The 144,179-nt window shown below is 37.6% G+C and overlaps 2 protein-coding genes, 1 long non-coding RNA gene and 1 other non-coding gene across 9 annotated transcripts; 3 read left to right on the forward strand and 1 right to left on the reverse strand.

Moving 5' to 3' along the window:
• Nucleotides 1-6,250: 6,250 nt before the first annotated feature.
• Nucleotides 6,251-17,802, reverse strand: LOC148845432 (uncharacterized). 2 transcript variants are annotated; one of them, XR_016101728.1, is made up of 7 exons: nucleotides 17,666-17,802; nucleotides 16,179-16,404; nucleotides 16,005-16,063; nucleotides 15,874-15,910; nucleotides 15,437-15,518; nucleotides 15,146-15,303; nucleotides 6,251-6,416 (listed from the first exon to the last, which is right to left on the reverse strand). It is a non-coding gene; the product is annotated as an uncharacterized LOC148845432 (long non-coding RNA). The 2 variants fall into 2 exon arrangements; XR_016101727.1 differs by having other exon boundaries at nucleotides 15,874-16,063.
• Nucleotides 17,803-19,438: 1,636 nt separating this feature from the next.
• On the forward strand, nucleotides 19,439-120,463 carry LNO1 (Nuclear pore complex protein). Of its 2 annotated transcripts, XM_088952731.1 has the most exons (18): nucleotides 19,439-19,819; nucleotides 19,954-20,162; nucleotides 24,947-25,115; nucleotides 42,660-42,806; nucleotides 55,805-55,929; nucleotides 58,467-58,579; nucleotides 60,647-60,786; nucleotides 68,952-69,117; nucleotides 69,275-70,859; nucleotides 72,282-72,434; nucleotides 82,308-82,365; nucleotides 84,605-84,738; nucleotides 84,817-84,941; nucleotides 102,361-102,715; nucleotides 117,673-117,904; nucleotides 117,988-119,790; nucleotides 119,821-119,910; nucleotides 120,075-120,463. In XM_088952731.1, the coding sequence occupies exons 1-18, from the start codon at nucleotides 19,606-19,608 to the stop codon at nucleotides 120,164-120,166; spliced, it is 5,910 nt and encodes a 1,969-aa protein (XP_088808857.1). In that variant the 5' UTR covers nucleotides 19,439-19,605; the 3' UTR covers nucleotides 120,167-120,463. The 2 variants fall into 2 exon arrangements, with proteins under 2 accessions (XP_088808857.1, XP_088808856.1); XM_088952730.1 differs by having other exon boundaries at nucleotides 117,988-119,910.
• Nucleotides 120,464-132,811: 12,348 nt separating this feature from the next.
• Nucleotides 132,812-133,117, forward strand: LOC148845434 (signal recognition particle RNA). The gene has a single exon (XR_016102752.1).
• Nucleotides 133,118-135,043: 1,926 nt separating this feature from the next.
• On the forward strand, nucleotides 135,044-138,188 carry LOC148845435 (E3 ubiquitin-protein ligase RGLG1-like). Of its 4 annotated transcripts, none has more exons than XM_088952945.1 (11): nucleotides 135,044-135,514; nucleotides 136,125-136,206; nucleotides 136,282-136,416; nucleotides 136,511-136,624; nucleotides 136,730-136,827; nucleotides 136,904-136,959; nucleotides 137,040-137,148; nucleotides 137,246-137,367; nucleotides 137,504-137,594; nucleotides 137,777-137,833; nucleotides 137,945-138,188. In XM_088952945.1, the coding sequence occupies exons 1-11, from the start codon at nucleotides 135,365-135,367 to the stop codon at nucleotides 138,038-138,040; spliced, it is 1,110 nt and encodes a 369-aa protein (XP_088809071.1). In that variant the 5' UTR covers nucleotides 135,044-135,364; the 3' UTR covers nucleotides 138,041-138,188. The 4 variants fall into 4 exon arrangements, with proteins under 4 accessions (XP_088809071.1, XP_088809072.1, XP_088809069.1 ...); XM_088952946.1 differs by having other exon boundaries at nucleotides 137,507-137,594; XM_088952943.1 differs by having other exon boundaries at nucleotides 135,162-135,514; nucleotides 136,125-136,416.
• The last annotated feature ends 5,991 nt before the right edge of the window (nucleotides 138,189-144,179 follow it).

The following is a 144,179-nucleotide window of genomic DNA, read 5'->3' on the forward strand; positions in this document are numbered from 1 at the left end:
GAGAATGATAGAGATTGAGGGATAAGGAGTTATTGACCGAAAGGGAGAAGAATGAGAAAGATTGAGGGAGAACAATAGAGAGAGAGAGAGAGAGAGAGAGAGAGAGAGAGAGGTTTGATTTGGCTACAGACCGAAGCTAAAGAGTGGGGGAGATAGAGCAAGAGATTGAAAGATGACTATGAGAGTGAGAGAGAAGAAAGGGAGATCAAGAGACAAAGGGTGTGGGAGAAAAACTAAAAATATATTTTCGGTACAAGTTTTTTTATGTGTCCAACATGGACTAAAAGTCCCATGTTGGCAATAGCCACATAAGCCTTTGATGACATGGTGGGGGGTTTTATAATTTGAAATGTAGATTTAGTTATCAGAGTTTTGTTAGTTTTTAGACCAACTTGCAACCTAATTTTAAATGTACAACCGACTTTGATATAATTTTCCATTTAAATTATATATTTTATTTACATTATATAAATTGTTTTTTACTTTTCACACTTAAGTTTTGTTTGTCTATGGTATCATTTGACTCAAACCACTAACCCATCATCTAAAAATAAAAATTGTTCGATTTCTAGGTTGACATTAAATTTTTTATTACATTTCCATTACTGATAAAATTATTTCTTATGTATAGAACTTATTTTTGTTTAATATAATGAATGCACAATGTTAGAGATGTACTAATTATTTTATTTTTTATAAATGTATAACATTAGATATGTGCCCAATATTTTCTCTATCTTTATTTTTTTTTATATTTTTGTGAATCATTGTATTTTCTATTATTAAAAATTTTATTATTTGACTATGACATCATTTAATTTCTAGGTAGATTTTGAATTTGACATTCCATTTTTATCACTAATAAAAATACTTCTTACATTTCATAGTTATTTATTTTAATTTTTTATTATTCAATTATGAAATTAATTATTAATCCATTTGACCGCAAATGGTTGAATTGCTTGCCCACCACTAGAAGAGAAGAAAATGGTTTTGTTTTCAAATAACTTTTCAAAATATTAATTTTTATACTATTAAAATTAATATTGTGGATTTAATTACAAGAGTTTAATGATGAGAAAAATATATCTTAAATATAGGATTTAATGAGAGAAAATAGGAAAATGTTTTTATTTCCAAATGGTTTTAAATTTTACATTCCATTTCCATCATTAATAAAAACATTTATTATTTATCATACTTATTATTGTTTAATATGTATGTTAAAAATGTTCCCGATTTTTTTAATTTATATTTATATTTTTTATTTTATTATTTAATCGTGATAATATGGATTAAACCATTTGACCCAAAATGATTTAATTTTTTACTACCACCTAAATGGGAATACTATTTTTGCAAAGTAAATTTTGAAAGTATAAGCTTTTATGTTATTGGAATTATTAATTTATTAAGTATGGATTTAATTAATAAAACTTAATGATGAGAATAAAAAAATAACTTAAATATATAATTCAATGAACATGAATGCAAGTTAATAACTTAAATTTTGGATTTAATGAGAGAGAATTGAATGAATTTAATATCTTTAAATTACATTTTTTCAAGTCATTTAACATCAAGAACCAATTACCCTATTTGCTCTCATTTTTTATCAATAAATTTAAATATAGAGAGGTAAATTTTGTTCTTAGAAAATTTCAGAAATATTCTTGAGGCCATTCGTGCTTTTTAAAGTAGTAGTAATATATATATATATATATATATATATTAGATATCACCTAACAAAGCTTGTGCATCACACGAGCCATGACTAGGCCTTCCTCCTTGCCTAACATTTTTTCCTATATATATATATATATTTTTTTTTTTTTTGAATTTTCTTTTATTTCTTTTGGCTCTACGAATAAAATTAAATTCAAGTCAATATGCTTTGATTGGAGTTAGTCTGCCTTCTAAAGGAATAGTAAATGTCACTTACCCATGGCAATTTGAGACGTCTTGCCTTTTATAGTAACACAAAATGTCTCTCGTAAGACATCTTTGCATATCTTTGTGTAACTAACAAAAATGAACGTTTTTCATCCTTCCATGCCTCTTCCAAAATTGCAAAATTAGAAGACCTAGATATGCAGCAGTTTTTCATCTAAACATCTCAACCCAACTAAATAATCTTCAAATTGAATAGCTTTCTGTCAAAGCTTGAGACTTTAGTTCATAACATCACATGTTAAATTTGGTCAAGTCTGTAATTCATATAACCAATATTTGTTCAAGACTTCAAGTCTTATTTTAGGTAAACAATCTCTATTAATTCAAGTCACTATGTTAAGTCTCTAGATGCCATAAGTTATTTTGCTTTTTAGATATGCTAATTTAATGACTTGGTAGTTTTCTTCTCAAGACAGTCGTTTTTATAACCTTCTTTGACATGTGCAGAGCCCAAATAAATATTGTCGATTTTGCACTTTTTCTGACAAAGGGCAATCGGAATGTTTTTAAATAATTATTCTTATTTAATTAATAACATAATTATTTAGTAAACTAGTTAAATTAATAATATAATAAAAATTAATATTAATAAATAAAATTATTATCATATTTTTTATTAGGAAAATTTATGCTATCAAAAGTGCTTTGACCAATCAAAGCACCCTAGTGAATTGTGATGAACACCACTTGATTGGTCACTTCTTTTATGATACCAATTAATTGAATGTAACTTGTAACTATTGTAATTTTTTCTAGAATTATACCTTTTAGTATTATAGTTGAACCCTTTTCTTATTACAAGTTTTTATTTAATATTAAGGTTAATATAAATTATTGCATATTTATTAATAAAACAACAAAAATGTAAGAAAATACTAGTTTCAAAGTTAACTCTTATAATTTGATATCCATTTAAATTTCATTTAAATTAAAAATTAACAACATGATTAGTTTTAAATTTAATTAATTATTATTAATTTAAAATCCTTCATCCATTGAAAAATAACAAAAATTATTAAATTTAAATAAAACTTTAGTAAAAGTCAAAATAATTTTATAAAAGTTAAAAATTAATACAATTAGAAATGTTACAATGCTCCTTCTAAGGTTGCAACTTGGGCAGGTTAGATCAGATTGAGGGTCAACCCAAGCCCAATCCTAACTCTCAAACCTTGAGCTTGGGCTTAGCTGAACTCGATGTCTAACCCAAGTTTACCAACCCAAGCCTAAGTCAACCTTAACTCAACACATCTTAGGTTGGGCATGGGCTCAGGTGGATTGTTAATATGTAAGATATATGTATATCATAAAATGTTGGATCGGCTTATATTGGATTAGGTCGGAGTCAACTACAAAATCCTCTACTCAAATCCAACCTGAGTGTTTTGGCCCAAGCCCAACTTGAAGCCAGAAAGCTCAAGCCCAACCTATACAAAAGCTTTGGTTGGGCTGGTCAAATTCAAATTGAACTCACCCAAGTTATACCTTTAACTCTTTGTACCTCATTTTTTTTAAGAAAACTGTGCATCGCATGAGTCGCTGCTAGGGAGAGGGAAATGCTGCTGGTGCTTCCCCCTTTGACACCTCGAACCATGTTTTAAAACCTGACCCAAAAACGGAGCCATCTTTTTTTCTCTGGGGTTGGGTCAATGGTCCAACCGTCCAGGTCGACAGTCCAACATGTAATTATATTATAACTGTTAGGTTAAGAAGATTGAATATCATCCTTTGGATCTAAGCTTGCTGAATATATAAGAAAATATGAGGGGCATGTATCAAAGGGAGAAAGAGATTAACAAACGAGGGAGGAGAAAGGGATCATTAGCCATAGCCAGAAGCTGACAATGACTCTTCGGTGGTTACAAACTTACAACAGTAGCACGACAACACCTCGTGTCTTCATGGAGTAAGGGCATAGGAGAAAGAGAGAAGTAGCAATAGCCGAGTATCTTCATGCTTAAGGACATTTCTCCTCAACTCACACCAGAAACACCTCCCGTACTCTCTATCGGTGGTATAATAGGGAGAACTGATCTATGACAGTTGCATATCAGCAGCGGTGGCACGTATCAGATATTCAGCATGGAGGCATTGATAGTGACAACAAATCTACAATGATGGGTGAATGTAGTTATTGGATTATTATGAATAAAGATGAGATAAGAATGATGGTTTCTATAAAAAAAAAAAAAAAGCAATGGGTTGGTGTGAAAAGAAGAAGAATAATAAGAGGAGAGGGAAAATAAAGAGACTTAGGCTATGTTTGGTTTGAAGGAAAACATATGAAAAGGAAAGAGAAAAACAGAGAAACCTATAGAAGGCTTATGAAGGTTTTTCTACCTTTTCCTTCCTTTCTCTACCTTTTCCTTGGAAACAAAAATAGCCTTAGGGTTATAGACATCATGTTTTAGGTTGGATGGATCACAACTCACAAACGGTTCAAGAGGTTTATCCGTTTAATTGTTTGGGTCAATGTTTTCTGACCAAAGTCAACAGTTTTCTCTCAAATATCGGGTTCAGGATGAAACAGTCCCACTTTTTTTTTGTCCCGGTGATGGTTTGAACAGTTCAGTCGGCGTGGGTCAACGATGGGTTGAAAACCTTGCCTAGAACAGTGATTAGAGTCCCAATGTCTTCTGGGTATCGTTGGTTTTTTCCTTCCGACACGAAATTCCTAACTCTAATAATTTTTGAAATTTTGAAAAATAATTAAGGGTAAAAGAGTCTTTTTACCATTTATTTTTCAGATACAATGGTAGAGTCCTGATCACCTGTCAACAAAATCGCGCTTTTATGGTGGGTTTCATTTTTATAGTGAGATGTTTGGTGTTGGAACAAGTTTGGTTTGCAAGATATCCCAACTCATAACAATACCATATCCACAAGGGTTCTCTCCATCATTTCACAAAAATACTTTTCTAGTCATTTCAGACAAGAGGAGATTTTAGTACTTGTAAAATGTTATAATCCATCGGACAAATTTCTTAAAATACCATTATAATTTAGTTAATTGACTAACTTTATCCTTACTGTTTACGTATTGCTTTAGAGTATCTCCTAAATTTTCTGACACTTGTTTGAAACCTCCCTTATCATTAACTTTCCATTACATTCTGTTACACGTGCCATCACGTGATTGATATATTTTCCAAAAATTCTTAAAATATCATTTCATCTAAGGCCATTCTATCTCTATCTCTATTTCCCTCAGTGGCATGACTTATCTTGGGATTGGGTTGGAGCAGCAAATTGTTGTAGAAGATATCGTAATCATGGTTCGACAATAATCTACCTTAATCTTGAAGAACCTCAGGTTGCTGATGGGGTTACGGCTGCATTCCTGACATAAGGAGTCCAAACCCAACAAAGTAGCAGCCATGCCTTCATAAGTCGTAAACTTGTTCCCCATTAAAATGTGGTGGTTTTGGATTAAGAAAACCACTCTTTCCATCATATATTGGGATGGATGAAGACCCTCAATCCTGATACCGATGGTGTTTCATCCGAGTATCAATACTACAACCGACCCAAACTCAAAAGATATTTACTTCAAGAACTGATCTGAATATGTAGACCTTGATCTGTGTCACTTAATTTTAGGTGCATCAACAATCTCAAGATCCTGTTCGTCATCTGCAGATGTTTTCCCACTCACGCACCAATGAGGTTGGACCAATGATGATGACGATTGTTGGCAAGTGACATCACGATGAGAACGTTGAGGAGAAATTAAGGTTCAGTTTGAAAGACTACGAATACCACTACAAGAAAAACGGTCGAAGGCGGCAGTCCTAAGATTGTCGGCTTAAGCCTTTAGACCGCCGTCTTAGATATAAGGCGCCGGTCAGGCGTCCGGCCCCACATCGACGGCCGCCCTAGATCAGGACCACTGGCTTAGATACAAATGACCGCCACCATAGATGGCTGGTTGAAGATGGCTCGAATTGCTCTACAGCGGCAGCCACTTATAGCCGCCAGTTTAGAGTTAATATGGCAGCGGTTTTAATCGCCGGATTAGGTAGTTAAAGACGGCCGCCTTTGATTTCTGCCATACTTTCTTGTATTCTTATGTGGCAGTCTGAACCGCCGGGTTAGATAATATATGACCATCGCCTTAGCTGTTATTTATGGTTAAACCGGCGGTTACATGACCGCTGGCTTAGGCTTAGATTTTTTTTTTTATTTTTATTTATGCCGAGTTAATACTAACATTTTTTTTGCACCTGCACTTTCATTAATTGTTTATTACAAATCTATGCCAATTGATTTATAAAAACAACTTAAATAAAAAAATGTAATTTAAAGCAAAATGTTTTAATTTAAAAAAAAATATTATATCCAAAACAAATTATTCAAATACAATATCCAATTGATACAAAAAGTACAAGGACTTTAAAAAATTCAATTTGTCGAATAATATAGCACATCTTCCAATGCAAACCCACTTAACATAATGATCAACCCTGCAAATAATAACATAAAAATTGTTAGAAAATGTAAAATAAATGAGATATTAATAGAAAAATGTATACAAATAGATATTCATCCGCACAAAATATTAAAATGCATCAATGTAATATGGTAATTTTTCTAAGATAAACTAGTTATCTAATACATCAATCAACTTTTCTAAATAAAGTAATAAGAAATAAAACAAGTGTTACTTGGTATTATACATATGTTGATTGCATATTTCAAGCTCATGCTAAACCCTTTCGTGTAGCAGAACAATGACGTGGGCCCTACAGCTACGGTCCCACTGTGTTCGTAGGGTAGAAGATATTCTAGTCTGCCTAGGGTTGGCTATTGGTCATTTAGTTGTTTTAGTTGTTATTTATTTCAGTCTTTGTTTTACTCTATTTGTTATGTAAAGACTAAGGGCAGATCTGTCCTTTCCATGTAATGAGCATAACCTATAAATATTAATTAAAGTGGCGGCGGCAGAACATTAAGCTTCTGCTCCTCCTTTCAACCCTTGTGTTCTACTGCTTCTCCTCCCTCTTTCTCTTCTCCCCTCTTTCTTTCTTCTTATCTTCGATCCTGAGATTCATTAGGGTTCAAGACTGATAACAGTCCTGAACTTCTAATTGGTATCAGAGCTAAGTTCTCTCATGTGAGTCTAGTCCAGCCGACCACATGAGAACCATCTAAGGCTGGAAGCTGAGAAAGCAGAGTTCGTTGACTGGTTCTTGGAGATCTCCAGAGGATTAGCAGCTGTTTGAAGAAGTGTCACAGTTGTAGCAAGTTGGTGATTAGGAAGACTCAGAGAAGGCTAGGGTTCGGGTAACCTTGGTAGGCAGCGAACTGCATTCTACTGAAAGTTTTTACTTTCTGAGAGAAGTAACATCAGAAAAGATAGGTTGGACCTATCCAGTAAGGGTGGCCAAACTACTCTAGGGTTTTATCTCTCTATTCTCTAGGGTTTCTCTAGGGTTTTGTCTTATCCCTACGGCAAACCCTAGTATTAGGCCGAAACTTTTGATTTGATTCCTACGGCATACCCTAGAATTCTCCTCAACATTGATCAGTTTTAGGGTTTCATATTAACCCTAATACAAACCTTATCCGTACGGCTCTTAGGACTGATTAAAACCTCGAATTGGCTTCAGCATATCAGATTGCTCTTCAAACCGTGTTTCAGTCTTCTTTTGGGGTTTCAAACACTTTTGAAGGGGTGAAAACAGTTCGGACTGTTGCTGTTGTGTGTGGTTATTGATTTCAGATCAGTCTTATATATATTTCACGCACATCTATCGTGAGTACAGATTGGTTTTCTACTGATTTTGTGACTGTTGGGAGTTCTAGTGCTGGTTTTGACTGTAGTAACCATAATCTTTGATACTTCTGGTTCTTGACTGAAATGGAGTTTAAGAATCAGGCAGAAGGCAGTTTTGGGAACAACAGTTATGGTGGTGATTCTGAGACAGGTTTTCAGATTACAACCGTAAAGTTTGATGGATCAAACTACTTGGAATGGGCCCAATCAGCCATGATGGCTATTGGGGGAAGGGGCAAAGTAGGGTATCTCTTGGGAGATGTGGCAGAACTTTCCAAGGGAGACCCTATGTATACCAAGTGGGTTCAAGAAAACTACTTGGTTATGACATGGCTCTGTAATTCAATGCAGCCCCATATCAGCCGAAATTACTTATGGGCAAAGACAACCAAGGAGATATGGAATGTGATGAAAGAGACTTACTCCCAATCCCTTAATGTTGCCAGAGCATATGAGTTGAAATGTGAGGTGAATGCCCTTAAACAAGGAAAGAAACCGGTGTCGGTCTATTTCTCTAACTTGTAGTCCCTGTGGCACGAGATTGATCACTTAGAGACTCTTGAGTGAGAGAGTCCCAAAGATGCTCAGATACATAGAAAGCACATTGAGACAAACAGAGTGTTTGAGTTTCTAACAGGACTGAATTCAGAATACGATATTGTGAGGCAGCAGATCTTGACCAAAGATAGTGTGACCCTCTCTCAGGCATACTCCTTAGTGCACAGTGAAGAGACCAGGAGGAAAGTCATGATGCAACCCCAGCCGCTTACACCTGCCTTGGTAGCTGTCAAACCCAAAACAGAGGGTTATTCAGAGAGGGACAAAAAGAAGGAAGATAAAAGGGATGTGGTGTGTGAGCATTGCAAGAAACCTAAACACACAAAAGAAACATGTTGGAAGCTGCATCCACATTTGGTCCCGACAAAGTTGAGAAATAAAAGGAATAATGCTCATGTGGCTACGACTACTGATTCAGCATCCTCATCTGGCACGAGAGGCACACCATTAGAGACCTTAGCTGCAGTTCGGGCAGCTCTAATACAATTGGAGAAGGAAGTTGGCAGTTCAGCTCAGTTACCGCAATCATCATCAGCTCCGGCTACATCGGCCTTTGCACACTCAGGTACTCGAGCCTCAGCCTACCATGCCTCCGCTCCAGGTACTACTGAACCGTGTTGGGTAATAGATTCAGGTGCATATGACCATATGACCAGCTTGCCCTCTTTGTTTACTACTTATCACTTATCTTCTGGTAGGGATAAAGTATCTATAGCTGATGACTCTCTTGTCCCTATTTCTGGCAAGGGTGACATCAAACTGTCAGATACTATATCCTTGTCCTCTGTCTTGCATGTTCCTAAACTGGATACCAACCCCCTTTCCGTCAATAGCATTATCAAACATTTGAACTGCTCAGTAACTTTCTTTCCTGACCGATGTGTTTTTCAGGACATGGAGACGAAGAAGGTGATTGGGACTGGCTGTGAGACGAATGGGATCTATCTGCTCGGGGAGAGTTCTCGTCGGGAAGAGTCGGTGGATAAGAAGTTACTTGTTTCTCAAGTTGTGAGTTCGGTTATGTTGTGGCATAACCGATTGGGTCATTTATCTTTTCGGCCCTTGAAGAGTCTGTTTCCTACTTTGTTTGAGTCTGTTGAGTCATCTCAGTTGAAGTGTGAAAGTTGTGAGTTGGCTAAACATTGTAGAAACTCTTATTCATTGAGTAATAAAATGAGTAATAGTTCTTTTGATATTGTGCATACTGATGTTTGGGGGCCATATCACATTCCTTCTATAGGGGGGGGGTACAGGTATTTTTTGCTATTTGTTGATGACCACACCCATTTTTCGTGGGTTTATCTTATGCGATCACGAGATGAGGTGCCTGTCCTGACCCAAAACATCCACCAAATGATCCTAACACAATTTGATGCCAGGATAAAAGTGCTTAGATTTGATAATGCAAATGAATACTTTGCTAAGCCATTGGCATCGTACCTCCTTAATCATGGGGTTATCCACCAGAGCACGTGTCCTCATACACCTCAACAGAATGGGGTTGCAGAGAGGAAGAATAGACACATCTTGGAGGTGGCTAGAAGTATTATGTTTACCTTCAACGTCCCTATTCGTTTCTGGGGTGATGCTATCCTTACGACGGTATATCTTATTAATTGGATTCCTTCTCGGGTTCTTGATATGAAACCTCCTTTTTCCCTTCTATACCCCAATGAGGAGTTGTTCACTATTCCCCTCAAGACATTTGGTTGTACCTGTTTTGTTCAGCTTCTTGGTCCCAATCACTCCAAGTTTCAACCCAAGGCCTCCAAATGCATCTTTCTTGGTTATGCACAAACTCAAAAGGGTTATTGTTGTTATGATCCTGTCTCAGAGAAGAAGTTTGTATCCATGGATGTCACTTTCTTTGAGGAGACACCCTACTATTCTCGAGTCTCTCCTCAGGGGGAGAGTAGTGAGCATGGAGATTTGGGTTTTTTTCTTCAGGGGGAGGAGGAGTGCAGTGAGGACAGGGTTAATACCTTTGGGGATGTTCCTTTACCTATTCCAGTTGATGATGAGGGTTGTAGTAGCGAGGGTGGTCAAAGGGATCGGGAGTTGAGAGTCTATCACAGGCGATGCAGGCAGATTGATTCTGGTCATCAACAATCCTATCCAGCTACAATCTCTTCTGCGGCTCCAAGTCCAGATATTACAGTCCCAAGGCCCATAAAGACTCCTTCCATTGTTGCTACCTCACCCTCTACAGATGACCTTGACCTTCCCATTGCCCTCCGTAAAGGAAAACGGCATTGCACCACATCTACAGCCCACTGCATCTCCCAGTTTTTGTCCTATGATCGCCTATCTCCCTCATACAGGTCCTATCTCACCTCTGTTGCTGATGTCCCTATTCCGAAAACAGTGCAAGAAGCCCTATCAGTCCCGGAGTAGAGAGGTGCAATGCAAGTTGAAATGGATGCCCTGTTGAAAAATAATACCTGGGAGCTAGTTGACTTGCCCAAAGGAAAGAAACCAGTTGGATGCAAGTGGGTATTTACTGTGAAGCATAATGCGGATGGTTTCATTGAGAGGTACAAAGCTCGGCTAGTTGCAAAGGGGTTCACTCAAACTTATGGTATAGATTACTTGGAGACATTTGCCCCGGTAGCCAAAATGACCACCATTCGGGTTCTATTATCTCTTGCAGCAAGTTACACTTGGCCTTTGTACCAAATGGATGTTAAGAATACTTTCCTGAATGGAGACTTGCAGGAAGAGGTCTACATGCAGTTGCCTCCTAGATTCTATGATACAGAGGCAGGTAAGAAAGTTTGCCGGCTCAATAAGGCATTGTATGGTTTGAAGCAGTCACCTAGAACTTGGTTCGACAGATTCAGACTGGCCCTTGGGAAGTTCAGTTATGTACAGGCCCAGTCAGATCATACACTGTTCATCAAGAGGGTGGAGTTGTCACTGACACTATTTGCAGTTTTTGTTGATGATATTGTGGTCACAGGAAACGACAACCATGAGATTGAGTCCCTCAAACAGCTCCTTCATCAAGAGTTTGAGGTGAAAGATCTGGGTACACTACGATATTTTTTGGGTATTGAGGTTGCTAGATCTAAGCAGGGGATCTTTGTCTCTCGGAGGAGATATGTGTTAGATCTCTTGGCTAAAACTGGAAAGGTAGGTGTCAAACCTGCAGATACACCCATTGAACAGAACCACAGGATTAATGCAGAGAGTGGGGAGCTGCTTGAAGACAAAGTTATGTTCCAGCGGTTAGTGGGAAAGCTCCTATATCTATGCTTTACCCGACTAGACATCAGTTATGCCGTTAGTGTTATCAATCAGTACATGCATTCTCCTAGAACCACGCACCTTCTAGCAGCAGAAAGAATACTAGCATACTTGAAGAGATGCCCGGGTAGAGGTATACTATTCAAGAACAATGACCACATGAAGGTGGAAGTCTATACGGATGCCGATTGGGCTGGGAGTGTTGATGACAGAAGGTCTACCTCTGGATATTGTGCTCTTGTGGGAGGTAACCTGGTTTCTTGGCGGAGTAAGAAACAAAGTGTTGTCTCTCGATCCAGTGCTGAAGTTGAGTACATGTCAATGGCTAATGGAGTGGCTGAAATTTTTTGGCTGAGATCACTACTTGAGGAGTTGGGTGTTGAGTATGAGAAGCCCTTGATGATGTATTGTGATAATCAAGCGGCTATTAATATAGCATACAACCCAGTGCAGCATGACAGGACTAAACATAATGAAGTTGATCGACACTTTGTACGAGAGAGGGTCTCATCACAAGAAGTATGTCTCCCATACATCACCTCCAATATGCAACTGGCAGATATCCTCACTAAAGTTGTATCACGGAAGAAGCTAGAGGCAGATCTATCCAAGTTGGGAATGATAAACATTTATTCCCAACTTGAGGGGGAGTGTAGAGAACACTGATGTGGGCCCCACAGCTACGGGCCCACTGTGTTCGTAGGGTAGAAGATGTTCTAGTCTGCCTAGGGTTGGCTATTGGTCATTTAATTGTTTCAGTTGTTATTTATTTCAGTCTTTGTTTTACTCTATTTGTTATGTAAAGACTAAGGGAAGATCTGTCCTTTCCATGTAATGAGCATAACCTATAAATATTAATTAAAGTGGCGGCGGCAGAACATTAAGCTTCTGCTCCTCCTTTCAACCCTTGTGTTCTACTGCTTCTCCTCCCTCTTTCTCTTCTCTCCTCTTTCTTTCTTCTTATCTTCGATCCTAAGATTCATTAGGGTTCAAGACTGATAACAGTCCTGAACTCCTAGTAAAACCAAGAGAGATAAGACTTCCTCTCTTTGGTTGAATGTAATGTTCATGTATCCTACAAAGAAATTCACCAAGAATGATTCAAAACAAAAAATAATTAATCAAATCTCATTCTAGTACCCTTCTTGATACCCAAAAGTTTTGTTTTTTTCTGAAAATTTGCTCAAATTTAAAACCATGTTTTGAACTACTTTTCAATCATCATGTCGTTTTTCCCCATATAGGAAAGAGAAGTACTTCAATAAAAGAACTGGATAGGTAGGGAATCTCATGCATGTAGACTCTAAAATAAATAAAGTTTGAGCAATTATTTGTCAAAACTCTATCCTATTGCATACTTATCTCCCTCCATCTATGGGAATCTTTCTACCTTTTTCTCCTGACTTTGCAAAACATTACATTTCTTTAGTTCTCTTTTGGTTTGTATGTATTTTTTGTTTTTGTTTTATTTATTTATTTTTTTTGGAAGGGGAGATGCATCTCAACGTAAGGCATGGAATTTTCTTTAGTTCTTCCAACCTAGTGAAACTATCTATGTGCATTTGTATCTGTGTTGCTAGTAGACAATGTTTTAGAAGGTTTAAATCTCAAGTGAGGTTCACAAGGCAAGCCAGTTCAAAAGCACCTTAAGGCCCAATCGCCCAAGTGTCAATCTTTTATGTTACATTGTATGCCTCATTATCTGGGGTGACCAATTTTTAACTTCTTTGAACCAAAGAACTTATGGTATCTCCATATTATAACTAAAAAGTACACATGGGAAAAGAACATTGTAGTTTATCTCAAAGGGTTTTTATTTCTTTTTCTCTTCTTTTTCTGCCTCTATGTTACCCATGAGTCCACCATCTTTATTCTTCACATGTCTCCCATAGTCTCTTCATAACTAATAACAACCACACCTCAATTTTTATTTATCTTTTCTTCTTTTTCTACCTCTACACTACTCATGGGTCCATCTTTATTCTTTATATGTCTCCCCTAGGCTCATCATAACTAATAACAACCATATCTCAATCATAAGAGGGACAATTTTCTTTTATACTTTTCAAGTTTAGGGGATTTCCAACCCAATGTTTCCCTTTTCTTTCCTACAAGAGCCTTTCATTATCTTAAAATCCTATGGTTTTACATTGAATTGGAAAGAAATAAGCTATCCAAAGTAAATAGAAGGCATTCCTCATAGAAATTAAAGAACCACATGTCAAGGACTACATTTCTATGCACTGCTAGCAACTTCTTTTGGTTAGTTTTTCCGAATTATACATTAAAACTAATAATCCTTACCTCCGCTTTCTATTTTTCTCTTTATCAAAAATACCCCATTCAAGTTTTTTTCTAAGGTTTTTGTTACTTGAAGACATGCAGTAGCACATAAAAATTAGCTACTTGGTTTTAATTTCAAAGTTATTAGCACGTACTTGGAAAGATTGCACAAAAGGCTACCAGAATAAATGAAGAGACCCAACTTGAAACCAATTTCTCTTACCTGATTATCAATCCCTCTAGGGTTGGGTGTTTTTGTTGGGAAGCCTATATAGAAAGATCAATACTGGTGACCTGCTTTAAAAGAAGAGACCCAATACATGCTTACCACCTCACTGGTGTGTCCTATGTAAAGCGGATGGGGAGACTAGGTTTCACTTACTGGTGTCGTGCCAATTTGCAAAGTCAATTTGGTAATGGGCTTGTTCACTCTTTGGGCGTAGGTGGAACCCTCCATCTGATTTGCAGAGCTTATTTTCTCATTCTTTGTTCAGGTGGCGCGGGAAAAGAGGAAGGATAATGTGGAGAGGACTGAGGGATGCAATTTGTTGGTCCTTATGGGAAGAGAGAAATCGTAGAATCTTCTCGGATAAGGAGAGAGGGGCTGAGGAATTGAGGGCTGTGATTCATATCAGGGCTGTACAGTGGCTAAAATCAATAGAGTTATTCTTCGACTACACGGTGGATGACATGTTAAGGAAGTAGGGTGAGGTTGCAAGTTGTATGAAGTCCAAATCAGTTGTGAAGGTGGTTTGGACACCCCCACCTGTTGGATTCCTAAAACTGAACTTTGATGGGAGTTGTAGAGGGAATCCTGGACTGTCAGGGATTGGGAGTGTATTTAGGGATGAGAACAAAGTCATTTTAGCCATGTTCTCAGGTCCAATTGGAGTGGGGGACTCTCTTAGAGCTGAGATCTTGGCAGTTATGGAAGTTGTTCAGAAAGCCAAGGAAATGGACGTCAGAAAGCTCATAATTGAAGGGGACTTGGAGGTGATAATAGGGTGGCTGTGGAAAGACAACTACGGGCTATGGAAGTACAGAAATGAGAAAAGAAAGTTCAAGTGGTTGGTGCGGGAAATGGTTGAGTTGGGTTAATAGATCAGCTAACTCTATAGCTGATGGGCTAGCTAAACAGGGGACTGAAAGGGATGTAATGTTTTGGGCTAAGTTGTAATTATTTTACTTCTTTTTCCCCTTCTTTCTTTGAGGACTTGAGCTATCTTTGTAAGACAAGAGTGTTTGTCTTCCTTGATGTAACTATTCCTATCATATTTCAATAAAATTTATGAAGTTGTTATCGATCCAAAAAAAAAAAAATTCTCTTACCTGATTCGCAAGATCATAGATTCCTTCACCGACATCAGATAAGACTGATTTTGCTGAAAGTAGTTCATCACATGGGAGGGTTGAGCTCAAGCTGCTATTGCTTGGGTCTTGTTGGAAATATTCAAGAATCAAGGATAGTGCATGTGTCTCTAGTGAACCTGTCATTCAGTAATTTCCTTTCTGAGATCTGTCATTGTTATCTTAAGTTTGATATTTTTCTTTCTTTCTGTACATTTCTAGGAGGTAAAGAATTCTTGAAAATATGTGAAACTATAGAGAAAGTGGATTTACCTTTCTAGAAAGAAATACATCCCAAAGGCCAACCAATGAACACAGGACTCGTCCTGTTAATATCCAACATGCTATAAGAAGCCTGAAATAGAAAAGGAAATCCTTGTGACACTTCCAAATTTACTCGTGTGTTAAGTTCCCAAGAGATTTGATCCATTCTTTCAAGCACAGAATCAAACTTAAAAAATACTGAACGTGTATAAAGACACAAAATTAGTGGAACATCACAATGGGGGAACCTGCCTTTGTATGAGGGGAATATGAAGAGGATTTTTGAACCATCATTTAGTAGGTCCAACTGTAGCATTTAAGTCAAACTCATCTCATTATTTGATGCCAATTATATATTATTAGTGCAAGGATTATACTGCTACATGTTATTATTTCTTTCTTCTAAGAACATTAGCATTCAAATGGGTTGGTTGAGATCTACTTACAGGTGAAATGAATGACGCAACTTCAGAAATCCGGATACTTCAATAGAATAAATGTCAAAATGACTCAGGGTTGAATTGATCAAGCCTGAAATTCAGGTAAACCGACTCAAACTTTATTGTAAAGTAGTTACCTGACAATGCAATGACAGAAATCAGGTTTATTGAAATAGCTACCATTGTTGTTACATACCTGCAAACAGAAACATATTTAGTATGGTAATTGTAAGCACTGTGAAAGGTAAGCCCTGATTGAGTTTATGGGCTTGTAAGGATTATAGGAAGAAGGAAAATTACACTATGTTTACCCCTGTCTATCAAGTGCCTGTTCTTTCTAGCCTGCCTCTCTATGTCTGCAGCTTCATAGTCAAGCCTCTGAGATGTAGAGTTAAGGAATCAGAAGCCTCTCCACCTTCTTCAGAGGTTTCTAGGTTGTCTCTAATGTCCTTCATTGCTCCCCGTAATTTCTGCAAAACTTGATGCTAGAATTGCCATTGACAAATATGCAACCACTCTGTATTCCATCTTCCTAACCTGTCAAATGAAGAACTCCAAATGTTAGCAACAAAATACCCCTGTTTTGCCTTTATACCTAACCCATAACACAATTAACAGAACCGAGAGAGCAAGAGAGAGAGAGAGAGAGAGAGAGACCGACCATATTTTTAGGTTATGTTTGGTTGGATAGAAAATAAGAAACAGAAAGTTCTCAAGGAATTTCACAGAATTTGTTAAAAACTTTCCTTGAAATTTCTATTTCTCTCTTATTTTCTATCAAACCAAACATATACTTTAACCTTAACCCCTGAGGTATTGCAGAGAAGAAGACTAAATCAAATGAATAGAACTGCCAAGTGCCAACTTAAGCTAGTTTAAATAAACTTCAAGACAGAGGCCAACAGAAGAAGAAAACAATTCATATAGCGGCTTACCAGAGCTTAACAAATTTCTTGAAACCTGATCAATACCTCAAATAGAAAGCCTTTGATTACCAATATTTACAGTACAGAAGCATTTGCACCAATTTTCAGAACCTAAATCAACTTTCAGAGCTTCGAATTCAAGCTCACTTTTTCTCATTCCCTAGCTTTATAAAGAATTGAAAATTTGAAACTAGCCCAAGCTACAAAGCCTTCAGAGCTTCTAATATAAACCACTTAGATCTTAAGGGTGAGTTTGGAGGGAGTACAAATGCAAATATGTAGAGTGCAAAACCTTGTATTTTGTATGTATTTACGCTGTACATATTTGCATTTGTACTCTTTCCAAACTGAGCCTAAATTTCATCAAATCATACAATATCTATTTCATAAACTTGAGTACAAGTCTCTCCAGTTCCTGAAATCCCAACTCTCAAAAGCCTGAAGTTCTCAACTTCTAGAGACTTGGGGCAAGTCTACAAACCCAGAAGTCCCAACAGAAGAGAATGAAAAGCCCTCTTAAAAAGCCCAAGTTGTCAAAGAATCAGACTTAAAATCAAGAATATCAGCAACTTTACTCAAACCCAGTTCACAAACACCCAGAAAAATGAACTCTAAAATCTCAAATAATCTGCATGTAATCATTTTTCTTGAATTCTTCTTCACAAACCAGTAATGCTGAACATAGATGTTCGAGCATGCCCAAATGCATGAGGAAGCAAATGGTTTAGAGCTTGCATGAATGGCACCTTCGATCAAACCATGAAGAAAACTATTTTTAGTTTCATCGATTAATGCCCTAGAATCGAAGAAAACACAACTGAATCAACCACGAAGAAGCCGAAGAAAAGAAGAAGAAGAAGAAGCTCCCTTACCTTCAAAAGCTTTTCTCAATCGATTTCTAAAAAAGTAGGAGGGAGTGCGAGAGTTTTTGACTTCTTGTTCTCCCTTTCAAATGGAAGAAGCTATTTAGACCGTCTCAAGCTCGGTTTAAATGCAAAAGTGTCGCGTCTGTTCTCAAAGACCGCCGGTTAGGATTTTATTTTCTTTATTTTAGTTTTCGGCGGCGGTTTTCAAGACCGCCGGCTCTAAACTTAAATAAAGCAAATATTTGTATTTATACTCTTTCCATACAAAATAAAGCAAATATTTGCGATGTACACATATGTACCGTGCAAATACATACAAAATAATAAGATTTTGCATTATATATGGTGACAAAGGCGTTTTATTTAGTTGGTGCACATATCGAAGATTAATTACTTGTTGGCTTTAAGTGGATTGGACTCAACAGATTAAAAAAGATGATGATAATGATGCAACTAAAGAGGGACGAGTTTATTTAGGAATTAATTGAGGGGCAAAGGAGGACGAGGGCTTCAAGAACTTGGTACGAGTACCAGAGAATGGGATGTCAGACGTGGATGCGGTAGGCTTCAAGAACTTTAGTCTATCTGTAGTTGTGACTCACTATAAAGCCTAATGAGTTTGTCTTGATCAGAATGGCCAAATGGGCGGTACTCTGGCTCATAGAATTTGGACTGGTCATGGGAGTAGCTACAAGTTTGAAGGATGTTAATAAAAGGGTTTTGTTGTCCAATAATGGTGACCTGGTGAAACCTAAGGGTGTTCACGGTTTAGTTAATTGAACTATATCCAAAAGTTTCAAATTAAACCGGTCTTAATGATTTTTCGATATCTTTGAACCAAAACTAAATTCATACCATTGATTAACAAGTTGATCGGTTTTGGTTTTTTATTGGTTATGTTCTTTAGTTTTAGTTTTTTTATATTTATAATATATATTGTATAAATACATGTATAATATTATATTATAAATAATAAATGATATACAATATGTTTATAAATATATATATATATATATATATATATATATATATATATATAAAATGTATATATTAATCATTTCAGTTAACCGTTATTTTTTTAGGTTAACCGACAATCAAACGGGTGTTTTGATCTTTTTCAAAAGCACTGAATCAGAACCGAATTGATCAGTTCGGTTAACAGTATTTTTTGGTTCAATTTTCGGTTTTATGGACACCCCTAGTGAAACCTGCAAGTTTGCATCAGAAGCGGAGTCCAAAAACAATTTAGTACCATCTATAAGAGCAAAGGAGCCCAACAGTGAGTTGTGATTCTAGGAAAAACCTACAATGCATCCATAAATTCTGTACATCATGAATTTTTACCTATTTGTACTAGATTTAAATGCAAAAATGATTGTCGGGATTTGCAACGGTCATCTTCTTCGATATATTTCACTCTCAGCGTGAAAAAATGAGTCTCTAAAGCATTCTATCCCTTCAAGTATATATGAAGGTAAAATGGACCTTTTCTCGTTGCCAATCTCTCAACCTGTACTCTCCCCCCATTTCCCTGTTTCATTTTGAAAATTTGAAGGAGAATGACGGATAAACTAGTATTTTCGCTTAGTTAACAGACGTTAATGACAGTCGTTAATGGCGAAGAATTTTTAGACAATTGTAGAACTTAAGGGTGCTATATGATAATATGTAAACAATAAAGATAGAATTAATCAATTAACTAAATCATAAGGGTAATTTAAAAAAATTGTCCTAATCCATTAAACCATTTTCATTTGGACAACCAGCGCCTTGATTTATAGGGCAGCTTCTCTCTTCCCGCCCAAACGCTCCCTCTATTCTCACATTCCAGTCACTTCCGGCGCGCGTTCACAGGCACTTGAAATTGCAGTTAACTGTCTGTCAAGTTAGGGTTTTGAATCCCATTGTTGCATACAATTTGATGATTTGATCTCCTCTAAGCTCTAATGGCTGTATCGAACGAGGAAAGAGGTGCTACTGTTGTACTGGAGGAAGAAAAGGAGGGGAGCCGTGAAGAGTCTGCTGATTACTATTTCGAGAAGGTTGGAGAACCTGTACCTCTTAAACCCCACGATTCCGTTTTCGATCTCGAAAGTCTTCCAGCACAGCCATTGGCGGTGTCCGAACAATTTGGTGCCATTTTTGTCGCCCATCCCGAAGGTTCTCCCTCTTACGTTCAGTTCGACTTTTGTCGATTCTGATATTCCGTTAACGTTACCAAAAAAAAAAAAGAAAAAAAAAAAATTCTGTTAAGACTACTACTTATGGTTGGGTTTTGAGTTTATAATTTCCAGGTTTCTGCGTTGCGAGGACAAAGGACGTTATCGAGTTGGCCAAGGATATTAAAAACAAAGGAAGTAGTTCCTGCATCCAAGAGCTGAGTATTGTAGATGTTCCACTTGGTAAGGTTTACATACTGGCACTGTCTATGGACTCTTCAACGCTTGCTGCTGCCGTTGGAGGAGATGTTCACTTTTTCTTGGTCGATTCGCTTCTCAAGAAGGTATTCATTTTAATTTTTGATGCTAATGATAATCTCATTTTCACAGGCAGGGCATAGACCCATACAATTCCTTAGACCAAAATATCTAGCAGAAATTCATTTTGCGATTGCCTTCTCTTGGATTTTATTAAATTCCTTTTGGGTTGTTGCTTCTGTTTTTCTTGATGCTTATATAGTCCTACTTTAAAAACAGAGACCTTATTCAAAATCCAGAAATAATTTCCACATTCCATGTTACAATGAAGTACCTGACCTATTTTACTCAGACATACTAACTTCTGTTTTGAGTCTTTGTACAACGATTGGATACAAAATTCATAAACATGAAAACAAGAAATACCTTTATGGTATGAAATGAAAATCATTCTTTGGATGGATATTATTCAATTAGTATATTCTCTTTTTGCAAAACGGAACATACTATGTGATGATGCATTTGCTATCTATTCTATGCTAATTAGGAGGAGATGCTCCAGAGACATCAGAGGGTGTACTCAATACAAAGTTCGGTTATATCATGTTTGCTTCTTGACTTTGGAGTAATTTAGGGACATCTCAGTAGACTCAATTTTGCCGAATTGGTATTCTGTCTGTACATAGGTTGGCAGCCCAAGTTGAAGAGATTGAGATTGCTAGGGTAATAAAAGTATATTATTCAAAAAGGGGATCCAATGAGGGCAATAAAAGTATATTTTTGGTGGCTATTCAATTGGGGATCCAATCCCTTTGGGATTTTTTTTGAATAAGGTAATAAAAGTATATTATTCAAAAGGAAGATATGCATGGGAGTCTCTCTTCCATGTGTATCAAGATGCTATGCATGGCATGCTGAAATAACTACGTGAGCATAATGTCAATTAGTCAACAATGAGAGGTTCAGACTAAAAAATTGAAGCATGCCTAATTCCCTTGAAATCCTTATGGAATGATAGCTAAGATGAAGTCGTTACAACCATATTCCTTGGGACTTCCTCTACTTATTGGCATATGCCCATGAAAACTCTGCTGCTTCTTTCCACCAGATGGCCCACGTGATTTCCAAGGAAAAACACCCATGTGAAATGGATCCTCTTTGACTTAGGCCATTCAACTTCCACAAGGTCAAGTTATCCTTGATGGAGTTTGCGAGGGACTACTACACACCAAACATATTTAGATAGTGTGACCAAATACAAACGGAAAAATCACAATGGAGAAGCAAGTTATAAGCTGATTCCTCCCAAGAATAACAGAAAATACAGGTGGTAGAATCCAGTGTCAGGGCTCAGGCCTCTTCTAACCAGGCTGTCCATTGTGTGGCATTTCTCCCAGGTGGCAGTCCAAGAGGGGAAAAAAAAACAGAAAAAAATGGAGGAGGCTGCAGACTTCCAGATGACTTTGTGGGGAAAATCACTGTTAACTGCATGAAGAAATAAAGGATCAGGTGGAGGAAATATTTAACTGAGACTGTCCCTGAAGGATCAATGATCCATTTTCTTCTGTTGGAAATATTAGAATCAACTGGACTGTTTTTCATTTTTGGTGGCTATGAAGGGTTTGATTTTTTCGTTGGATCTATCTTTTGCCGTCATTTTTTTATTAGCATTTGCCATCAGGTTTTATTATTATCTCAGTTGGGCCATCTTCTAATAGCGGGGCAGGATTCATGTAAGCTAACCCTATTTTTTTTTCCTTTTTGAGAAGTGGTAAAATGTTGTATTAATATTCAAGGATGAGTTTAGTTTTAATTGTCTGGAATTTTAGGTAGTAAAGGTATTTTTGTCATTTAACATTATTTGAGCAGATTAGCCATCCCAAGCATATGCTTTCAAAGTTTCAAGGTTCCAAGGCGAATCATGGCGATAGAGGGGTGTCTTGTCACCTAGTTGCCTAGGCACTTACTAGGCAAAGGAAATTTTTACATAGAAACCATGAATTCTAGAGTAATTCCCTAGGTTTCATAGCAATTGGCAACCATCTTTCTTTGATAATTATCTATAGACTTCATTAAAAAGTATAAGCTTCATATTAAAACATATAGATCAACATATTTATGAGAAGGAAAAGAAGAAAGGAAAATTCAGAAAATATAGGGGATGAGAATGTTTTGAAAATTGTAATCATATCGTAAATCGTAGAGAAAGTTGAATCGAATCAAATTGTGAACCGTATTGGAAATCATAAGATTATTTCTATTTTATACAAACTTGTCAAAAAAATTAAATATGGATATATTAAGTCTAAATATATATAGGAAAGTGATTTTACCACATTTTTGATCTATATCTACCATATATCATATATGTACTTAAAACAATAGATAAGGGCTTTAAGAAAAGTCTCCCATGGCAAAACTAAACATAAACAAGAAAAAAGTAGATAAGTAATTCTTAATTGAATTTATTTGAACCGTAGTGAATCGTAAAAACCGTAAGATTTATAAATCAAATTGTAGGATTCAAAAATCGTAATATTTTTGTAGAAAAGGATTCAGACATAAGATTTGAATTGAAAACCTTGGGATTCATGATTCAAATCGTGAATTATTTTGTAAATCAAAAGATTTTGACAACATTGTTTGAGCCCCTATTTTTGTCTAGGAATAAAGAATGTGTTGCTTGGACAGAATTTTAAATTCTTCCTTGCTTGTTGCTTCAGGTAGGGCTGTTCACGGGTCGGGTTAGGTCGGTTTATTGATGTTTTTCTAACCGACCCGACCTGGTCGGGTTACCTGAAATTGAAACCGAAACCGACCCTGTGTTAAGCAAAACCGACCTGATCGGTTTGAGTCGGTTTGGGTCGGTTTCGACTCTACTTAGTGGTGACTTAGTTGCTGTTCAAGTGTTCATTTCTGGCTCTACATTCCCAAAGAAAACCAGCATTTCCTTAATGTTTTGTGGCCAATCCATGGATCCAGTTGTAGAGGGAGCAGAGTTTGAGAGACAACTTAGTTAAGTAGGTTGTAACTAGGATAGAGACAACTTAGTTAAGTAGGAACTAAGTAGGTTATAACTACTAACTAGGAACTAACTACTAAGTCGGTTCGGGTTGGGTTGGTCCGGGTTGGTCGGTTTGGTCGGGTTAGGTCTTCTTATGAACAGCTCTAGCTTCAGGTTTTGAAGTTTTTGAGGGTTCAAGACAGCATATACTGACACAAGTTGATTTGACCATAACAAATAAGAAAATAATAAAAAGAAAGTATTGATAAAAAATAATAAAATGAAACTAGTATATAAACCTACACAATGAATATTTTAGTTTAATAATATATTCAATTATTATAATATCACAAAACGAAGAATACAAAGTGTTTCATAGAGTCATGTACAAAATAGGTAGGCGATTAAGCGAGATGACCATCCATGGGCACCTTGTTGCCTGGGTGTCACCTTGATAACTATGATCCCAAATATGCTTTCCTACTACTAATTCGATTATCTTGAAAATATTTTGAGACCTTAGAAGAAAATCCTAGGAAAATCACACATTCAGACCTTAGTCTATAGAAAAGATAATCACCCCATATTCTAGAAATAGAAACAATCCTTTCAGCTGTTTTATCAAATTCTGTTTGCATCTCAAGTTTCTGCAAATATCTCCTTACACTTCTTTAAGAATTCTGCTATTGCAGTTTTTTTCCCTAGAAAAGGCAACTTTCATTTCAAGAAAAAAGAAGGGGAGGAGATATACATGAGAAAATGTACAGATGAAACAACAAAAATCCTAGAACCCACCCAAGAATTACATAGGTAAAGAATTAGCATTGTACAAAAAAGCCCTATCCACCCTGGATTTAGCTAAAGCATCAGCTATATAATTCAAATCCCTCAGTATCTACCGAGCAAGACATAGAAGCTGAGATGCCTTGAATGTCATTATGAAGGTGAGCAAGTCTCAAGGTTCCAACCATCTAATAGCATTCTTGGAGTCTCCATCAACAACAAGGGAGTTGACTTGAATGGATTTGGTGACCCTCATACCAATCAAGATAGCCCTGACTTAATCTTCTGAAGCATTAGTAACTCCAGCTGGTCCACTGTAAGCCCAAAGAACAATGCCATCAGCTTTAAGGATTAAGCCCCTAATAATAGGTGATTCCAATTGATCAAGAACTAATCTATGTTTGGCCTTGGAATTAGCAAAGGATTGGGATGAGAATCAAAATAAAATGAGTGCAGGACTTCAATAAGATTTCTATCCAAATCACCCTAATTAATACCCTTCAACCGTTTGCAAGACATCTATCTAAAAATTTGAGACATAACTCTACCTCTAAGACCTTCCAAAGCAGTGATTTAAAAGGCAAGCTTGAGGCTTATAGGTGAGGCACATTTCAAGGCCTGCACCTTGCCTGGGTGCTTTTCTTCAGTTGAGGTACATTTCTGCATTTCTGGTAGGTAGGGTTTGGGTTTGAGGTTTTATTTTATTTTATGGTTGGTTTTGGGTGTCTCAAACCCAATAGATGATCAAGTTTGTTCTGGTTTGGGTGCTCTTCTTCTTGGTTGACTGTTTTGAATGGTTCAACCCATGAGACAAGTACCCAACCTAATACCAACCCCAGATTGCCACTCCTTGTTAAAGATCATTTGCTTGCTCTGGTTTTTGGTCTAGAAAATTTTATAGATGATACTCAGTTTTGATCCTTAACCCTCTCTATATTATAAATGTCATTTCTATTACTTGGGTACTCGAGAATTTGTGGTAATGAAATATTAATAGCATTAATTTTATTCTGCTTTTATATTTGAATGATAATCACTTGGATAACGCTTCCAGTATTAATTGCTTTTATTGGCATTATGAAGGAGAAAAACCCATCTTTCCACTGTTCGCTCACTGATTCTTGCCATGCCAAAGACCTTCGGTGGAGAAAAAAATTGGAGAATTCCTATGTTGTTCTTTCTAATCATGGAATTCTATACCAGGGAGTTGTTGGAAGCCCTTTGAAAGATGTCATGGACAATGTTGATGCTGGTTTGTTCTGAACTTTTAGATTTGTTTCATTTCATTGTGTAATATGTAGCATCTTTTGCTTTAATATGCCAACAATTATTTTTGTTGTTTTTTGGTAATTCTTTTGTTCTGGATTTTATAGTAGAATATTGGTATCTTTCTTTTTTCTTCGTTGATAACTTGATGCATAGAAAAGTTACAATTATTTGAAAAGCAAGTGTGAAATTAGAAAAGAGAGACACCTATATAAAAAATTAGGGAAGAGAAGCGGAGGGTAGGCACAAGAGCAATGGAGTTGATCCACCAACAATGTAGGGGATCTGGAAAGGAATTGCAAAGTTCATCTTAGCTTTCTTAAAAATGTTTTCAATGAAGTGTGAAGTGGGACTCTTTGCTGGTGAAGTGGTGATGGGTTGAATGGTTAACAACAATGATGGGCCATGGATTTTTTCAATTGCAAATAAGGGAAGCAAGGAGGCTAGCAGATGAGGCTAAGGCTAAATTTAAATGGATCAATAGGTCAGCAAAAACAATGGCAAATATGCTGGCAAAGCAAGGGGTGCACAAGGAACATTTGTTCTAGGCTAACCTAGTCTCTTAATGTGTGATTGGCTTGGTCTAGGAGCCTTGTACTAAAACGGGTGTGATTTTGGCAGTTGGATGTGATTTTGGGATGACTTCTTACTTGATCTCATTTTCAAGGTCTAAAACGGGTGTGTTTGGAAATTTAAAAAAGGGATAGGAGGATTTGGACCTTGTCACCCTATGGTACTTTTACATGTGCATCCTTTTTCTTGTCCCTCATTCAGCTGAGTGGTGGCCATGGTTTTTCTTTTCCAATTAAGGAGATTTGGAGTAAGCTTGTTGTTCTACATAGGGTGGGTGGTGTGTGTTGGGAAGTGTATCGGGAAAGAATAATATTTGTGAGTTACTGCAAAGAAAATGATCTAATTGATGCCTTTCCCCACATTGGTGCTCTCTCTGCAAAGTCAATGATGAGAATTGCTCACTTATTAATCTCCCGCCCTTTTTCTTCTTCAATTAAAGAGTGGTTTCTATCTTTGTTTGGGTGCAAGTGGAATCTTCTGCCTAATGTACAAAGCCTATTTGCTCCTATTTTCATAAGCTGACCAAAGAAGAGGGGAAGAATACTATGGAGGTCAGTGATTTAAAAGGCGTGCCTAGGCACCTAGGCGAAGTGCATTTTAGGGTAGGCGCCTCGCCTAGGTCCTAGGCACAGCCCTTTCAAAAGGCGCATGCTTGGTGCGCCTAGCGGCTGGGCCGGGGGCAAAGCCCCCAAACCCTCATGCCACGCCCTTCATGGCAAGCCTAAACAAGTCCATGTTAGTGTCTTATTGAAGCTTCGAGAACACCCTATTAGGTAATGTTGTTCGTTTATTCATCCTAATAAAATATCTTCTTGAAAAGCAATTAAAATTAAAAAATCATTATTTTTGTGTGAGAACTAAGAAGTTAAGACCCTAAGATGGACTTGTTTGGGATTGCCTCGATGGGTGCGACACAAAGGCTGCTTGTAGAATCAGGAATCTAATATGTTTTACATTACATTAGCTAGATGAAGTAATGCAATTGAGAAAAAAATGAGATTATGGGTTTTACATGCTTAAAAATGTTTTATATGTTTGATTTTATTTTTAAGTTCTCATTTGAATATGCTTTACATGTTTTTTTTATGTATTTTAATTTTAGATAATAGGTTTTTTAAAGTATTTATTTTAAAACTTAAGTTTATGTTTTTATATTAATATTATGTTTAATATTTTTTTGCATTTTTTTGAAAAAAATGGCATTTTTTGAATTTTTTAGCTTTTTTTTTTTTTTTTAATTTTTGTGCCTTGCTTCAGAAAGGCACATGCCTTGCCTTGCCTTGCGCCTCAGGTGCAAATTGACCCCTGCACCTTTTTTTTGCACCTTGCGCTTTTAAAACACTCCATGCACAAGGGTAGTAGTTTGTTGGACAATTTGGGAAGAGAGGAATTAGAGAATCTTTCTTGAAAGAGAAAGAAGTTGAGAAGCTATCATAGAATCCATTATCATTATAGTGGTTCACTGGGTGAAGTCATTGGATCTCTACAAGGATATTTTGGGGATTGAGTTGATGAGGAATTGGAGGGAGGTAGCTGGTTCTTCTCTCTTTAAGGAGGTGGTTAGGCCTTTTTGGTCCCCATCTCCTAGAGGATTTAATAAAGTTTAACATTGATGTCAGTAGTGAAGGCAATCTGGGCCCGTTTAGCATTGGAGGAGTCTTTAGGAATGAGGAGGGAAAAGTCATTGCAATTTACTCAGGCCCTATTGGAATAGGGGATTACTTGAGGGCTGAAATTATGGCTATTGTAGAAGGGTTGCAAAAGGCTAAGGAGCTGAATATTGGGAGGTTAATAATTGAAGGTGATTCGAAGCTTGTCATAAGCTGGCTCTGAAAGGAAGAGGAGGCTGGATGGTGGTGCTACATATATGAGAAAAGGAAAGCCATAAGTTGCTACGGGGATAGAAGTGACCTACAGTTGGGTCAAAAGAGATGCAAATGCTTTTGTTGAAACACTTGCTAAACAAGGGGTGGGAAGGAACAATTTGTTTTTGTCTATGTTGTAATCGAATTCTCTGTTGGGGAGGGCTAAAAGAGTTTATTTCTCCCTTTTTTCTTTCTTTATCCATTGTTTTAAGATTTTCCTCATTAATGAATTTGGTTCTATTATTGATAAAAAAGTATGGTCTCTTTGTGACGTAGGGATTCATTGCAATTTTCTAATCTGGTCACTAAAGGATAGGGGAAATGAAATCTCGATGACTAGGAGATCTTTACTTTGTTTTATTTTTTAGGCTAGAAAAGATTGATATCGAGGAACGCAGAGATGACATAAGGTAAGGGTTTGGACGTTTGATGGGTAAATGGGCATGCTCCGAGGCAAGTTCTTCAGTTTATGTACTACTTACTTTTCTGCATAGGTTTGTCTAGAATTGGGGATGTCAACTGACCTAGTCTTATATGGGTGACTATCAGAGAGAAGACAAAATGTGAAAGTTTGATGGGGAAATGAGCAATGTTCCAAGCAAGTTCTTTAGTTTGTGTACTGCTGACCTTTATGCCTAGGTTTGTCTAGAATTAGGGATGTCAACTGACTAGGTTTGATATGGGATAATGGGGCACTGCCACTAATACTTAGATTTATAGACTATACTATAAGAGCATGTCAAGAAACCAAGAACTTCATTTTTTATCCAAGGAGAAGCACAAGGGCTGTCCAAGAGAAAGGTCAGCCTGCGGATGGATTAATTTATTTAGTTCTTTGTGTGTTGACAACAGAGTTCATCAGATCTCATAAGTTTCTTAAAAGATTTTAGTCCTATAATTATTATTTTTTGGTTGGTAGGTCTTCAATCTTATTTTAATAGGTTCTTTTGTATAAACAGGTTAGAAAAGTCCATGTGGGAGTATTTAAGAGTTATTTCTAATTCATTCTGCTTAAGATGTATTGTAGAAAGCCCTAGTTGATGTGATCATACACCTTTATTTCTGTTAACTTAATAGATAACCCCATGGATAACACTTCTAGAGTCAATGAGTTCGTTTGCTATGATGCCCATCCTATATTTGTCTACCTTGGACTAATATTTTGAAAATCATTATTTTATTGTCCATTTGGTTAATGTAATGGTGAAGGACTTTTCCCCAGCTTAGTGAGATTTTAGGGTAGGCAAGTCCTTTCCTCCCTTGCTTATTACAAATTACAATCATAGTTGATGCCCTTAGCTGATTGATCACTTTAGATTAGGATTGGTAATATGATGGAGGGTTTGTATAGGTGTAATGTGGGCTGTGCCTAGCTGGCATGACATGGTTTTGTTGTGCTGCTTGCATTATAGTGGGTTGTCCTGACACGACCCAATAGATCAGGGAGGGCGGATGGCTTGGTCCATGGGCCAACACAATTTTTTTATTAAGGAAAAATAAAAAATATATATTTAGATATTATTAATACAATATGTATTTATGTATTATTAACACTATATATATTTATATATAATATGTAGGACCCAATTGGATTCCAATAGAAGTGTGGAAAGGTATGGGAGAAGTAGGCTTGTCATGACTAAGTCGAATACTTGAAAGTGCGGTATTGGCAGTAGAGGATATTAGTGAAAATAAGAAAGAGGCAGGGGCTAATTAGTAACTTTGAGAGATTCTTGACTGCCCTTGTTACCTTTGGTTATACATAGACTTAGTTTGATCATACTCTATTTGTTAAGAGGAGAGGTTCCTTGGTGACCCTTTTGATTGTTTATGTTGATGATATTGTGGTTACTAATGATGACACCCAAGTAGTTAATTTGAAAAGGTTTCTTAACACTGAATTTGAGACCAAAAATTTGGGTGAACTCAGATATTTCTTGGGAATCGAAGTTGCTCAGTCTAAGGTTGGTATCTTTATTTCTCAATGTAAGTATGTCCTTGATCTACTTGTGGAAACTGGAAATTGGCAAACTTGGTGCTAAACCGACTTCCACTACTATAGACTTAAATCACAAGCTCTCAACTACTGATGGTGAATTGTTGACTGAAAGGGCAGTGTTAAAGAGACCGCTTGGGAAGTTGTTATATCTTTTCATGACTCGGCCAGATATTTCCTATGCAGTGTCATTAGTCTGTTCATGCATTCTCCTAAAGATACACATTTAGTAGCTATTAGAGAGGATTCTTAGTTACTTGAAAGGTACTCTAGGGAAGGGTATCCTGCATGCAAAGTATGGGCATATGAAGTTGGAAGCATACACTGGTGTTGGTTGGGCTGGGTGTATTGATCATTAGGATATCCACCTTAGGATATTGTGTTGTGGTGGCAAGGAACATTGTTTCATGAAGAAGTTAGAAGCAGTCTGTAGTGGCTACTAGATCCTTAGCTGAGGCAAAGTAGAGTTCAATGACACATGGAGTTTTAGAACTATTGTGACTTAGATCACTTTTGGGAGAATTGGGTATTGATTGTGAGAAGCCAATAATGTTATATTGCGACAACCAAGCACCTATCAACATTGCACATAATCCTATCCAGCATGACAAAACTAAGCACATAAAGGTTGATAGGCATTTTATATGGGAGAGAGTTGCTTCAAGGGAAGTATGCATGCCATTTATTGCTTTTGAAGAACAATTAGCTGATGTTTTGACCAAATGTATTCTTAAAGGGAAGCTAATATATTATATAAATAAGTTGGGCATGATTGATATCTATGCTCAGCTAAACTCTCTTCTCCAACTTCTTTCTTTTTTGCTATTTTCTTCTACCTTTTTTCCCCTTTTCTTGTTATAATCACAGATTATTTTCAGTTTTGATTGTATTGGATCACATTCGAACCAATGGACCAATTCCTAGAATTAGATTTGATAGGACCAAGGAAAACCCTTGAAGAGAATTAAGAAGACAAAGGACCTCCTAGGACTTTTGATCTCTAATGAGGTTTGGAGTTTCTTTCTCTTTGTATATTGGATAGACTGGTTGATATCAAGTTATCAACAACAGCACACCAACTTTTGTTGACATGGCTGACCATTGCTTTTAGGCAAAAAGTTGCTGTACTATGGTTGAATAATCTATTCTTCACTTTTTGGTGATTATTGAAGGAACACCAGGATTTTTTGAAAACAAGTGAAGACCACTTCACAGAATCTTCAAAGAAATCAGTTCCTTAAATTTTGTAATGTTCTGTATTATATAAAGACCATGAGCAGGGGTATTTTATGTACAATGGTAGGGTTTAATGTGACATTAACTATGAGTGGATACATTTTTTTGACCTATTCTTTTGTTTTACATGTGTAAGGTCCAAATAATATGGGGGGATTTCACGTAAAACGGGAGAATGTAGTGTGACATTAACCGTGAATGGATATTTATTTTTAATCTTTCTTTTGTGCTACACGTGGAAGGTGTCCCAATATCCAACTGTTTTCTACATTTGAAACTTGTATATAATTAATAGAGTTGATGTTACTTATGGAAAGAAAAAAAAATCATTGACCGTTGGTGAAAGAGGATCTTTCCTCACCCATTCAGTTGGTGTGTTAGCAATATACTATTGTTAAGGATGGGCAACTCATGGATCTATGGATGTTGTTAGAATTAGTTTTTTATTTCTGCTGTTAGAGTGCCGTCAGTCTAGGATGTGGTCAGCATGTTCTTTTCTTTGTTTAGGTTCTTATTATTAGGGTGGGCTGCTAGGGGCATGCTTGTAATTTCTCTTTTCTTTTATTTTTACATCATGTGAATACAAATAGGAAGTTGAGAGCCACTAGCCGATGTTTTTGACTCTCAAACACTTTTCTTCCTCTCTTCTCTCCTCTCCTCTCTCTCTTCTAGAAAGAAAATATGGTCTAGGCGATAGGAATCTTTTTTCTCCTCTGAATCACATTCCTTCCACCCATTTTTCTGACTCTTGGATAGTGAAGGCAAGAAACTCTTTTCAGACTGATCAGAACCAACTGTTGCTGTTTTTTCTGGGTTCTTCCTTGGTCGTAGCACCAAGGTAACCTTAGGAGGAGGGGGCTGATGCTGTGAAGGCTCTCTTTCTTTTGGCTGATGTTGTGAAGACTCAGTCTTGGAACTGCACTTTCGTACATGTGCTGTACGGGGATGTGCGATTCCCTTTTTACAGGTATGTGCTGTGATTGGTTGATGTGTGTTGTGCATAGACCAATGATAACTGAAGTCTAATTCTTTTGGACTATTCCTGGATGGTTCGAGTGCTGCTAGAGGATTTCATGAGTGTAATTTGTTATTTTTGGATTGTTCTTTGAACTGTTGGTTGAAGTCCAATTTCCTGGATGGTTTGAACTGTTCTTGGATGGTTTGATTATTGCTAGAAGATTTTAGCAATGTTTTTGGACTGTTTAGTGGCTGCCATTAGATTTCAGCCGTGGTTTTTTTGTTTCAAAAGCAGATTTCTGGGTGTTTAGTGCCCTAATTATGACTGTTAGAGTTAGTAGTTGAATGGGGATTAGTCTTGTGCACCTGTGGTTTAAGTTTTGTCTTGTAGCCTTTGTTTCTATCAATGGCAAATGATGATTTTGCCTCATTTGGGGTTACATCAACCTGTAGTACAGCTGGTATGGGAGCTGAAAATATGATATTTCCTATGCCAATTACCCCTTTGAATAGCTTTGAAGAAATGGTTGGTTAGCCACGAGTGTGGGGACACTCAGGCTCTAGTGTGTGTGGTTCCATACCCACACCTTGTTGCTTCTAATTTCTTTTAAGTTGGGCTGGCTGGCCTTATCCATGTTATGTTTATCATTTTTTTTTTCTATTTTATTAGGACTAGGACTTTATGTTTATTTCCTATTCTTGTAAGGAACCTAAAGCTATAAATAAAGAAGTGTATGGGGCGGCAGATATATCAATCACAGAACCCCTTCTTTCTCCTCCTCTCTTCCTTCTGCTCTTCTTTTCTCTCTCTCTCTCCTTCTCTTCGAAGAATAAAGAAGTGTATGTGTATCACTCCTTTTCTATTTCCTATTCTCTTTCTCTCTCTCCTTCTTTACACAGAAACAGTTCTAGTTCTTTCAAGTTGGTATCAGAGCATTTGATCTAGGGTTTCTCATGTGGATTTAATTCAGCTAACCACATGAGAATTATTTAGGGTTGGAAGTTTAGAGAGATCTTTTCTTCCGCTGATTCTTGGAGGTTACAAGAAGGCTTTAGCAGCTGTCCTAAGATTGGAGAGTGCTTCTTGTAATCAGGAAGAATCAGACAAGAATTAAGCGATCAAGATCAATTTTTTGATCAAGATTGGAGATGCCGATCCGATTTTTTTTGGTTCTTTGATCAAGATTCAAGGTGCTGATAGTAGTTGATTGATCAAGTTTGAAGACTGAAGGTAGCAATCAGTTTTTTGGGCAAATTTCTTATTTTCTTGAGGCCAGCAGCAGTAAGAGATAAATTGGCATACTGTTCTTCATAAAAGAGGTGCGGCCAGAAAAATCTCTTCTTTTTTCACCTGTATTTAGGGTTTTTTGAGAGGAAAACCTAAAGTCCAGGACTGACATTAATTCCAGGACAGTAGTTGGCTGTTATCAGTCCTAGGTTGGCTGTTATTTGTTTTTGGGTAACTGCAAATCATTGTCCTAGGTCGGCCGTTACCAGTCTTGGGGTACAGTTTTTTTCCCTTATTATAGTAGTTTAAAGCCTTTTCTTAATCAACTCCTAACCTGGAATGTAGTTCAAGAACCAAGGGGAAGGTGTTTTTGAGACTCGTTGTTCAAGTAATATGACTGAGAACACCTTTTAGATTACAACTGTTAAGTTTGATGGATCAAACTACTTAGAACGGGCCCAATCAGCCATAATGGCTATTGGGGGGAGAGGAAAACTAATTTCTTGCTAGGGGATGTGAAGGAAGCCTCCAAAGAGGACCCTACTTATGCTAAGTGGGTTCAGGAGAATTTTTTGGTGATGACATGGTTGTGCAACTCTATGTAGCCACACATCAGCCAAAACTACTTGTGGGCCAAAACAATTAAGGAAATATGGGATATTGTGAAGGAAACCTACTCTCAGCCCCTTAATGTTGCTAGGGCTTATGAGCTGAAATGTGAGGTTGAAAATCTGAGGCAAGGAGAAAAGCAGGTCTCTGTTTACTTTTCAACCTTAAAATCCTTGTGGCATGAAGTTGACCATCTTGAAACAATTGAGTGGGAGAGTCAGAAAGATGCACAGACATATAGAAAACAGATTGAAACTAATAGAGTATTTGAGTTCCTATTTGGTCTAAATTCTGAATATGACATTGTGAGTGTGGCTTTATCACAAGCCTATTCTTTAGTGCACAATGAAGAAACTAGGAGAAAGGTTATATTGCAGCAACAACCCAATGAATCAGCCTTGGCAGCAGTTAGACCTAAATCTGGAGGGGATAAGGAGAAGGATGTGAAGAAGGACTTAATATGTGAACACTACAAGAAACCTAAGCATACTAAGGACACCTGTTGGAAGTTGCACCCTCATCTAGTTCCAGCAAAACTCAGAAATAAGAAAGGGAATGCTAATATGTAACCTAAGCATACTAAGGACACCTGTTGGAAGTTGCACCCTCATCTAGTTCCAGCAAAACTCAGAAATAAGAAAGGGAATGCTAATATGGCTGTCAACACTGATAGTACAACCTCATCAGGCACAAGAGGCACTCCTCTAGATACCCTAGCTGTAGTCCGAGCTGCTCTAACTTAGCTAGTAAATGAATTTAGTAATTCAACTCATTAGCCAACACCAGCTCAACCTACTTCAGCCCTTGCTCATATAGGTACAAGAACTACTACATGTCATGCTGTTGTCCCAGGTAATACTAGACCTTTCTAGGTAATAGATTCAAGCAAATCATATGACCAACATATCTACTTTATTTAGCACCTAATGTTTATTCTCTGGGAGAGAGAGTTTCTATTGCTGATGGCTTTCTTGTACCAATTTTGGCAAGGGAGACACTAGATTATCAGAAACCATCACCCTATCCTCAGTTTTGCATGTTCGTAAGCTTAGTGCTAACTTACTTTCAGTTAGTAGTATTACTAAAAATCAAAACTGTTCGGTAACCTTCTTCCCTGATCTGAGTATTTTTTAGGATCTAGAAATGAAGAAGATGATTGGGATTGGCCGTGAGATGAATGGGGTCTACCTGCTTGAACATTCACAGGGGGAGTAGAGTGAAGCAGGGAAATTGTTTGTTTCTCGATCTTGTAGTAAGATTATGCTTTGGCACAACTGCTTAGGTCATTTATCTTTTGGGTCTTTAAAGAGTCTTTTTCCAAACTTGTTTGAGTTAGTAGAAGTGTCTGGGTTAAAATGTGAAAGTTGTGAGCTTGCCAAACTTTTGGGTGTACTTGTTTCAAATCCTTGGACCTCATTGCTCCAAGTTTGATCCCAAAGCCACTAAGTGTATTTTCCTTGGGTATGCACAAAATCAAAAGGGATATTGCTGTTATGAGCCAGTTTCAAGAAAACGCTTTGTGTCCATGGATTTCACATTCTTTGAGGATATGCCCTACTATCACAAGGCTTCTCAGGGGGAGAATAGTGAGGAAGGGGGTTTAGTTTCAGCCCCAAAGTTCCTTTACTTGTCCCAATTATTGAGGGGGGGAGTTGTGAAGAAGGTTATAAAAAATGAAAAGTTGAGAGTGTATCATAGAAAGTGGTGGAGGTAGGTTGATTCTCGTACTCAACAGCAATTCAGGCTAATTCCAATATCTTCTACAGCCCCAGATCCAGACACTACTACTGCTTCCACTGTTGATCCCACTGTTATAGATGCTCAGCCTTCACTGACAAATGACCTTGTTCTTCTAATTGCTATTTGTAAAGGGAAGTGCTGTTGCACCTCATCCATTGCCCATTGCATCTCCAAGCTCCTTTCTTTTAATCGTCTCTCAGAATCCTACAGATCTTACTGGACATCTATTTTTGCTATTCCTATACCCAGAAAAGTGCAAGAAGCTCTTTTGATACCTGAATGGAAGGAAGTAATGCAAGTAGAGATGGATGCTCTTGTCAAGAACAACACATGGGAACTAGTTAACCAGCTTGAAGGGAAGAAACTTGTTGGATGCAGATGGGTGTTTACTGTGAAATATAATGCTGATAGTACTGTAGAGAGGAATAAGGCTAGATTGGTGCAAAGCGATTCACACAAACCTATGGCATAGACTATATAGACACCTTTGCACCTATTAAAAAATGAACACTATCAGAGTTATTCTATCCATTGTTGCAAACTTCCCATGGCCACTATTTCAGCTGGATGTTAAGAATGCCTTTCTCAATGGAGACTTGCAAGAAGAAGTATAAATGGAGTTAACCCCCTAGCTTTTATAGTACAGAAGCAGGAAAAAAAGTTTGCCTTTTGAAGAAGGTCTTGTATGGGCTTAAACAAACTCTGAGAACTTGGTTTGATAGGTTTAGACTAGCTTTGGACAAATTCGAATACATACAAGCTTAGTCAGATCATACTCTCTTCTTTAAGAAGACAGGTCATTCCCTAACTCTACTTGTAGTCTATGTAGATGACATTGTGATAACAGGAAGTGACACTTGTGAAATTGAAACCCTTAAACAACACCTTCACAAGGAATTTGAAGTGAAAGACCTAGGAAAGTTACACTATTTCCTAGGAAGTGAGGTAGCTCGATCTAAGCATGGCATTTTCATCTCCCAAAGGAAGTATGTTCTGGACTTATTGGAAGAAACTAGCAAGTTAGGAGTGAAATCTGCTGATATTCCCATTGAGCCTAACCATAAGATAAGTGCAGAGAGTGGAGAACTCCTTATGTCGTCAGTGTTGTCAGTCAATACATGCATTCTCCTAGGACAACTCACCTCCTTGCAGTAGAAGGATTTTTGCCTACTTAAAAGAGATGTCCAGGGAGAGGTATACTCTTCAAGAATAATGGTTATATGAAAATAGAAGTGTATACAGATGCGGATTGGGCTGGATGTATTGATGACAAGAGGTCATCCTCTAGGTATTATGCATTTGTGGGGGGGAAATCTTGTTTCCTGGAGAAGCAAGAAACAAAATGTTGTTGCTCGCTCCAGTGCAGAAGCAGAATACAGATCCATGGCCAATGGTGTTGCAGAAGTGTTATGGCTTAGATCCTTGCTTAATTAGTTAGAGGTTGATTGTGAGAAGCCTTTGATGCTGTATTGCGATAATCAAGCTACAATTAATATTGCCCACAACCCAATACACCATGATAGGACTAAGCATATCGAGGTTGGCAGACATTTTATTCGAGAGTGAGTCGCATCTCAAGAAGTATGCCTTCCTTTCATTGCCTCAAACATGCAGTTAGCTGATCTCTTCACCAAAGCAGTCACAAAAATCAAATTGGAGATGAATCTATGCAAGTTGGGCATGACAAATATCTACTTTCAACTTGAGGGGGGAGCGAAGAAATAGTTGGTTAGCCATGAGTGTGGGGTTCCATGCCTACACTTAGGCTCTAATGTGTGTGGTTCCATACACTAAGCATAACTAGGGCCGGTTGGCTTTATCCATGTTATGTTTATCCTTTTTTTTCTGTTTTATTAGGACTAGGACTTTATGTTTATTTCCTATTCTTGTAAGGAACCTAAAGCTATATATAAAGAAGTGTATGGGGCGGCAGATATATCAATCACCGAACCCCTTCTTTCCCCTCCTCTCTTCCTTCCACTCTTCTTTTCTCTCTCTCCCATTCTCTTCGAACCTGTGTATCACTTCTTTGATTACACAACAACAGTTCTAGTCCTTTCAAGTGGCTTAAACTACTTGGAGTGGGCTAAAGGTGTAAAACTACGTAACAGCCAGGGGAAAAGTTGGGTACATAAATGGAAGAGTGAGAGAACCCAAGAATGAGGCAACTGAACATGATAGATGGGACCAAGAGAACAATATGGTGATGTCCTGGCTTTTGGTAGCCATGGAATCTGATGTGAAGAACTTTATGTGGGCAGACAACACTAGTGAAATATGGGAACGGGCCAAAACCACCTATTCTGAGCAGAGGCACTATGCCCATATTTACCAGTTACAAGCTGAATCCTCAACCTATAAATAAGGGTTCGTAGTTTGTCAGCTCATTATTCAACCCTTACTTCAGTATGGAAGGAATTGGACGACTATCAAGATGTAGAATGGAAACATGATGATGATGCTGAAGCCTATAAGAAGATGGTTTCTCAGCAATGGGTTTTTGCTTTCTTGTTGGGACTAAACCCTGTATATGAACCTCAAATTTTAGGGAGTAAAGAGCTGCCGTCAGTTCAAGAGGTGTATGCCCTGGTTCAATTTGAGGAAAGTAGGCGGAGTGTGATAGTTACAACTGAGGGGAAGAAACAGGTGGCATTAGCTACAATGGGTGATAACAATATGCGAAAGAAAATTGACTCCAAGAAGGTTGATGATAAGGACAAGTTGTTTTGTAGCCACTCCCGATGTTCAAGACATACATGGGACACATGTTGGGATCTCCATGGGAGGCCAAATTGGGTTGTAAAGAACAAAGAACAGGGTAAGGTGCAGGGTCAGAAGAAGCCTAATACAAAACATAATGTGGCAAATATGGCAATCCAAGATACTTGGTCTGGTGGAGTGTTGACTAGTATTGCTCGGCAGTATTTCACTGGTTCTGACTCCAAGGAAGATATCATGAATTCCTTCCGAAGTCATTTGGAATCATATGGTAGGGCCTTGCGCTAGATGGATAGTTTAGTCACTAGTACCCCTTCTACTTCATTTGTGTCTACATCAACTAATGCAGCTTCTGCCTTCCATGTATCCATTGTCTCTGATTCCCCCTGGATCATTGACTCAAGGGCCTCTAACCACACGACTAGTAATCCAAACATTTTTTTTCAGTCTTATAACCTTTTGTCACAAAGGGATAAGGTGAGACTTGCAGATGGATCATTCTCCTCCATTGCAAGCCAAGGATCAATATCCCTTCCTCATGAACTTAAATTGAATAATGTTTTGCATGTTCCTCAACTTTCCATCAATCTGCTTTCCATTTGTAGTATCACAAACTCTTTAAACTGTAGTGAAATCGTTTTTCCTGATTCATGTGTTTTTGAGGATCTAACTTTTAAGAAGACTATTGGTAGAGGAAGCTTAGTGGATGGTCTCTACACTCTCAACAAGGCTGGTTTCTTGGTGTCATCTTCAAAGTTGCATAGTTAGTCAAATAAGAGTCATTTTTTTATGGCATAATCGGTTAGGTCATGTGTCCTTTGAAATAATGATGTCTTTGTTTCCTCATTTATTTCAGTCATGTTTAGTGTCAGATTTCCAATGTCAAACATGTCAGTTGAGCAAGCAATGTAGAACAACATTTTATTCACATAATAAAAGATCATGTTTCCTTTTCCATATTGCGTATTCTGATGTGTGGGGGCTTACTACTATAACTTTGGAGGGTGGGTATAAGTACTTTATCACATTGATTGATGATTTATCCCATTATACATGGGTATTTCTCATGCAGTAGAGAAGAAGTTCCAAAGGTTGTGCGGGATTTCCAGAGGATGGTGTTTACATTGTTTTTCAATCGGATAATGCAAAGGAATATTTCCATGGTGAGTTCAATGAGTTATTTGCTTTCCATGGATCCATTCATAGGAGTTCATGTGCAAGAACACTACAACAAAATGGTGTTGCAGAGAGAAAGAATAGACATCTATTTGAGGTTGCACAAGGGACGATGTTGCACATGAATGTACCAAAACGTTTTTGGATAGATGTTGTATTGGCTGTTGCTTATGTCATCAATTGCATGCCTTCCAGGGTTCTAAACTACAGGGCCCCTCATCAATTGTTGTTCCCCAATCTCTTTTGTTTTCCATTCCCATGAGTGTTTGGTTGTCGTGCTTTTGTCCATGATTTATTTTCGTCTCGTGGTAAGTTAGATCGTTGGTCTATTCCATGCATCTTTCTAAGGTATCCCTCTACTCAAAAGGGTTACTAGTGCTTTGATCCCATTGATCATAAGTTCTTTGTCTCATGGATGTTTCCTTTTTTGAGTTTGAACCATTCTTCCCTGCTTCTCCTTAAGGGGAGAGTAGTGTAGAAGAGAAGCAGGTATAGGTTCAGGTCCAGGTCCATTAAGTCTCTATTCCCTCTATTCCTGATTATACTCATTTTCTTATCTTCTAATGTACGCACTGTAGAGATCAACAATGTGACAAAGATGTGGAGCCACCAAACACTGAGCAACCGACACCTTCAGACCATGGTTTAAAATGTCCCCAATTTCCCTAGTACTTTCATGACATATTTCCATTTCCATGGGTAGCGATACAATTTTACCGGAATCGTCATTTCCCCAATGAACACTATTTGCACTATGTGGAGTACAAGAGATACTTTCTATGACATATTTCCATTTCCACTTCCATGGGTAGCAATATGTAATTTTACTAGAATCAACATATTCCCTAGTGAACACTACCAATACTATGTGGGGTCCTAGAGATAGTATTATAACATAAGTTGGTGACAATATTGTAGATATGTGAAGTAACAATGTTGTTGTCCACCTAACTTACATGATTACCACTTTGAATTAGCTCAACATTCATATCAAATAGGAAGTTAATTATTAGTTTTTTTTTTTTGTATAATAGATTATTTGGTTGATCTATTACAACCATTTACATTTTTTATGAGTTCTCATTCTTTCATTAAGCTCTGAATCTTAAGGTTTACAAGTTAACTTGCGAGCATATTCTTTTGTCTATAACCTTAGTTTCTTAGCTTTGTTTAATGATTTAGAACAAGATAATAATTTAAAAAGGTGTGCCTATACTTCTTTTATCATTTCATAAAATACCATTTTATATTTTGCATATTTTACAATGTCTTTACCATGTTTATAATTTTTACAAATATTTTCATACAATATTTTTGACATTTCTGACGTGTCTTATATTTGGATGACCAACATTTCCACCGACATCAACATTTTAAACCTTGCTTCGGACTCCTAGGAGGTAAGTCCAAATGAACTAGGTATTATTCCACCTGTTGATATTCCAACTCTCACTTCAGTTGTGGATGACCTTGACATTCCTATTGCTTAAAGAAAGGGAGTTAGGTCATGCACTACCAAACACCCCATTACCTAGTATGTCTCTTATCACCACATTTTCCCTCTTATCATGCTTTCTTATCTGTAGTTGATAACATCCCGATACCTAAAAATGTTACAGAGGCTTTAAAATACGCTGAATGGACAGATTCTATAGAGGAGATTAATGCCTTCCAAGGGGGGAGGACCTAGTAGGGTGCAATTTGGTGTTTTTAGTGAAACACAAGGTAGATGGGACAATTGAAAGGTACAAACCAAGGTTGGTAGCAAAAGGGTACACTCAAGTCTATGGTGTTGACTATGATGAGGCGTTTGCTCCAGTAGCTAAGATGATCTCAATTCGGGCTCTTCTATCATTTGTTGCAAAGTTTGACTGGGAATTACATTAGTTGGATATAAAAAATGCCTTCTTAAATGATGACTTGGAGGAGGTGTACATGGTTCAACCCTTGGGGTTCTGAGTTAAAGGAAGTGAAAATAAGGTGTGCATTCTAAGATAGTCTCTCTATGATTTAAAATAATCTCCTAGGGCGTGGTTCAGTAAATTTCATATGGTGGTCCAGCAAGTAGGATTCAAATAATGTTAGTTTGATCACATTCTCTTTGCGAAGAGATGTTAGGAACATGTTGCTGTATTGATAGTATGTGTGAATGATATTATCATTATAGGAAACTGGAGCTCAGAAATACAAAGTTTGAAGGGGTTCCTAGCCTCCAAATTTGAAGTGAAAAATCTGGGTCCACTAGCACTTTCTTGGAATTGAAGTTGCCCGCTCAAAAAGGGGCATCTTTATGTCCTTGATCTGTTACAAGACACAGACAAGTTAGGAGCAAAACAGACAGATACTCCTATGGATGTAAATCATAAACTAGGTAATTGTGATGGTGAACCTTTGAAAGATGTGAAATAGTTTCAAAGGTTAGTGGGAAAGTTGCTTTATTTGTCCATGACATGTCCAAAAATTGCTTATTTAGTTGGGGTCTTGAGCCAATTCATAGAAGCAACAGAGAGGATTCTTAGGTATTTGAAGAAGCATCCAGGAACAGGGTTGTTACTTAATAAACATAATCATCTGAAGGTGGAAGTCTACACAAATGTTGATTGTGCAGGTGTTGTGGATGATAGAAAGTTCACAAGTGGATACTGCACATTTGTGGAAGGAAATCTAGTGACATGGAGAAGTAAAAGTCAAGTACTTTGCACATGGGGTCATTGAAGTACTTTGGTTGAAAGAATCTTCTAACGGAACTTGGGATAATTGTTCACAATCCTATGTCTCTTTATTATGACAATAAGGCAACTATAAATATTGCTAGCCATCCTGTCCTACACGATAGGACCAAGCACATTGAAGTGGACAAGCATTTCATAAGAGAAAAATTGGAAAAAGGGAGAATTTTGTACTCCTTATGTCAATTCCAAGAAGCAACTAACCAATGTTCTCACAAAAGGGCTTCATACTTGCGGCATGATGAATTGTGTGACAAGTTGGGCATGATAGATATATTCAACCCAACTTGAGGGTTAGTGTTGTTAGAATTAGTTTTTTATTTCTGCTGTTAGAATGCTGTCAACATGTTCTTTTCTTTGTTTAAGTTCTTATTATTAGAGTGGGCTGCCAAGGGCATGTTTATAATTTCTCTTTTCTTTTATTTTACATCATGTTAATACAAATAGGAAGCTGGGAGCTGCCAATTGATGTTTTTGACTTAAACACTTTTCTTCCTTTCCTCTTCTCTTCGTTTCTCTCTTCTCTCCTCTCTCTCTTCTATAAAGAAAATAGATGTTAATTAAGTTGGTTTATATCTTGTCCTTAGTAATGCCTTTATTAAGTTAGTGCTGCATATAGTTATCTATATATATATTGTCATTTAATTTGCACCATTTTTTATCAATATTTAATCAAGATCTTTTTAATTTCTCTTTTCTACAGTTGAATGGAGTTTTAAAGGCAATTTTGTTGCTATTGCAAAGAAGAATATTTTAAGCATCTTGTCATCCAAATTTGAAGAACAGTTTCACATATCATTATTGTTCAAGTCATGGATTGGTGATGCTGATCCAAAATATACAATAAAAGGTATTCTTGTTTCTAGTATTTTATCTATTAGTTTTCCTTTAAATTCATCCTTTCTTTGATTTGTTATTCTCAATTCTTGATCCGAAACAAAAGGTGCTGAAATGTGGATAATTTTTCTTTATTCTTGAAAGAAATTTTATGACTTTGATTGATAGCATCAAACCCTTTTTTTTCATCAGTAATTTTATAAAAGATTAAGACAATATGTACAAGTAAGAATTGTAGCTTGGTAGGCTACCTGTTGTTAGACAATGTATGCCCTTAGCTCTGATTAGATTGATGTACATAAAACATTATTAGTGAATGAATAAAATACATTAATTCATAAAAAATTGAATAAAATACATTATTGTTTTATGTTCTAATTGGCATGTTTTTTGTGAATTACTTCTTAAACTGAATAGTTATGAGGCTTATGTTAGTTTAGAATGCTCTCAACATTGGATAGATGTGGGGAGTCTATCTTGACAAGGCTGGCATTGGTGGAACAACTTGTCTTGGCTGCTAATAGACCTGTTCATGGGCTGGGCTCGAGCCGGGCTTTCACTCTGGATTAACAGAATTTTTAAAGCCCGAGCCCGAGCCCAGCCTGACCGTCAGGCCTACAACTTGGGCCCAAGCTCGACCCTCATAAAAAGCCCGAAGCCCGGGTCTGGGCCTGAGCTCGAAATTTAGCCCATACTGTTAGCGGTTGAATAGAGAGAGAGATTATAAAGAAAAGAATAAAAAATGTTGTTGAGCAAGAGCAAGTGAAGAGAGGAGAGGAGAAGAGAGAAGAGAGGTGAGTCGAGTGACTGAAAGCCCTCTAGAACATAGGGGGCGAAAGAATGATTTATTATTTATACGAGTACAGTTGAACAATATAAACATAGGAGAAATTACAACAATACCCTTATGGTACTAAACCTGAAATACATAAACAACCGACAACACTCCCCCTCAAGTTGGAGCATAGATATCAATCATGCCCAACTTGTCACAAAGATCATGATGTCTGGGAAGGTTTAAACCCTATGTAAGGATGTCTACAAGCTGGTTCTCAGAAGTGACATAGGGGGTATACACTTCGCCTGTGATAACTCTCTCTGATAAAATGCTTGTCAAATTCGATGTGCTTTGTTCTATCATGTAGCACCGGATTGGCAGCAATGCTTATAGTTGCTTTATTATCACAAAATAAAGTTATAGGTTTGGTCGCTGGGAAACCCAACTCCCCCAACAAATTCTTTATCCACATGCCTTCAGCAACCCTGTGGGCCATAGCACGATATTCAGCTTCAGCACTGGATCTAGCTACCACATTTTGCTTTTTACTTCTCCATGTAACAAGGTTCCCTCCTATAAAGGTGCAATAGCCACTGGTAGACTTTCTGTCACTTTGGGATCCAGCCCAATCTGCATCTATATAAACTTCAACTTTCAAATGTCCATGCTTTTGAAACAACAAACCAGTACCCGGATACTTCTTTAGATATCGGAGGATTCTCTCTACTGCTTCAAGATGAGAAGACTTAGGAGCATGCATGAACTGACTGAGGACACCAACAACATATGCAATGTCTGGGCGAGTCATAGAAAGGTATAACAATCTCCCTACAAGCCTCTGAAACTGTTTCATATCCTTGAGCGATTCACCACAGTTGTCACCTAATTTATGGTTGGGGTCAATGGGAGAGTCAACTGGCTTCCTTTGAGAAATCTAGGACATATTTCCTTTGAGAAATGAAGATACCCTTATTTGATCGGGCAACTTCAATTCCAAGGAAGTATCTGGCAGGTCCTAGATCATTCACTTCAAACTGAGTGGCAAGAAAAATTTCAATTTCTGAATTTCATCCTTTCAATCACCAGTAACAATTATGTCATCCACATATACAATTAGAGCAACAATTTTACCTTCTCCTTTTTTCACAAAGAGTGTGTGATCTGATTGACATTGCTTGTATCCTTTCTACTGAACTGCCACATGGAATCTGTTGAACCAAGCTCTTGGTGATTGTTTCAGCTCGTATAAGGACTTCTTCAACTTGCACACTTTCTGTTCATTGCCTTGGGCTAGAAAACCAGGAGGTTAAATCATGTACACTTCCTCTTCAAGGTCACCATTCAAGAATGCATTCTTGATGTCCAGCTGGTGTAAAACCCAATCCAGATTAGCCGCAAGAGAGGAAAGGACTAATGGAATTCATCTTGGCAACGGGGGCAAAAGTTTCTGCATAATCAACTCCATACACTTGAGTAAATCCCTTTGCCATTAAGCGAGCTTTATACCTTTACTATTTCTTTGAAGAAAATGAGTTCTACAATGCTTACTCAACTGACACGTTTGACAAGAAAAATTAGAAACAAACATTGATTTAAACAGTTCTGGGAATACAACATTCAAAGACTTAAAAGACAAAGGACCAAGACGACAATGCCATAAATAAACTTTTTTCTTACAGGACTGACTCATAGATTGACTCATAGACTCTGTAACATGAAGACCAGCCTTATTCTCCAACATGTAAAGTCCATCAGCCATATGACCCCTACCAATCGTCCTCCCCGAGGCCCGATCCTGAATCACACAATGAGAAGGAAAAAAAGTCACTGAGCAATTCAAGGAATTAGTAACACTACTAACAGAGAACAAATTAATGGGAAAATTTGGAACATGAAAAACATCAGAAAGGGTAAGGCCAAGAGGAAGAGAAAGAGTTCCTTGACTAGCTATGGAAGAATATGATCCATCGACCCGTCTCACCTTGTCTCTTCCAGAAAGAGGGTGATAGGTTTGAAAGTAAGAGGACGTACCGGTCATATGTTTTGATGCTCCAGAATCAATGATCCATGGAGAGTCAGGGGTGTGAGAAGCAACATGGAAAGCAGTGGCAGGGTTACCTGACGTAGATGCAAATGAGGTTGAGGGAGGAGTATCCATCTGACGAATTGCTCTACCATAGAGCTCTAAATGGTCACGTAAGGAATTCATAATGTCCTCCCTCGGGTCAGGTCCAGTGAGATGTGTCTTGAGTCACAGTAGAAATGCGGGGCTGATTCTCCCGAGTAGCCATGTTGGCCATGTGATGTTTCTTTGTACTTTACTGCCCGTACTTCTTATTCACCTCTAAACCTTGCTTCTTAGTTAGATCTTGAGCCTATTTTGGTTTCCCATGAAGATCCCAACAGGCATCTTTGGTGTGTCGGGGTTTTGGCAATGAGTGCACCACAAATTTTCCTTATCTTCTGTTTTTTTTTTCTGGAGATATCTTTTCCGGGAAGAAGATCCCACACCAGTAGATACACCTCCTTTTGCAACTAACACAACAGCATCCCCACTAGGGCTGTTCATCAAATTTCTCCTGCTTTCTTCAGATTGTACAAGAGCATAGACTTCCTGAACAGAAGGGAGATCCTTAGAGCTAAGAATTTGAACCCTGATAGATTCATACATAGGATTCAGACCATGTAAGAATGCAAACACCCTTTGTTGGGAGACAAGCTGTTTGTACTTCTTAGCATCCTCATCACACTTCCAATCCACACTCTGGTAGTGATCCAACTCCTTCCAGACAGATGTTAGTAGACCGATAAACACCTCTCCACCTGACTACAAGTAGAAGATGCTGCCTGTAGTTGATAAATTTTGGCATAGTGTTGCAATTCTGAATATGTAGACTTTGCTTGTTCCCAGATTTCGTTCGCTGTTTCAACCCACATGAAATTCTTCCTGATTTGAGGTTGCATGGAAACCAAGAGCCAGGACATAACAATACTGTTCTCCTGATTCCATCTATCATATTCAGCACTCCCGAAGGATGGTTCTTTTGTCCTCCCATTAATATAGCCTATCTTCCCCCTTGCAGTGATGTATAATTTGATCCCTCTTGACCATCCAGGTAATTTAAACCATCAAGAGGGACAACAGCCATGGGAAAGGATAGGTCATCCCCACCCATTCCATTCAGCATTGAGGAAACTCTAGATGTGGCTGAATCTTCATTGCCCATGATATCTGAATAAAAAGTTGAAACAACAACCAAAAAAGGTACAGCCTCACAAGACTATTTCAAAGATATGTCCTTCTGACCACCGGTTTCACTGAGAACAAAAGAAAGAGCACTGCTATTGCAGTACAAGAACAGGTCCTTCTGACCTACAGTTTCACTGAGAAAAAACAACAAACTGAACACTGCTGTTGCAGTACTGAAACATGTCCTTCTGACCTACGGTTTCACTGAAACAAGTCTGCACACTGCTGTTGCAGTACAAGAACAGGTCTGAATGACCTACTTAGTAGGGCTGATAGCTAACTAGTCAAGGAGATCAATAGGGTAGCCGAACAGTTAATTGATAAGATTAATGTTGAGCAGACAATTAGTCGACTAAAACAGACAATCAACAGTCCACAATATCCACAACAAAAAAAGTTTGAATACAATTACTGTGTTAAGGAATACAGTCGCTTAACAATAGGGCAGCCAAACAGTTCATTAGTCGAACAGACAACAGTAGGGTAGCCAAACAGTCATCAAACAGTTCAACAAACAATAGGCATCCAAAATGACAAGGATGATAGTCCACAAACAATAGGCATCAAACAGTAGGCATCAAACAGTTCATGAGTTCATCAGTCGAACAGACAACAATTGGGTATGTAATCTGAAGAGCTATACTCGAAGTAGCAAGGAAGAGAAGAGAACCACAGAACTGAAGAGAATGTCGAACTGTACTATCCAGTCGACCCGTCCTTTATTTATAGATGAATATAGTACAAGGTACAAGAAATTACTGGGATGCCCCTAATTAGTGATGGGACACCCAGATGACTTAAATCATTAAACAGGATTAGGCCCATTAACACAAGCCCAGTTACAAGATAAGTTAAACATAAGAATGGGCTAATAAGAACTCTTATCATCCGAACATCACTCTAACATTCTAACACTCCCCCTCAAGCTAAGCATGAATATCAATCATGTTTAGCTTGCCAAGTATGTCCCTGAACTTCGTTGATGCCAGCCCTTTAGTTAATACATCTGCAATCTGCATTTCTGATGGAGTATAAGGCACACAAAGTTCTCCTGAAATAATTCTCTCTCTGACAAAGTGTCGATCAATTTCAAGATGTTTTGTCCTGTCATGCTGCACAGGATTGTTGGCAATGTTGATAGCAGCTTTATTATCACAATACAACTTGAGAGGACCCTCAGTCTTGATACCAAGCTCATTAAGGAGAGTCCTGAGCCATAAGAGTTCAGCAACCCCGTGTGCCATAGCCCGGTATTCTGCTTCTGCACTTGATCTAGCCACAACATTCTGCTTCTTACTACGCCATGTGATTAGGTTTCCTCCCAAGAATGTACAGTAACCTGAGGTTGATTTTCTGTCTCCAACGGACCCAGCCCAATCAGCATCAGTGTAGGCTACAATTTCAAGTCTGCTGTTTTTTCTGAATAGAATTCCTTTCCTTGGGCAAGTCTTCAAGTATCTGAGGATTCTTTCCATTGCTCTCATATGAGGGGTCTTTGGTAAGTGCATGAATTGACTGACAACATGCACTGCATAGGCAATGTCTGGCCGAGTAAGGGATAAGTATATCAGTTTTCCTACCAACTTTTGGTACCTTTCCTTATCACAGTATTCCTCACCCATTGATTCTTGTAATCCATGGCTTGGTTCTATTGGAGTATCTGCTGGCCTGCACCCCATCATGCCTGTTTCCTCCAGGAGATCTAGCACATACTTTCTTTGACATATGTAGATTCCTTCACTTGATCTAGCAACTTCAATTCCAAGAAAATATCTCAGATTTCCCAGGTCCTTGATCTCAAATTCTGAAGCTAAGAACTCCTTCAACCTCTTCATCTCTTTCACATCATTTCCAGTAATCACCATATCATCCACATACACAATGAGTGCTGTAAGTTTGTCATCCTGTCTCATTGTAAACAATGTATGATCTGCACTGCTCTGAGTGTACCCTACTTTCTTCATGGCCAAACAAAGTCTCTCAAACCATGCCCGGGGAGATTGCTTCAAACCATATAATGCTTTCCTTAGTTTACATACCTTCTTTCCAACATCATATCCAGGTGGGGGTTCCATGAATACCTCTTCATGAAGATCACCATTTAGGAAGGCATTCTTCACATCCAGCTGATGAAGTTCCCAAGAGAATTTTGCTGCTAGTGACAGTAGAACCCTGATTGTGTTGAGCTTTGCTACTGGGGCAAAGGTTTCCTTGTAGTCAATTCCTTCCTTTTGTGTAAATCCCTTTGCCACAAGTCTGGCCTTGTACCTCTCAATTGACCCATCTTCCCTGTGCTTTACTGTGAATACTCACTTGCACCCAACAATGCCTTTCCCTTCTGATAGGTCCACCAATTCCCATGTCCTTGCTTTCATTAGGGCTTTCATCTCCTCATTCATGGCTTATTTCCACCTTGGATCAGATGCCACCTCTGAATACCTGGAAGGGACACATACAGAGGAAAGAACATACACAAAGGAATGATAGGCAGGGGATAAGTGTGAGTAAGAAACATAATCGGCTAGGGGATGCCGAGTGGTACAAGAACGAACAGGCTTACGGAGAGCAATAGGAATATCCAAATCTGAATTGAGTGAATCAGAATTACCTTGGGTTGCAGAGATAGATTGATCTGAGTTCAACTGGTTGCAATCATGAGGTTGAGGGGCCTTCTTCCTTCTACTGTATGTAAGTATCTCTTTCTCTTGTTTACTGGAACCTTCAGAAGCATCAACCGAATCTGGAGAAGCAACTGGCACAGTGGAAGTCTCACTAGGTTGACCCGGAATGTTACAGCTAGTAGTAGTGGAAGGTGATGAAATGGGAACAAAAAAGAAGGGAGAATGAGAATCCTCTTCCAACCCACTACTCTCCCCCTGAAGAGGATTCTGAGAAGACTGGAAATAGGGTTGAGACTCAAAAAAGACTACATCCCTAGTGACATATTTTTTCTTGGAGATAGGATCATAACACTTATACCCCTTCTGCGTAGGAGAGTACCCCAAAAATATTCCCTTTGTAGCCTTAGGATCCAGCTTGGTTTTCTTTGGATCTTTCACATGTATGAAGCATGTACAACCAAAAACCCGCGGGGGAAGAGGAAATTCTGGAAGAGTGGGACACAAAACAGAGAAAGGGGTCTTCATACCCAATACCTTAGATGGCATCCGATTTATCAGGTATGATGCAGTGAGAACAGCTTGAGACCAATATTGCTTGGGCACATTGTGTTGGAAAAGAAGGGCTCGAGCTGTCTCCAATAGATGCCTGTTCTTGCGCTCAGCAACCCCATTTTGCTGAGGGGTGTAAGCACATGATGATTGATGTAACATGCCTGCATCTTCCATGAATGAGTTCAGGGATCTTTCAAAGTATTCAGCTGCATTGTCTGAACGGAATTGCTTGATCTTTTTATCAAATTGTGTTTCAACCATCTTGCAAAACATCATAGTTATCCGGGGAACTTCTTCACGTCCTTTCAACAGATAAATCCAAGTGCACCGAGAATAATGGTCAATAAAACTGATAAAGTAACGGAAGCCATCAATGGAAACAATGGGTGAAGGACCCCAAACATCAGAATGAACCAAATCAAAAGGGGCTTGAATTTCATTACTAGAAATTGGATACATTGATCTACATTGTTTTGACATTTGACACACATCACAAATTAAACTCTGACTCGGAATGCCCTTACATAATTCGGGAAACAACATTGCTAAGGAAGAAAAGGACAAATGACCTAGCCTAGCATGCCACAAGTGCAGCCTAGCTATTGACTCCACACTTTCCGGAGTAGTAGTAGAAGCTTGCAAGGCTGAGCTGACATCTTCATCAAAATAGTAGAGGCCCCCATACTCATGACCACTCCCAATCGTTCTCCTCGTCAATCTGTCCTAGAAGACACAATGAGAAGGAAAGAAAGTTATACTGCAGTTCAAGTTTTTGTAAGCTTTGAAACAGACAACAGATTTGAGGTAAGACTACGAACATGTAGGACTGATTTAAGAGAGAGATCCTTGCTTAGGTCAACCACCCCCTTTCCAGAGATGGTGGAGAGGGACCCATCAGCTACTCTCATCTTATCCTGGCCAGACAACAAATGATATGTGGAGAATAAGGAGGACATATGTGTCATATGGTCAGTGGCTCCGGAATCAATCACCCAAGAGGTAGAATTAATGCAACTAGATGCACTAAATGCAGAGGTTGTACCTGATTTGGCAAGAGAGGTGGAAGCTAAAGAATTGTTCTTCAGACGGGCTAATGCCCGACTGAGAACCTCTACCTCACTAGCTGTGAAGCCCAAAGTACTTGGTCCAGAGGAGTCGGCAGCCTGCCTTGCGGTGGAAGATGACACTGTCTGAATACTCTGTGAGTTGTCACTACTGTTGTTGGTGGCAAGATTCCCACTTGCTGTGTGGCCCTTATGTTGCCTTTTGTCCTTTCTCAGAACAACTGGCTTCAGATGAGGGTACAGGACCCAACATTTCTCCTTTGTGTGTTTCTCACCACCACAATGTGTACACTTGAGGGACTTCTTGTCTGAAAATCTATTCCCCTTAGTGGAGACTAAGGCTGAATGTTCTCCAGGTAGTTCTGTTGACTGTGTCTGGGAGTCAACTTGCATCTCCTTTCTCCTTACTTCTTCATTCCTCACCAAGTAATAGACATGGTGAAGCTCAGGTAATTCATCTCTCCCTAGAATCTGTGACCTTACACCTTCATATACAGGGTCAAGACCCGCCAGAAACTTGAAGGCTTTGCCCTCCTCAATCTGCTTATCATGCCTCCCCTTATCATTAGCATTTTCCCACTCCAAAATCAAATGGTGGTCAAGCTCTTCCCAGAGGCCTTCCAGTGTTGCAAAGTAGGTTGCCACGGACTTGTCTCCTTGCCTTAGGGCTGCAATGTCTTGGTTCAGCCTGTAGATTCTAGCATTGTTCTTTTTTTGGCCATATGTCTTAGATACTTTCTCCCAAATTTTAGCAGCTATGGGGAAGTGATGAACAGTTTTGGCCACCCTAGGAGTCATAGAGGCCAGCAACCAAGACATGACTGTGGCATTTTCCTTGCGCCACACGGTGTATTCAGAACTGCCAATTTCTGGTTATTTCTTGTCTCCATCCAAATAGCCTATGAGCTCACGAGAGGTAATGAACAACATTGCTAAGACAGACCACTCTCTGAAGTTATACTCATCTAGTAGCACACTTGTAATCTGCAAGCTGTGCAGATTAGGGTTTTCCTGGTTTGAGGACCTTGTAACAGGTCTGTTATCTCTAGAGGAAACTTCACCGGATAGTGAGGACATCCTGACTTCAGTCCAAGAGTTGTTCACAGTGCTGTAGGTGGTTCTGTTTAGGACTGGCTGAAGTGGTCACAGTGCTGGTAAAAGTGTTCACAGTTCGGGTACTGTGCAGTGCTGTTTAGGACTGGTCGAAGTAACTAAACCAGCACAGTGCTAGTAACTGAAGTTACTTCAGTTAGGGCTTGTTCTGTAGCCTGAAGTAACTGTGCAGTGCAGTAACTGAAGTTCACAAAGTAGGACTGATAACCGACCTGAAGAGAATCTGTAACTGAAGTTACCACAGTCCTGCCCAAGTCTTGCTGGGGCACGAAGCTGCAACTGTAGAGAAGGCTAAGTCTTTACCACTTGTTCTGCGCAAGTCTTGCTGGAGCACGAAGCTGCAACTGTAGAGGAAGCTCTCCCCCTTTCGGTTAGTGCTAGGACTGCTGAAATCAGCCCTCAACTAGGTCTGTCCTATACAGACCTTTCTTAGTAGCCCAATAGCTACTATTTGCTGGAGATAATCTAGTAGGACATCTACTTCTGGGTCTTACTTCCCTTGAGTCCTACAACCAAGAGAAACCCTAGGTTCGAACTTGCTTTACTCTCTTACACTCCTAGGTCTTCACTACAGCAACACAGAAAAGGAAGAGAGAAGATGAAAAGACAGCAAGAGAAAAGAGTGCGCCTGCTGAAACCAGGAAGGAGCTAATGCTCTGATACCATGTAATCTGAAGAACTATACTCGAAGTAGCAAGGAAGAGGAGAACCACATAACTGAAGAGAATGTCGAACCGTACTATCCAGTCGACCAGTCCTTTATTTATAGATGAATATAGTACAAGGTACAAGAAATTACTGGGATGCCCCTGATTAGTGATGGGACACCCAGATGACTTAAATCATTAAACAGGATTAGGCCCATTAACACAAGCCCAGTTACAAGATAAGTTAAACATAAGAATGGGCTAATAAGAACTCTTATCAGCCGAACATCACTCTAACATTCTAACAGGGTAGCCGAACAGTCATCAAACAATTCAGCAAACAATAGGCATCCGAACAGACAAGGATGATAGTACCTCTTTTAGTTTCAGATGATAGTCTCCCTTATGGTAGACCAGAACTCCTTGATTGTAAACCAGAGCTCCTTCTACGAATCCTCAAACAATAGGCAGCCGAACAAAAGATGAGCAATTTTCTGAAGACAGAACACCCTCTACGAACTGCAAACAATAGTCTCTCTACAGTCGAGCAGACAGGAGGAGCAATTTCCGGGCTGGAAGACGAAAAGACTCTGTAACTTCTGGGTTGAACTGACTTCACCAGATCAGGAGTTCGATTGGAGACAACATTGGATGCAATAGTAGTTAGCTTGACACCACCCTTTAGGCCTGGACGACTTGCTCTGATACCATGTTGAGCAAGAGCAAGTGAAGAGAGGAGAGGAGAGGAGAAGAGAGAAGAGAGGTGAGTCAAGTGACTGAAAGCCCTCCAGAACACAGGGGGCGAAAGAATGATTTATTATTTATACTAGTACAGTCGAACAATATAAACAAAGGAGAAATTACAACAGTACCCTTATGGTACTAAACCTGAAATACATAAACAACTGATAACAAATGTATATATTAAATTATAAATATATATTTAATAAATATTATATTATTTATATATAAAATATATAATACTAAGTCGGGTCGGGCTTTTTTGACATATCCTGAGCCCGACCCGAAACATAGTCAGGCTTACTGTGTTAGGCCCAAGGTCAGGCCCACGGCCCTAATTACATGACCAGGCTCGACCGGGGTGCGGGCCGGGCCGGTTTGGGCCATCGGGCTACTCGTCCCATGAACAAGTCTAGCTGCTAGGGTTAGACCCCAAGCACATCTAGTGGGTGTTTAGAAAAAATATTGAACCTGAACCAATTTCTAGTTATTTTCTTGTACTTTGGAGATAGATGGGAAAAATTGGAAAATTGGACTTAATCCAAACTTGATTATGGTATTGCATTAGGTATTGGATTGAGGTGCCTTTGATGTATGAACCAGTGAGATCCATCAAGGGTCAAATACTTGCACCTGTTGGGGTAGTTTGGGAAATTACATGAGTGAATGATTATAGTGATATGATTGACCCTTTTGTTAGACAAAGTGAATATTAGGTTTTCCACTCTCTTTGATGGAAACCTAAACTGCCAGTTGTCAAATTCAATTGTGTTTGAAATTTGATTTGCAAAATGTATCTATATGTTATATTAGTATTTTATGAAAATGGTTTGCAAAAGGTTTTAATCCCAAGATTTGTCTAAGCAGAGAGTGTGACATGTGTTTTGCAGTTAGGGAAGATGTCTTTCCTTGTGGGCAGTGTTTTGATGATTATGAGCCAAGGGGTTAGGTGTAAGAGACCTTTATAGGGCTGATTACTTGATGGGCGTTATCATACATAAGTCCATTAGCCTTGGGTCTTCACTGGGTGGCTGAATCCAATGATCATTTAGGTGTAAAAGTTGGGCCTAAACTGAGCCCAAGCTGATTGGGTTAGGGGTTCAATGTCTTGAGCAATGAATTCGGCCTAACCCTTCCAACACCTATACCCACAAAATTATACATTAGATTCTCTAGGAATCTCCCCTAATACATTTGAGCCTAATTAACTGCTTGCCTAGCTATAACATCAGTCAGTATATTTTCACTTCTAGGCACTCACTAAAAAAGTGACCATCATTTCTGGATCCAGCTTACTAATTTCCCTCAATACATATCTTATTCTTTAATTTCATGTTCCTTACATGTTATCTCTTAGCCAGCCTGCCCCCACTCAAGAACCTCCCTCTATCATGTTTCCATATTGGAGTGTCTTGCATCAAACCCTTAATTTGGTTAAGCAAAAATGGATAACGAATGCTTCTGAATTCAGATTCAGATTCATTATTCTAACTTCTAAGATTAAAATAGTCTAGCTCATTACAAGCTTTGCAGGATTCTTGGCCTATGCAGAATCATTCTTTAAAGTTGATGCTCAGTTTGTGTAAAGACAAAAATGAGGCCTATTTGCAAGCATACATTACATTTTGGTCAATACTAGAATGCTTTTAATTGATGTTTTAGTTTGTTTCTGATATTCATTTATAAGCATGATCAGCATCATCATTTAAGCCTTATCCTAACTGCATGGGGTTGGTTACATGAATCCTGTTTTGCTATTCCTTTCTTTTTAATGCCATATCCATTGTTAAATGGATACCATGGACATATCCATATCCTAATAAAATATCTTCTTAAAAAGCTATTAAAATTATAATTTTTTTTTATGTGAGAACTATGAATTTAAGACCCCAACATGGACTTGCCTCAAAGGGTGTGGCACAAAGGCGTCTCATAGAATCAGGAGTGTAATACGTTTTAAATCACATTAGCTACTTGAAGTAATGCAATTGAGCAAAAAAAAAAGAGATTGTGGGTTTTAGATTTTCTATTATATCTTGACATGGACATGGAGTATTTGGTTTCTCTTAAAATTGTTCTTCTTTTCTCTTTTGAATGTACTAGGTGGTTACTTGTGTTCATTTGTTAATATATTTATTTTCCTATTATTGACCTTTGGCAATTCTGTGTGTGCATAATCTGGATTATTAATTTAAAATGAGTTATTTTATTGAGTTTTGATATTATGTTTTTTCTTGGAAATCAGTGGATTGTATCAAGTGGGTACGTCATGATTGTATCATTCTGGGATGCTTCCAATTGACTGAAGATGGAAAGGAGGAAGGCTATCTGGTTCAAGTAATCATCGGCAGGAATGGAAAAATTGTTGATGTTAGTAGACGATCCCTTCTGTTCAATCATCATGTGGCCATTTATATACACGATCTTTTTTGTTTTTGTCAGTTTTCTTTGAATTTTGTCATTTATTGCCACATTAGGAAATTCCTAAAATTCTTTGACATAAAATGCATTACATGTGCTGTAATTCACTACTGCTTTGATAATTGTCTGGGAATTTGGTGATTATCTTGAACATAATTTTGTTTTCCTGTTGGGGTAGTTATTTTCCACTGATTGGATATTGTTAAATGTCTATTTAGAATTAAAAATTTGATGTGGCAATCTGCAATGAACATTATTTTCCTTTATTTTACTTGTGATTTGTAGACTGGTAGTATTGTGGAAGAAAGAAGAGAAAGTCCAAGTGGAGAGGAAAAGATGAAAGAATTTGAATTAGTAGTGTTGGCGTAGCCTTCTAATTAGCTTTTGTATTAACATAAAAAATTCACGTTTAAGTCCATCATTAATATAAAATAACAATTAGAGAAAACTGCCCTTGTAGTAGCATCCCATAACAGTTCCCCTTAAGCTAGGTATAAATGTTATACATGCTTTGCTTGCATAAATTGTCTTCCACATTCTAGAAAGGAACACCCTTAGTTATGCAATTAGCTGGCTGATCACTGAACTTTATTAATGGCAAACTGACCTAACCACTAGTGACTCTTTCATGTATAAAGTGTCTGTCAACTTCTATGTGATTAGTATGGTCATGCTAGATTGGCTTGTTGGCGATATTTATTTCTGCTTGGTTGTCATGAAATGGAACTTCCGGGTGCCAGCTTAGGTAAGAGTCTTCAACGTGGCAATTTTAATAGTTCTGGTGACATTACCTCATAACAATATATTGTTCTTGCTTCATCAAGAAACGGTATTCCCTTCCATAAATTTGCAATACCCTGAGTACCAATCAGCATAAGCCTCTTCTCTTATGAAATGCTGTAGTCTTGTGAGTCACAAGTCTCAACCTTAAGATGACTATCACAATATCACATTGAAAACTGCTAGGTGAGGAAGTCATAACTGGTTTATAGATTGACTAACCACATTGATCACTTAAGATCTATCTGTTTCAGTCAAGCATAGATAGATACATACAATAGCCTCAATGGCACATCCCATTATCTGTCAACACATAGTCATTATTCCACAAATTCTGTGATTAGGGTCTATTGGAGTATTAGTTGGCTTAGCTCCATGTATACCTTTTTACCTTTAACAAGTCAAGCATATATATCATCCTTGTGAATTGAATATTCTCTTCTTGGACCTTGCAACCATTCTCCCCAAGAAGCATTTGAGTTCACCAAGATCCTTGATCTCAGATTGTTTAGCTAAATATTGCTTTAACTTGATAATATTACCCATGTTATTTCCTGTTATCATGATTTCCATCCACTTACACAATTTAATAATCAAAGAATTACCATCTTTCTTAGTGAAGAGAGTTTGAGCAACATGTGGTTGTATAATGCCCACCTTCTGAATCACTCTAAATCCATCAAACCAAGCATGAGGAGATTATTTAGACCATATATTGATTTTTCAAATCTGCACTCCTTTCTTTCACTTCCAAGGATGGGTACACAAGGAGGCAACTTCATGCACACTTCTTTCTGTATATCACCATTTAGAAACGTGTTCTTGGCATCCATCTGGTATAAGGGTTAGGCAAATGAGTAGCTAAGGATATCAAAACCTGAATGGTGTTCATTTTTGCAATAAGAGTAAAGGGCTTTTTTTTTTATCAATCAATAAGGGCAAAGGTTTTCAGGTAGTCAATGTTGTATATTTATTTGCATCCCTTAGCAACAAGCATTCCATTGTACCTCTCAGTGGAGCCATCAGCCCTATATTTTACTGTATACACCTACATACAACCAACAGGTTCTTTGCCAAGTGTATCTATCTATGTATCTTGCCAGGTTCTTTGCCAACATTGACTACCTGAAAACCTTTGCTCTTATTGATTGATAAAAAAAATGCCCTTTACTCTTATTGCAAAATGAACACCAGTCAGGTAATGAATAATCAAAATTGGGATTAGGATTACTTGAATCCAATGAACTAGAATTTTGGGGGAGCTCAGCTTCTAAGGTTGCTTTCTTATGTTTGGGATACACATATATCTCTTGTTCTTGTGCACAGTGCACTAATTCGGATACTAGTACCAGTGGACTCATACATTGAAACAAAAGGAAAGGATTGAAACTCAAAGAATGTAAAACCTCTGGAGAATATATGTTTTCTAGAGTAAGGTTCAAACATTTATACCTCTTATGAGGTAACTAAGGAAAATATACTTCACAGCCTGCATTCTCATGCTTAAACTGAGCAAGGGCTTTTCCCCCACATTATTTAGCTTCTGATACATTCCATGCATATTGTGGTTCTTCTCATACATTCCCCCAAATTCATCTTTGCTGATGATTGCAAAGATGAAATTTTGTTTTTGTTTTATATATCAATACTTTCATTCATATGTGTTCTTCCTTGTCGTTGAATGTTTCTGTGTTTCTTTTCTGCAGGCTGCTTCTGAAAAAGTCGTCCTGTCCTTCGATGATTTGTTTGAAGGTTTTGTTGATGATATAGTACCTTATGGAGGGGGACCATATTTGTTCTTCAGCTATTTGGAAAAATGGTATAGTAGACCAATTCTTGATAACATAATCATATAATATGGAGGAACTAATTGGAGTCTATTTAATGCCATGGACATTTGCAGTGAGTAAAGAACATGATGTAGAGACTTCAATTAGAGCCATCAATGGACTCTGAAAATCTGTTACCTGATTCGACTCCGAATCCAATTATCCTGGATTTGGATGTTAGAACTTGAATCTGATTAACAATTGGATTGGCTGAGGATTTAACCCCATCTGATCTGATCAAAATTTGAGTCTGATAAAAAAGTTATTATTTTATATATATGTAGCATAATTATGTATACATAGATATTCTATACAATTATGTAAAATTTATAACTGATAAGTTTAATATTTTATATTTGTATACATCTATTATACATGCATAAGTTAAAAATAATTGTGTTTTTTTTTTTAATTTTTTGTCATTTCAAACACAATAAGATGAATGTGTATTAAATCCGAGTGCGATATGTTTGATTTGGATCCAAATATTTGATAATTGGATCAGATGCAGATGTAGCTGGATCCAATCTGAATCTCATCCAGTTACAGCCTTAACTTGCAAAAATGATGGTAAAGGGAAAATCATTTTACTGAGAGCAGCCAGTCTATTTTCCTTAAATTAAATGTTCTCCAAATGTAATTATAGGATAGCACAACTTGTATTATTGTAAATGAGAAGGCAATGTCTCCAATGATAAGAAGTTATACAAAAAGCAGAGGCCATATTCAACTATTTAACTGTCAAATGAATCTATCACAAAAAAAAAAAAAAAAAAAAAAACTATGTAACTGACTAATGACCATGAATCATGTATTAATACAAAACCTCAGAACTCAACTTAATTAAACTAATCATTTTCCTACTTATTTGAGGGCAACTACGTGACTCCTGCTTTATGCTTGTGCTTTGCAGAGGATCATATGTGCTTTCAAATAATAGATTCTCAAGTAGTCAAGTGTTTTATGAGAATCTGTTTAGTCATTTTTCCTTTTAGAGCTTTCAACTTGTACCAAATTGCTGATTCTTATTTATGCAGTCAACAGTGGTGAATCTAGGACCTTTGATCAGTCGGGGCAGACATTATTATAACATCAACTTAGTCATAATAGGGTGGGTTCGGAGCGGGGACCATACTGCTTCATCCTCGACCCTGATCCCCACTGGGGAGAAAGGTAATCTCCTTCTAGACCTGTTCATGGGGCCTGGCTCTTGAACAGGTCTACCTCCTTCCCCAATTCCTGATGGAGATGGGTTCCTCATCGAAGACCCAAATCCCTGACTTTTTTAATTAAAGGTTTTTTTGGGAAAAAGATTTACTGAAAGTAAATGAAAAATTTTAAAGAATAAATAATATGGGATTGGGGCAAGGCAGGGGCTTCACTCCCCATCCTTATCCATGCTAAGGTAGTTTCCATCCCTAACTCAATTAGGTTGTGGAGTTCAAGTGCCCAGGCAGGGACAGGGAAAACTGTCATCTCTAAGTTTGAGGAGACAAAGTAGAAAGATAAGATTGAGCTGTTGAGGGATGTAAAATGAGGAGAAAAAAAAGGAAGAGCAGGAAAACGTAAAAACGTAAAAGGTAAAAGTAAAACCCTAAGTCCCAAACCTCATAACTTGGTTAAATAGGATAGGGATATCGGTGTCATTCTTGTAGATTTTTTCTTTATTTCTTACTTATTCACCTCTAAAAAAGACCCCTTTTGAGAAGCCGGATTTTATTTTACCCCTACTACTTTATTTGAGTGGGGGCAATTGTGAAAATTTTAAATTTATTAAAGAGTTCCATAACTATATAAATTTCAAATCTTAGTGGGGGCAATTATGCATATATTAGATTGTTTTTGTAGTTACATTTAGGGATTTTATTTTTATTTCTAGTACTTTTAACATTTCGTGATGTCCATCCGACTCCATCTCTTTATGCATGTTTGTATATGTATGCATTACATTATTGTATATGTGTATGCAATTATGCATATATTAGATTGTTTTTTATTATTACATTTTGTTTTCTGAAGAAATGAGAGCTGGCATTCAACTCTGTCTTTTGTAACAGGGGTTTTGCACTTACTGCTAATAGGAAGAATACAGATCGGCATATTGTTTTAATGAGTTGGTTGCTAGATGATGAGCAAAAGGAAGCATCAGTTATTGACATCACTCGCGATAATTTGCTTCCAAGGATTGAGCTTCAAGGTGAAACATCTAAACCACAAAATTGACCATAAAGGATTTTTAGTTCTTGCATTTTGAAAATTACACCTTCTATTCATATTTATTATAATTGTCAGTAATAAAAGCAAGAAATAAGAGAAGAAGGGAAATGAGGAGAGAATTGATGGAAGCCAAAAACCTGACTGGTAGTTCCAACAATAGTGTTTATAAGAATCATTTTTACAAAATAAAGGTAAATAAAAGTATGCCTTTGTGGTACGTAAGGTAAGAAATACAACACTCCTCAAGTTGGGACATAGATGTCTATCATGCCTAATTTTTCACAAAGATCATTGTGCTGCAAGTGATGAAGTCCCTTTGTAAATACATCTACAAGTTGTGCCTTGGAACTAACATTAGGTGTACACACTTCTCCACTTTCAAGTTTTTCAATGGTGAAATGATTATCTACATCTATGTGCTTCATTCTATCATGGAGTATTGGATTGGCCACAATACTAATGGCGGCCTTGTTGTCACAATAAAGTGACATGAGGCCCGCAAATTCTTTATCCATAGGATTTCTATAACTCCATGGGACATAGTCCTATGTTCAGCTTTTACGTTGGATCTGGTTACAACACTTAGCTTCTTACTCCAAGTGACCAAGTTACTTCCTACAAAGGTACAATACCCACTGGTGGACTTTCTATTAGTAACTGACTAAACCTAGTCAACATTTATGTAAACTTCACAACCTTTAGGTGATCATTCTTCTTGAACAACAACCTATTTCTTGGGAACTTTTTGAGGTATTCTAAGGACCCCCTCTGCATCCTTTAAATGAGTAGTCTTAGGTGTATGCATAAATTGATTAAAGATACTTACAACATAGGCAATACCATGTCTGATCATAGATATGTACAAGAATTTCCCCACAAGTCTCTAATATTGCTCCACATCTCTTATAGTGTCACCATTACAATCACCTATCCTACGCTTTGGGTAAACAGGAGTGTCAACAGGCTTAGATCCTAGCTTATCCGTATCTTCTAGAAGATCTAGGATATATTTCTTTTGTGAAATGAAGATCCATTCTTGAGAATAGGCAACTTCAATTCCAAGGAAATAAGGTAAGGAACCTAGACCCTTTACTTTAAACTACGTAGTTGGGACTTTCAATCTCTGTATTTTTGAAACCCAGTCACCAACTATCACTATGTCATCAATATATACTATCAAAATGGCAATCCTTCCTTGCTCCCTCTTTACAAAGAGTGTGTAGTTTGACTGACACTGATTTAACCCCATCTGTATAGCCAAATGGAACGGGCTAAACCATGCCCCTTGGTAAACAATTTTGTTATTTTTGTAAAAAATAAAAATGTTATAAAATATAAATTTAAGATGTATTAAATCTATTAAATTTAGAAGATACATATCATATGCAAATTCAAAATTTTTAATTGCTGAAACAATTATTTCATCATTAATATTTTTATTTCTATAAATTTTCTAAAATAAAAATCAATTTTTTGATATAAATGTAGATCTGTGAATTCGAAAGATTCAATTTATATTATATTCTCAAATATTTTGTAAACAATATTTTTATTTTTGTAAATAATAAATGTGTTGTTATTTATTGAAAATTAAGGTATTAATTAATAATTTATAAAAATTTTAAGATACATATCCTGTGTAAATTTATAAATTTTTTAAGTACTAACATAAATATTCTATTATTAAAATTTTTATTTATATGAATTTCTCGAGATTAACAATCATTTTCTGATATAAATGTGGATTTGAGAAATTATTTATACCACATTTGATAATTGTGGAGTTGGATATTTATATGTATGTTATTTGTTTAGATTCTATGTGAAGTGTGGACATTGGAGTTGATAAATGTTAATTAATTTCATTTTTTAGCATAAAATGAAAGGTGGTTTAGTGGCTAAAGGCACATTTAAGTCGAGGTGTTGGGCAACATGTGTTCAAGTCATGCCAACTCCTCTTTTTTAAATAGACTATCTCACACGTTTGTTTCGGTGTTTCCGAATTAGAGTTTGATATGCCTCCTTATCGGTACATATTGGACCATATAGACTGATATTGTACCTTATCGGTACATATTGGACCATATAGACTGATATTGTATGATACACACAATGTTTTAAAAGCGCAAGGCGCAAAAAAGGCGCATGGGTCAATTTGTGCCTAAGGCGCAAAGCGATGTGCACGCCTTTTTGAAGCAAGGCGCAAAAATAAAAAAATGCTAAAAATTAAAAGAATGCCAAAAAATTCAAAAAATGCCAAAAAATTCAAAAAAATATTAAACATGCTATTAATAAAAAAATATAAACCTAGATTTTAAAATAAGTGTTTTAAAATATCTATTATCTAAAATTAAAATACATAAACAGAAGATGTAAAGCACATTCAAATGAGAATTTAAAAATAAAATCAAACATATAAAACATTTTTTTTTATGAATGATAATAAATTTATTAATTCAGAAGCAGATTTAGAGTGAGTTCATACAACATCCCAGGGAGAGGCGCGAGTTGCAGCCCCTCCTTGAATCTTACAACTGAGCCCAAAACAATTCTTCCCTATTTACCCCTTGCTTAGCTAACACATCTGACAAAGTATTTGCTGATCTCCCCACCCACTGTACAGTGACCAACATATTCCTTGTCAGCCAACTAAATTTCTTCATTTCATTCTTGTAACACCACAACCTCTTCAGGATTTTTCAACCAACCCACCACCATCACTTTGGAATCCCCCTCGATTGTTAGGTGTTGTACCTCCATCTGGTTTGCAAATTGCACCCCTTGTACAATAGCTAAAAGTTTTGCCCTGATGGAGTCCCTAGTTTCCAAGGGACCTGAGTAGAGCAACAAAATCTCTCCCTTCTCATTTCTCAAAGCACCCCCCATTCGGGATAGTCCTGGTTACCCATGCTACTTCCATCAAAGTTCAACTTCAGTGAGCCCTTGGATGGAGGAGACTAGCTTGTAATTGATTTGTCCTTTAGAGATGAACACCTCGCTACTGCTGATCAATTTCTCCAAAGGTCATTAAAGGAGAATTGATAAAAGATTTCCAAGGTCTTCAGCCAAGGTATTGCCCTATTTAACGCACAAACTTTCAATTCCTGACAACTCCTTTCTTTTTCTTGAAAAATTCTAATATTCCTTTCTTCCCAAAGAGTCCAAATCAAGGCAACACGAGCACATCTCCACATAATTCTCCCTATTGATGTAGGCCAATAAAAGGTGGAATGGTTGAAAAGCATGTGAACTTCTGCTGGTAGACTCCAACTACTCCCAAACAACGAAAGTAGCCAAACCCAAAGGTTTGTAGAAAAGGGACAAGGTATTAATAGGTGGTAACAATCCTCACCGTGATCTCTACAGAGGATACACCAATTAGGAGAAATACAGAGGAAAGGTTTTCTCTAATCTCTTTCTCAAGCATGTAAAACCTCTAATCTCTTTTTTCACTCAATTGCATTACTTCAAGTAGATAATGTAATGTAAAACATATTACATTCTTGATTCTACGAGCTGCCTTTGTGCCATGCCCCTCGAGGCAGGCCCAAACAAGTCCACGTTAGGTCTTAAATTCTTAGTTTTCACACAAAAATTAATGGTTTTATAGTTTTAATTACCTTTTAAGAAGACATTTTATTAGGATGAATGAATGAGCAACATTACCAAATTGGGGGTTCTAGTCCGCTCTGGTTCGCTCGCTTCACTCGCTCATCGAAGCTCTGAGAACCCCTAATTTGGTAATGTTGCTCATTCATTCATCCTAATAATATTTCTTCTTAAAAAGTAATTAAAACTATAAAATCATTATTATTTTTTTTGTGTGAAAACTAAGAATTTAAGACCTAACGTGGACTTGTTTAGGCTTGCCTCGAGGGGTGTGGCATGGGGGTCCGGGGGTGGAGTTCCCGGCCCAATCGCTACGTTCAAAAAAAGCAAAAAATGGTCAAATTTTCAAAAGGTGCACGCCTGGGCTGAGGTGCAAGGCGCACCAAGCATGCGCCTAGGACCTAGGCGAGGCGCATACCCTGAAATGCGTCTTGCCTGTGTGCCTAGGCGCGCCTTTTAAATTACTATATACACATTGATACAAAGGATTATTAGACCGATTTGCATGATTAGTAGGATACACCTCTAGTCGTAGCGTATCTTATACTGGTACCCTTGAATACCAATACAAGGTGTATTGTATCAATATTTTAAACCTTGTCACTTGATATGCCTCCTTACCGGACTACCGGTGCATATTGGACCATATAGATTGATATTGTATGATACACACTGATAGAAAGGGTTATTAGATGGATATGCATGATTAGTAGGATACACCTATAGTCATAGCGTCTCCTGTACTGGAACCCTTTGATACCGATAGAAGGTGTATTGTATCAATATTTTAAACTTGTCACTTCTTTGTTGCCATTGATGAAGTAGAGCTTTATGTGGGTAGATACAACTCATGAGATTTTGGAATAAGCAAAGTCTACATACTCTGAATAGTGACGCTATGCTAGAATTTGTCAGTTGCAAGCAAAGCCTTCTGCATGTAAGGGGGGCGTAGTCTTTCTGTTTACTACTCCACTTTTACATCCATTTGGAAGTAACTTGGTTGCTGTTAGAGTGTTGAATGGGAGAGTGATAAGGATGCTAAGACCTATAAGGATCTTGTACCTCAACAACGAGTGTTTTTTTTTCTTACTTGGATTGGACCTAGTATATGAGCCTATTAGGCAGCAAGGATCATCCATTCGTCCAAGAGGTGTATGGATTAATCTAGTTTGAGTAGAGTAGAATAAATGCAATGAATGCTCATAAGGGGGAGCCGATAGCCTTGGTAGCAAACGGTGGTGTGAATACTATAATGAAGGGTGATTTCCCAAAGAAGGGAGATGAGAAGGATAATATGTGGTGCACCCATTGTTAGAGGCCTAGATATACTTGTGATAGTTGTTAGGATCTAGTTGGCATGTGGAAGTGGGCCCAAGAGTTGAGAAAGAAACCAGCACTGGAGCAGAATAAGAAATCCAGTAAGAAGTATACCATAGCAAATATGGCTTCTCAGGAACAAACAATTGGTTCTATTGTGAGCACACCTTAGGATCGTCCTAACCCCTCAACTTCATTTGCGTCTACATCAGGTAACACTGCCTTTGCCTTTCATGTGTCCTCTTAGTCATCGGAATCTCCTTGGATTATTGATTCCAGAGCCTCAAATCACATGACTGGTAAGTCAACTGTATTTCATTCCTTTACCCTTCTTTTTGGTAGAGAAAGAGTGAGACAAGTCGATGGTTCTTTCTCCTCCATAGCTGGTCAAGGGTTTATCTCTTTGTTGTTTGGCTTCTCTCTTTCAAATGTGCTCCATGTCCCTAAGTTACCAATTAACACGTCCATTAGTAGTATTAGTTGCTCTTTAAACCATTTAGTGACATTTCTTCCGTATTCTTGTGTGTTTCAAGATCTAGCCTCTAGAAGATGATTGGTGGTGGGGAACTTGGTGGATGGCCTTTATGTGTTCGAGAACTAGTCTTGCAGCTATAGAGTCTACGAGCTAGGTTCTTAAGAGTTAAGTTTATTTGTGGCATAATTGCTTAGGTCATATGACCTTTAAGTCCTTAAAGCTTTTATTTCCAGAATTTTACAAGCGTGTGTCAGTTACTCAGTTTCAATGTCTTACATGTCAGTTAAGTAAACATTGTAGAAATTCTTTTTCTTTGAGATATAAAAGATTAAATTTCCCTTCCCATATTGTTTATTCTAATGTGTGTGGTCCTGTTACTCTACCATTTGAGAATGGCTATAAGAACTTTATCACACTTATTGATGATTCCTCTCATTATACATGGGTTTATCCAATGCGTTCTAGAGGTGAAGTGCTTAAACTTGTAAATGATTTTCAACATATGGTATTCAACTGGTTTCAGTATGAGATGCAAATCTTCCATTTTGCACAAGAGTACTTTCATGGTAACCTTACTAAATTTTTTTCTTCGTTGTGTATCCATTCACTAAAGCTCATGTGCTAGGACTCTGCAACAAAATGCCATCTTCTTGAAGTTTCTTGGGCCATGTTACTGCACATGAATGTCCTCAAACATTTCTGGATGGATGTCGTTTTATTTAGTGCATGTGTTATCAACCACATGCCTTTTCATTGTTGGAATACAAGGCCCACAACAGCTCTTATTTTCTAAAGCCCCCTTGTTTTTTTTCCTGTGTGTTTGGGTTTTGGTGCTTTTGTCCGTGATTTGTCTCATACTTGTGCTAAGCTTGATCCCAAAGCTACTCCCTCTGTCTTCCTTAGTTACCCTTATTCTGAAAAGGGTTATAAATGTTTTGATTGCACTTCACGTAAGTACTATGTCTCCATTGATGTGTCATTTTTTGAGAATGAAGCCTTCTTTCCTGTTTCTCCTTAAGGGTAGAATAGGGTTGAGAAACTAGTTCATGTTTAACTTCCTCCTCTTTTTGATCCTCCTCCCTTTTGTGTCTTTTTCCGTTGTCGCAAGAGCCGGCAGAATTCAAGAGCCATGGAGCAACTTGAAGCTGTGCAACCAATATCATCTACTTGACAACTTCTTTGGGGACAAATCCGATAGATCTTCCTTAACCATGTACTCTTATTCCTATTGATGTCTCTAATCCCATTGATATTGATACCTTTGTTGTTAGTGACTTGGACCTTCATATTGCCAAAATGGAGGGTGTTAGATCTTGTACCATCAAGTATCTCATCTCACATTATTCATGTCTTACCTTCTTTCTATGCTTTCCTTTCCTCCAATGATAGTGTCCCTATTCCCTAAAAGTTGTGGAGTCTCTATCTGTTCCTGAATGGACACATGAATGAAGGAAAAAATTAATGCCCTACATAAAATTGGCATGTGGGAATTGGTGGATCATCCAGAAGGTAAAGAACCAGTGGGCGTTTTTATTGAAACACAATGCAGATGGTACTTGGAGAAGTATAAGGCCCAATTAGTGGCAGAAGGGTTCTTGTAGGTGTATGGAGTGGATGCAAAGACTGACTTATGGTGCCAATAATAGTGTTTGTAAGAATCGATTTTACAAAATAAGGGTAAAAAGACAAGTATCCCTTGGGGCGCATATGGTGAGAAATACAACAATTATCTTTGCTTGATCAGATTCTTTTCTATTATCTTTGTGATCTTTTTAGTCCAAAATCTATATCAAGTACTTGGAACTTTAGCATGTTTGATTGGTGAACTGGTTTACTATTTTGAATGTGATTCATTGAATCACTATAATGCAAAAAGTGGAGACAGAACTAGAGAGGGGATTTTTAGTCTAATCAAAACATCTAGTTACAGGAAAGATGAATGCGTTTTTTATGGTAATGAATTAAATGCTTTTGGTAATCAAGAAGACATTACCCTTTTCCAAATAAAACCGTACCTATTTAAGTCATTTTTATCTTTTCTTATTTGGTATAACCATTGTTTGCTATGTTTTTTTTCTTCTCTTTTTTATGGATGTGCAACCATACTTCTCCCAACAGTCCCTGAAGTTTTATTAACAAATTCCAATATTTCAGTAATGTCTGCTTAATTTCTCTGTATTTTCCTAATGTCTTAGTGATATTGGTGAAAGTTTCCACATTTCTGCATTGCAAAACATCCATTGATACTGAAACTGTGAACCAAGGTTTTATATTCACCAAAAGTCAGTATGGTGTATGTTGATCAACTGATCAATTGGTTATTTTAATATTGTCAAGAAAATTGCTGACTACAATCTGGTGGAAGTGTCGGTACTCGGTTGCATAAATATGGAATTATCACATCATGGTGGTTTCTTGGTCTAATTTCACTCAGTTGCTTTGCAGCACAAGACTCTTGAGGTTAATAAAGAATCTCAAGTTTTGGCTTGCAGTTTTCAAAATCACAAGTTTACTTCATACAAGTTGGTTACATTTTTGAATGAATGGTTCTGGGCCATTCTTTTTGTTTCACATGTTTTTATATTCTTGATTCTGGTCAGTGCTTGACTTTTAGGACTTCTAATGTTATCTTCATATTCCCCCTCAGCATTTTATTGTTGTTGATCTCATGATTTATTTGATAATTGTAATACTTCTCTGAAGATTTTTTCAAATTCTCACTTAAGTGCTGTCTTCTGTTTCAGAAAATGGTGATGACAATTTGATTTTGGGGTTTGGTGTTGACAAAGTCTCCTTGTATGAGAAAGTTAAAGTCATGGTGGGAGATGGGGAACGGATAGAATTATCACCATATTGCGTTTTACTCTGTCTTACCCTTGAAGGGAAGCTCGTTATGTTCCATGTTGCAGGGTACTTCTCAATGTCGCTTTTCATATTGCCATCAATTTCATTGTTTCAGTACAATGACATACCTACATCTCCAGTTGCACCTAGCCTAAGGTTCTATAATTATCTGCTATCCTTTTATTTTACTATTCTTTTTTTATTAAATCTGTTTTATCTCTAGTGCTACAGAAACTACAGTTGCACCACAGATTTCTTCTGCCTTTACTGACAAGGAAGATGATTCTTCGACAATTTTACCTGTGGGATATGATTCCTCTAAAACTTCAGCGGCAGAACAGCACAAAGTAGAAGGGGCACTTTTGAGTTCTAAATCTAAGGAAACAACCCAGGGGGCAATTATCAAAAATCATAGTGACATTGTAAAGTTTCCTGAGCGGAATTCTCCAGGCCAGGAACTTAAAGTTCCAGAGAATTTGCAGAACTCTGATAGGGATAGACAGCATAATGAGTATTCTGTCAAGCAGAACCTGGATAATTCACAATTACAGATTTCTTGGCAGCGAAGCTCAACCTTGGATCAAGTACCTGTGAAGCCGCCTCCTGTGCTGGGATTTGGATCAGCATTTAGGGATCCCAGGAAAATGGAAGGCCAAACGCTTGTTTCGGCTCCTTTAACTGGTATTAAAAACACTGATTCTTTGACAGGGATGACACAAAGTGATACATCTAGCATTGGTCAATTATGCTACAAAGATCCACTTGAAAGTGCTGAGGTGGGAAAAGAAATCCCTAAGATGGTTGGATCAGCAAACATTCAAAGTGCTTCATCTGAATCATGGTCCAGTGGAAAGCTTTTGTTCTCAAATGACTCCACTGCAAAATTATCATCATTTGCTTCTAGTCCTGTTCAAGGCAATAAGCATGAAAAGTCTGGTGCAAGTACTGGGGCTACTCGGTTTGCTGGAATCCATAGCTTTTCTTCTGATTTGTCTGGTGGGAGTATTTTCAATTCAAGGGATTCTTGTGCTGGTGCATCACTTTCTGTCTATTCATCTGGTAAAGCCACTCAAATTGGAGGCCACAAAGCTTTTACTGGGACAGGAAATGTTGAATCAAAACCTACCATTCGAAGCTCACCAATTTCATCCCAGGAAAATTCTGATTTATCTGGTGGGAGTATTTTCAATTCAAGGGATTCTAGTGCTGCTGCATCACTTTCTGTCTTTGAATCTGGTAAAGCCACTCAAACTGGAGGCCAGAAAGCTTTTACTGGGACAGGAAATGTTGAATCAAAACCTACCATTCGAAGCTCACCAATTTCATCCCAGGAAAATTCTGATTTATCTGGTGGGAGTATTTTCAATTCAAGGGATTCTAGTGCTGCTGCATCACTTTCTGTCTTTGAATCTGGTAAAGCCACTCAAACTGGAGGCCAGAAAGCTTTTACTGGGACAGGAAATGTTGAATCAAAACCTACCATTCGAAGCTCACCAATTTCATCCCAGGAAAATTCTGATTTATCTGGTGGGAGTATTTTCAATTCAAGGGATTCTAGTGCTGCTGCATCACTTTCTGTCTTTGAATCTGGTAAAGCCACTCAAACTGGAGGCCAGAAAGCTTTTACTGGGACAGGAAATGTTGAATCAAAACCTACCATTCGAAGCTCACCAATTTCATCACAGGAAAATTCTGTTTTAGGGAGGTCTCTAAACTATAACTTGCATCCTACCAAGGAAAATTTTAGAACAACACAACCCTCAGGCGTGCTGGACTCTGATCCAGAGTTATCAAAGCATTTTGGCAGTGTAAATTCCTGTTCTTAATTATTCCCTGATAACTCTTGATTCTTTTTATTTATTTTTTCAATCAATGCTTCTGAATGTAGTATCCTGATCAGAGTTTTAAAAACTTAGTTGGACTAGCTGAACTATTCATAATATTACCAGTACAGAAAGTGGATCAACATCAACCTCTTTTTGACTTTTTATGCCCGACTCATACAAACTTCTAAATAGGAACATGATGGCTCCATCAAATTGGTGGTTGAAACACTGATTATAATGTCTTGCTGTAAGATCTTTTAGTTATTTACTTTCCATATGAACTAGCACCCTTCTTGTTTTATTCCATCTATTGCCTTTAAGTTTCTGCAATATGGTATTTCATTAGGCTGCATTTGGATTGTGGGAATGGATTTGAAATTAGGCTACAACTCTATTCTTGGGAAGAATTTGAGTTCCGGTAAAATACAGAATTTGCAGGGTTTTTCTTCCACATGCTTCCAAATTCCATATTGCTGAAAAAGCGGAATTTGAAATCCACCTTAATCTAATAATCATTACCCTAGTGAGTTGATAATTTCCATGAAATCTAGGTTCATTACATCCCAGTAGGCCTCTGGAATTGTCCATAACATTTAATTTTGGATCCTGTCCTTGATCCCTATGAATTGGTTCATTTTCTGTATTTTTAGGTTTTAGGTTCTAGATTCTACTTTGATCTTGATAGAATTCAGGTCTGCCTTAGAGTTTGGCCTGACTGAGTTAAGTTATGTAGAAGAAGAAAAGGTGAGAGAGAGAGAGAGAGAGAGAGAGAGAGAGAGAGAGAGAGAGAGAGAGAATACTGGTTCGAACTGAAAGAGTCAACTTTACTTCTCCCAGTCGGCCAGTAAGTATTTATATTATTATTAAAACATAACTGAAAAGACCTATGTGCCCTTACTTAAGTTAAGAGCACTTGTTCCAACACAACCTTACAGATCAGCAACATTAATCAAGGTATAAAGACAGAAATACCCCTACGCTAACAGATCTGTCAAATTAATATTTAATAAAAACTCTTGAGTTATGTTATTGCATGTTCCTTGAGTTTTTTCAAGAAAATCTTTCTTCGGATTTAGCAAAATGAATCATGCTAGTCCAAAAAAACTGATTAAATAGAGTTAGAGTTATTTGAGAATCCAAGTGGTCCTATAAATGTTGGTATCTGCAAATCATCATTTCTTTTTCTTTGGTCTCAATGTGTTCTATTTATTTTCTAATTTGGTGATGGTATTCTTCATCTATTAGAGAATAATGATTTCTTTGATCTTATTGGGGAAGATGATTTGGTAGTCTTTTACCGAACTGCTACACTTATATGATACTTTGGAAGTGTTAATTTCTTCAATATGAGTGTTGTTCTTCTTCCCCTATCTTTCTGTTCTTATATTGTAGTTTGTTTTTCAGGTGAAGGAGATGGTAAAGGAACTGGATACCCTTTTATCACATATAGAAGAAGATGGTGGTTTTAGAGATGCCTGCACAATCTCCCAGAAGGATTCAATTATGTCATTAGAGGAGGGTATAGATAATCTTTCGGATAGATGCAGAGTATGGAGGGTATGTTTCATACTTTTATTGTGCTCTGCTTCTTTATTTCGAGTTACTGATTTGGATATAAATGTTCATACTCCTAGGAAACTAATGTTGTAGCTTGGGTTGCGTAACACATTCTACTTGCCAGAACTTGTTGATGACTAGATGCAATAGGGAAAGCATTGTAATAAATCTGGATGGGTGATAAGATTACTTCAATCACTATTGTTGCCTTGGTTTCTTAGAGGAAAATCTAGTAAAGTCTGTTAGAAACTGCTAATTCTAGCGAACCTAATGGTTGTTATAGAAATTCACAAGGAAAGTTTCGACTCAATAATGAAATTGTCCTACTTACATGGCTGACAATATTGTTTGGAGCAGAGTGTTGTGCAGCCAAGAATAGGTGGGTGGCCACACTAGAAAGGACTATATTAAAAATGAGTATATTCATGGAAAATTTGGAGTTTTTTCCCTAAGTGATTAAATGAGGGAGAGTAATATATTTGCAGAAGGCTGCAGTTGGGCTTTGGAAGCAAGAATAACCTACAATGCCCACAAATGGATAACAACGTGGACATCAGTACAGGAAATGGGGATAAGACCATTTTTGTGATCCCAAAATGGATACTAAAGGTTTTATATTAGTATGCTTGTACCATGAGCTGTTTACTAGTTTTTTTTCTCAATGCTTATGCTAAGTTTAATTAAGGTTCTAACACATTCATATTTTTATATATGATTTGTTAAAACATACTCTTTACATAATATAAATAATATGAAGTATCTAGAAGTGTCCACATGGTATCCACTACCATATTGGGCTTAATTTATAATATCTGATCATGGGTGCTGCATTGCTAATATGAACCATAGTGGAACTTGTCTCAACACATTCCTTAGTGACTTAATTTTTTATGTTGTTCTCAACAAGTTTTAATTAGTTTATTATATCAATTTAAGGTTTTCAATATACATGTACATAGATGTCATCCAAATAGTTTATTTTAATATGGTTCTTTGCTCTTTAAAACTACTTGTTTCTTTTTTCAAATTAATTGTTATCATTATTGATAACTTTTAAGTTCTTATTTATTCATAAAAAAAAAATTAGTTCTTATTTCTCTTTCGAAATATTTTTGATCATGCATTATTTAATAAGTCTATGTTTGGTTTGAAAGAAAAGGTAGGGAAACCTGGTACACTTCTATCTACCTTTCCCTTCCTTTCCCTACCTTTTCTTTTCAAACTAAACATGGCTCAGGTTATAGTAGATGCTTTAATACCTTATATTGCAAATTCTGGGATACAATTATTTCTTTGTTTGAGAACAGCCCACACCATACCACCACAGTACAGAACATCAAATGGGGTGTGTCAAACACTACCTTGGTGGGGTCCAGGAGCCTGGAACACACCGCACTTTTTGACACCACAGCATCGAATACACCCTAAATTACACAAAGCAAAATATTATTTTAGCTAAATTATCAATGGTGGGTACTATATATTTATGCCTTAAATGTTTTTCCTAAGTAGAGTAAGGAATCATCTTGAAATGGTGTAACCATTTTGCCACTTTGTAATGATTTAATTAGTCAAAAGAGTATGCCCTTTTGTAAGTTGAACAATATTAATAAATACTTTTGTAATGTTATATATATATGTATATATATATATATATATATATACTTTCTAATCTATAAATATAAAATCCATAGATTTCTATACTTCCTAAAGGACCTAAACTATTTTATAAGCTATATTTGCTTACCAGCTACGCATTACACTAAGCATAATCAATTCAGCATAGCATGCCATCAAGTTTCAGAATTCAGATTTTCAAAATAAAGCAAAATGCAAATCAGAAAATTCAATATTGCAACATTCATGTATTTCCTAAATCCTAAGTAAGCAAACAACCATAATGCAAATCAGCAAATATTGCAATATACTTATATACAAATAGAAATTAAAAAACAACAACCATACAATCAAAAACAAAACTGATAAAAAATAAAAGAGCATTAGAGTAGTTCAGCCATGTAAAAAAACATTAATGAAGCAAAATAAAACTTAAAACATTTCAAATCTCAGATTTTAGATTCAGCATAGCGTACAATCATGTTTCAGTTCAGATTTTTAAAATAAAGCATTTCAAACATTTCAAATCTCAGATTTAAAAAAAATAAAAAAAAAACAAAAGAATGGACTCAACTCATGGAGTCAAGGGGCAGACGACTGTTGGACTCATGGCCTCATGGGGCGGAATGGAATAAAGGGGCTCATGGACTCATGGACTCATGGAAGAAGAAGAGTGGAGAGAGGACTGACTACTGAGAGGAATAAAGGGGCTCTGCCACTGTTTTTTCGGAAAAAAAAAAAAAGAAAAGGAGGTTAGGCGGAGCCCCTGTTTTTTTCAACTGAAGAAGAAGAAGAAGAAGAAGAAGAACTGAAGAAGAAAAACTTAACTGCCACTGCCGAAGCTGAGGTGCGATGGAGTTGGGCTGCGGCTCAGTTCGGTTCTCCTCCTTCTCCAATTGAACAAAGAAAACCCTTCTGTCTTAATATTAAAACCCTTTTGTCAAAGGGTTTTCTTTTAACTTGTCTTATTATTATTTAAAAAAAAAAATATTTTTATATATGTATATAGGCGCCCGCCTAAGTTTCTGGGCGGGCACCTAATATATAAAACTTGGGGCGTTTGAGCGAGGCGAACATAAAAAACCGCCTAGTCGCCTAGGCGTTGCCTTGACAACTATGATATATATATACACACATAAATATATATATATATATATATTTATATTTATATATATTTATATGTATTTATTTATATATACATAAATATATATATATATATATATTTATTTATTAATATATATTAATAAATACTTTTGCAATGTTATATATATATATATATATATATATTAAAATAGGTTTACATGAAATTTCTGATGTTTTTCAGATTTCTTGTTATAAATGGCCCAATACATCAAAGCTACACCTTAGGACTGGATATGTATCATGCCAGCATCGATATTTTAGTAAATACAGGTATGCTGTTACCATGGGAAAAATGACAATAATCATTTTCATTGGAGCTAAGGAGATGGATCCTGTGGGGTCAAGACATGATAAGCCTCCTACTTTTTATTTATCTGTGTTAGTTCTTGTGAGGTTCTCAAAACAGTTTCTGTTATATTTATGTGGCATTTCAAGATTGGTTACTGATGGTACTTTAAATGAAATGTAGGCCACAACTTTGACAGTTTAAATATGGTAGAGTTCTTTAACTTTACTTCACAGTTGCATGAGGGAGTTTTTTATTGGGTTAGAAGGGTTGATATTTGGGAAGGAAAGAAGGCTTTAGAGAGGCAAGTTGACCTTTATAAAGAATTGTGTAATATTTTCCTTGGGTGTTGGGTGTTGATACTAGAGCTAAGGAATACTTTTTGGTTGCTAATGGAACATGAAAATCAGGAGTCCAAGTTAAGGAAAGAAATATATGTGATTTTAAGCTGTCAAACGGTGAAAAACCAGACATGGTTGTGGTGACATGAGGGGATGAGGAAAATGGAAAAGAACTTTTGCTTTTACCTCTTATGAATTAAGTGGAAGATGCAACAATCAAGGATAGAAGGAAGAATAAAAGAGAGATGCCTGCAAAACTAATGGAGAAGACCTGGACTTAGTATTTCCCCAAACTACTGTATACTCTCTGACCCAAACTACTGTATTCTCTGCAAAACTAATGGATAGAGTTGTTACCACTTACTAATCTCCCTTTTGTTGTAGGTCTCTGGGAAAAGGATTTTGGTATTCTTTGGTTGCTGGTGGACTGATCCTATGCATATTGGTAGTCTCTTTGACCCAACAACCTTCAGATGGCCTAAGAGGTGGGGTAAGGTTATGTGGTGATGTGCTAGGGCAGCTCTAATGTTGGTAGTTTGGGAGGAAAGAAATGCTAGAACCTTAAATGACAAGGAGAGAGATGAGGTTGCGATTTGGGAATGTATACAGGGCTATAAATTGACCATATAGAGAGAGAAAGAGAGGCAGTGGCCATATAGAAAGAAATTTCTAAGTTCTTCAATTTGACCATTCAAATGGATGTTAGCTCACTTGAACTTTAAGAACTTGGGTAGGGTGTCTTTGGGTCAGTTTTGCACACTTGAAGTTAGTGGATGAATCTGTATTATCATATAGTGGAATTTGGTCTTGATGGAAGGGCACTTTTCACTATTTGTTTTCGAGTGTTCCTTGTTCACATGTTGTAAAGGTCATTTCTTTTTAATGAAATTTTATGCTTTGAAAGAAAAAGGTTGGAGATATCAGAGCATAGTTTTCAATGCACCTAGGCGTTGGAATTTAAAAATGTTTGTTTTATTGAGTTTTTACTTTATATATGCTTTTCTAAGTCATTTTATTGGTTTTGTGTGCTAACTAGCTATCATGTCACTAACTATTAACACTATAAATCATTCAAATGTGTATAAGTTTCATATAAAAAGCTAAAAATATAAAATATTATCAACAAAAAGTAGTCTAAACCAACTATATATATATCTATCTATATATATATATATATATATATATATAATCAATTAATCAATGAATCAAGTTTCAGACATGTAATTCAGCCATAAAAAAACATTTTTAGAAGGGAATCCAATTCGGCCATACAATCATTGAATCAAGTTTCAGCCATGTAGTTCATCCATATAAAAAAAAATCAGCCATATAATCATATATATTAATGATATAAAAAAATTTGAATCAGAAGAAGAAGAATTAAAGAAGAGATTAGAGAAGAATTGAAGAAGAGAAGAATTGTAGGTTTGGCAGCTTAGGCTGTTAAAAACTGAGATGATTCAAGTGTGAATCATGACCAGTGTTTTAAAGCATGGAGGCATGACGTGAGGCGTTCCACTACCTAGAGGCGTGAGGTGTAATTCAGAATGCAAGAGGCGTAAGCCTCCTTAAGAGGAGGGTGGTTATGAGGAGGATGAAAAGGAAGGGGGGATCTCATTTTTTCTTTATTTTTAATAAAAATCTTTTATATTAAGAAGAATAAAGCTGCATTGAAAAGGGGGCGGGGGGGTCTGGGGGGCAAACCATTTTCTTTCCCCTTATCTTTTCTTCCCTTCCCTTACTTTTCTTTTCTTTCCTTTTCTCTTTTTTTCTTCTCTTTCCTTTCCTTTTCTTTCCCATTCTTTTCTTTTCTTTTCCTTTTCCTTTTTTTTCTTTTTTCTTTTTTTTTTTCTGTATTTTCATATCAGATGTGCATGAGGCACAAGAGGTGTACGCCTCTAGCATGCCTCATGAGAAAAGCGCAAGAGGCGTACACCTCTTGCACCTGAGGCGTACGCCTCAGAGGTGTCAGCGCCTCTGGCATACGCCTCAGGGCGTTTTGGGAGTGCCTCGCCTGGAGAGCCTCCAGGCGTACGTCTCCCATGCCTTTTAAAACACTGATCATGACTGAAATACTGATTGAGTAGGGCGGAGCCCCTGTTTTTTTCAAAAAAAAAACAAAAAAAAAGGACTCATGGGGTGGACTGACGACTGAGAGAGTGAAAGTGACTGACTAAGAGTCCCAAACCTGTGTCAAGAACTTCGTCCAAGATGTACCTCAGACCACTGGCCCATATTGCTGAACACCAATAGAATAATTAAAAGAAAAACCCCATTCAGATTGGAAAAATTCTGGCTACAACACAAAGATTTCAGTAAAAAGGTTGCAACATGGTGGGAAGACTACAAATTGGAAGGTTGGGCTGGATTCAGACTTCTTCAGAAATTAAAAGCATTGAAGAAAAATCTTAAAGCTTGGGGGAGAGAAGAATTTAAAGCTGTTGAAGAAGAGAAAAAAAGAATTCTTTCAGAATTAGAGGACTTGGACAATAGAGTTCAAAATGGGATCCTCAATCAGAAATAAAAGAGCAGAATTAAGAAAGGAATGGGAGCAACTAGTTAGAAGGGAAGAGATCTATTGGAGACAAAGATCAAGAGTGAGATGGTTGAAAGAAGGGGACAATAATTCCAGATTTTTTCACACCTATGCCTCGAGAAGCAGGAAGAATTTTATTTCTAAGCTCAACCTTAACCAAAGAGAAGTGGAGAATCCTGAGGAAATTTCTGAAGCTTTACTTTCTTTCTTTAAAAACCTTTACTCCAAGGGTAGTGAAAATCAGTTTACAATAATTGGGATTGCACTACCCTATCAGCTGAAAGGAGGAATTGGTTGGAAAGAAGCTTTGAAGAGGAAGAAGTCAAGAAGACTATTTTCAGCATGGACGGAGATAGGGCTCCAGGGCCGGATGGCTTCCCTATTCTTTTCTTCCAAAAGTGTTGGGAAATTGTAGAGTCAGATCTCATGGAGTTTTTAAGAGACTTCCATTCATCTACCATTGTTAACAAGGGCCTTAACTCTACCTTTCTCTACCTTGTCCCTAAGAAAGGGGGAATTTTGGGAGTTAAAGACATTAGACCTATTAGTTTGGTTGGGAGCATATACAGAATTTTGGCGAAGGTTCTGGCCAACAGCATTCTTATTGCAAATCAGTTTGCTTTTGTAAAAGGAAGACAAATTGTGGACAGCATTCTTATTGCAAATGAGTGTGTGGAAGACAGAACATCCTCTAGGATCTCGGGGGTCCTTGTGAAACTTGATTATGAGAAGGCGTACGACAAAGTGGATTGGGACTGCATTCTTGATTGCTTAAGGCTAAGAGGTTTTGGGAGAAACTAGATCAGGTGTATTAAAGGTTGTATTGGCTCTCCTAGGTTTTCAGTATTGATAAATGGTGAAGCGAAAGGTTATTTCAAGGCTAGCAGGGGTCTAAGACAAGGTTGCCCTCTTTCCCCATTACTTTCACTTTGGTGATGAATATATTTAATTATCTCTTTGATAAGTCAATTCTTCTCAACTTGTGAAAGGTTTTGAAGTGGGTAGGGATAAACTTCACATCTTTCACTTACAGTTCGCCGATGACATAATCCTATTCTTAGATGCCTCCATAACCAACATCACAAACACTAAAATGGTAATCGAATGTTTCAAGATTCTCACTGGTCTGAGAGTTAATTTCTGCAAAAGTAGTATTGTGGCTATCAACTCAGTGGAAGTGGAACTTCTAGAAAATTTCAAATCTTTATTGGGGTGCAAAGTGGAGAAATGCGAGAAGAAATTATTGACTTGGAAAAAGTGTTATCTCTCCAAAGGAGGTAGGCTCTCTCTTAAAGGCCTCCTTATCAAATCTGCCAGTCTACTTTCTCTCTGTCTTCCAGATTCCGACCAAAGTGAGAAATCAGATTGAGAAGCTTCGAAGGAATTTTCTTTGAGAAGGTGGTGGAGATAAGAGAAACCATTTAGTCAGCTAGAAACAAGTATGCAGACCAAAAGAGGAAGGCGGTTTGGGTATTGGACAGCTTATAGAGAAAAATTCTTCTCTCCTAGGAAAATGGTTATGGAGATTTCCGAAAGAACCTAATGTTCTTTGGACTGCTGTTATCTCAAGTAAATATGGACGAAATACAAACGTGTGGGATTGCAATCTCCATTTGAAGAGGATAAAGGCCACCAATCCTTGGAAAGGTATATGTTCCATTCATACTTCTTTCTTTCCTTTATATGGTATAAAGTGGGAAATAGTTCTGGAAAGATCTTTGATGGGAGGAATCTACCCTGGAAGCCTATTTCCCTAGGCTGTTTAACCTCACCCTTGACCAAGAAGCCTCTATTTCTGCTTGCCTCCCAAACCAGTTTGCCGAGAACTCTTTAAACCTCCACCTCAGAAGACCCCTAAGGGGCTTGGAAATTTCTGATTTAATAGCCTTGATCCAAACCCTCAAAGATGCCTATATCTCCCCCCGTCATTCTAACACCCGAATATGGACCCTTCACCCAAGTGGCGAAGTCTCTTCTAAGTCTATGTTCAGGGCTTTGACTGCTGAAGATCAGCATCCCTCTTTTCCTTATAAGAAAATTTGGTGCAGCCACATCCCCTCAAGAATTCTGGTTAAATTTTCTTAAAAAATAAAAAATAAAAAAAAAGAGCAGTTGGACTCATGGGGTGGAAGAAGAAGTGGAGAAAGGGAGGACTGAGGAGTATAGGGGTGGATCCCCTATTTTTTCGAAAAAAAAGAAGGAAAAGGACTGGTGAGCCCTTGTTTTTTCAATTGAAATCTGAGAAGAGAAAGAAGAAGAAGAAGAGAGGGAGGACTGGCGGAGCCTCTGTTTTTTCGAAAAAAAAAGGAAAAAAGTCTGAACCAAAACTTACCTGTTTGGTTCTCCTCCCTCTCCAATCGAACCAAAACCCTTGTGATACAGGGGTTTAGAAAAGAAAATAGAGATACTAAAATGATACATTGTATAGTTCTCTTAATACTAAAATGATACAATGTAACAGGTTTATTTTAAAAGAATACAACAACCAATCAAATATCAAATTAATAAATTAAAAAAAATATTTTTTTTGAATGCATGTAAGCTGGTGGAGCCTCTGTTTTTTCGAGAAAAAAGGAGAAAAGGCTGAACCAAAACTTACCTGTTTGGTTGTCCTCCCTCTCCAATCGAATCAAAACCCTTGTGATACAAGGGTTTAGAAAAAAAAATTGAGATACTAAAATGATACAATGTATAGTTTTCTTAATACTAAAATGATACAATGTAACAGGTTTATTTTAAAAGAATACAACAACCAATGAAATATCAAATTAATAAATTAAAAAAATATATTTTGTTTAAATGCATGTAGGCGCCCACTTAAGTCTCTAGGGGGGCGCCTAGTATGCAAAACATATGGTGTTTGGGCGAGGCACTGTGAAAAGCGCCTAGTCGCCTAGGCGACACCTAGGCATCGCCTTGACAACTGTGTATCCGAGTCTAAGTTGGTTGATAGGACACAGGTTAAGGTGGTGTGGAGCTTTGGGTTGTTTGTAGCATTCTAGTGTTTGTGGACGATTCTTTGTGCATAATATTTTTAATTAAGAAAATAATAAAATCTTCAAGTTATCCATAAAAAATAGATGTTTGTCAAGGTTTTCCTTGGGCTATTCTATTTGATTTTCTGGTATTGACTGATTGGTCTTTATGTTTTCTTGGGGATGGGAGGTATATATGTTTGAGTTCCTTTTGAACAGCCTCTCTGTGTATTTCAGGGGGAAGGCTGCTCCTTCTCCAGATCCTGCATTGACGGGAGTAGCTTGCATTGGGCTACATTTGAGTTGAATGGATCTGGTCTTGATAGAATTGAAAGGACATGGGTTGTAGTAATGTTAAATGGATGTGATCTTGGTAGAGTTGAATGGCAAAATAGGATCTGTCTAGCTGACACACTATGATTGGGAAAAAGGCTTTGTTGAGCTAAGTTTATTTTAAGAATACTGAAGTCTATCATCCAACTTAAGACCTAAAAAATAATTTCAGCTATTCACCTAGTGAGTTCTAGTAAAATAGTCTAATCATCTGAAAATCACCCTAAAGAGAGAATCCTGTTACAAGTATATATCCTATCTGTAACTGAAAAACCATTCTAATGGTACAAGACCAAGGTATTTGAACATGTTTGGATATTTGAGAACCCTGGCTGAAAATGAAAGTGATGTTATGGCTAATAGGACATGGGTGTTGGCCTTTTCCTTTGTATCCTATCATACATCATTTTTTCACTTGAGGTTTTCCTTTGTTTTTTTTTTTTTTTTTGATCAGCAAGAAATTTTCATTAATAACAGAGAAATTCAGTTACAATAGATAGTGATTGCAGAGAGAAATTCACGTTCCCATCAATTGTATGGTGAATTCTTTGCAAAGTGCATTCCCTTAAATTTTTGGATTATGATCGTATATTGGTTCTCTTTCTCTCTCTCTCTCTCTCAGACTGGTCTTTGACTTTGTAGAACACACTGGATGAACAGCTTAATGAGGTCCAACAAGTTCTAGACAAGACAGCTCAGGGTAATCTTCAGAGCTTTATTGTACAACAGTTTTTCTTTGATGTTTTGGTGGTTTTGTAACAAGTGTGTATTTATTCTTTCTTTACTTTTGAGTAAATGAAGCCTTTTCAGTGTCTGGTTAGCAAATACTAATTGAACTTGACTATGAAGAAATACTTTTTCATTGTTGCAATGAAGCTATGAGCAATTGGCACTAATTGATGTTAGGTTTTTGTAGCTAAAAGTAAAGGATTGGTATAAAAATAAGCAAAATTTAATGCAGCTAAGGCTTGAAGGGCTCAAGGCCAATGAATTTGATTCAAATGGGTCAAGGTAGGCGAGGTGATATTTATGAATGTATTTTAGTTAGTCAACATGGTTGTCTAAATTACAAAAGCAATAAGGGCCTGTTCGTTTGCTCTAAAGTCTGACATCCGAAAGTGCAAAAATTGTTAAGAGGTATATTGGTATCGGTGAACTTTTCTTTCCTCTGAACTCTGAATGCAGAGAATGTAGTTTTTGTTTGCCTTTTTGGGGGTATCATTGGAAAACAATAAGTTGATTCCGTATATGAGAGTTTTTGTTTGCCTTTTTGGGGTATCATTGGAAAACAATAAGTTGCATGATTGCACTTTAAGAAATAAGAGATAAGAGGAAACGAACAAACATCGTTCTCTTAAAGTTAAAATATTCCTCTTAAGAGATACGTGTTAAGAGGAAATGAACCGGCCTTAAGTGTAAAGCTAAGGGCAAGAGTGGAAATTTGTAGAAACAGAAAGGATGAAGTGTTAAAAGTAAGTATGGGGAATATTGATTTAACAGCTTAGGACTATTTAGATGGATTCGATGGGGCAACTGGGTAAGATATGATTTTTCTTGATCTTTTTTCAAGACTAGAATTTCCAGTAGAAGAAATTCAAAATGGAATTAACACATACTTATGGAGATGAACCAGTCCAAGGATTAAGGTGTCGATATGATACTCCCGATACGGGGTGTATCATATCCATATCCATGGTCATAGGTACGGGATATGTATCCCACGACGAGTCATGCGTATCGACACAATACGCCTCCGTATTGGGCCGTATCACGCTGTATTTGTGGATATGGTCCGATACACATTGATATCGAGGCAAATCCGTGCCTAGTTTGACAAAACTGTATATTGACTACATTTGGATTGTTTTCATCTTTAATAAAAATTATAATAATATAATTATAAAAATGAAATAAATAATTTAAGATTTAACTTTTCCAAAAAATTTAATTAAAACTAAAAATTATAAAAATAATATATTTCATCTTCCTTAGATGATTTATACGTTTTATTTTACACATAATTATATGTTAAACATGAAAACATAGTTATTATTTGAAAAAAATTGAGTCATTGTATAAAAATACTAAATAAATAAATTTTCACAACAAAATTAATGGAAAATAGAAAAATATAATTATAAATACTGAAGTGAGTAATTTAAGATTTAATTTCCCTAAAAATTTAATAAAAACTGAAAAGTATTAATAATTTATTGTTTTTTCTCTGTTTCTGTCCTGCTTTCTGGAGTTATGATGTTTCATATTTGAAGGGTGATATATCAATTTTTGCTAAGTTCATTCAATAGTTCTGACCAATTCTGCATTCCCTTTCACCTACCCTAATGAGAGAAATTTGCTAGGTTAAGAAACCCCAAAAGTCCTAGTCCTTGTGGCGCAAAAGTTGATTTTGTTTTTCTTTTTTCTAGGAGGCAATGCTATGTATAGTCTTGTTTCCTATTAGCCCTATGTCAATTGGTATTAGACAAATCCTATATCAACCAAATATCCATCTCAAACTTGACTGACTAGCAACTGTATGAGAAGCAATAGGTTGATCATAACTAAGGAAGATTACCAATGTAGGGAATAGCTAAAATATTTCAAGTCTATTGTATGAAAACTCTATCACATACAAGGCTTGTTAATACTAGTGGTAGAACTTACAAGTTTTAATATTTCAGAAGCTAAAATAAAAATGGGCATATTGATGATAATGTCTTTACATATTTTATGACATATTTGTAAATGAAACATGAAGTTCTTGTACCATGACAATCATTTCCTATAAATGTTGCTTCTTTTAAGTAACAAGCTCTACCTTTACATTTCCAGTGTTTGTTGAATTCATAGACCTAGCCACTAGGAATGAATATGAATTCCTATATAATTTCTTAGGCATGATATGTTGTTGAAGAATCTTATTGTCACTGGGCTTTCAGTTTTGGTGAGGAAAGTTTATATCGAAGGCATTGTTAAACAAGCTTCAGATAGCCAATACTGGGACCTTTGGAATCGTCAGAAATTGAGCCCTGAATTGGATCTGAAACGACGACAGATATTAGAAGTAAATAAGGTAAATTACCTATTACTAGTTTTAGAATTAAACTATCCTACCATTTATTCATCCATTTCTATTTTATTTCTCTTCCAGAATTTGACGAGTCAGTTAATAGAATTGGAAAGGCATTTCAATAACCTTGAGCTAAATAAGTTTGGTGAAGATGGTGGAGTTCCTTTTGGCCGTAAAGCTTTCCATGGTAGTTTTGGGACTTCAAGGTATGAATACTGTGCTAGTATATATTGTTTTATTATAAAAAGATTTTTCTTTTAATTCACAAGGAAATCAATAACAACAATATATAGCCAACAACTCTGAAGCACCTTCATAGTTCATCCCAAGACAACTATCTAAGGATCACATCCGTAGTATAGATACTTGGTCTGTACAGATGAAACTTCCACAAAAGTAAAATAACTGGTGAACTCCAGCCCTGAGAAGGAACATCTTGACCTAATGACCCTATGAACCAACCAACAGCATTGTACCTCAATATAGAATTAATCCAAAAAAGACAAGAATCCAATATTTTCAGCATCTTCTCATCCAAGGCAGCACCTTACTTTTGTCTAGCAGCTTCCTGATCCCTTGACAGACCACAACTGTGTCATCGACGAGGTTTAAAATCTTGATGTCAGTGAAAATGTCGGCTAACCAACATAAGAAACATATTTGAAAGGTTGGAAATATCGTATTGAAATATTGTAAAAATTATAGGCATGGTGCAAACAGTGTACAATATGCAAAATATAGAATGATATTTTATCAAATGATAAAGGAAGCATAGGCACACCTTTTTAAATTATTATCTTGTACCAAATCATTAAACAAAGCTAAACTAAGGTTATAGACAAAAGAATACGTTTTGAAGTTGCCCTATAAACCTTAAGATTCAAAGCTTCATGATAGAATAAGTTAAAGCAACATTTTAACTCATAAAAAATGTAAGTGGTTGTAATAGATCAATCAAATAATCTATTACGTAAACCAAAAACTAATATTTAACTTTATGTTTGAAATGAATACTGAACTAGCTACAAGTGGTAATCATGTAAGTTAGGCGAACAATAACATTGTCACCAACTTATGTTATAATACTATCGCTTGGACTCCACATAGTACTTGTAGTGTTCATTGGGGAATATGTTGATTCTAGTAAAGTTTCATGTTGCTACCCATGGAAGTGGAAATTGAAACATGTCATGGAAACTATCTCTTGTACTCCACATAGTGCTGGTAGTATTCATTTGGGGAAATGTCGATTCCGGTAAAATTTCATGTCACTACCCATGGAAATGGAAATATATCATGGAAATATTAGGGAAATTTGAGACATTTTAAACCATGGTCCTCCATGCTAATATACTTAAAACTCATTTTCAGTTTTCTTCCTATCTTCTAATCTTGTATAGAAACCATTGTAATAATTGATCCCTATCTTTCTTTTTTTTTTCTGTGTTTTTGTCCATATTTTGGGGTTGGTTCAAATTTCTGCTGATTGGAGCATATGATAAATACTTTCTTGAGTTCTTAGTTTTGGCTCAACTTTTCTAACATCATCAATCTGGAAATTTTAGCTCTACAGTCTTCTGCTTTGCATTTGTTACTTCATGACTCCTCTCCTCACCCTTAACTCCCCACCATCCTCACCATCCTTAATAGCTAGCACGGTGGTCATCTTGTGTTTCAATCGTGAAATCTTCTCCCTTATGGGTGTTTCTGTTAGGCATGGCTCATTTCTTTTACAATCCTTGCAATGTAATCTCTCTTCTAATCACCAATTTCCTAACACTCCTTTCTTGATTTTTTTGATAATTAAATAAATATTTCATTAAAAGAAAAACGAGAACGCAAGGAAGTTGATAAGATATCACCTTACTAATGTTGTTTGACTTCTCCCTTCGACCATTATCTCTTGCAAGTCCCTATAAATTTTCACCGTCAAATGGATGTTATTTGAGTTTGAAATTTAGAACAACTTTGCACTGCATCCTTTTGTGTTGAGGGCCCGGGAATAGGATCTCGTCACGGGTCGGTCCACGGGGAAAACCTCCTGTTTTCCCTTGTTCCTTCCTGCTCTTGATGAACCTATCTTGGTACCTTTGGTGATTTGTTCAAGAGATCACCAACTCTCCTAACTCACTTCTTTAACTGAATATTCGATATCCTCATTCAATAATGGTGTCATCTTAAATAGGAGATTACAAGAGTCCTAATCTTAGGGAGTCTCCTTGCTGAATAGGGAGACTTCCAGTTCTATCTTGCTAAGGATAAGATAAGCTAATCCTAATTTGATAATCTACTAACAAGATGAGATAAGAGCAATAGAATAAGATAAGAACAAGCAAGATGATCTAATCTAATCTAGATAAGACTGTTGTTGTCGAACTGGGTAGGATGAGAATCATTGAATCACTGCTGCTACTGGCGGTGGGTCAGATTCCTATTGTTGCCGGCGGTGACGGTATGTCTTCCCGAGGAATGCGTCCATAACATTACTCCCCTCCTGGACTACGAGCTTGTCCTCAAGCTCGAACTCTAGATATGTGGCGTGGAACTCTACCAATGGGATCCATGTGGCTTCGGCCGATGGTAAATTACACCATTCCTCCAAGACTTCAAGAATTCCATGATTGAGACGAGAGCGGGTGAGAGCTTTAGGTTGGGGAACCAGTTTGCCATCTTTCAAGGGTGGCAGGGAGGGGACTTGGTCCGGAGGAGCACCCGTAAATGGCTTCAGCAAGGAGATGTGGAAGACATCATGAATCCGGCTAGTCTCTGGCAATTCCAACTAGTAGGCCACACTGCCAATCCGTCGTAGAACCTTGAAGGGCCTATAGAACTTAGGCGCCAGCTTCGGGGCAGCCCTGTGGTGCAAGGAGTGTTGCTGGTAGGGCTGGAGTTTTAACCAAACAAATTATCCTGGATCGAATGACAGTTCCCGGTGGTGCTTGTCATAGTTGAGCTTCATGCGGAGTTGGGCCTGTTGTAAGTGAAGGTGGTCGTCGGCTAGGAGGGCGTTGCGTTCTTATAAGGAGTGATCAATTGCTTCCAAACGAGTAGAACCGGGCACGTAGGACAGCAAGCGGGGAGGATCCTGACCATAAACGACGCGAAAGTGAGTCATGTCGAGGGAAGAATGGTAGGTTGTGTTGTAACAGTACTCGGCCCAAGGGAGCCAATCCACCCACCGTCGCGGTTGATTGCTTACGAAACAACGGAGATACATCTCGATTGTGCGGTTGACCACTTCCGTTTGACCGTCAGTCTGTGGCCGATAAGCTGATGAGTAGGCCAGGGTGGTGTCGTGTAGCCGGAATAACTACTTCCAGAAGGCACTAGTGAAAACTGGGTCCCTATCGCTGACGATGGATTCTGGTAACCCATGTAAGCGAAAAACATGTGTAAAGAAGGCGAGGGCAACTGAAGTGGCACTGTACGGGTGTGATAGAGGAATGAAGTGGGCGTATTTAGAGAAGCGATCGACTACCACGAAGAGAATTGATTTGCCACCTACCTTGGGTAGTCCCTCAATGAAGTCTATGGAGATGTCAGCCCAGATCTGTGTCGGAATGGAAAGGGGCTGAAGGAGGCCTGTCGGGTGTAGGTTTTCCCATTTATGCTGTTGGCACATGGAGCAATTCTGGACAAAATCTCGACTAGAAGTCTGCATACCTCGCCAATGGAAATCAGCCCGGACGTGGTCGAGCGTTATTTGAACGCCTTCATGGGTGGAGTTATGGATGCTGGTGATGATGGTGGAAATCGAAGAGGAGTCTGGTGGAAGATAGACTCGTCCCTTAAATAGTACTAACCCGTCTTGAAGTGACCAAATGGGGTCGGTAGTGCCGGACTGGATCGTCTGGACCAAGAGCGACCATTCCGGGGACTGTGGTGCTACCTTCTAAATGTCGTCAAACAGAGAGATCCGGGGTTGGGAAATGCTACACAGAGCCATCGCGTCTTCATCTTGCCTAGACAAGGCATCAACTGCACGATTAGAGGACCCCACCTTGTATTCCACCCGGAAGTCGAACCCGAGCAGCTTGCTAACCCAATGCTGCTGAGGGGAAGTGGTGAGACGTTGCTCTAACAGGTATTTGAGGCTGTAATGATCAGTTTTGACGACGAACGACCGCCCCCACAAATATGGCCTCCAGTGCTGGACGGCTCGAGCTAGGTCGATTAGTTCGCGCTCATAGGTTGGAAGCTTCAGATGCCGATCGGCCAGTCTGCGGATGAAGAAAGCAATCGGGTGCCCTTGCTGCTGTAATACGACCCCGATACCTACTTCGGAGGCATCGCACTCGACTGTAAATTTGAGGCGAAATTTGGTAATTGCAAGACAGGGGTGGAAGACAAGGCATTTCTCAGTGTCAGAAAAGCTTCATCGGTTGCGTCATCCCATCGGAAGGAAATTTTGTTTAACAGGTTGGTTAACGGGGCCGCCAACAATCCATAGTTCTGGACAAATTTGCGGTAGTAACCCGTTAATTCGAGGAACCCGCGTAAGGCCTTGGCTGATTGAGGCTTGGGCCATTCTTTTATAGCTTGAATTTTGGAACTATCAACTGTCACACCCTGCCCATGGATGATGTGGCCGAGATAAAGAACCTGTCACTCCCCGAAGGAGCACTTGGACCGTTTGAGGAATAATTTGTGTTGGCGTAGGAGCTCAAAAACGGTCCGCAGATGGTGCACATGCTTTACCCATGAGTTGCCGTAAACGAGGATATCATCAAAGAAAACTAAAACAAATTTGCGCAGATGGGACTGAAATACCTCGTTCATTAATGACTGAAATGTGGATGGGGCGTTGGAGAGACCGAATGGCATGACTAAAAATTCGAAGTGGCCATGGTGGGTGTGAAAGGCAGTCTTCTTCATGTCACCGGGAGCCATGCGAACTTGGAAATACCCGGACCTAAGGTCCAACTTAGAGAAATACTGAGCACCGTGCAACTTGTCCAGTAGTTCGTCCACAACGGGAATAGGGAACGTATCTTTGATCGTCCGGTCATTGAGTTCTCTATAGTCAACACAGAACCTCCACGTTCCATCCTGCTTCGCCACCAACAGAACCGGCGAAGAGAAGGGGCAGTGACTTTTGCGAATGATTCCTTGTTTCAGCATCTCTGTACACTATTTTTCTATCTCGTCCTTCTGTAGGTGAGGGTAGCGATAAGGCCAGACAACGACTGGTGCTGAACCCGCCACCAAAGGAATACGATGGTCGCAAGCTCGGGGAGGAGGGAGTCCCATGGGTTCCTAGAATAGATCTGAAAACTCGGCGAGGAGTTTTTCCATGGCTACCGGTTCTGTCAGAAGTGCATGGACCTGTGGTGTCTTTTCTTTAATCCTGCAATTGTGCCATGAAACTTGCTTCCCATTTAGGTGGAATGTCATTGTGAGTGTGCTGAAGTCCCATAAAATCCGGCCTAGGGTAATTAACCATTTTACCCCAAGAACAATATCGAACCCATCCAATGAGAGTACAAATAAATCAACAAGAAACAATTCAGAATTAACCTGTATCGGCATGTCCTTACAAATTCCTGGACTGTGAACTCTCTCACCATTTGCGATGGCTACCTTTAGTAGCGGCCGGAGTTCCATTGGGAGTTTTAACTGAAGGGCGGCGTGTTCACTTATGAAGTTGTGTGTGCTCCCTGAATCGACGAGAATGCACACCGGTTGACCTGTATCTGTGCCTGAAACTGCATGGTTTGAGAGGTTTTAATACCGGTGATCGCATGGAGAGAGATCTCTGGCTTGAATATGATGGGTTCTCCTTCATCCTCCTCTTGTTCATCGATGAGGAGGCAAAAAAGCCTCTTGCATCTATGTCCTGCCAAGTAGAGGTCATCACAGTTGAAACATTGGCCTCTCGCTCGGCGTTCTGCCATTTCTGCCCTAGTCAAACGCTTAATGGGTGGAGCAGCCATGTTACTACCTGTACTTGTCACTGGTCTAGAGGTGGTGGTTGTGTGAGATTTCAGTTCCCGGCTGGTAGCAGAAGAGGGGGTCGTTGTTGCTTGGGGGTACCCACGAGTTTGGTGGACAACCGCATTAAAAATTCCGCGGCTGAGCTGCAGCTTGCGCTCGAATGCGCGGGCTAAGTTCATGGCTGTGACCAAATTTGGTGGATTCTGCATCTCGACATCCACCCGCAGGGGTTCTGCTAGCCCTGCCGTGAACATATCCACTTGCTGGTCGGGTCGCACGGAGGATGCCCTCGTGAGGAGGGTTTGGAACTGTTGCTGGTATTCAGCCACTGTGCCGGTCTGTTTAAGGTTAATCAGCTCGCCCAGGGGGTTGCTGGTTAGTGGGGGTCCGAACCTAAGAAGACAATAGGACTTAAACTGGGGCCAACTGAGCCCGGGTTTTTCTTGCTCTAATCGATAAAACCAAAGTTGTGCTTCCTCTGTTAAGTGAAAGGCGGCTAGACTTACCTTATCCCGGTCATCTGTCCGTTGATTCCGAAAAAACTGCTCGCAACGATACAACCAGCCTAAGGGGTCTCCGATGCTGTTGTACGATGGAAATTCCAACGTGCTGTAATTGGGGATGACTGCGGCTCCTTGGCTAACGGACTGCTGTTCACCGGAAGACTTTGGCAGATCTAGTCGACTGTCGTTAGCGGCTGTCCCACCTTTAGAGTTCCTTTCCCTGCTGGAAAGGAATACCTCCATCAGACGTCGCAGCTCCCTCACTTCGTCTTTGATCTCACGTACTTCGGAGCTGGTCTCCACGAGTTGGTGCTCGAGGTCGTGGACCTTGGATGATACCAAGTTGTTGAGGGCCTGGGAATAGGATCTCGTCACGGGTCGGTCAACGGGAAAAACCTCCTATTTTCCCTTGTTCCTTCATGCGCTTGATGAACCTATCTTGGCGCCTTTGGTGATTTGTTCAAGAGATCACCAACTCTCCTAACTCACTTCTTTAACTGAATATTTGATATCCTCATTCAATAATGGTGTCTCCTTAAATAGGAGATTACAAGAGTCCTAATCTTAGGGAGTCTCCTTGCTGAATAGGGAGACTTCCAGTTCTATCTTGCTAAGGATAAGATAAGCTAATCCTAATATGATAATCTACTAACAAGATAAGATAAGAGAAATAGAATAAGATAAGAACAATAAGATAAGAACAAGCAAGATGATCTAATCTAATCTAAATAAGATTGCTGTTGCCGAACCGGGTAGGATGAGAATCATTGAATCACTGCTGCTGCTAGCGATGGGTCAGGTTCCTGTTGCTGCCGGTGGCGACGGTACATCTTCCCGAGGAATGCTTCCATAACATTTTGCTTCCCATTAAAGTGACTCCAAGGGAGCAACCATATCTGTTGCAACATCCAGTGGTTTAATCATCAAAGGAATTTTCATATTGTTGCCAAAATGCCAAAATGCAAAGACTATTTGGGAATGGGATTCTTCCCTCTTTGGGTGTAATTGGACCCCTCCATCGAAGCTGTAGAGGCTTTTTTCTTCTTTTCTCAAGTGGCATCTGAAAAGGGGTAGGACTATGTGGAGATGCCTAAGGGCTGCGTTATGTTGGTCTCTATGGGAAGAAAGAAACTCTAGGATTTTCTTTGAAGTAGAGAGAGGTGTTGAAGATTTGAGACAGATTATACAGTGGATGATCCGCTAAGGAAATGGGGAGAGGTTGCTAGATGCACCCAGGTCAAAACTGGACCGAGTTTGTCTTGGATCCCTCCCCCCTTTGACTTTCAGAAACTGAACTTAGATGGTAGTAGTAGAGGGAACCCTAGACATTCAGGGGTTGGGGGTGTGTTGAGGGATGAGAATGGGAATATTTTAGCCATGTTCTCAGGTCCAATTGGGGTGGGTGATTCTCTTAGTGCCGAGATCTATGCAGTTATGGAGGGTGTCCAAAGAGCAAAGGAGATGAATATAAGAAGACTTGTAATTGAAGGATTCAAAAGTGGTTGTAGGGTGGCTGAATAAAGACAATACTGGGTTATAGAATTACAACAATAAAAGGAGAAAGTTTAGATGGCTGGCTAAAGACATGGAGGCAAGGTTCAAAAAATCGTTACGTATTGGCCCGTATCGGCCGATACGTATCGTATCGGGCCCTTCTCAATACGCCCCTACAGGGGTTGTATCGGGTGAGGGCCTGGTTTAGAGTGTAGCCGGGACTTAAATCGGCCCCTTTAAACCAAAACTGAAAAAAAAAAAAAAACTGGAAGTCATAGTTGTCAAGGTGACTAGGCGAGGCTAGGCGACCATGGGGCACCCAAGCGCCTAGGTGAAGGAATCTATAAATATAAAATCTATAGATTTTTATACTTCCTAAAGGATCTAAACTATTTTATAAGCTATATTTGCTTACCAGCTACACATTACACTAAGCATAATAGTAGAAAACCTTATGTGCTGATTTGAGCCAAGCTTCTCGTGAAAGGAAGAGTAGGAAGTTGGGGATTTCAGCAAGAGAGGAAAGGGGAGAAAAAAGAGAAGAAGGACGACTAGGATAGATTGACTTAACCCTAGCCGCCAACCCCTCATTCTATTTATAATTAACATAAGTATGAGATATTAAAAGGATGCCCTTAGTAGGGCGGCAACTCAAACTAAGTAATTACAGCTCTTTAAAAAATAAAAACTAATGGGCCCAAGGCCCAATAACATCTTAACTTAAAAGAAAATAAACTAAACACAAGTCGGCCCACTCAACACTCCCCCTCAAGTTGGGAGTGGATGTCATACATCCCCAACTTGCGTCATTCTCCAGCTTATTCTTTGCAACACCTTTAGTGAGGACATCAGCAAGCTGCAGATCAAAAGAAATGTATGGAAGACAAACTTCTCCAGAAGTTACCCTTTCTCTGATAAAATGTCTATCTACTTCAATGTGCTTAGTTCAGTCATGCTGGACTGGATTATGAGCAATATTAATTGTTGCCTGGTTATCACAGTATAGCATCATAGGTTCTTCTGCCTGAACACCGATTTCTTCCAATAGAGAATGGATCTAGAGAAGTTCTGAAACTCCATGTGCCATGGCCCTATATTCGGCTTTTGCACTTGATCTTGCCACAACTGTTTGTATTTTACTCTTCCATGAGACTAGGTTACTCCCAACTAGGGTGCACACTCCTGAAGTTGATCTTCTGTCATCGAGGCATCCTGCCCAGTCCGCATCTATATAGGTCTCTAGCTTGAGCTGTCCATGATCAGTAAACAATATGCCTCTGCCTGGATGTCCCTTCAGATAAGCAAGGATCCTGTCAACTGCCTTCCAGTGCTAGTCTCGTGGAGAATGCATGTATTGGCTCACTACACTTACTACATAGGAGATGTTCGGTCTTGTCATGCACAAGTGTAGTAGCCGACCCACAAGTCTTTGGTACCTCCCAAGGTCCTTTACTGGTTCACTTCTGATGCACTGATTCTATGGTTCTGATTAATGGGGGTGCTAGCTGCCTTTGTTCCAAGTTTCCCTGTTTCTTGGAGAAGGTCCAAGACATACTTCCTTTGAGAGATAAAATTCCATGTTTCGATCTATCAACTTCAATGCCTAAGAAGTATCTCAGTTCTCCAAGGTCTTTAATCTCAAATTCCTTATGCAGGTTCCTCTTCAAACTATCAATCTCACTCAGATCATTCCCAGTGACAACAATATCATCCACATAAACAATTAGGATTGACACCAAGGATCCCCTGTGCTTCACAAACAAGGTGTGATCAGATTGAGTTTGACTGTAGCCAAAAACAATCAGGGCCTTTCTGAATCTGTCGAACCATGCTCTTGGGGATTGTTTCAAGCCATATAGTGACTTCTTCAGCTTGCGTACCTTTCCCTCTTTAGCATTATCATAAAAACCAGCTGGAAGATCCATATACACCTCTTCTTGTAGATCCCCATTTAGGAAAGCATTCTTCACATCCAGTTGAAACAAGGGCCAAGAGTATGAGGCAGCAAGAGAAAGGAGTATCCGAACAGAGGTCATCTTTGCGATTGGTGCAAAGGTCTCTAGATAATCAATGCCATAGGTCTGTGTGTATCCTTTTGCAACAAGTCTTGCCTTGTACCTCTCTATGCTTTCATCTGCTTTATACTTTACTGTATAAACCCATCTGCATCCAACTGCCTTCTTGCATAGCTGCCTTCCACTCAGGTTTGGAGAGAGCCTCACTAACACCCTTGGGTATAGACATGGAATCAAGAGAAGAGAGAAATTTACGGTAGGAAGAAGAAAGTCCACTATAGGATAAGTATTGTGATATGCAATGAGCAGTGCACTTCTTCTTCCCTTTTCTAAGAGCAATAGGGAGATCAAGGTTATCAGTAACAGTGTTAGTGGGACCAATGGGAACTGAATTAGTAGAGGGATGAAGAGGAATACTTGGATCTGTTTCAGCTGAATCTGGAGTCTCCAAGGGATCGATAGGAAGTGTGAGTTCTGCCGTAGTGGAATCAACCTCCTTATGAAGTCTCTGACGTGAGTAATACTGTGAGACGGAACGCAAAGGGGGTGGCAAGGTAGGTGACATCGGATGGTTGTCAAGCACAGTAGTAGACACAGGAACTGGAACTGGGAGAGGGATAGGCTGCTGACTTACTTCCCCAAAACACTCCCCCTGAGAAGGATTCCTTGAGAAGAAGTATGTAGATTCAAAAAAGGTGATGTCCATAGTAACAAACCGGTTCCCAGAGACTGGATCATAGCAGTGGTACCCTTTTTGATTCTCTGCATATCCAAGGAAGACACATTTCTTTGCCTTGGGATCAAGTTACGAACGGTAAGGACCAAGAATATGCGCAAAGCAAACACACCCAAACACCCTTAGTGGAATATGAAACATCTCCCCCTGAGGAAAAAGAATGCTGAATGGAGTGCTGAATCCAAGTATACGAGAAGGCATCCTGTTAATCAGATATATTGCTGTGAGAACAACATCACCCCAAAACCGAACCGGAACTGTCGTTGTGATCATCATGCTTCTTGCCGTCTCAACAATGTGTCTGCTCTTTCTCTCTGCAACACCATTCTGCTATGGACTGTAGGAGCAGTTACTCTGATGGACAACACCATACTCCAACAGATATGAGGCAAGATGTCTCTCAAAATATTCTCTAGCATTGTTAGATCTGAACATCTTGATTCTAGTTCCAAACTATGTTAATACCATCTGATGGAATTGCCTCACAAAGGGTGGTACCTCATCACGTGATTTCATCAAGTAAATCCAGGAATATCGAGAGAAATCATCCACAAACAGAAGAAAATAGCGATAGCCGCCTATAGAGGGAACATGATAAGAGCCCCACACATCAGAATGAATAACATCAAAAGGAGAAGAACATCTTTTATTACTCGGTTTAAAAGAGTGTCTACAATGCTTTTCAAGTTCACAACCTTCACACTTTAGCCTTGATACTCATAGACTCAAACAGTTTTGGAAACAAAGAACTTAAAGAAGAAAAAGACAAATGACCCAAACGATTATGCCAAAGAAACTCTAGGATTTTCTTTGAAGTAGAGAGAAGCGCTGAAGATCTAAGACAGATTATACAGTGGATGATCCGCCAAGGAAATGGGGAGAGGTTGCTAGATGCACCCAGGTCAAAACTAGACCGAGTTTGTCTTGGATCCCTCCCCCCTTTGACTTTCTGAAACAGAACTTAGATGGTAGTAGTAGAGGGAACCCTGGACATTCAGGGGTTGGGGGTGTGTTGAGGGATGAGAATGGGAATATTTTAGCCATGTTCTCAGGTCCAATTGGGGTGGGTGATTCTCTTAGTGCCGAGATCAATGCAGTTATGGAGGGTGTCCAAAGAGCAAAGGAGATGAGTATAAGAAGACTTGTAATTGAAGGATTCAGAGGTGGTTGTAGGGTGGCTGAATAAAGACAATACTGGGTTATAGAATTACAACAATAAAAGGAGAAAGTTTAGATGGCTGGCTAAAGACATGGAAGCAAGGTTCAAAAAATCGTTACGTATTGGCCCATATCAGCCAATACGTATCGTATCGGGCCCTTCTCAATACGCCCCTACAGGGGTTGTATCGGGTGAAGGCCTGGTTCAGAGTGTAGCCAGGACTTAAATCGGCCCCTTTGAACCAAAACTGAAAAAAAGAAAAAACTGGAAGTCATAGTTGTCAAGGTGACTAGACGAGGCTAGGCAACCATGGGGTGCCCAAGCGCCTAGGTGATGGGATCTATAAATATAAAATCTATAGATTTTTATACTTCCTAAAGGTCCTAAACTATTTTATAAGCTATATTTGCTTACCAGCTACACATTACACTAAGCATAACAGTAGAAAACCTTATGTGCTGATTTGAGCCAAGCTTCTTGTGAAAGGAAGAGTAGGAAGTTGGAGATTTCAGCAAGAGAGGAAAGGGGAGAAAAAAGAGAAGAAGGTCGACTAGGATAGATTGACTTAACCCTAGCCGCCAGCCCCTCATTCTATTTATAATTAACTTAAGTATGAGATATTACAAGGATGCCCTTAGTAGGGCGGCAACTCAAACTAAGTAATTACAGCTCTTTAAAAAATAAAAACTAATGGGCCCAAGGCCCAATAACATCTTAATTTAAAAGAAAATAAAGTAAACACAAGTCAGCCCACTCAACAATAACCAATTCAGCATAGCATACAATCAAGTTTCAGAATTCAGATTTTCAAAATAAAGCATAATGCAAATCAGAAAATTCAATATTGCAATATTCATGTATTTCCTAAATCCTAAGTAAGCAAGCAACCATAATGCAAATCAGCAAATATTGCAATATACTTATATATAAATACAAATTAAAAAAAAAATCAGCCATACAATCAAAACAAAACTAATAAAAAATAAAAGAGCATTAGAGTAGTTCAGCCATGTAAAAAAACATTAATGAAACAAAATAAAACTTAAAACATTTCAAATCTCAGATTTTAGATTCAGCATAGCATACAATCAAGTTTCAGTTCAGATTTTCAAAATAAAGCATTTCAAATCTCAGATCTTCAAAAAAAAAAAAACAAAAGAATGCACTCAACTGAAGGAGTCAAGGGGCGGACGACTGTTGGACTCATGGCCTCATGGGGCGGAATGGAATAAATGGGCTCATGGACTCATGGACTCATGGCCTCATGGAAGAAGAAGAGTGGAAAGAGGACTGACTACTGAGGAATAAAGGGGCTCTGCCCCTTTTTTTCGAAAAAAAAAAAGAAAAGGAGGTTTGGCGGAGCCCCTGTTTTTTCAACTGAAATTTGAAGAAGAAGTGACTACAAAAGAAGGAAGGACTGGCGCCTGGCCTGGCAGACTATTTTTTCGGAAAAAAAAAGGAAAAAAATGTTGAAGAAGAAGAAGAGGAAGAAGAAGGAAAACTTACCTGCCGCTGCCGAAGCTGAGGTGCGATGGAGTTGGGCTGCGGCTCGGTTCGGTTCTCCTCCCTCTCCAATCGAACAAAGAAAACCATTCTGTCTTAATATTAAAACCCTTTTGTCAAAGGGTTTTCTTTTAACTTGTCTTATTATTATATAAAAAATAATAATTTTTATATATGTATATAGGCGCCCGCCTAAGTTTCTGGGCGGGCGCCTAATATTAAAACTTGGGGCGTTTGGGCGAGGCAAACATAAAAAACCGCCTAGTCGCCTTGACAACTATGCTGGTAGTTAAAAAAAAAGGGCCGATATCGGCCAGTATCGATACTTTGAACCTTGCATGGAAGTAAAGATCAGTTGGGTGAAGAGATCGGCTAACTTGTTTGCTGATGGGTTAGCTAAGGGGTGGCAAGGGAATCTATGTTCTGGGCTCAGTTGTAACTCTATCTTCTATTCATGGGTGCTCAAGCCTTAAATGGGGAGATGAGAAAATTTATCTCCTCCTTTGTAATTAATATTTCTGATTGATTAATGAAATGCGTTATCGATCAAAAGATAAAAAAGCCAAAAGCCCTGACATCACCAACCTTCTCATTCAGGAATCAGAATGACATGATATTTCTTCTAAATGGAAGTTCATTGAAACCATTGGCATATTTTTAAATCTTTTTTATTTTTTATTTCTTGATTGGTAACTATTAAACTTTATTAATTTGTGTAATATATATACTAATACTATTACCTAGTGCAATGGAAAATCCTCAGGCTGGTCAGCATGAGAAAGTGGGTTATAAAACTTATTTTTATGTACAGAATACGAATTTAAGGCCCTAGCATGGACTTATTTGGGCTTGCCTCAAGGGGCTTGGTACAAAACAACCCATAGAATTATGAGTAATGCGATTTGGAAAGAAATAAAGAGATTGAAAGTTTTATGTGCTTGAATATGTTTTATAGTGTTATGTTTATGCATTTTAATTTGAGCTAATAGGCTTTTTAAAAATTTAAGTATGCATTTTTATTAACATTTCTTTTAATATTATTTCATATTATGCATTTTTAATTTTTAAAAATATTGCGCTTTGCTTCAAAAGGCAGATGCATCTCCTTGTACCTTGTGCCTTGGGTGCAGAAAGCCCCTTGCGCTTTTTTTTCACTGCATCTCACACTTAAAAAACACTGCCCCTAATGTATTTCCTTCTCTTCTAAAGACTGCACCTAGCCCAGAAGTTCCAAGATTGCCAATTCAACTGCCATCGGCATACTTGTCAAGGTGCCTAGGCGATGGAATCTGAAAGTATAAAATCTAAAGATCCCTACTTCTCCTAAGCTACTTTATTAGTTTTTTATGCTAACTGTAGAGAAGATGGGCCAAATGGCCCATTGGCTGTTTATCCTTTTTATCTTTTTATGTTCTTTGCTGTAATGGGCCTTAATCTGGGCCCTTATTTTTCTTTATGTTATGTTTTTAATTTTCTGCCCAATCAGGGGCTTTTCTGTAAATTACTAAAGTTTAACTTAATGAAATGGGATTAGGGGTGTAAGAGAGGAGATTATGTTCGAAAATCTCTCTCTCTGAACCCTAGTTGCCGCCGCCTCCTTCCTCTTCTCTCTTCTTGAAACCTGATTTCTACTACTTTCTATTGATTCTCTGCAACTTTTTAAACAATCCTTTCATTTCAAAAGGCTGTTTTTCTTCTCTAAGCAATATACCTATATACTACCTATTAGCAATAAACCCATTCAAATGAGTGACTAACTATAAATTTCATATAAAAACATACACATGCCATCATAAATACATCATTTACATAATTTATTAATTTCAATGTTTAATAACAAGAAATGCAGTGACAAAAAGAGAAAAATAAGGGGGCTATGTTTCATTCCCAAAAAAATTCTTAAAAAAATAAGAAAATAAAAATGCATGTATAAGAGGACTGTGTTTAAGGGGCAGAGACCCTGTTTCAGGCCAATAAAAAGGTTGAATGCAGTGAAAAAAAGGGGGATGGAGCCCCTGTTTCGTACCAAAATAAATAAATAGTGCAAAAATACAGAAAAAAATTTAGAACATTGCGGCACACAAAGAAGGGGGCAGAGCCTCTGTTTTTTTCCAACAATATTCCTTACCTAGAGGTCCTGGACGGCTTGGACTGAAAGAATGGAAACTCTTCTCAGTTGTCGGTCTTCCTTGTCTTCTCTTCTCACTCTCGGTTCAGAACTCCAAACCCAAAAAACTTGTAACATACACAGTTCTAATAAAAGAATAATTATCTTAATAAAAAGTGTAACATACAACAGGGTGTATGTTAATAAAATAAAACCAACCAATAAAATGATATAAATATACATGGGAGTTGAAAAAAATGAAACAAATATGTATGGATAATATGCAAACATGTTGGTGTTAGGCAAGGCGACCTCTAAAAGTCGCCTAGGTGTCGCCTTGACAACTATGGAAGCATGCTTCATGCCTTTGCTGTGTGCTTTTGTAGTTTGGTAAATATTGCCTTCAGAACAAGCTTTTCAAAGTAGAAGCATAAATAGGCTTTTGGTTGCAATGTATTGCTTTGCCACATCTGACAAAAAATTTTATGTGTCAGAGTATAATCTGTTCCCTGCTCGTCTTGCCATGTGGCAAATGCACATGTCTTCAAAGAGCCTACCCTTTTTAAGCAGCTAGATGCCATTAACTATTCCACATGGTTCACAAAATGTTAAAAATGAACATGGTTATGATATATTGAACAAATTAACACCACATGGCACATTTTTTTGCCATGTGGCAACTCTAAATATGTGGCATAAAAGTGCCATGTCTTTGTAGTGTCTGTATATATATGGCACATGGGAAGGCATCAGTGCCTCCCGTGGTTTTGCAAAAAAGCAAGAATGCCCTGAGCTGTGTAGTCAAAGCACAAAGCATCCTATCTTGCTTCATTCTTTTTATAACCAAAGTATTTTTGCTTTGGAAACCATGCATTACCAAACTCCAAAGCAGTTTCTTGACCCAAAGTACAATACTAGCATATCCAAGCACCACCTTAGTAAGTGATCGGTAGCTGTAATATTTACAAGGAAAAGATGCCAAAGCACCATTGTTGTTCCTAGGCAGCTTCAGCTACCTAACCCATGTACGCCCTTGAGTAATTATTATATGCAATAATGCAAATGCTATAAACCAGGTTTTCTGTAAGCATCCCCAATCATTTCAAACCTGTTCACCCCTTGTTTGGCTAAAGAATGTGCCAACCTTCTTGTCTTTTGAAATTGAGCTCTTAATTCCTGTGCTAGCATTCTAATTTATCGTTGAAGGTGTTGATTCTGCCATTTACATGGGCTATTCTTTAATAAAATGCTTGTAAAATACAAGAGTTATCTTTGTAAAATTACATATTGGCGTACTTGAACCAATCACTTGGCAGGTTGTTAATATTTCTAACTTGTCTTGGTATGATTGTAGACCATGTGAGAACACACGATACATAATAGGCTAGCTTAGCAGTTCTTAGTTCTCATAGTAAGGTATGAGACCTTGGAGGTAACCTCTACTTTTCCATATGTTAGAGGGTTGTTTTTATGTCATTTGGGTTAGGAGAAAAAGCAATCACTCATTGGGTAATTTTGTTTTACCCTTGATTGTTAGAATTTCTGTCTTATATTTTGTAGGGTTGCAAGAAAGTATTGTCCAGAAACCAACTTTGCATCATCCTAGGGGTTGGTTCTTGGATGGAGATTCTTGAAGTAACAAAGCAATGAAGCATTTCTCCCATCTAAAACCTATTAAGCCATGAACCATTTTAACAGAAGCTTGTTCCGTTATTTATATGAAGCATTTCTATGTTCTCTGAAAAAAACTTTATATTGCTTGAAAAAGTGCAAAAGGCCATTACCTAATATTGGTGTCAGCTATCTGGGGTCTTGGGAAAGGGGTGGACTGTAGACCTAACTTGTCAGTTTTTAGCACAAAGCGGTTACTCTCAGAATTGAACCTGCATTTGCACACTTGTTCCAAGCAATGGCCCCTTTTGATTGAAAAAGTACTGCTTGGATAAAATTATCACTACTAACGGTACTTCAGATTTAAAACTTTATATCTACTTCATCTGTAACCTCAACATAAGTTTTTAACACTTGATGATTTACAAGACTGTTCTGCAACCTCAATATAACTTCATATCTAATTCATCTGCAACCTCAATTTGGTTAGACTGTTCTGATTTAATTTTATGACCTACAGCATCTTACATTTATTTGACTACTTGTCATATTTATATGTGCAGACACACTCAGTCCTTGCATAGTTTATATAACACAATGAACTCCCAATTAGCAGCAGCTGACCAACTTTCTGAGTGCCTCTCAAAACAGATGGCTTTGTTGAATATACAGTCACCTTCTGTGAAAAGAAAGAATGTGGCCAAAGAGCTGTTTGAATCAATTGGGTTATCTTATAATGGTGATTGTTTCAACTCTCCAGATGTAAAGGGTAGTGGCCATACACCAAATCCAGTCAAGCGACTTGCATTTTCTTCACAGAGTACTGCTACTAAGGATCAGTCCAGAAGAAACCCGGCAAGCGCTATGAAGAATCAGGAACCAGAAACTGCAAGGAGGAGAAGAGATTCATTGGATCGGGTAATATTTCTTTTGATATCTGTTTTTGTTATCTATTGGATATATGCCCCTTTTTTTCTTGTTGTTATCTTCTGTCATATCCCTGAAACAAGGAGGTTATTTGGTACCATAGTGGTTATCTAGATATTCTGCATCAACGATTATCATGTCAGCAATTTGGTTATGCCCATTTATGTAGAAACAACAGAAAAAAAAATGCCAATGCAGATTTTTGTGAATAAGGCCAAATGTAAAATTGTCAAATTGTTTTTTCTACAGTGGGGGGTGTTAAGTCAGCACCACAATGAGGTGGCACATTTGGCAATGAGAAAATTCTTTACTTACATGTTTTGTTTTGTTGTGATTGCAACATGTTTTTTTGGTATTGTGAAATAGTACTTTAGATGCCTAGTAATGTAGGAGCCAAAATGTCAAAAATATAATTTTCTAGAAATTTGTATTTTTTACTCTGGATCTTCTCCTCACACCGGCCTCACAACATGTCTTGGCCTCACATCGGGAACATCTCCTATATTTGTATTTATTATTCATGGGGAGATGTTCCCAATACACAGTGGGATGTGGCTGTGAGGAGTGGTCTTTGAGGAGTAGAGAGTTGTCAAGGTGCCCTTTGAGGCTCACCTTGCCTAATCACCAAGCAGTTTCCTTCTTCTACTGAGGGTTCAGCCCCTATATATATTTTTTTAATTTCCTTTTCATTCTTCTTTTTCATCTTGGCAACTGGTGCAAACGTCTCTGCATAGGCAATACCATGTTCTTGCTTGTACACCTGAACAACAAAGTGGTCTTTATATCTATCCAAATTGCTATCTAAATTCAGCTTAACAGAGTACACCCAATGACTTCCAACAATGGAGGCATTTGGTGGAGGGGGGACAAGTTCTCAGGTATCGTTTTCCAGTAGAGCTTGGATTTTAGAGTTCATGGCATCTTTCCAATGCTCAACTGCTATAGCTTACTGGTAAGACTTTAGGATATCTGTGGAAGACAAATAGCAGAAAGGGAGGTATGGATTGTAGGAAATCCATAGCAGTCAAGAGGATGAGAAACTCTAGAGGAACAAAATAAAGGAGATGAAGTAGGAGGTGAAGGGTCACTTACATAAGGAGAACATGTGGATGGAATAAGGTCTAAGGAGAGGAGCAGGCATTGGAGTTGATGATGGAGGAGGAATAGTCGGTGGTGTAGCTGGATACTTCCTGAATTATACTTGAAGAGGTAGTATTGGAGACTCAGAACTTGTAGAGGCAAGTTTTACAAAATAGAGAAGGATGGTGTGGGTGATTTAACAATCTGTTCAATGAAGGGCAGAATTTAAAAAAAGAAAAACAAACATAACAGAGAAAGCCCTTGCCCCTTGTGTTCTAAACTGTAACCCATGAAGGCATACATAGTCGATTGTGCAGCAATCTTAGTGTGTTCATGGGGAGGGAGATGCTCAAAACATAACCAAAGACATGAAGTATAGAATAATTTGGTGAGTGATGAAAGAAACAATAACATGGTGATTGATTACCAAGAATTGAAGACAGAATGGTGTTAATGAGATACATAGTAGTGCTGGTCGACAAGACCCCCCCTTTCAACTACTGCTATGCATCTTCGTTCTTCTTAATATAAAAGATTTTTATTAAAAATAAAGAAAAAATGAGATCCCCCCTTCCTCTTCATCCTCCTCCTAACCCCCCTCCTCTTAAGGAGGCTTGTGTTCGGGAGGCTTACGCCTCTTGCATTCTGAACTACGCCTCACGCCTCTAGGTAGTGGAATGCCTCGCGTCACGCCTCCATGTTTTAAAACATTGGTCTAAAGAAGTTTGGATCAAAGAGTCTTACTACATCTGAAGGAGGGGTCCACCTGCAACCAAAAAGAGAAGAAAACCAATTCCAAACAAAGGACATGAAAAGGACAGGATATAAGTAAGTGTGTAATTGTCTCAGCATAGGCCAAGCAAAGGCTACACATGTGGGGTGATTCGGGTGGAAGGTGCAGTTTGGCCTTCTTTTTTGAAGCATATCCAAGGTGTTGATTTTCTGGAGCACCACCTCCTAGTAAAAGGCCCTTATTTTTGGGGGTACAAGGTTACACCAAACCTCTTTCATTAGAAAGAATCTTGCCATGTTAGAGGATTGAAGAAGAGCAGTGTAGAAAGAAGTGCTAGTAAAAAAACCCAGGAGAGGCTGACCAAATTTTGCTATCCAAGCAAGACTGATCTAGGAACATCTTGGGGGTAGTCTTCTTTCAAAGATCAATTTCGTTCTTTGTTTAATTTCTCTCTTTTCAGAATGAGTCTATATCAAATGTACTTAGTTGGAATTGGGTTTTATGAGGGGAATTCGAGACTTTGAATTTTCAAATGTATTGATTTGTTGACTCTCTTGGAAAAGGTTTGTCTTGATTCTTTTTCTCATTTGAGGTCTGGTGCAAGCATGTTCCTCCAGAGGTACATGTTTTCTGTTGGGAAGTGACTCTTAGATGTATTGGCACAATGGATATCTTACAAAGGAGAAGACTTTTCTAGTGTTTTTCTCCAAATTGGGTGTGTTGTTCTTGGGGGTTAATTCTGCTGTTTTGAGCTCCAAACCTGGATTCCCATCCACCACTGTTATCGATCCTCCTGTAGCATCTCTAAGTGTGTCCATTCAGTTTTGGCTACTGATGTGTGTGCTTTGCCTGAAGCAGGTACAACAGCTACCCAATCTGATATTTTGAGGTAGGAAAGTGGAGGTGGGACAGTGAGGATGGAAGGGAGGGTTGATAGAAGGAAGATAGGAGGGGGGTGGAAGTGCAAGTAGAAAGGATTTGGGGCTTGATCAATGAATTTTTTGATGACCTTAAAAAAGGAAGAAATAAGTCAGGAGTGGTTCCAAAATAAGGTCAACTCAACCATAAAGGAAAACACACAAAGACAAGTGAACCAATGGGTGAAGATGTATGTTAGAAAGAGAAAAGAAAGGAAAAGAGGAAGAAGGAAGAAGAAAAGGACAAAGGTAGAAAGGTTAATATCTAATGTAGAGGGTGACATTGAATTTAGTGAGAGAGGAGATAGAGAGAAAAAAACCCAAGTAGGGAGGGAAGAGTAAAAGAGGATTAAAAGGTAAAAAAAATGAAAATAATCAATTGGAATGTAAGAGGTCTAGGGAGTGCAAGAAAAGGAGTGTGATAAAAGATTTAATAAAAAGAGAGGATCCTAATATGGTTATGTTGGAGGAGACCAAACTAGTAGAGTTGGATAGAAGATTGATCAAAAGATTGTGGAAATCGAGGGGGATTAGATGGGTGGAGGCTCCATCCCTTGACGACATTTGGGGGAATAGTGATATTATGGACAGATGAGGTGTTGGAATCATTGGAGGAACTGATTGGCAAATATACCATATCTATTAAGTTCAAGAATGTGGAGGATGGATTCACTTGGGTGCTAACTAATGTCTATGGACAAATATTTATAGAGACAACGGTGATATATGGGAGGCACTATATGTAGTATGGGGCCTGTGGGAAGGTGCTTGGTGTTTGGGAGGGGATTTCAATGTGATAAGATTTTCCAATGAAACTTCTAATCTCCATCAATTTATAACCACTAGTATGAGGAAGTTTAATGAATTCATAGGCTTTTGTGAATTGAATGAGATCCCCCTATTGCAAACAAATTTTACCTAGTCCAATTTTCAGGAAAACCCGTTGTGCTCAAAACTAGATAGACTTTTGTTTACTATAGGATGGGAGAATTATTGGGAAGGCTTGGTTTCCAAAGAATTGCTAGTCATTTCAAACCACCACCCCATTAGATTAGGAATAGATTGCTTCTTACATCCTACACTTTTTAGATTTGAAAACATGTGGTTGACACATCCAAATTTTATTCGAAGAGTGGAAATGGTGGAAGGAAGATCTAAAGGGGATAAGGTGATTGGGAATCAAATTCCATAAGAAATTGCAAAGATTGAGAACTAAAATAAAAGAGTGGAAGAAGGATCATTTTGGAAGGTTAGGATAAAGGAAGTTGACTCTTATTTCTCATATTGAAGAGTTAGATAATGTAGAAAGTGGAAGAAACCTTCAAGCAAAAGAGAGGGAATTGAGATGGAAATTAAAGAAAGAATTGGAGGAAGTCCTCAAGAGAGAGAAAATATCTTGGAGACAAAAGTCAAGACACAAATGGATAAAGGAAGGGGGTGGGAATGCAAAATTATTTCATGTGGTGGCCAATGGAAGAAGGCATAAGAACTTTGTGGCTAGGTTGGAGATCAATGGGGAGCAGATCTTAAATCAGGATGTAATAGCTAGAATTTTTGTGGATCACTTTAAATCCTTTTACAGAAGACCTTTGGAAGAAAGATTGAGTTTAGAAGCATCCGAGTGGCCCTTACTTGATGTGGAGGCATCAAGTTGACTAGAAAGATATTTTGAGTGGCCCTTACTTGGTCCAGGTGGATTCATAATGGCTTTCTATCAGTGTTGTTGGGAAGTGTTGAAAGTTGATTTATTTGAATTCCTTAAGGAACTCTCAAGTACACATATTGTTAGCTCTGGAGTTGATGCGGACCTATCCAAAGGACTTCCGACCCATTAGTTTGGTTATTAGTGTCTACAAGATAACTGCAAAAGTCCTATTGTTGAGGGTCAAAGTAATACTCCCTCCCTCATCAACTAGTTTCAAGGAGCATTTGTGTAAGGAAGACCAATAATTGATCAAATCTTAATAGCTAATGAATGTGTAGAGGGAATGAAAAGGTCCAAATAGGAAGGATTTGTGTGTAAATTGGACTTGGAAAAGGCCTATGACCAGTGTTTTAAAAGCAAAAGGTGCAAGGGTATAATTAAAAATGAGGCAAGGTGCACAGTTTTTTAAAAAATAAAAAAAATGAAAAAATTAGAAGGGTATAATTAAAAAATATTTTCCTAAACTTCAAATTAAATTAAATGATTAACAAACAACCTATTAATGTCAAATAACAACAAAAATCTGAAATAATCAAGTTCTCAATTACTCATCAATCAACATTAAGTTCAAGACTTAAAGCAAGCTATAAGCCATTAATGCGCAATACAATGAACAATCACATAGAGTTAAAGTCATGTCATAGGCAATTTTCTTTAAAAAAAAAGAGACATATAGACAAATTTCTTTCAAAAAACGACATAGATTATATACAATTTTCTTACAAAAAGGAAGAGTCAGAGACGGTTTTCCACCCAAAAAATGAGTCAGCCAATTTTCTACAAAACAAAAGTCATAGACAATTTTCTATATAAAAAAAAAAAAAGTCTTGAGTTTCATCCATTAGCCCATTCTTCAAGACTCGATTAGCATCCTCTTCATCTTCACTTGGATGCTCAACTTCATCTTCATTGTCATCTAACTTGTAGTCATCAAAATCCTCTTTAATTTCTTTTTCAACTTTAACTTCAATGTCAACTTCTTCCTCTTTTTCATCTTCCAATTGAAGCTGTCTTGGTCTTCAATGTCAACTTCATCTTCATTTGCTGCTCTTGCTTGTGAAGCTGAAGCTCTAGACCTTGTGTACCTTAGTGGATTTTCAACTCTAGAAGCATGAGCACCATCCTCATCACATCCTACCTTACCCATTAACCATTAATTACACTCATTTGTATCTTTTAATGAAATCATTGGTGCTACGTGAGTCAAAACTTTCTTTCAGCATTTGGTTGAACTTAACAAATACCAAGTCATTCAATCACTTTTGGTCCAACTGGTTTCTTTTTTTAGTACGAATCTATTAATTTAAAAAAATTAAATAAGTGTAAATTTAAGATATTTTATTCAAAAAAATGGAAGTATTCTAGCGTAATAGTTTGGCATACATGCTCAAATACACTCCAATTTCGCTCACATCCCGATGCACTGCATGTCAAACTTAGAACTTTCATTACAATCTTTTGTCGATTAGGGGTAGAAGCACCAAATATGGTCCACTAATCAGTTAAAAAGTATAAATATTAATTGAATTAGTGATTAACTAAAAATATTAAGAGTATAAAATATTATATTAAATCAATCTTATTATTTACTTGGTGCTTTAATCTTCCTCTGGGAAATAGTCATATAAAAACTAAAAATGCCTTCAGCATTCTTGTACTTGGATGTTTCATCAATGATTACACTTCTCTAGTTTCTGTCCTTTTCAAGCATCTCAATTATTTTAAAAAGCCCCGTCATAACTTCTTCATCTGTTTTAATTATCTCTTGATCATCATAATAAAATTGGGGGTTCAAAAAGTAACCAACTGCATGCAATGGTTGGTGGAGTTGGCATTCCCACCTCTTATCAATAATTTCAAAAATGTCTTGTTAATGGCCTCCTCTGCCTGGTCCATAGCCTTATAAATATAACCCATGGATGGCTTATTTTCACGACCCACCAACCTTAATACACAAACAAGAGAGCCATATACTTCAAGAGTAAAGATGACACTATTCCAAAATGTGGGCATCATGACTGTCGCCCCTACTCTTTTCCCTTTTGCTTCTTTTATTCATTTGCTACCATTCCATTCCTTTGACAAAGGAAGTAGCAAAATGGGTTTTTGTTGGCCTAATCATATTTCTCTGATTTGTAAATTTCCTCATTAGGTTCAATAAACCTGGATGGTTATAGATATACCCCGTAAGTGCAATTGCCCTCTCAATTGTTCCCTTCGCAATAGGCAACTCCCCAATGTCTTCCAATATCAAGTCCAAACAATGTGTAGCACACAGATAGGCCATAATTTGATGCATTGTCAGTAATAATACAGGAAAACAATTCAAAAACTTGAGAAATGTGACAATTCAAGAAATAATACAGGAAAAGAATTCAAGAAATAAGAACTTAAGAAATGTGACTCTAACATGTCAGAAGACAAGAGGAAAGTTAAATAGAAATAATAACAAAGTATAAAGCTCACCAGCTTGGCCATAATTTGATGCATTGTCAGTAATAACTTTAAGAATATTTTTCTCACCAATTCTCTCCATCTTGTCAAGCAACATACATAACCTTTTAGTTGTTTTTACATCACTTGAAGCATCATTGCTCTCTATAAACATTGTCCTAGCACGGCTATGGACCAAAAAATTTATGAGGGTCCTATTCCTTTCTATCTGTCCACCCATCGGACATAAGCGAGCAGTCCCATTTTTCCCAAGACTCCTTATGGTGTTGAAGCAATGTTTTTGTATAATCAACCTCCTTCAAGAAAGTAACTCGCAACTCATAGTAACTTGGGATTTTTAATCCTGGACCAAATTGCCCTATTGCCTCTACCATTGCTTCAAAACTTTTCAAGCGTATAGTATTCAAGGGAATACCCATTTCATAAAACCATCTAGCAATGCATATACTTGCTCTCTCCCTTCTTTATTATACACACCAATAATAGTGGTTTGTTTCATCTTTTTTTGTTCTCTTCTCAAATTCACAATTTCTTTTGGGTTTGGAATAGGAAATAATTTGTCCAAAGGCCCCTTTTGCCTTCTTATGGGGGGCCCTTTTGCCTTCTTGAACCTGAAGCAAAATTTACATTCCCACCAACACTAGGAATGTGATCACCACCAAGCACTTCCAGCTTGTCCCCCATCTCATCTTTATCTTCAATTATATTTTCAAAATATCAAAATCAGGGATTCTGCCCTCTTGACCTCCAACCATGTCCTCTTTTTTTCTGATTTTTTTTTTTTCTGCATGTACGCTAACATCTCTTCTTTCACCTCTTTGAGGCATTTAGGACAGACTTTCACATTTCTTCTTCCACCAATTAAATGCTCTTTTGCACTATAGATCCCTCCATTTGTCACTTTGCCACAAAATTTGTAAGTGACAGAATTTGTTTTCTTTGGATCTTGCAAGTAATAACATTTCCAGCCTTGGTCTTTCACTCTTTCCTATTGCTTTCTTGAGTATTGTTGACTTGTCTCCCATCTCTTTGCTCTACTTGGCTGGTAAAATTTCCTATTAATAAATAACAAATTGCAATTTGCAACTATTGATACTCATATTTGTGAACCTATCAGACTTAGGAAATGAATAAACTATTCTACTTGATAATAACAAAAATAAATAAACTATCCTACTTGATAATGAGAAAAACTGAACTATTTTAATGAGAAAAATTTGAAAAAAAAAATGAGGCAGAGCCACTATTTTTGTGTAAGAACTAAGAAGCAAGACTACAACTCTGCAAGTTTTTGTAGAAATTAGAAAGAATAATGGAAAGTTTTAATGAGAAAAACTGAAAAACAATGGGGTGGAGCCCCTATTTTAATGAGAAAAACTGAAAAAATAAATGGGGCATATCCCCTGTTTTTGTGCAAGAAACAAGACTGCAAGCCTGCAAGTCTCTATAGAAAGAAGAAGAATAGAGCTCTGCCCCTGATTTGACATTAAAAACAAAAGGAGAAAGGGGTGGAGCCCCTGTTTTACTAAGAAAAACTGAAAGTAAATGGGGCGGAACCCCTATTTTATTGAGAAAAGACGAAAAAATAAATGGGGCGGAGCTTCTATTTTTGTAAGAAGAAGATATATACATACCTGTTATCTACAGCTCTGTTCATTTCAGGCTTGGAGTCTTGGACAGACTTGAGCTTGAACTAGATTTGGATGAGTTTCGACTTCCTTTGGTAGTCTGGACTTTGGACGAAGGAACTCTTCCCTCCACTTTCCGACTTTCTTTTTTTTCTTTTGGTTGTTTTGGCAAAGACCCCTGTCAATTCAGCTTCCTTTTCTTCCAAGTTTCCTATTTTATGTTTTTAATATATTTTAATGTATTTTCAAATTTGGTTTAGTTTAGAGTTTTTAGACATCATCTAGGTTCTCACTTGGGCCGCCTGTCGCCTGGCCTGAGGCGCATGCCTAGGTGCAAAGGCAAGTGCCTATCCAATGGTTGTGTGCCTTAGCTTGGGTGAGGCACCCAGCCTAGAAAGTGCCTTGCCTCTACGCCTAGGTGTGCCTTTTAAAACACTGCCTACGACATGGTGGGCTGGAAATTTCTGATAGAAGTAATTGCAACAGCGGGGGTTTGGAGAGAGATGGTGCAAATGGATGTTTGGTTGTGTACAGTCTTGTCATTTCTCTATCCTTATTAATGGAGTGGTGAAAGACTTTTTCCCAACTTGCAGAGGGTTAAGGCATGGTGTTCCTCTCTAAGGTAATAGGGAAAATGAGTTTAGGGGTTGGAGAGTGGGTAGAGATAATGTTCCAATTATTCATCTCCAATTTGCAAACGATATCATAATATTCTTTGAAGAGGGAAGCATTAGGTGAGTGAGGAGATTGAAAGATGTGATTAAGAAGTTTGACAAAGTATCAAATCTGAAAATCAACTTAGACAAGAGTTGGATAGCATGGGTTAATATTGGAGGAGAATGACCTAGACTTGGTGGCGAATTGTCTAGAATGCCATAAACCTGAAGGAAGCCAGCTTTTGGAACCCAATTGTAGAAAGATGTAAAAAGAGATTGGCTGCTTGGAAGAAAAATTATATTTCTTTGGGAGGTAGGTTACTTTTATAAGATCAACATTGGCTAACCTATCCATTTACTTCCTCTCTGTTTTTAGGATCCCACCAAGGGAAGAAAAGAAAACCGAAAAAAAAAATTATAAGAGATTTCCTTTGGTAGACAAGAGAAACTTGGAAAGACCACTTAATAAGTTGGGAGGTGGTGTCTAGAAGCAAGAAAGAGGATGGTTTAGGTCTTGGGAATGTAAGAAAGAATACAACTCTCTTAGGGAAATGGTTATGGAGATGACCCTTAGAGAGGGGAAATTTGTGGGTTGAGATAGTGGCTATCATACATTGGAGATTGGAGAATGGCTGGGATGTTGGTGTATCATGAAGGGCTACCTTGGCAGCACCTTGGAAGGTTATTCATAGTTTACTCCCTCAATTCCTCAGGTATATCAGGTATGATGGCTGCTCAAGGAATTTAACTCGTTTTGGGAAGACATTTTGTTTGGTAACGAGCCTTTAAAGGAGTTGTTCCCCTCTTTGTATTCTATCTCTATGTATAAAAGTGAGGTATCTCCAATTTTCTTGTCCGTCCTTCTTTGCCTTCGAGTCTTAATTGGGATTTTGGGCTTCAATGGGGGTTGAGGGATGAGGAAGCTATTTGCTTGTCAGAGTTTCTCCTTCTTGATAATGTCTACTTAGAGCTTTCTAAACCAAATAGAAGAATTTGGTGCCCAAGTCCTAAAGGTTTCTTTCCTTGTGCATATTTTTTTAAAGCTCTTTTCCAGTCTCCTTCCTCTATGTCCTTTCCTTGTAAAGAAGTTTGGTTTAAACCGAGTCCCCCTAAAATTAAGGCTTTTTGTTGGTGAATGGCTCTTGGGAAAATTAACACTTTGGATTCCTTGCAAAAGAAAAGACCTTCTTTGTGTATTTCCTCGTATTGGTGCACTCTATGTAAACACAATGGTGAATCTTGTTACCACTTACTATTCTCCTGCTCGTTTGCTAAAGAAATTTGGGATTGGTTTTTCTCTTTGTTTAGATGCAGGTGGGATATGCCAATGGAGATTAAAATGCTATTTGATCCATCTACCTTTGTTTTGCCGAAGAGAAGGGGAAGAACAATGTGGAGGTGCACCAGAGCAGTTGTGGTCTAGACATTGTGGGAAGAAAGAAATGCCAGAATCTTCCAAGAAAAGGAAAGGAGTAAACAACAAATTATGGAGTGTGTAATAACCAGGGTTATACATTTGCTACAAACTATGGACCTTTTCAAAAGTATCTCTTGTGATGATATTTGGAGAAATTGGAGTTTGGTAGCTTCTAGCTCAGTGCAAAAGTTGAGACAAAGATCATAGTTTTCAAGGTGCCAAGGCGAGGCTAGGTGACGGGGACGCCTAGGCATCACCTAGGCAATAAATATCCATAATCATATTTTTGTAATAAATATCCATAATTTTCATAAGAAAAGTATAAACTTCATGTTAAATTATAGAAAATCAACATATTCCAACATATTCATGAGAAGAAAAAGAAATAAAATAAAATTAAATATATATATATATATATATATATATATATATATATATATTGGGGCTGAACCCCTATTTCTGTTATAGGAAAAGAAGAAAAGAAGAAGAAAATGTGTTCAGTATATGCACACACAGAATTTAGTAAAGAAAATGTGTTCAGGTTTTGAAGTCTTTGAGGGTTCAATACAGCATTTGGCAATGTTTGTGTTGATTAAACCCTAACAAATAAGAAAATAATAATAACAGAAATTAGTATATAAACACACAAAATGAATATTTTAGTGTAAGAATCTAAAGGTATAACATGCTATAGAAAACTTCTTGGTGATTAGGCGAGGCGAGCCTCCAAGGGTGCCTTGCCGCCTAGGCGCTGCCTTGACAACTATGGCAAGGATGGTTTTAATACCTCCCATTGAAGATTTTTGAAACTAAACTTTGATGGGAGCAGTCAAGGCAACCCTGGTCCATCTGGAATAGGAGGGGCTATAAGAGACAAGAAATGAAATTTAAGAGCCATCTTTTCAGGACCAATGGGAAATGGAGACTCTTTGGGAAATAGAGAGTTTGGTGGTAGAAGGGGACTCCATGGTGGTGGTGGGTTAGCTCAAAGACCCAGATTCAGTGATTTGGTGTTATAGAAATGAAATGAAGAAATTCAAGTGGGTAACACGACAGATGAATTTAACTATAATGGGTGGGAAGGGAGGCTAATGAACTTGCTGATGCTCTATCCATTTGTTAAAGAGTGAGGCTGCACCTCGTGCTTCCAACTAGGATGCTTGTAACAGACTTATCCTATGCTTTTAATGAATTTTATTTATCAAAAAAAAGAAAACTACCACATAATAATCTCCTGTCCATTTGTTGTTAGTATTTGGGAAAGGATTCTTTCTTGTTTTGGATGCAGTTGGGCTCAGCTGGCTAGTGTGGTGGAATTTTTTTACTCTACAACAATGAGACAGAAAGAAAAGGGAAAGAACAATGTGGAAAATGTTCTAGAACTTCCATAGTATGGACTGTTTGGAAAGAAAGAAATGCAAGAACATTCAAGCATCAGAAAAGAACATGCGAGACAGCTTTTAAATGTGCTAAAAGTATATCAGTATCTTGGATTAAATCAGTTTGGATTTCGAGGAATTCTCATTTGATGAGTAAGGAAATGGATGGAGGTGGCAAATTCCTCTCTTAAAAAGAATAAGAAAAGTAGTTGGTGGGAACCTCCTCCAATGGATGGATTCTTTAAGATGAATTTTGATGGATACAGTTTAAGGAAACTGGGTCCTTTATGAGTGGATGAGTCATAAGGGATGGGGAAGGATTGTGAGGGCAATATTTTTGGGTCTAATTGGGAAGGAGATTCTACTAGGGCTGAGTTGTTGGCAGTTTTACAGGGAGTGCAACTAGCAAGTGATCCAAGGGTGGAGAATTTAATGACAGAAAGCAACTCCAAGGTTTTTATCACCTGGTTAAAGAATGGGGAAAAGGTGTTAGGATTTTTGGAAATGAGTCCAAGAAATACAAATGGTTGACAAGGAACATGCAAGTGATTGCCTGCTGGATTCCAAGGTCGGCCAACTCTTGGGCTGATGGCTTAGCTAAACAGAGGGTAAATAGAAACCATTTTTATTGGGAAACTTGTAAACACCATTGTGGGGAGATGGTATTGCTATGCTCTTGATCTTGTTTTAATAGTGTATAATTTTGTTCATATCATTGAAACTTTTTTTTGTTGCTGATCAAAAAAATGTCCAAAACGCTCCTAAATAATGTTTGCTCTATAGGTAAGGGACTCATTGAAGTGAGCAATTATATAAGTATGATGGCATATAACATGTTTAGTGTTGGTGCATTAAATGGGTGATCATAATCAATGTTTAAACCTTTGCAACAATTAGACAATGATCTTAATTTTGGATTTTGCCATGCCCATGTACAGCCAAATCAATGTTCTTCATTGCTTCCTTCTTATTTAACATGATTGTGAATTCAAATAAATTGATAAACAAAAATAAATCAAATAGTATTACTTATGGAACATCTTTTTTTTTTTATTCTTTTTCTCTCTTTTCTTTTCTAGGGGGTAGGGGGGTTTAGCATGTGCCAACAGTATTTTGTCACATTAGAAAACAGACAAGTTAACATCAAGTAGGTTAGACTGATAAAAAATCATCAAGTAGGTTAGGTTCTTTTTTTCATTTAAAAGTCACCTTTTGATGAGAAGAAAATGTGACTGATTGGAAGTATATAATTCATAAAAGGGTTTGACTATGGTATGGGAAAAATCTGTAACTAATCAATCAGTATCATAAAAATGGTAATCAATAAGGTAGCTTTGTTATCAAATTCACAGAGGGCTTTAATTGGTCAAAGCCCTTCCATATCATGTATTTCTGGCATCATAGATTTTTCCTTCTTATGACCTGACAGGGTTTCTTGGAGGTATTTTAAAAGTCAGGGGAAGCTTTAGACATTGTCAATAAAGTTGGGAGAGGTTTTAGATAATTCCCCTAAAATCCAAGTCTTCTAATTGCTGCTGCCTGGAACATTAGGACTTGAACACCTCTTCCATGTTGGACTGCAACATGATTATGCATAGTTATACTACCGTATATTATTATCCTACCAAAATGAGGTCCTGAGGTGTAGAGAACCAAAGAATGGAACATGGTTATTCTTGCTTTCTCATTTGTTTGCTAATGGGGGCAGTGTTGTCTTTTATGTATTCCTAACAGGGAGCAAAATATCGATATGCACTGATTCCAAAAATTGGGTTTTGGTGCATATTGATAGACCGATACTCTTGTTTTATTTTTATTTTATCACCGTGAGAGGGATGCCTTTCTACCATCCCAAACTTTGGAAACCTGCAAACCTTGTGTATTTTGGTGTGTCTGTGACCTTGGTACTGATATGATATGCCTGATATGGGGTGCATTGTATCGATATTTTGATCCTTGATTTCTAATCAAGTATATAATGAAACAGAAAGGGCTCTGGTCCAATAATAGTTTTTCACCAGACCTCTCTCTCTCTCTCTCTCTCTCTCTCTCTCTCGTTTCAATTCATCTCGCACTCCTTTTTCTAATTCATCACACATCATCGACCACAGCATGGTAGAACACTGGTTTAGAAGGATTGGAATCATCATCATCTGTTGACATCCCCGCGCACAGCCTCTGCTGTCGGTATGTTGTTAGATGATATAAGTATGTTATATGTATGGTAGGAATTCTTCCCATTGAAATTTATGTTGTTTGATGAGGTGTAATTTTAGGTGTTTTTTATGCAAAAAAAAAAAATTATAGCAGATGAAACTGATTTTTCTGTCTACTTTTCCAAGAAAAATTGAACTAAATTAGATCTGGCTTTTGTGACTTATATGATATGTTGAGGTTATATTTCCAAGTTTGTTTTGATGTGTTTGATCCATATGATATTTTAGTAGATCTGAGAAGTGGTTGCACAATTTTTTGAGGTGAATTTTTTTTTCTTGTGCAATTTTTTCTAGTTCATATGTTGCACCTTACCATAAATTACATTTCTTGGAAAGGCAGTAAGGTAATTTTGCTCTTTTTATATACCCCTAATTCCCACGAGTACTCTTGAAGTCTTGATTATAATTCTTCTCTTTTCAGTCATGCCATTGATCATGTCAAAGTTACATCCCCATTTTGCACAGTTTCTGCTCTATATATAAACTGATCAAGATAACGCTTTGAAAGCACCTCTTCAATTCAACCACTGAACTGTAATTCGATAAGCAACAGCTTATTTAATCTCATTTGTCATTTTGGATTATCCTCTTTTGTATGATATATGGTCATGCACCATAAAAAGAGAAGTGTTCTGTTTCTTAAATATTTTTATTTTTTTTACAAGTGCACAGAGTGATTTTTTGTAATGTTAAGTTTTCTTATATTAGTTGCAGCCAACTATATTAAATTTTCTTAATTGTTCTCAATTTAACTTGAATGTAGAGTTGGGCTAGCTTTGAACCTCCAAAAACAACTATAAAAAGGATGGTATTGCAAGATGAACGTCCAAGGGTGACTGGAATTAAACCACCCCTGGTGAAAACTAAAGAAATATTTAGTGCTCGTGTGTGGGAAGGACCTTCCACTACTCTCTCGAAAGACCATAGAGCTTCTTCACCTTCCTTGCAGACAACCATTAAAAAAAATGAGCCACAGAGATATGGAGGAAGCAAAGGTAGTCTCTTTAGCTTAATCTTTTATAAGGAATATCTAGTTAGTATAATCGCTGACCACATGCCTTGTATATGTTTTCTGTAGACATGCAAGATAGACCTTCAAAACAGGCCTTCGAGAATCAACCAACTTCTTTGTTCAAATGGGCTAATGACCATTCAGGGCCTTCAGAATCTTTGGGATTAAAAGCTCCTACCATGCAAGTAACACAACAAAGCAATCCTCTACCATCTTCATCAGCAATGGCATCTCAATCATTATACAATGCAATTCGAAACAACACAAGTGAGACTCAGGATGTGGCCTCAGAGAGATCAATCATTGGAGTGACTCATATTGGGAAGTCTGGTCCATCCACTGTCCAACCAGTTCCTGTCTCCAGTTTGAAATCAAATTTGCAGTCTGAAAATCTTACAAATCAAACACTATCAACCAGTACGAGCTTAGCTGAACAGCCACATGCAACACAAAAGAAAACCACACCTGTAAAGGCTCAAGTGAGTGATATGTTGTTGAATAGAGGCCCTCTGACAAAGCCAACTGGAAGTGTAAAACAAGGAACAGGATATCCAGAAAAGTTGGTTGGAGTACTTGAAAGAAGCCATAGCTCAACATTTGCCTCCATGTCTGCTGCTGAACCTGCTACATCTCTGCATGAGAAAAATTTCAAATCTGATACTGTCGCAACCAAAATTCAATCAGGTAATACAATATCATCTTCAACAGTTTCTTCTTCAGTCTCTGTGCAGCCCTTGGTTCCATCACTGTCGTCAGCTGTTCTTTCATCAACTTCCCAATCTTCTCCCATTGAGCTAGCAACCGTGCCATCCTCATCACCAACCATATCATTTGGGGAACTAAACAATGTTAAACCCAGTAAAGATGTTAACCAAACGGTTGCATTGCAGTCTTCTGCTCCACCTACTCTTCCTTCATCTCCTTCCTCTTCACAGGCCTCAAAAATGGCGATTTTTCCATCTGCTCCATCTTCTATTAATTCAGCATCAGAGAAACCAGCTACAGAAAGTAAGCCTCCTACTGGTGAGCTTATGTCAAAATCAGAGATACTTGGCACATCACAAGCTTCCCTTCCGCATACTGATCACCCTGCAAGTGAATCCAGTTTAAAATTAGAACCACCTATGCAACCAAAACCTGCAACTGAAGTCTCTACTGGATTGGTGTCTGGAGTGCAGCCCAATTTTAAGAACATATTCCGTTCTGCCTCTATTGTTGCTTCGAGCACTAAATCTGAACAGCCATCTATTGCAAATGTTCCAGTTGCAGCACCTTTCTCATCTTTTAGCAGTACCACTGATGGAAAAAGTGAAAGTATGGACAATGTGTCACAGGAGGATGATATGGAAGAAGAAGCTCCTGACACAACAGAATTGAATTTGGGAAGCCTTGGTGGATTTGGAATTGGATCAGCCCCCACATCAGCTGCACCAAAAGCCAATCCTTTTGGTGCTCCATTTGCTAATGCAACAGCAAATGCTGCAAGCTCCACTTTCACAGTTCCTACTGGGGAGCTGTTTCGCCCTGCATCCTTTGATTTCCAGTCTACACAGCCTTCCCAACCATCTCAACCAACAAATCTGTCTACATATAGTTGTGCTTTCAGCACTGGACCCACTTCTCCAGCACCTACTGGCGGTGGGTTTGGCCAGCCAGCAGCTATTGGACCTGGGCAGCAGGCCCTGGGGTCAGTACTTGGTAGCTTTGGACAGTCAAGACAATTTGGCTCTGGTCTACCAGGAACAGGTTTTGCTTCTCCCAGTGCATTTGGTGGTGGCGGGTTCTCTGCAACTGCAAATCCTGGAGGATTTGGATCTAGTGGTTCATTTTTAAGCACTCCTACGGGTGGAGCTAGTAATGCAGCTATAGGTGGTGGCTTTGCTGGAGCTGCTGCTTCAGGTGGTGGCTTTGCACGTCTTGCTTCTAGTGGTGGTGGGTTTGCTGGTGCGGCCTCATCTGGCGGTGGGTTCTCAGCAGCTCCTGTAGCAGGTAATATTTTATTCTCATTATTTTTTTCTAGGGAATCTGGTATAAAATGTTGTTTAACTCTGCTCGTCTTGCAACATGTCTGAGCCTAATTTAACTTTGATGCCAATTTGTAGTAAATTCGGTGTCCTGGCAAAATTCTCCATTTAATCTGAGGGTTTTCACAGGTAGTGGATTTGGTGGATTTTCTGCTTTTGCCAACAGCGGGCCAGGAACTGGAACACCACCGGCTCAATTAATAACACAGATGAGAAAGTAGTTGAATATGATTCAGACTACCAAGGTTTGAGACTTTGGAATGTTAATCCGTCAAATTTTCTGTCTATATTTCCAAATCTAAATAGTACAAGTCTCCAATCAAATCGTCATGTTAATTAGTGTTCCCAATAGTAATTAAATGAAATGCTCACAATAACCTCCTAAGCCCCATCTCCCCGAAGAAGAATGTGAAAATGTATCTCGCTTCATGATTATAGACTGTGTACAGTAGTATATCCTGCTCAAATACATTTGCTGAATGAATCTCAAATACCTTAATTGATTTTAAGATGCCAAATTTTTTTCTTGTGAACAGGATTTGAGCCGCAAAGATTATTGAGGCTGATGCCAAGGTTCAAAGTATCGGAAATTTTATGTGTATGGAAAAGGCAAATTTAAAAGACTTATTGGGATACACCTTGGATATGGACGAAAAATTAAGATATGCATGGAAACACATGGAAATATTATAAATACTCTAATAAATCATAAATAAACATCAATGTCACTAAATATAAGACATAAATGAGCTATTTATGTATAAAAATAACACATTTTAGTGGGTTGTATGAAAAAACATATTATAATCAATAAATGGGAAGTTGGGAATAGAAACATACTATCTAATTATGGGTATAATAGATCAAGTAATTATTTTGCGTGTTTTATTCTAATTTTCTAAAAACTAAATAATTATTTATTTTTATTCAAATAATTATTTTGCATGTTTTATTATAAAAATTAAATTTAAATTAAAAAAAGTAAATATGTAACAAAAAAATTGAATGGGTTTATGGACATAATAGATGAAATAATTATTTTATATATTTTATTCTAAAAATTAAAAAAATATATTAATGTTTTAAAACACAGAGGCATTTCACTACCTAGAGGCGTGAAGCATAGTTCAAAATGCAAGAGGCGTAATCTTCCTTTAGAGGAAAGAGGAAGCGGGGATTTAATTTTTTTTCTTTATCTTTGATAAAAAACTTTTATATTAAGAAAAATAAAAACACATAATAGTTGTTAAGAGGGGGGGCAAACCACTTTCTTTCCGCTTATCTTTTCTAACATTGGCTGAAAATGTAAAAGGAATTTGAAAAAACATTTAGTTTCACTTCTTTTTTCACAACTTTGAAAAACTTGTTGAATCTTGCAAATTTATAGATGTTTTGGCAAATTTTTACAAGATTTGAGTCTTTAAAAATGTTAAAAAGCTTTTTAAAGGGTTTGGGAAAGAAAGATGGTTTCTGAAATGGGTTTAGAAGCCCTCTTTCGAATGGAGTTTTATTTGCATTTCCACCACAGTAAAATCATACTGTATCGGTTGATATGCTACTGTATTGATAGTGTATCGGTCGATACAATATTGAAATGCATCGATACTCAACAATACGGGTACAATATGGGCACGATACGGCCTCGATACGATGAATAGATATGGCACATTTAATTTGGTACCATGTATCGTGTCGAAAACTTGCTAGAACGATACGTATCGATCGATACGGGCCGATATGTGATGAAATTTTGAACCTTGGCCGATGCTACATGCCTGTATGGCTGTATGTAGGGGTGGCAAATGGATGGGTTGGGTGTGGGTTGAGTACCAACCCACGACCCACCCATATTGACCCATTAACCCATTGTCATCCATATTTATTGGGTATTAGTGGGTCACAACCTACCTTGACCCTAATCCACCCATATGACCCATTAACCCAATGCAAATATTAAGAAAATATAAGATTTATACCAAATAAAACTATAAATATAAAAAATTAGAGAAAAAATACAAAATTTGACATAAATTTGCAAAAAAAAATCACAAAAACAATAAAAATTGTAGAAAACAAGGAAATTTTTAAATATGTATTTCAAAAAAGTAGAAATAGCATAAAATACATAAATTGATAAAAATTCAAATTAAATATATATTTCAACTAAGAAATTATAAAACAAAAAACAAAATACCTAAATCATAAAATTTGTAAAATTTATATATTTCAACAAAAAATAATTAAAATATAAAAAATCGAAACGATCATATACTTCAACTAATACCAAAAAACATAGAAAATGATGCAATTTTAATATATAATAAAAAAAGTTGCAAAAAAAAATCGCCTCTTTTTCCTGTAACCTGTGGCCATGCCATCCTAGATCTGGCCCAATGCCAGAATAAGAAGAGGGGAGAAGAGTCAAAAGACCTAATCGTGGTATCAGCAGCACCAATAAAAAAAGCATTGGCCAGTGGCAGTGAAAATAATAAGAGGGGAAGAGGAGGAAGTAGATCTCAAATCTAGAGGGTGGTATTGACCAATGACCAGCGACAACGGTAAGAATAATAAGAAGAGGGGAGGAGGGGTATCTAATACCGACAGAGGCGATGGGAAGAGGAAGAACAAAATCGGGAGACATACTGGCGATGACAATATTAGTGATATCTACAGCAGCAAGATTGGTGGTACCAGTGGCTGGCCATCGAACCCTAAAAGCTATTTGAAACTGATATCTAATACCGACAGAGGCGATGGGAAGAGGAAGAACAAAATCGGGAGACATATTGGCGATGACAATATTAGTGATATCTACAGCAGCAAGATTGGTGGTACCAGTGGCTACGGCCATCGAACCCTAAAAGCTAATTAGGTAGATGACTAGTGTTAACTAAGGGTGCCAATGGACCGGTTTTGGATTGGACCCCATCCAGTCCAAAATGAATTTGGACGGATTGGATGGACCAACAAGATATTGGATTGGATCAATTTGGTCCAAAATATTTATTAGATTGGATTGGACTTGACCCATCTGTAATAAATTTATATTGGATTGGATTGGATTAAGCTAATATCCGGATCATTGATATAAGATAAGAATATAGGTGTTAATGGACCAGGTTTGGGTTCAAACCAATCTAAATCAAAATGAATTTGAACAGATTAGACAATCCAGACATTGAATTTGATCGATCCAAAATGGTCCAAAATATTTATTGAATTGGATTGGACCTGCTCCATTTATGATGGACTCACATTGGATGGGACTGAATTATACCAAATCCAGTCCAATTGACACCCCTAGTGTTAATTTCTACCCATGGGTACCCTCAATCCAACCCCACCCTAACCCTTTTTCCTTGACCCAAATGGGTCATTCGACCCATAATGACCCTTTACTAAAGTGGTTGGGCATGGGTGAATTGGGTGGTTCAGATGAGTTGGAGTCAAAATTGCCACCTATGGCCTATATATTAATTAGGTTTAATTTGGAAAGAGTACAAATACAAATATGTACAGTGCAAATACATACAAAATAATACAGAATACAAGATTTTGCACTCTACATATTTGCATTTGTACTCCTAAAGTGAGCCTTATTTGAAAATCCATGGGCATTCATTGGTGATAATCGATGGGCTTAATTTGAAATTTGGAATCTAAAAAGACCACAATTATCAGTTTAGCACATTTAAATGCATACCAATGGATATTTAAATCCGAATTTCAAAATAAAAATGGTTTATTTCAATCTATACCATTTTGTCAGTCTATACCAATTGTTACAAATCGATGTGAACCAATATGGAAGGAATGGTGCAATACCGAACCATTCCACCTGTGTTGTATGAATCCCCTTGATACAAAATTACAAATACAATTTGCCTTGTATCAAATATATTGCATTTATTTTAAACCTTGATTAGATGATTGGGTAAGCAAGGTGTTAGTGGATTGCTCATCATGGAAAGAGTGAAATGGTACCACGCTGAACCCATTTCTGTTATGTGATTCCCAATTTCCCAAGGAGCTGAGCTCCACAAAGATTGATTTCTTAATAAAATGGAAAATCATCATTGTCTTCTTCAATATGGATGATTTTCAATTTCTCCAGTAGGTACTACACACTACATTCTGTATTATTTATTTACTTTTTTTTATTTTTTGGATTTTAAGAGAGGGGAAACTTGATTGATGGGATTTTGATTTCCATTGATCAAGAATCTCATGTTCTTTTTTCAGCTTTATGTGGGGATTAGGGAAAGTTTATTTTCCTGGGTATCACTTACCCAAGAAAGCGGTACCCATCTCCTAAGTGGATAAATAACTTTCCCACATAAGGGGAAGTTGCCAATACTTGAATGGGACAAATATGCCCCTTTTAATAATGGATTTCTATGGCTAAAATGGTTGCCTTATTTACATGGAAAATAAAAGAACATGGGAAAATACATTTAAACAAGAGTGTCACTAAGGAAAAACTTACCCAAATAATTACATTTACCCGGGTAAGTTATTTACCGAAAAGCAAACAGGTCCTAAGAGAAAGGGGCAGCAAAAGAATAATGTTGGGACTAAAAGAACGAAATCATTGTCACTCAACACTTATTCATTAACATTTGGGACCAATCAAGGTTCAAAATATCAATATGCCTGATACGTTGGTAGGGCCATATCGGGCGAATCGATACTGCATTTTTTTACTTTTTTTTTATTTTTTTGCAACCAATTCAGGGGGGCCTGTTTAGGGCTCCTCCACCCCCTGAACCGGTCAGACCCCCGATACACCCACTGTAGGGGCGTATTGGAAGGATTCCAAATCGATACATATCAGTCGATACGGGTCAATACTTTGAACCTTGGAACCAATGTTTTCAAAAACAACCTGGAACTAAAACTGCTTTGACAACCGGTTTTTGGGTAAGTAGTTCGACCATTCAGTTCGAATGGATGGTCTATTTCAGTTAAAAAGAATAGAAAAAATTAAAAAAAAAAAAAGACCAAAAACTATTGCCAAGTTGAATGGGTTTATGGTTTGACTGCCTGGGTCAGCAGCCACCAAGTCGATGGTTTTTGACTAAACAATGGGTTGAAGATGAAATAGAACCAATTGCCTGAATGGTTTTGGGCCAAATGGCCAACTGTAAACGTAAACAATGGTTCGAAAACAGCTGGAATAGCCAGGGGTTGATTTTGATGCTCTTTTAGTGACGGGCAAAATATTGAGAATAATTGAGAAGTTGAGTTTTACTTTATTGGATTTTCAACCATAATTACCTTGGTGTTATTTCGTCTTGTGTTTCAATGCACTGATGTATTAAAAATTCAGTCTCAAGCGTCAATACTCTTTTTTTCTTAGTTTCAATCAATGCCCTTCTTACCAACATTAATGCATACCTACTTATGTAAACATGAGACATGTACCTAGTTACCACCCTAGTCTTGTAGGAAAAATATAATTCATTTTTCTCTTTTTCCACACTTTCTTTAAATTATAGGGTGTTTGGTTTTGTGGGCGTTTATTCAATAAAAACTGTTATATAAATGCCACTTCAGCAGTTCCCTTCTTTCGTATTTTCGTATGCATCGAGAATGGTAAAGGTGCACTTTGGTTTTTGTGCATGTCTAGGAAGTTATTTTTTAGGCGCTTTTTCACTGTTACGCTGATGTAGTGCCTAGCTGTCATAAATGATTATAATTATTACCTTTCTTAATGCCTAATTGTCATAAACAATTGTAATTATTGCCTTACTTGATTTTGCAAGCAAATAAAACACAAGGGTTGAATGAAAAAACATAAGCAAAACAAAACACATATTTAATTTCCTCTTTCTACACTCCACACCTATCCAGCTATCCACAAAGACAGTGCAGCTTCACATCAAGAAAATCTCCCAAACTTGTATATTGTCATTCATAGAAGATATTTATAAAAAAGAAAATTGTTTATTTAAACACACCTATAAATTTTATATTTACTAAAACCAATGCTATAGTTTCCAACTGATTTACTTCACCACTGCTTATTTTATACAGGATAGGAAATGACATTGTTGATCCTTACATCCATTTGACCAAATTAATCAAAGGAAAATGAAAAACAAAATATCAATTTTGAGAGCAGGTATTTTAGGAACAAAAATCATGGGTGCATGCCCTTTCTCACATTTTCCACTCATTTTAAGAGGTTACGTCACCAATCACCATTCACAAACGAAATGAACATTTTTAGGATCAAAATATCAATTTTGATTTGGATTGAGCCAAATAAAATCCAATTGACACCTCTATATATACATTTTACATATGGTATCCCCTTGAGGATAGCTATCATGCAAAAAAAATGAACAATCCTGCGAATGAATTTTGCTCGGTGAGTCACATTATGCGCAGGAGGATAAAAAGTACTATTTACAAAATAAAAAAAAAAAAAATCCACATAGTTGGAGATGTAAATTGGGCTGTACTGCCTACGGCCCAACACGATAGTCTGCAGGCCATGCCAGGCCCGATACGACCATGTGGGCCATGCTGGGCCTGGAATTTTAGGTCTACGGGACGGCACGGCCCATATATATTTTATATATTATAACTATATAATAATATATAGAATATAATATATCAATAAAATAAATATTTTTTTTTATTTTATTATACTAATTTATTTAATTATTGCATATGTAAGCAATTTTAAACACAAAATTCATATAAAATTAAAATTTTAAGTTTTTCTGTCAATTATTTTAAATAAATAGCTTTGATCCGATACATGGCCCGACCTGGCCCAAGAATCGGCCCATGGGCTAGCCCAGCCCGTGGCAAGACACGACATAACACAGCACAGACCCACATGGGCCCAGGCCATGGGCCATGCCGGGCTGACCCCCAAATTTTTCACCGGAGAGGGCATTAAGTGCGAGTCGCCAATGGATCGTGTCGTACCGACCCAACCCAGCCCACTTTAGACCTCTACACAATAAAAAGATGTTAATTTTTGTTTGATTGTTGTCACAAGAAGTACGTAGTTGTTATTTTCCAGGGACCATTAGCGAGGGGCCCATGCTATACAGGGGCAAAACATGATGGCAAATAAAGAAAAAATTGAAAATGAAGAAATTAATGGAAAATTTGAAAATCTGAAAACGTATTGGATCACTGGGGCAGAAACATTGATCAAGTTTCTTACCAGTATCAACAAAGTCATAAAAACAAGTTAATACACAATTGAAGGATAAAAGGAAGAATTCACTACAAATTCTAGTGGTGAGAGGGACAGAAAATTTCTAAGAAACTTACCAAGAAGACCAAGTCAAATCTTCTCTAAAAATTCCAAAAAACAGGCTTTCACATAATTGATACTATCATACTTCTTTTTGTGTCTAGAAAAAAAAGGGGGAAATTGTCTAAAACTTACCATGAATTTGTAACATTTCTCTTAAACTCACAACTCTTCAAAATGTCTAAAACTCACCATGTCAATAAGTTTTTATTTTCCAAAACTCACATTTCATTAGTGCACCGTTAATGCTTCTTAACAGAGACATCAATGTCAGCATAAATAACAATTTTCATGACCAAATTACCCTTGAATAGTGAGTTAGAGAAAAAATGGTCTTTTTCAGTTTTCAATTTTCTTGTTTTTTTTTCTCTACAATCTATAAAGTTTCCTGGACCTTTGTTATTTATTTCCAATTTCTATGATTTTCTATAATTTTTTATGTTTTTTCTACATTTTTTATTTTCTAGTTTTGTTTTTCAATTTATATAATTTCTATAATTTGAAAATAACTTTTTATTTTGTTTGCAATTAAAATAGTAATATATTATCACCTGTTAGTCTGTTTAGTGACATGATGAATTTTAGACATTTTAAAAAGTTGTAGTGAGTTTAAGAGAAATGTTGAAAATCCATTGTGAATTTTTATACAATTTCCCAAAAAAATAAGCAGAATTGAGCCCAATTTTTTTTTTTTTTCTTAAGTGGTTGAGCCTTGGCATCCCCTCTGCAACTTAAAGCCACAAAACCAAGGTTAGACTTGGAAAGAATCACGGATCCTCGATAAGAATAAAACTACAACATTTAAAAAAAACTGTGCACCCATTTCTGCTATATGTCTGGGTGAAACTTCAAGAGGATTTTCTTCCACATGGAGCACATGTAACCGTGATAGCATCCCAAAAGAGTGAGGAAGGACTCCTATCTGATTATTGCTAATATCCAACTCTTTACAATCCTGTTTTCAGATTAATCGAGAATGATCAGACTTGATAACTTCCTTATTGAGTCAACTAACCACTCGATCTCGATCTATCAACTTGTTCTAGAGGTTGAGCTCCCGTGTTCATCAATCAAACTGGCCAATTTTATCAGGCTCAACTTCTCTTGTTCTTGACCTACACAATGCATGGTTAAAAAGAAATAAGCTTATAATAATAATTATAAAACAAAATGCACGTAAATCTAAAACATAAAATTCACACTTAAGAGTAAATACCGACCACTCTAACCAAAAATTCACACTCACCTTAATTGCTTACTAGTTTGAGAGAGGAATCAACGATTTTAGGTCGATATAAAACATGTTGTCCAACTCCAATCGCATCAACAAAAAAAGTTCGATCAGATTTGCTTTTCCATTGACCCACCCCCTCCCGCGAAGACATGGTGGGGTGGGGGGAGATTCTGATAAAATGTGGAGAGTACCCACAGTTTCTCTTGCTCCCTCTCCGCTCCTCCACCTTCCCGCTACTCTCTCCTTGGATAATATCGCTTCCACCGCCCTCTATCACCCCACAAACGCCCCACACAATGTGCGATTGCCACATGTCTAGTCGCACGCGGTGGGAAGTTCCCGCGTGAGGGGGTGTCCTGTTAGCCCCAAAGGGACCCCAAACCTCCTTTCTCTCATATTCCTGCCCCCTCAACCTCAAATCAACGTTTTAAAAAATGACTCGGAAATGGAACTGTTTTGACCACCATTTTTCGAGTCGATGGTCCAATCATCCGGTTCGAATGGATGGGCTGCTTTAACAAATAAATTAAAAAATAAAAAATAGAAAACAGTCAAAACCGTTGAACGGGTCGATGGTTCGACGACTGGGTCAATGGAATCGGTTGCCTAGACGGTTTTCGGGATGAACGGTCTGACCGTCTCAGTCAACGACGGTTCAAAAACCTTACCTCAAGTCATGTCTAACCCCCGTTCTCCCCTCCGCCCGAGCTTAGATCCAACTCTATTTTCGGCAATGGTGGTCGCTCTGGCCAATTCACCATTACCAGTTACACTCCAACCCTCGTATTTTGTTTTGATATTTGATTTTTTCATTTCAAATCAAAGCAACCCTTGTTTGATATTTTGTTTTTCATTTCAAACCAGAGAAACTTTTTTCCCCTTTTCCAACTCCCTCTCGGCACCGACAATCGCTCTGGCTAGTTCATTGTCACCAAGTAGTCTCCAACCCTCGTATTATGTTTTGATATTTGGTTTTCATTTCAAATCAGGGGAACACCTTGTATCTCTAATTTGGAGAGTACTTGGTGACGGTGAATTGGCCGGAGCAATTGTTGGTGCCGAAGAGGGAGTTGGAAGACAGGAAAAAAAGTTTCTCTAGTTTGAAATGAAAAACAAAATACCAAACAAGGGTTTCTCTTATTTGAAATGAAAAAATCAAATACCAAAACAAAATACAAGGGTTGGAGTGTACCTAGTGATAGTGATCTGGCTAGAGCGAACGCCGGTGTCGGAAATGGAGTTGGATCCGAGCTCAGGTGAAGGAGAGTAGAATGGGGTTAGACATGATTTGAGGTTGAGGGGGCGGGAATATGGGAGAAAGGTTTTTGAACCGCCGTTGACCCGGATGGTCGAACCGTTTGGCTTGGGAACCGTATAGGCAATAGGTTTCATTTTACCCCAAACCCAGTATTTGACCAAAAGCCATTGAAAAAGTCAACAACCCATTGACCCAGGCAGTCGAACCGTCGACCCATCAACCTGTTCAACAATTTTGGCCTTTTTTTTTATTTATTTGTCAAAATGGGTCATCTGTTCGAACTGGACGGTCAGATTGTCAACCCAGAAACCAGTGGCCAAAACGGTTCCGTTTCTGGGTCATTTTTTAAAGCGTTTTGTCGGAGAAAGGAAGTTTGGGCTCACTTTGGGGCTAAAGGATGAGCTAATGGTCGTCCCATTAGCCCTGCACGCAAGAATGCCCCACCACGTGCAACTGAACATGTGGCAGTCACACGTGTGGGGCGTTTGTGGGGCAACAGGCGGTGGGGTAGAGATGCGAACTCCCCTAAGAGATGGTCTCTACGAAGGTCACTTTTTGGGCCCTTAAAGGTAGCTGAACATGAGCAACCTTGATGGGTTAGGATTAGGGTGAATTATTTTTTGATTTTGGGTAATTTTTCGAGATCTATGCATTTTAAGAGGCTGTAGATGTCTTGTCCTACAAATTTTGCAAATAACCTTTTATTTGGCTTCAAATTACAATTTTTAATATTTTTTACAAATAATAAATTAAAAACTAAATTAATAAATATAAATTAAATATAAAATAATGATATATATATATATATATGCACAACTTGAGCCATTTGATATAAACAATTGAACTGGTGACTCACGACCCAAATGCAATATGGTTTGGCCTCTAGGTCAGTTTTTAAAACATCAGTTGTAGCATACAATACAAAGCATGCTATTTGAGCATATTAATATTATTATAGAAGATGTTCAATGTTTTAAAAGTTACAATCTTTCTTTTCTTCCATCTTACTATTTTGTTGGGTTATGGCCATTTTTCAAAAAAACGGTGCCATGTTGGATCCACATAGGCGTTTCAATAAACGCCCATGTATCTCATTGTTTGGTTCAGCCAATTATTAAAAAATTGGACATGCCTCGAAAATCATGACTCCATTGATTGGTGTTTCATGCATCGGTGAACCATTTCCCCCAACGGTTGACTGATGTATATCTTATGTGGTGCTTACCTGTCAGCATATACATGAAAAACGGTGATGAAAATCACTTTACCAAACAGCATATTGTTACTCACTGCCTACGTGCGGCAAAAGTGTTATTTTGTGAAAAACGGGTCTTGGAAGCATGGGCATTTTTCTTGAAAATTGGTCCCAAAAATGCCCATGCTTCCAAACACCATGTTGAATGTCCTGATTGAACCGGTTACGCCATTAATATGATGGATAAATCTAAATCTGTATAATAATTCTCTCTGGTGATGCAAAACCAAAATGCCAAGCTATAACCTAGGGGATATTTGGAATTGTAGCTGTTTTTCAAAAAAATTGTGCCACGTCGGATCCACAGAGGCATTTCAACAAACGCCCATGTATCTCATTGTTTGGTTCAGCCGATTATTAAAAATCGGGACCCCACCAAAGCATCGGTGAATCGTTTCCCCCAATGGTTGACTGATGTGTATCGTATGTGGTGCTTACTTGTCAGCACATGTATGAAAAACGATGATGAAAATCACCTTACCAAACAGCATAGTGTTGCTCACTGCCTACATGGCAGAAGCATTTTTTTGTAAAAAATGAGTCTTGGAAACATGGACAGTTTTTCTTAAAAATCGGTCCCAAAAAACACCCACGCTTCCAAACTCATTTCATGCGGCATATACATAAAGGCTAAAGAATTATATATACTTTTAAGGCTTAATCCTTAGATCACCTTGAACCTTAACACCTTGCCTCTACCCTTAAGCCTTCTAAATCCTTAATGAAATGTGTTGTTAGAGCTTAATGGATTTAGGGTAAAACAGACCCACCCTTTTCTCTGGGTGATGGATAAAGCAGTCCAACCATTTGTGTGAATGATCGATTGCAAATATTAGTTGGGTTAGGATTGGCAGGGATAGGGTTAGGACTAAGTAGAAATGGCAACAGGCTGGAGCAGGGCTGAGTTTTATATATCTTGTCCCTGATTCCAAACATATATACCTCACCCCATGCCCTAACAGGGCTTGAAATCCCTGCCCCATCCCTACAAGGAACGAGGATCCCGGAATTTGCCCCACCTCTTATAGACCAGCATGGTTTTATTCACATTTTGGGTTGGCTTACTGCTTGATATGCTACACCCTGCCAATCTGCTTGGATTGGCTTTCTGCTTGATATGCTTCACCCCTTGCTTTCTTTATATTTGATTTTTAAAAGGGTATGTCAATTATTTGATTTATTATCAAGTAACATTGATATATCCATTTGTTATATCATGTGTGTTAATAAATACTGTTCCCACCCATCCTCGATTAGAATAATTCCAGCCGGGTTTCCGTAGAACCCACCCCAACCCTATCAATGATCCAAAAATACACCCCGGTTGGGGTGAGGCAGGGTAGGGCCCGCCCTACCTACTACTTAAGCCTCTATTATGGTGACCGGTGAGAATGTGCAGATGTAGTAGATAAATTTTAGGATCTGTTTTTTTTTTTTTTTTTTTTTTTTTTGGGGGGGGGGGGGAGTGATTTTGAGAGGTAGAAAAATTAGTTAATGGGATTTTGGTTTGAACCCATCAAGAAATTCATAATGTTTAGTTTTTTTTTTGAATTTGTGTAGGGTTTATGAATATTTATTTTTTTCCATTATCATAATCCTCTTCTAAGTGGATAAGTAACTTTTTCACCTTTGGGGGTTAATTTTACACATAAATTTAATCCTATTTATTTATGCTTACAGCTGCCACACAAGCACATGAAAATTGTTTAGAAAACTCTCAGGCAGTTGCCAGCTGTAAGATGCCAATAGTTCAAATTTTAACGCAATTCTCTTTATTCCCATATCGATTACAAAGAGTCATATATCATTTTAATACACAATAGAGATGACTCTTGTTGTCGCCTTGCTCCGTAGCTTGAGCTTATCACCCAAGCGGGGGTATCAACGTGGCAGAATGTGGACTCAGCTCTTACAGGTAGGATCTGGTGGTGGCTTCTTTCTGATCCGCCCTTTCCAAGTGGGGAGTTGAGCCAAGGGGCTTGAGCGAAGGCTTGGGCCTCATGGATCTTATAGCGGAGGGCGATGCGTCAGGCTGGCTTCAGAGAGCAGCGAACACCTCCCGCTCTCAACGGTGGGAGGATAACGGACCAGTGCTCCCCAGTTCCAACACGCCCCAAGAACTGGCTCCCTATGAACAGTCACATTTGGAGCCCTTCAACGAATGGCCAACTCCACCTATCTTTATTTGTAACTAAAAAATTGCGCTTTTGATGTCTATGGGCTAAGGTTCTATTTTCTGTACACATTGATCACCTGGTTGAGAGGACATTCTTCCATAATGGGCTGTTAGAAGTATGGGCCTGGCACATGCTTGAAGTTAATATTGTTCAAATGGCCCAAATCCCTTCAAACTCCGATTCGATGGATCAAGGATAATTTTTTCTTACAAATAAATTATTAAACTTAGCCCTTTTTTCTTAATTTTTATGTCGATAGTCACCTCGACATGAACTCATGGATAAATTGTTGGGCTTCATTCCAACTACTTTGGAACATGAAAGGAATATACTTGTGAAAATGCTAATGCACCATCATCTCTTTAAAATCTTATCAAGAGGATGACATATACCTGCACACACTCTGTCTCTTAAGAAATTCAAGAAATAATTTTTGTTTTCACTTGGCAATCGAAAAAGAGAGAGAAAGTGGAAGGAAAATCAAAGAAAATGATTAGCCATAATGTGTCTGGCCTCCAGTTAGAAATGGAAGCTTCCATAAAAAAGTCACCATACCAAAATAAAAAATAAAAAAAAAAGAAAGCAAAAGAATGGAAAAGAATTTTATTTTATTTTATTTTATTTTCATGAATACTATATTCAGCTCTTAATTGCTTGGCATATGCCTACTTTTGTGTAAATGCGATGAGTTCAAATTTTGGTTTTAATTTTAGGCAAATACTATAGGGCAGGAACAAAAACCGGTTACATGGTAAAGCCAAACCAATCTAATCAATCACCCCATGCATTGGTCGGGTGGGTTAGGTTGGATTGAGGTCAACCATAACCCAACGAGAGTTATTGAATACTCAACGCCCTGATCCAAACCCAGGTTAGGTTCATGTGAGGCTTAGGTTGGGTTTGGATTAAGTTCGGGTTGGCCCAATTTTTCAACTTCCTTTTTCAAAGGTACTTATTTTTCAGATTTTAAGGATTTATGATAATTCAATATTAATATTATTGTGTAAAAAATAGGGTTAATTATTATGTAGTAGAAAAAAATTACCCTTAAATTTAAAATTTGTTACATTCAATATACACAAATTCATGTATATATATATATATATATACACATTTATGGGTGCATGATTATATTATACATGCATCAATAGTGAACACACACCTAATTATGCATAAATACATATTTATAAAATATTATAAATGCAAATATGAAATTAAATCAGATTCGTATTGGGTCAGGTTGGTCAAGGCTTCAAACCTAACCTTACCCAAAGTCGAAGTTCATGTTTTACAACCTTAACCTTCTTAAAAAAAAAAAAAAATCCTACTTTTTCAGACTGGGTTCAACTAACCTGGCCAAGTTAGGCTATATGGTGTGGCGAAAGGGTTCTTAATTTTATTATAGGTTTTATTTTGTTTTGCTTGTTTGCATTGTAAAATGGAACCTGAAGCCATGTGGGGGAATCTCAAGCTCTTCTCTTGTTTGATTGTTTGCTTTGTCTCCCGGTGACTACTGTAAACCAAGATTTTATAGGTGAATGAAAGTTGGCTTCAGGCCTTTCCAACTTAAAAAAAAAAGAAAAAAGAAAAAAAAAAGGAACCTCAAGCCAAATAAAATGAAACTCGAAACGAAAAATGAATCAAAATTTGCATTTTATTCATTTGCACTCCCTTGAATTTGTATTAGTGCAAATGAAATTTTGGCAGAAATGCTCTGAATGCGCATGGGTTAGGATCGGCTTCACAGTTATGCCCATGATGTAGGAGCGCAATGTGAACTAGAAACCATGTAGCACTGAATGATAAATCAATGAAGTACTCAACAGTTGTTGCCAGGACAATTCAGATAATAAAACAATAGTGATCATTTCAAAATTTGAGCCAATCTGTGCTTTTTTTGGTGGTGGGTAGTGGGTGGTTAAATGAATTTATGCAAACACACCCTTGAATATTTGAGATGTGAGATTCTAATAATTCTTGGATATATAAAAAAGAATCTAGTTACCTTTATTCTGCTTGTCCTAGTCAAGATAATTGAGCTACCTTAGGCTTTGATAATGTGGGAATGGAGACAAGGAAGATGTTCTGGCTTGACTGAAACTGAATTTGCGAAACATTTCTTATTTGTTATGCAAGGAAGCTAATCTCTATCATATACTGCACAGTCTCTTTGTTTTGTTGGGTCTGAATTATAGAAATTGAAGCTTTAGGATTTGATGGGTTCTAAAATTTCAAGGTTGTATGGGACGAGTTTTTCATCGAAAGATCATGGGTCGAACCTCTCACCACCTGAATGTCATGATTCTGAGCTCCAAGATCGTAGAGGGGCGAGGGAGGGAAACTGCAACTACAATTACTTGGAGCAGGTTAGATTCCATATGATGAGATGTTTTACTGAGAACGGTTGTCTGTCTACTCTTCTCTCTCTCTCTTCTCCAAATCCTCAATCCATAACACTAATACTTAAAACGGTTGAGAAACCTTACTCTGATAGCTTTTCTCCATAATTTGCTATATGGAAAGCATAATTTTCTAATGGGGTCTCAAAAGAACAGTACTCCTATGAATGGAAATTTCTGAATGAGACTGAACTCTTTATCTCTGCTCTTTGTGCTCTCTCTTCCTCTCCCTTTCTTCTGTACCCCAGAAGGAAGCAATCAGATGTTCTAACACTTCTACCTTCATGAGCCAGAAGGAGAGTGAAGAAAAACAGGGTCTCTATTTTTATAGTTTGGACTTTGGAGGAGATCTCTCCTTCCAAAAGGTGATTTCTGTTCTATAATCTGGTTAAGTGGGAGACCTCATTTTCTGTAGGGAGATTAAGCCATTAAGGTATCTTAAAAATATGCATAAATTGAGCTGAGTTACTTTTCCATCAGAATGGTAATTAAGCTGTTTTTAATTTCTTTCTTTCACTTGATGTTCTATTTCTTATAGAACCAATGAATATAACCAACAATTACTTCCTCCGTTTAGGTTCCTGGGTTTCTCGAACTTGCAGGAATCGATCCTAATCTCATTCTTGGAATCGATTTTACAAAGAGCAATGAATGGAAAGGTTTCGCCCTATCTGTACGCTTTCTTAACTTCTTCCGAGTAATGAGCAACTTGTTAAATGTGGTCTGGAAACCAGGTAAAAAGTCATTCAACCGTAGAAGCCTGCACTGCATAGGAGAGAATCCTTTTGAAGAAGCAATATCCATAATGGGAAGAACAATAAGTGCAGTCGATATGGATAAGAAGATTTCCTGCTTTGGATTTGGAGATGGTAATTTCTTCATATACAGTAATATAAATCCCTCAAAAATATTGCCTGGACAAACAGAAATCATGGTTTTCCTCCTGTCATGTGATGATAACAGTAACAACACTCGATGAAGATGTCTTCACTTTCTATCCAAATCAGAGACCCTGTGTTGGATTTGATGAGGTATTGTCACGATATAGAGAAATAGTCCCACATCTTCGTCTAGCAGGTTCTCCTCCAACTTCCTTCATTGCCTGCAACTGGGTTTCAAGAAATTTGGAATTTTCTGTCATAAGCTTTTACTTTTCTGTTTTTTTTTTTTCCCTTCTGGTAGAGCCTACATCTTTCGCCCCCATTATCGAAATAGCCACGGCCATGGTTGAGAAAAGTGGTGGTCAATACCATGTTTTGTTGATAATCACTGATGGTCAGGTACTTTTGAATTCTGATTACATACAGCTCCTAGTTACAGTACATCTAGAAATAGTTTCGAAACTTGGATTTACAGGTACTCAGTGGACACCCACAGAAGAAAATGACACTGGACACAATTGCTCGAGCTAGGTAACAATAACTTGTTAATTTCCTTGGTGCATTCTGTTAATTTCTATAGTTATCTACTTTCTCATGGACCTTCTTGGCAGTACATACCCCTTGTTTGTTATCTTAATTGGAGTTGGAGATGGGCCTTGGAACATGATGAAGGAATTTGCTAAAAAGAAGATCCCCGATCGAGTCGTTGATAACATTCAGGTATATATGCTGTGATATATGCAGTATTTGAACTCTGAAATGTGTCTGTGGTTGCCTTTTAACTGACTGAATATGGCAATTGCTTTGTACTGCCCAGTTTGTGAATTTCACAGAAATTATGTCCAGCAACAATCACAACAAAGAGATAGAGTTTGCTCAGGCAGCCTTGATAGGAATACGTGGTCATTATGAAGAAGCAGTTAGGCTTGATTTATTGGGGTACTAGTTCAGTCTGTGCAATAATGCTTACTTGTTAATATTTCCATTATTTCTGTATGGATACTTACATATTCTGAGGCTTAAATGCTAACCACATATTCCTTACTTTTTGTTTTTTCTTTTCCTCATGTTAAAGCAGTCACCAAAAATTGCAAGCTCAAACTAGGGCCCCTCTTCGCCCACCTCTTCCAGTTCCAGATAGCATAAGAAATTCTATTAATCTCTTGGTACTCAGATAATTACTTGAAAATCTATTTCCTTTTTAACATATTTTTGTGAAATATGATACTAATTAATCAGTTTTTAATTAATTAGTTTCCTCTACTCATTGTTCTTAATTTAGGAACTATTTCAAGATTATTAATATGTTTTCCTCCCCAACCCCAACAACAAAATGAAACCTGAACAGCTTTGTCCTATCTGCCTTACTAATTCAAAAGACCTGGCCTTTGGTTGTGGACATCAGGTAATGCAGTTTGGTTATTTTCCCTAAGTTATTGCTAGGGTTGAGGTTGAGTTGAGGAGAGAATAAAGGGAGGAGTTTGTACTGAAATGTTCTAAATTTTTATTTTGGCAGACATGTTCTCAGTGTGGACAAGGACTTCTTCTATCATGCCCCATCTGTAGGAGTAGAATTGATACTAGAATAAAGCTTTATTACCACATGTGCTGATGCTATCTGATGGACTTTGCCCTTTTTTAATTGTTTTCTTGGTGTACGTGAGAGAGTGATTCAAATGTGTGAAAAAATGGCTGTAATGATTCATACTCAACCAAAGCAAAAGAAAAAGATAAATTACAGTGGGATGTTTCTTATCAAAGGAATACTGATTACTTTCTGAAAATTTCTATTTTCCTAGTCCTTACCGAGTCTGTGGGCATTGAGCAATACCTCACTGGACAAAAGAGTAAAAGTGATAAAATACATGTTTGGAGTTCACACTTAATGCAACTAATTGATTATAATTCAGTGACGAGTTTCATTGTGTCTCTCTCATAGAGGACAATTGTATGATTAAAATCTTAAATGCAAAGGAATCAGATACCACATAATAGAAAAGATGAGACCCACTTTTGTGTATGTAGGCACATCCATGGAGTCATATGGGGTCAGTAACTTAAGGACTTTATCTAAGCCTAATGGAGTTAAGAATTAGGAATTATTCCATTCTATTGGACAACATACCTCTTCTTATGGAATTATCACTTAAAGGTGATTCGTCTGCCCTCCCTTGTACATTGGTGGAGTTCAGTCTCATCTAAGATGGGACCCATCCCAATAAAATTACTATCATATGATTCCTTCATAAATTCATACATCAATAGTGAAAGCATATATAATTTCATAAATAAAAAGCAAAAGAAGCATACTTTCATAAATTGGTCAGTTAATTTTTCGGATATCATATATTTTCCATATGTGGCAAGCAAGAAACTCTCCCTATTTTCTTAAGTTATGTAGCTGCAAAACTAAGTTTGTTTCTCTTTTTTTTTAGTATATGTTGGGCCCTTGCATTCTACATATATAAATGTGGATAAACTGTCTCACTCGAAAATTTTCATGGTTGGGTAAGACCAACTAGTAGCAGCAACAATTGTAGAGTCCTGAATTGTCAGAAAAAATGTGTGAGAGATGAAGATAGAGAAGAGAACGTTCAAAAGCTTGATCTCTAACTAGATTGGTCAGGGTTAGGGGACATACATTAGAGATAAAGAGTTCATTCACTTTTCTCTAAACTGTGTAATACAAAAGCAAGAGAAGTGTTCATATACCATGCAAAAGATGTAATAACTTTTAGACAGTGTATGCCCTTAGCTTTAACCAGATTGATGTACAGATAAACGAATAAAAGTACATTATTGTTTCATGTTGATATTGATATTCTTCTATGAAATTATCCCTTAAACTGGATACTTATGAGACTCGTGTTAGTTTATGAAGTTCTCAACCATTGGATAAACTTGGGGAGTTTATCCTACAAAGGTTGCCACTGATGCGCTACCAAAGAAGTTTAGGCAACTTGTCACAACTTCTTGGGTTAGACCCAAAACACATGTAGTGTGTGTTTGGTTGAAACACTGAACACAAACCATTTTTTAGTTATGCCCTGGACCTTGGAGATTGATGGACAAAATTGAAAAGTTACACATAACCCCTAGACTTGATTATGGTACTGCCTAGGTGTTGGATTGGGTTGTCTTTGATATGCCAATCAGTAAGTGGGTGAGGGTCAAAACTTAAGTATGTTGGAGAAGTCTAAAACTTCATGTAAGTGGGTGATCATAATAATAGGATCGGCCCCTTTGTCGGACAAAATGAATGATAGGGCTTACACTCTCTGATGGAAACCTAAATTGCTAACAGTGGATTTCAACTTTGTTTGAGATTTGGTTTTGTAATATATATATATATATATATATATATATTATGTTTTATGAAAAATGTTTGCAAAATGTTTTAATTCCCAGGATCTATCCAAAGCAAAGAGTGTGACAATGCACCTTGCAGCCAGTGAAGAGGTCCATCTCTGTCGGGCAGTGTTTGATTATTTTGGGTCAAGAGGCTAAGTGTAAAAGACCATTACAGGGCTTATTACCTGATGGGCTTTATCTTTCTTAAATCCATTATCCTTGGGTCTTCATAGGATGGCTGAATTCAATGATCATTTAAGTGTAAATATTGGGCTCATTTTGAACCCGTAATGATGTGCTCAGGGGTTCACTGCATTTAGTAGTGAATTCGGTCAAGCTTTTTCACAAAGGTTGGGCCAAACCCATGTGAACTTATGTGAGCTCATTGTGGGGTCTCACACCATACAAATCAGGCCTAACTTGGCCATGCAACACCCTTGGGTCGTGAGCCTTATAGCTAAGGGGCCTAAGGCCCATAATTAATATGATTAATTAAGTTGTCATGTAACATGGGGTGAATTTGGGTTTGGAATTGGGTATGGAGCACCAATCATCTTAAGAGGATAAAGCTTATCTCTTAAAAGAGTCCACGTCCAAATTAGATTTGGATAATCTTCCAATTTGATTAGGAGAAGTGCTCCATAAAGAGATAAAAGAAGAAGAGGGTAGACTAGACTAGAACACCTCTCTATTTTTTCTCTCTTCTTCTTTTTGTCTCCTAAGAAACCCTAATTCGACCATAGTTATTTTGGGACTGATAGAGATCAATTTTCTTTTGATTTTTGCAAGAAAATTCTAGAGAAATTTCATGATCACCTTCCCCAATTCAATTTAAGCAGTTAGAGTGTTGTTTTACTGAAAATTGTGTTGTTGAACCGACTTCAGGAATACACTATGCCATCTTTAGTGGAGGTTGGTTTTAGGACTGATTTGGGCCTAAATTTTAACCTTGGGATTTGTGTTTGTAGTATCCGTATCAAATATACATTTCCCCCTTTGGTTGGTTTCAAATCTGGTCCGGTTTAGAGAAAGACCGATCCTAAAAAAACATAGGGAATTCAATTTCTGGAAGGATTAGGAAATTTTCAAAATTTCGCCTAACCATCTAATATGGTCCGGCCATCCATATGATGGATCCTAACCCTTTCTTTAATAATTCCATAGATGAAGCATTCAAGAACTATTGCCTGATCGTTTCCTCTCTAGAAGTAAATTTTATGTTTTCGACTATAACAACTCTAAACTTTTCTTGTGCTCTAGAATTCAAGTAGGCATCAATAGTCGCGTGAAACATGACCCCGTTTTCTATGGAAACCCAGATTTTCTACTCAATTTCTCTACCCGCACCCTAGCCACAATGCACAAGATGGCATTGTTAAGTCTACATATATAGGTTTTGAGCTTCAATATATAGGTTTGATTGCTAATCATGGAATAAAGCTTGGCTTGTTAAGTCTACAAACCTAATCGAATTTGTATATAATTTTAAATTTTTATATAATAAGAAATCATTTTTTATATGCATAATTTTTAATTTTTTTTTGTATTAAGCTTGGTTTAATATTGAGCTCTAGCTGAGTCAAGCTCGAATTAATATGAGTTATTGAGTCAAACCAAATTTCTAGCTTGAATCAGGCTCTCAACTTGAGCCTTACGCTTTTTTGTGAGGTGAGCTTTGTTCAAATAATCTAGGGATAATGACTGTTCAACACACCCTAAGAATTCTTAGCCCCACAATACAATTGGGGTAAGTGCCAACTCGGAATTGATGCCAATACACGGGCGGGTATTGATGTTTTAGGATGGGGGTATTTGTCATTTTCAATTATGTAGGGTTGCAATGGAATTCAGAATTCTACGGTGTGGTGCAATATACTTTTCTAAATAGTCTAATATTCTGCATGGCTCAGTTCGTATTCACCACTACTCAAGGCAAGTTCCAATCACTTTCTACCACAATGAGGTCCATGAATCATGGCTATATTGTTGAGGCACCATCTTGGCACGTTACTTCATCTAATTCAAAGTGAGGCTATAGTAATATAGTGAAAGGTCCTCATTTAACGTCTTTTAATATCCGTCAAATCTCAGCCATGCAATTGATGTTCTAATATTTCAACAACCACCCCCGAACCAAATTTGGTCCACACAACCCCTTACAGTCATTAATTGGGGTCCTATGAATAAAAATATAAGTATGGAGATGTTTCCATTGCACGGCTGCAAAAGGCTATGTGGATGGTGTGAGGACGGTTCTGTTAATATCAAATCCGAATTTTTGTGCTATAACCTTCATATTTTCCACCACCACTGCTAATAGACTACACCCGTTTGATCTTTCACTTCTCCTTCACCTTCTCTACAACTAGTCTTCACCGACTCCAATTCTACCTCCATTGACATCATCACCTCCACCAATCTTTAGGCTTAACTGGTTTGAATTGTGAATTTTAGTTGCAGTAGTGTAAATGCATTGAGAGTACAAATTGGTTGAATATGCATGTTTTGGCTTACTTTACATTTGGTTTTTGTTATTTGTTGTTTGTTAGTGATAAGTGCAATAGGATTAAGTAGTCTCTACCTTGCATGAAAGAGAATATAGGTAGGAAAGAAGGTTATCTGTTTTAGAGTAAGTGTATAGGAAGTAAAATAATATAGTCCCCAATTTATATGAGGGAGACAATTGAGGTAAGAGGAAGGTGGTGCAAACTTTGAATGAGTTTTTGGGATACAAAATTTGCACTACCATAAAGTGCAAATGATACAAGAAGTATAAACTTTGTATCAGGTCAAAGTACAAATCATATAATTTACAAATAAATGGATGCAAAGCTGAGCCGGATACAAATTTTATATATACTTCCAATTTGCACTTCAAACTCAACGGAGCCATATTTTCATGCCATCTATTATGATTTGCATATTCACTACTAATTCCCATGGTTTTGAAAACCGGACCATATTGAACAATTGGATTGGTTGACCCAAGAACCGATCAGGTAACTGGTTCCGTTTCACCCTAAAACCGCTTTTTGGCAAAAAACAGTTGATTTGGTCAGCAACCCACTAAATCAGGCTAATTTAATTTTGGCCTTTTTATTTTATTTATTTTTTTAATTTGTTATTTTTTAAGTCAAAATGGGCCATCTATTTGAACTGAACGGTCGATCTATTTCACCTGAGAACCGGTCCCCAAAATGGTTTCATGTCTAGTATGGTTTTTAAAACGTTGCTAATTCCTTTACCCTCAATTTTCTTTTTCTCTTTTTTTTTTTTATCAAACCAAATACAACCTTAGAGATTTAGGTTGGGTTTAGTTTGAAGGAAAAAGTAAGGAAAGGAAGGGAAAGGTAGGGAAACCTTTACAAACCTTGTATAGGTTTCCATGCCTTTCCCTACTTCTTCTTTCAAACCAAACATAACCTTAGGTTAAGGGTATTAAAAAGATGGGATGGAAACTTTGAATAGTTGGAAAGTGAGAATCCGATGATGATGATGATGATGATGATGATGATGATGATGATTGTAGATAATTTTTTTGTTTATAAAACCCAATTTGTCGGTCGAGCTATCTACCACTCATTTCTTATTTGTTTTCTTTACATTTTTATCGTGGGAAATGTCTAGCTCATTTACCACCTCTCATTCTCATGATATCATCTCTCTCTGGTTTTTTATTGGTTGTCGACAGGCGACAGGACTATCAACCTCTGTATGACAAGTGTTTAATTTGTTTTCAACTTAACGCTTAACTAACGAAACTTTTTGGGTAAATTACAAAGACTCCCCTTGTACTATGGGGTCAGTGACAAAGACCCCCTATACTTTAATTTGTGACAAAGGCCCCCTTGAACTTTAGTCGTTAGACAAAGACGCCCGTTTGTTAGTGTTCTGTTAGTTATCTTTGAAAAAGATTCTCATCTGACTATTTAAAGTTTTGTAAATGCCCAAAGTACCCTTTTCCAATTTATTTTACCTTTTTCTTAATTTATAAAACCATCTTTTTTTTAACACCTAACAGCTTAGCGCTTATGAGATCCACCTCCTTTTCTTTCTTCTATCCTCACCAGAAACCCATCTTTCATTTTTGAAGTTAAATATGACAATAAAAACCGGCTCACAAACTTTCTCCATCGCCAAAATAACTTAGAACCACCGCAAAACACCAGCTACCATTTGCTTCATGTGCAAGAATGCCATGCCCTTTCTTAAGCTTATCTTGATGCTTGGAATGTCGAGTAAGTGTATTGATCCCTCCCCATGAAGATCCATTTTCCAATGACTTTGTCTTTTTCTAGCCATTGCTCTGGTCAGGAATACGACCAATCTGAGCCTCACAGAGCCTACATCAAAGGTTCTTTTAGGTGGAAGAAAAAAGACCCAAAAACAGGGAAAATGTT

Source organism: Nelumbo lutea, chromosome 7 (genome assembly GCF_056320005.1).
Source record: "Nelumbo lutea isolate HS-2025 chromosome 7, American lotus-T2T, whole genome shotgun sequence".
In the NCBI taxonomy this organism is placed as follows: Eukaryota; Viridiplantae; Streptophyta; class Magnoliopsida; order Proteales; family Nelumbonaceae; genus Nelumbo; species Nelumbo lutea.

Excerpts from the sequence above, each read along its gene's own strand:
- LNO1 (XM_088952730.1), top strand. The coding sequence starts at position 19,606 with ATGGCTGTATCGAACGAGGAAAGAGGTGCTACTGTTGTACTGGAGGAA. Across the intron at positions 25,116-42,659 it reads CATGGACAATGTTGATGCTG|TTGAATGGAGTTTTAAAGGC; the intron begins GTTTGTTCTGAA and ends TCTTTTCTACAG. Across the intron at positions 60,787-68,951 it reads TCCAAGGATTGAGCTTCAAG|AAAATGGTGATGACAATTTG; the intron begins GTGAAACATCTA and ends CTTCTGTTTCAG.
- LOC148845435 (XM_088952943.1), top strand. The coding sequence starts at position 135,365 with ATGGGTTCTAAAATTTCAAGGTTGTATGGGACGAGTTTTTCATCGAAA. Across the intron at positions 136,960-137,039 it reads GACACAATTGCTCGAGCTAG|TACATACCCCTTGTTTGTTA; the intron begins GTAACAATAACT and ends CCTTCTTGGCAG. Across the intron at positions 137,149-137,245 it reads GAGTCGTTGATAACATTCAG|TTTGTGAATTTCACAGAAAT; the intron begins GTATATATGCTG and ends TGTACTGCCCAG.